This window comes from Diprion similis, chromosome 2 (genome assembly GCF_021155765.1).
Source record: "Diprion similis isolate iyDipSimi1 chromosome 2, iyDipSimi1.1, whole genome shotgun sequence".
In the NCBI taxonomy this organism is placed as follows: domain Eukaryota; kingdom Metazoa; phylum Arthropoda; class Insecta; order Hymenoptera; family Diprionidae; genus Diprion; species Diprion similis.
The window spans coordinates 15,413,847-15,558,025 of NC_060106.1; the positions used below are offsets into that span (position 1 = coordinate 15,413,847).

Consider the following 144,179-nt stretch of genomic DNA (forward strand, 5'->3'; position numbering starts at 1 on the left):
CACAAGTGTGACTAACGCGTAATAAGTACTCTCACATGTGTGTGGAATTTATTGAGAAAACACCAACCGAGCTTCGTGTATCACGGTGATTTGGCTCCCCTTGCGTCCTCAAGTTGAGTAACGGCTGATATTGAGAAGCGCAAAGTTTCACTTCGACGCGAAACCGCAGGCTCTACACCCACAATTCCCCGCCACGTGGAAACCTAGGTGTTAACCGGAAACACGAGTGAATTTGCATGATATCCAGCATCACAACGGAGCGAAGAAGAGACTAACCATAACATCGATCAAAGGATGAATTCTGCGGAAGACATTTTAAGCAGTCAGTACCCGTACATTTTTCCCGAAAAGTGAGTAGTGAGTCATCTTCTTTAGTTATAAAAAAAACGGCTCAAACACTCGGTCGCTTGTGCAGGAGCGACGATTAAGGACCTGGGAATCAACTCTCGGGACCCTTTGCCGGGGCGAAGTGACGCAAGAAATTGGCTTCTAACCAGTATGTCTGCCCTCGAGCGATAACTCGATTACGTCACTAGACTCAGACTCGTGGGTGTCTCGTCGCCTTTCCTGCGACTCCTTCCAATTGCAGAACATTAGACACATGGACTCGTTAGACGAGAGGTGCAGGTGCATCGACATGACGTGTATCTGTGACTAGTCACTCGTCGCATTCACCTTTGGAACAAAGGGGGTACGAATGAGAAAACGTTTCGGCTCACTCAAGGAAGGTATTTCAGATCGATCTCTCCGATTTGATTTCTTTTTTAATATGTTATATTAGACTGAAAACTAAACGACACGTATTTTTTTTCATCCGCCATTAAACACTTTAAGGGGGTGAAACCATCCTCCTAAGTAATATATTTATAATAATATTTTTTGACTAATCCAAATGGAATGTTTTCTCATAACTACAAATAAAAAGTGTAATTTTTTCAATCTAGGAAAAAAACTGACAAATCATGCCTTACTTGGAAGGGTGGTTTCACTCCCTCAAAGTGTTTGATGGCAAAAAAAAAACATACGTGTCACTTATTGCTTAGTCTACTATAACATATTACGAAAGAGATCAAATCGGAGAGGTCAACATGGGATACCTTCCTGGTCAGAAGTGACGTAACCACGTGACAGGAGTGAAAACGGATCCAGTGAATTATCAGAAGCCCGGCTTAGCTCCGAAAGTCTTCTTCGAAAATCGCTGAGCAATTGTCTCAGCTCTTGATAAACGGTTTTGGACACATGCTGGGCGGGAAGGACGTATTGGAAGAATTGGTTTCGCTGTGTGCAGACCACGAGAGTCATCTTTGTAAGTGATATATAATCCATCCTAGACTGGATACGAAAGTATCGATTCTAGGACTCGGACGACACGTTTAGGAGATACGCGATGTACAAAGTCGACTGTTCGCGGTATGCGTGATGAAACACGAACGTCCTGCAGTCAAGGATCTTCTGGAAGATCGTGTCTACCTGTCGGTATGTCCGTGACCCGAAAGACCGTGGCATCAGATTAACAGGATGAATCTAACTTTCGTCGTAACAATTTTTAGTCGGGCATCATTTGATTATCGGCGCAAGTCGCTGTGTTAGCTCAACAATTAATACATCCTGCCGATTTCTCAGATTATCTTCGTTGGTAGCCTCTTTTTCTTCTTTCGCAATGCAACGAGGCGAGTATATGTACAGGTATGCATCTGCAATGCCGACACAACGGTTGTGAAATTCATACATTATCTCCCGGTCAACGGAGAAGATTCACGGCGATTCGATGTAGGTGTAACGAGGTGTGTGCGTGTGTGTGTGTGTGGCTGCGAATGTGCTCAAAAGTCGAAACGGTACCCAATAATGCACATGATACATAATATCTGCTGACTTTGAAACGGAATAACTTTCACCGCATTCTTAAAAAAAAATTTCATGCTAAATAGCCGAGTATTATACGCGTGTACAAGTCGCAAAACGGAACATGAATCTGCACGCTTCCTAACTTAGCCGTAACATCTCTCGCTTCGTCCGCTTTCCAATCTGGCAATTGAACCATCGACGACAGGTGGAGTTCGTTGTTCCCCGAACTGGAGCGACTCTTGAATTTTAATTGATTCTACATTCCGGTATAACCGTGTGGGCAGTTACGTCGCGTTGACCATGACCCGAGCACTTTATATATAGGTATGTATGTATATATACATGTATAATACTTGTATAGAAATTCGATCTTACACGCACGTGCAAAGCTTTTGCAAAGCTATCTCAATTCTGATCGGTTTTCGCTTCATTCATTCACTCTAACTCGAATTTGAAACGTCGAACGGTGTGCGATTGATCACTCTGTCCCGTCAAGTTTTCGAAATAGCATCGTCTTTGCGGCGGCGTGAAGATTATAATTTGCGTCTCATTTAGGTGCCGTTGTTGGATGACAAATGGATAATTATTTTAGGCGATGCGAAAACATGAGTCAAGACAACGTCAATAAATTAATTATAATTTCGTAATCAGCTGCCAATGTATGTATTCGGGTTTATCCTCTGTTTATTACACACAACGACTAAACTGGCTATAATATGGTTAACAAGTGGCTGCCCTCGGAGAAAATTTTCACTTATAGGTACGCAATCAAAGTATGATACTTACACAGGTATTACGTCGGTCCTATATTACACTCGGTTATATTCATGTCGGATGATTTCAAAGCTATACGTGTGGCTGTAATTAAAGTACGATTAATTGCGACGATGAGGGCTCGATCTTTAACATCTCGATTCTTGTGTATGCCTTACCTAATTACAAAGGTAACTGAACTTCGTTCGCCGATCTATTCTTGCTTAGAGCTGCACGAGCTGTGCAGTTGTGGTGTATCGTTACACCGCATCTATTCTAAAGCATCCTTCGAATGCATTCGGCTACTGCGCAATGCAGAAAATAATTGCAGAGGAAACGAAGAGGAAAGGTTCGAAGTTGGTGGTCGACTTCCTTAAGACTAAAGCAACGACTCCGGTAACCAAATTCGTGAAATCGCCGTTTTTGGCAATTGTAATGGGTGTCGGTCACACGCGGGTTTCGCACTTTTTCTCCATGCTCATTTCATAAGCGCTAATTTATGCTGAAGCGAACGAGATCATTATCAAAGAATTCTAGAGAGATCACGCACGCGTTGTGCAGGTTTGTCATATATTTGTTCATTTATTCTTGTTTCATTTTACTCGTTTGACGTCTTGAAAAATGCGAGCAAACTTTCACCCTGGTTTCGTTTCACTGCCGATGTCAACCGACAAATTGGGTGGCCGGATCGGCGTGTAACAACTTCATTCGACGATTGTGCGTGAAAATTGTTATCGCACAAGCCGAAAACTGCAACCGCGTTATTTGATGGTTGAATTTATAAGTTACACGGCGTTGGTATCACTGTCGGAATTTATCAGTTACGACAATCGGTGTTTCGTAACGAGAAGCAATTCGTTACTTTCAGCAGATACACGATTATCCACGGCTCTGATGCGCGACTGGTATAATCTGCGGTTTTTTCTCTTTTGTTATCTTCTTTTTTTCCGATTCTTCTATTCTCTATTTTTGCCGATGACCTTTCGTTTCGCGGTACCGCGTACATTCTACCTTCGTAATTCGTGGGAAACGTGGAAAGAGGTACCAACCGTCGGTTCCGAATTCCTGTAAGACCATTCGAGAGAAAAAAAAATGCACACACGCTATTTCAACAAATTCAAAAACTGCGAAAATCCGACAATAAATCTTTCTACCATGAAGTTTATATTCCGCGAACGATCTTACGAAATACGGTACTTAAGCCCACCTATCCACAGGGATCAGATATTATCGTTACATAAAAATTAGCCATTATACCAGTCGTACGCATATTGCTTGCTCGAGCGAATGATTCCGAAGCGCAAGCAGAAGCGCACCGACAAAAGCCGAAAATTTTTCAATTTCTTTTTTCTTTCACCCCGTGTTTTATTCCAAAGACAACGATAATCGCCCGGATAAGACGTCGATTTACATCATGTGTCCGCAACAGCTCGCATTAACCGACGGCGCAGAAGACACTCCTTTCATCTTCCATGCCCAGGTCACAGCGTCATCATCTTTTGTCTTGCATCACTTGTCCGTATGCGTAACATTATACGAGAAACGACGAATTGCTGTCTCCTGGTGAAGCGCCCTGAACAGAAATCGCGCACCGAAGCAATTTGTCAAACGCAAACCATGGTGTACGTACAGCGAGTCCCCTCGAAACGACTTCCCTCACTTTTACCAAATTGTCTTCTTTCCCTTTTTTTTTTCTTCTTTTTGTCTTTCTTCTTCTCAGCGCAACGACCAAATAGACGCGTGACGTCATCGCCCGAGGTACCTATCGAGCTGCTCTCACAACAGGAAGATAAAATATCACTTCCGTACTTCTGGTTGCAGGAATTCGAGAGTCGTTCGCTTCCGTAAGACCCCGTTGTCGTCAACCCCAAGGGGTGGCGTTTAGCCCTGACAGAGGCCGTGTGAAAGTGGCTATGGAATCTGGCCAACGACAGAAGGCTACGCAACTCTATCGTTATTTCGCATTTCTGGCGTTTGAGCAACCCGTTGAAGGATCATGAGAAGAGTCGTGAAAAAATGTTCACAGCTGATGGTTGCAACCTCGATCCCAGAGGCGGTACCAACGCTCGTATGCCCGCACGGTGTTACATGAGAAACGAGCGAGGTTCTCTATGCTCGCCAAATCGTTTAACCCAGATCAAACAGCGTCTCGATAGACGCCAAAAATCGACTCGTCATCGCGTCGATCCTCTATCAAGTTGCGGGAACAGGCCTCGGCAGATCAACTGATCGAATTCTGGATCTCTATTTCAGGTGTGCAAACGAGTATGCTGTAAGGTATACAGCTTCTGCATACGCGTGAACAATGGACTATGGGGGCATCGTGTATTGGGCCTTGACTTAATTATCACGCGCGAAGGAACACCGTAGGTGTGGTACAAGCATGACCTACGTTATACGGCGTATAATCTACTCGGGCGTTATTTCATCACCACGTGGCACTGCGGCGATGCTTGTTTTAACGACAAGCGTTAAAGCGTTTTCGGAAATGCGCGGCGAGAGTTTGCGGGACGGTGAAATTTCGGGATAACACCCACGCGAGCCGTCCTGACGGCATCTTGGGAGTGGTGATAAAAGAATGGAGAGTGAAGTCTGTTGAAAAAAAATCTTTTTTAGGATGACGAATTATCGACCTTTCCTCTACCGGCCGACCGACGACTTTCTTCTCACTCCGATGAAGAAGAAGGTTAAAAAGAATCTTGACGCGAGCTCGCGAGTCTGGAAGCCCTGCAGTAAACCGAGCTCAACAATGACGTGGGTTTTGTAATGTAAGAAGGCGAAGCGGTCTTGCCGCACCCGGCAATTACGGACATATCAGCTACCGCAGATTCAAATGGAAGATGAACACTCGATTATACGGGCAGCTGTCGTTAACTATCGTTAGAAACGATCTCCGCTGGGCCTTGTTGAACGACTAGTAGTACATCAGACGCCTCCGACACCCTCGTTACTACCATAGAAAATAACACTATAAGTAATGAAATATAACAATAGGAAGAAGAATAGAACTCGAGACGCGCACCAGACACCGTCCATCGTCCGCCTTAAAATTCTCCTTTGAAATTCCCGTCACATAACTTATTCTTCGTACATCCCGCGAGCCATCGGCCCTGATAAATCTCCGTTGAGCCATACGCGAGTGGGCATAATCTGCGGGAGGCAAAGAGGGGCCGAAAATATATCCCCAGCGAGGAAGACGGGCAAATCTTCGGTAGCCGACGGAGGGGGGGCGGGATCGGAGGATGAAGCATTAGGAGCTTCAGGTGCCGACCTTTGGCTGGGTCGGGCCTGACCTCAGTTTGAGGCCCCGGCCTGGGACCCGGAGTAGCCGTGGTGGTGGGTCCGCGAATCGCTCGTTGCTGGCCCACGGGGTCCATGGAGAGGGGGTGGGGGCTGGTCTCGGTGTGTGTGTGTGTGTGTGGTTCTGGTACCACCTCGCTCCTTAAGATCCGCGACTCTGGCGGTGCGGATATATAAAGCGCAGGGCGCACTGTGATCATCAAGTCAGTGCAGTCTGCGACTCCCACAAGACGAACCAAATTTTCTCACCATGAACCGATTGGTAAGTAAAGTGCGAAAAACACGACGAATCGATACGCGGCTCCTTGCTCGAGACAGTTACCGGATATAACTAAAAGTCAGCTGCGACGTGACAGTCGTGAAACTTTCGTGGATTATATTAATTCTATCATTTTGATCGGGAAATTTCTATATTCGAAAATTTCACAGACGATTTGAAAGTTGGTGAATATTCATCGCTGGTCGTCGAGATCTTTGCTTTTCTTTTTTCTACTATTTTATATCACAACAACAAGTACTTCTTGATCACCATTATAAGTTTTTATGAGAAACGATTCTGTAAACGGTCGGTTATAGTGAACGCGTGTTAACTTTACTGCGGCAAAGTGCTTACGATCAAATTGCTTATAACGTACTCGTGCCTGTAATAAAATTTATCGATTTCAACCGTGCATAAACTCGGAGGATGCGATGGGATTTTTGTAAGGAGAACCATTACGCTGTTTGTACATTAAAAACGATTCCGCACGCTGTGTGGTGGGAAATTTGTTGGTACGTGTGTTGGGACCGCTAAATAATCGGCTTAGATCCCGCGGTTACGAAACAAACGGACCGCAACACGCGCAACTTGCCTTCATATCACTGTCCGCTAATTAAGAAGAAAGAGCCTCGTTATGCGAATGTACCGTTTCGCAACTCGTCGAGCAGGAAGTCAATTTCACGGGACTATAACTTCTTCTTCAAAGATCGCGTCATTCTCGCGAATGATAATGACGTCTGTCCTCCAACTCCCAGAAATCTCTGCTAAAGCGGGACACTTTAGACTGATCAATTCGACCTGAAAGAACGAAAGTCCAGTGAATTTTTACTCGCGTTTATCGCGGAGACCACCAATCAAGTATCGCGACTTTCGGTCTTCGCCGAGAGGAAGAGTTTTCAAGCCGAGTTACAATTCCCCCGAAAGTGGGACAAGCGTCCCACGGAGTGAGCGAGCTGGGTGGCCTCCGAACTTTCCAGGACTCGAATCGCGGTGGGAATAACTCCGTTCATCTTCTTTCAGATCGTAGGTCTCTTCGCCTTGGCGACCGTCGCCCTGGCCGCTCCTCTGGACAACACAACTCCAGTCCCAATCCTCCAGCAGGCACAGGACGGTCCGAACCCCGATGGATCTTACAGCTGGAGCTACGAGACCGGAAACGGAATCCAGGCCCAGGAGCAAGGCCAGCTGGTGAATGTGGGAACCGACAAGGAAGGCATGGCCGTGCAGGGAGGCTACAGCTACACCGGAGAAGACGGCGTGCCGGTTCAACTCACGTACATCGCCGACGAGAATGGATTCCAGCCCCAGGGTGCCCATCTCCCGACCCCACCCCCAATCCCCCAAGAGATCCTCGAGGCTCTCGCGTACATAGCGGCTCACCCTGAGGAAAATGACATCGACGCACCCAAGCAGCCGTACAACTAAGGATACACTCCGCAGCCATCGGCCTACCCTGCAATCCATCCAGTATCCTAACGTCGCTCAGAGGAGGGAGAATAACCGAGCGAGCCGTCAGATGCGTGGCTTAGAAGCGGAATAGTTGTGCGGTTTTTCCTCCGATCGAAGGTAAACTTTGATCCCAGGAAAAGATGTTTACCGTGTCTCACGGCTGGCTTGCCTTCACAGTAACCCTCCTCCCGTCTCCACAATACTCGCTGTATGATTATTATTATTACACATGATAATAATATAGTTAAATAATTATTATATATATATATATATATTGTATAATGTATATTATAAACATTTTTTTCTACGCAAAGAACATAAAAATCATTCCGTGTAAATAAATTATTATTTTAAAACAACTATAGATACCAGAAATCTGTCGCGTTTTTTGATGCCTTGTAACACAGGTACCTGTCTAATACATACATACATACATACATACATATAACCGTCGGATTAATTGAGTTGGTTGAAAAACATCATTGCAGAATGATAAATTGATTACAAGACTTGTCTCGCGGTTAATTGCAGCTTAAGCCGATGCCTCATTAACTCGAAACGCTTTAGATACTGCAGATGCGGATAAGGTACCACTTGTCGTCTACCATGCGCGTACGAGTTAATTAGTTATGAGTAAAAGTGTCTAACGAAGTAACGAAAAATTAGAGAGATCCATTTTCGAGAAAGCCGACACGGGGCTTGGCCCCGAGTAAAAGTAAAATCATGAATCAATGTGCGGTGGAGTCTTGGAGGGGTCTGCGCGGCGTCTCAAACGTGCATACGTAATTTGTTATACCTACGTAATCCAGACCGAAATTCGCCGGGGATAAACGAACGGTTAAATCAGAGATAAAACAAACATCCAGTAGTATGATCGGTAGCATCAAACTTGATCAGTGGATCATTAACGCGTGTCGCGCGCGACGAGAAAGTTTATAAAAACTACGAGATAGCTACTTGAGGAATGTTATGTTATAAAAAACTCAAGCGGTTGTTGTATCCAGGTCCATCCGCCATCCATTCATCTCAATGATGCTCATGCATGATAATCAGCGCCGATCAGCACCGATGAATATTCATTAGCTATGCCCAACGATTTTTGAACGGCTTTGCCGCACCGTCGGCGAGTCTATGGACCAATATGAACCATGTGCACAACCGCTTCAATAACCCTCCGCAAACGATACGACGTTTTAATTCCACAACGTTAAAGCCGCAGTACCTAGAAGCCGCCTCTGCCACTTGAGCAGGTACCACTCCGAGGACCCAATCGGCTCGATAGTATCCACCAGAAGCTCACTTCTGTGCTCAAGTCTTCGTGATGACTCTCCGGAAGTCAAGTGGGCGTCTGACACTTCAAACGCGTCATTTGCCTTGGTAAAATTCATCCACGATGAGTCTCCTGGGAAGTGGAAAGTCGGAATGACGATCATGCAGAGTTTCGGAGACCGTAATACTTCAGGATCACGCAGATTTCTCATTTCTCATTGCCAGAATGAACTCTGAAATCTGAACTGCTACACCACGTTGAACTCAAAGTCTTCGACCAGATGACCACATTGATCCTAGGAGGAAGAGCCAACGAAGACCGTCAGTGAGGGAGGGGTAAGTTGGAACGAAAATAATTGAAAGAGATGAAGTCGAGGAATTAACGCATCATCGAGTCCAGAAGTCATAAGATCAAATTTTCTCCTATCGCATCCTAGATTCATCCAAATTCATATTCTTTCGAGAGACGAGCGTTAGATTGATATTTACCTAAATTAACTTTCCCCTGTATGAATATTCTCTGTCTAGCCATGGAAGCGGAAGAATTATTATTATTTGGAATATGCATGTAGCTTTAGGGCGTGTTTGTCGCGTTTATCCATACGCGAAGCCCCGGTGATGGATGATAAATTTACACCTGAATGAAATAATAATAATAATAATAATAATAATAATAATAATAATAATAATAAACGTTTATTCATGTCCATGGTAATGTTGGACAACAGTTATAAAGCAGCAATTTGCGTTTCGCCGACGGTCTGATCCAATATAATCTCAAAAAGTCGAGTTTATAAACACGTTTGCGCAACTCCACTGTACTTTGCCAGCCATACGGTAGCTCGGAAAATGACAGCTCGCTTGATTTGCATAGCGTATGCGTATGTTTCAAATCCTTCATTGATTTCCAAGCCGTAGAAGCGCATTTGGCACTTCTTGACAAACCACCCGGCCCCGATTCTTTGTGTCCACACATGAATCCTCATTCATCCTAAAATGAATTATTCTTTTTACTCTGCAAAGGCCGGCAGGTCTCTTCGATAATTCCAAATGGTTATTGGTTAGAGGTGAGAGGAGAGAAGAGCTGTGGCGTTTATGTGAATGGGACGATTAACCACGCGTTTCAATTAGTCAACCGGACCAGCGTGCGAATTTTTGGGCATCGCTATTTCTGAACACGGGGACACGTGTTCAAATCAAACAAACCATCATCCGTGTAATTTGCATTCGATGTATCATTGTTGTTATTATTCTCTGGTGAATCGAGTGCCGTCACACGAAGTACGTGACATTCTCGCACGCAAAGAAGGCCGCGAGCTAACTTCGGCAAACTTATTTCTAACACCAGACACGTCCGTCGTGTCTTTGGTTCCGAGTCGTGTAACCCTACGGTTCCATGTATACACCGACGATTTACAACCATTCAATGATACGGAATAAAATATTTTCCCTCCCGTGGGAATATCCCCAAACCTTATTCATATTGTCCGTGTATAATTCACTACCAATTCTGCTACTCGGCGATAGGCTATTCCATACTTGGATTTGGACTGGGAAGACTTAGTGAAGGGCTTTATGAGATCTTACAATTTATTTCTTCTGCAGTAATACCCCAGGGATTACTGGACTTAGGAACTGATTTATTCTGCGGTCTTAAGACAGCAGCAGGTGCAGCGTTCGTTGGGCTAGGCTCAAACGTGCGGAAATAGACACGCCACTTTTGGCAGATTTATCGGAGCCAAAATCGCCGTGTTATATCCTCTGGCCGGGAATCTCCGCTTTTCTAATTTCAGCCTACGAACTTTGTCAGAAGCGTTGAAGAAAAACCCAAAACTCTTCAGGCACTTGCGCTTGGAATCACCCGTTTGAAATTACTTCGTCGGTTGGCCAAACACGTTAAAACGAATTCCGTAAAAAAAACTGCAATCTCCGGTTGACTCACGGGATTCCAAGTCGCGAAACCCGTTTGGCCATTTAAGAAAGAATTCGACATCCGTCGGGATCCGCTTCCTCCTGAAACGGACAGCTGGATATCCGATGATGTAAGAAAAGCGTAATAGTCTTCAAAAGCTTTCGATCATTCTACCTCAGCTTTACAATTAGAAGCAATTTAGGGTGTGTGCCTTTAAGGGAATTTAACTTTCCGCCTAGTGATTTGTAATTCTCATTGACAGGAGTCTTTAATGTTCTAACCCAATACTGCATTCAAGTGACATTATCAGCCTAACGATGAAAGCATGTATTTTTAGTTAAAAAAATAACCAAACATGCAGAATTTTTCACAGAATCCAGTTAGGCTATTGCGAATCGTGGATAGGACAAGAGGGTTCAAAAAACATGACGAGGGTTTGAAAAAGCAGTTTTTATTACAGTCAATCGTTAGTATTTCTTAGTCTGCTGGTTTCGCGTTTGTTGATTAAACAGTGTCGTTTCCGGCCTGAGTCTGGGGGGCGGTTTGGTCGGTTCTTCCTCTTCCGGAAGTTCCGTGGTTGACGGCTGCTTGGCGATCCACTCAAGCGCCCTCTGTATCGCGATGGGAATCGGGGGTGGCGTTGGAAGATGAGCCCCGGCGACTTGGGTGCCAAATTCGTCGGCGGTCCAGCTCAATGAGATCGGGGTACCATCGGGTGCGTTGTACTGTACAGAGCCCTGGATCAATTGGGTCTCGTCCGATGTTCCGGCGTATTTCCGGCTCCCGACTTCCTTCTGCAAGATTCCACCCTCCGTCTCATAGGCGAACGAATAGTGCCCTTTATTATCACCAAGATTGTGCTCTACGGAAACCGCTTTCTCCGGCTCCCGGAAGTACTCCTGACTCGATGTGAATCCGGCGCTGAAGGCCAACAACTGGAAGAAAAATCGTAAGCAAAAAATGAATCGAATTGTTATGATTTAATATGGGAAGAACTGATTCTGAGGTATTGTACTGTTTTGGGAACATACATTCTTGAGTACCTTGGTTTCGTAATTCACGAAGTTATGAGAGATAATTATTATTTTCTAATCACTTGTTGAATGTCAAGATTTCCTCCGGCAAAACTGTGACACAGATTCAAATTTAATTTAGCTTCAACGCCGTTTTGCCCGCAGCAAAAATGGTCATTTACTTATGCAGAGTATGTGGTAATTCAAAATGAGTTAATATATCATGTTTCATAATATTTTTTATTTCTTTGTCTCTCGTGGGTGTTCCCTTTTTTAATTACTATCATCAGCCTTACAGATCCCATGAATTCATATGGACGGATGCTACTACAGCGGTTGTTAACCACTGCAGACCTGCAAGGCCATCCTTAGGCAGGTTGTAAAAGAAAGTTGCACTCTTACTGCACAATGGATGCAAAGTCAGAAGTCATCAATTAACGAGCTCTGCGATTCACACCTGTATCGACACGCTGTGCGATTTTAAGTAAAAAATTAAACAATATTCTCGCACCTCCTCCCTTTATTCGTCTTGTACGACCATCGGATACAATAATCTCTGCCAATTGCTTGTCACGTAAGGTACGTTAACGAATTTAGCGTTGCAATTGAATGAGACCGAAATGAAAATTGCGCCAGAGGGGCTGAGGAGAGAAGAGGAGGTAAAAGACACACGGCGATCAGGTGCGAAGGGGAATGGAAGGGGGCAGATGGGCTGAGACTGGGTCACCCATGAAGAACGAGAGTCCCGCTTCGAGCGGCCCCGATGCACTCACCAGGAGGACGCGCATGCTGTACATTATATCTTGCCAAATGAGGTGCGGACGAAGCGGTTATCGACAGAAGACGAAGCACATGCGGCACGTTTAGCAGAATGCCCGGGGATCAGTCCGATGGTCTCTGGAGTGGAGATGGCGACTAACTATTTGCCGGTTGGGGGCCGAGTCTGCCTTTATAGCCACGACAATCACCTAGCTTTACATAACCCGGGAAAGTGTACTTTGAGCAACTACTCCAGCTAGGACTTCCACCTTGGCATCCTGCGCCCGGCTCTGCTGGCCCTGAATCCTCGATGCTCCCTTAGTACGCGTCCTTAATTCCTTCCTCGCCCTCTTCAAATGCTTCGGAAAGACAATCTCGCTGGACTTACCTTTCATCCACCTTACGCAAGCTCGATGGTTGCTGGAAAAACGGATGGGGCACTAAGCTTGACCTTCTTTGATTCCATTTGATAGAGGATTGTGTTATACCAGACGATGATCGACTTCGTTAAAAGAGGAAAATCGAATCGTTGGATGATGTTTTGAAACAACCCAAGTCCTTCAGACACATCTGGGTCAAGCGGTTACCGAAAAGGTCAAGTTTGATGGTTCTTGGCTCTGGAGAACTATGCGCGTGATTTATTCGCCGAATCCCGTATTATCGTATGGTAATTATATATATATATATAAATACATACGCTCGACTCTCATCCCCGTGGTGCAGAGCAGACTTTCGTTTAATTCTGGCCATGAATATGTGTCACGTAATTTGTGTAATTACCTCGACTTAAATTAGCGCCAATCCATCGTCTTTCAGATTTTGCAAGCGAGCCGGCGCATCTCGAGTCTGCACTAACCGGTAGTTAATGTCAATTCATACCCGATCAAGAATAAGAGGACGATTCGACACGCGGTGATCAATCCGCCCGATTGTCGACATGAATGCTATACGATTTTGTATAAAAATGTGGAAACTCCTTCAGGATTGTGAGTTGCGGCGCTGATCATATTTCGGCTCCATGGACCACAGAGAGAGAAAACAAACCTTGCCAGAGTAATTACCGTAAAAACGGGTCAAGCAGGCCAAATAAGGGTCAAGTTAGTCAACATCTTGGAGTCTCAGCGATGTGACAGATGAATTCGAGGACACGCCGCCTGTCACATAGTAAATGGGTAAACCGGTAACAGAGCCTGTTGTAGCGACTTGACGTTTGACGTTACTGCTATTCTTGGATGCCAAAAAACTCTTGGATGCCAAAAAATATGAACTCAGAGGCCTTTAGTGACACATGAATCTTTGGGCTCCAGGCTATTTTGTATTCCAACCATTGTGTTGGGCCTCGTTGTCCAAACCTGATAGTCTCAGCACGCAACACTTACTTCCATCTTAATATTCCCAAGTAAGTGTGTAGTGTATTCAACGTATTATCTTTGTGCTTCCAACGTTTGGCCGTATGAAGTTGCGCTCGGTGGGGTTCTGAATGTGACTTGATCTGTACGTTCTCTCTGATATTTTCCGACCTTTATGGATCCGAGAATGTGATTGAATCCAAACCCATCGTTGTATCCAATACCGCGGTTCGTTGGGTTCGTTCTTAAATGCCCCTTCGATAATCCCAACAGAATTCCATCGATTTAGTATTCAATCAATAAAGTAAATTACACTATATGGCATGGATTGTATGTAATGTATTTACATTTACTATTGTAAAAATGTTGGTAACATACAATTGGAGAATTCACTCTGAGTACATGCGATACGTCATTAGTCTGATGATACGACGTGTGTACGTTTAGAATTGGTCAGACCAAAAAATATGTAAATACATTTTTCCAACGATCAATCGAACTGCGTGTTAGTGGATTAAAATAAATTACACTTCATAGCTACATTTTTTTGGTCTGGCCAATTCTAAACGTTCATACGTCGTGTCATCAGACTAATGACGTATCGCATTTACTCAGAGTGAATTCTCCAATTGTATGTTGCAAACATATTTACAATAGAAAATGTAAATATATTAGAAAAACTATTCAACTTTCGACGGGTGATATTTGATGTGAATTTAATTCACAGGTTTCTAAAGTTTAGAAAACTTCGCACAAGCATGTGGAAAAAAATTTCTCGCATCGTAATCGTCTCTGCACTCAGTTGGAGCGCAAAGAGTAGGCAAACTTACAAAAACTGATTATTCGAAGAACAAAGTTTGTCGGCTGCTTCGAAATTGATTGAATGAACAATGAAGCGGACGTGGACCCGCTTCGTTGAGATTCTTACAAAAAAATCATTTATAGATATTCTGTTCTGATTTTGTCGAACACACATTTCATGTCACATCCATATAGACCTGAAGCCTAAATATGCGATTTATTCAGACGTTTGTTAAATTAAGACACCCGTTTCTCCAGATCAAACAATTTGCAACAGCTTAATTAACACGAATGCAATATAAATATGTTGAATCATAAAGTTGAATATCACCGTGGTAATTGACGAGTAATGGATTGAAAACAAACATTCCATGATCGAGATAAGTAATGACGAAGAGGTCAAAGGCCAGGAGCATCACGCCATAGGAATTCTAGAATCAGTGGTAATCGCTGGTGTCGTGAAATTCGACGAGGTTTAAGAGCAGCCGCGCAGATTTATGCCGTTTGCTCATGCAGCTGCGACACGTTCCAAGCCGCAATTTCTCCCGCGTTGCTGAACCATCGAGAGGACGGAAAAGGCCATTTCGAGCTCTGCACGAGCTGCAGCGGATGAGTATTTTAATGCTATTGCCATTATGAAATGGCGACGGTAAAACAACCATAACCGGGCAAACTCGTAATCGTGTACAGTACAATATACCGTGTATAGTATAAACAGCACTGTGCGATTATCTCTCAGTGTTTCATGATCATTTGTAATTAAACGATTCGTGCACCTTGAACTTTTATGAATACTTCGCGACCCGGTCCGTTTATTGCAAACCGAACTGCGCGTTACGGAGTTCCTTGTCCTATCATCCTCCGATGCTTGACTGATTGATCGTGGGAATTTTGCACCTCGCGTTACATAGTCGAAGGTAATCGGTGATGTAAAAATAAATTGATGGGTACGCCGTGTTTATACGTGACTGCTTTGACCCGTATGCTCGATTCTACTTGAGTATCAATTATCAACGGCGTTTCAGGAATTAAAGGTACGATTTTGAGTCCATGAATAGACTGCACCGATTTCAAATTGAGCATTTGGTTTATCCGAGCTTTTATCGCGACGAGGTAAACGGAAGTATGAACTCCACCTTATCTCAATCTCTCGAATCTTATTTTGTTCGGAAATGGACTCGCAGTATACCCGCATATTATGCGAAAACTCGTAAAAGCATTGCAAATTGAACTTGTGCTTTATTTGAAATAAAATATGTAAAGTACTCGAGCCATTTTGAGACCCGCACTGTTTGTTTTTCGCCAGAAAAATCGTGTCGAACGAGTTTTCTACTTCGAAATTATGCGTAATTGAATTACTTTTCATTTCCGTTTCGAACCTTTCGTGCAAGCTTCGCAACTCCGTGCTTAGCCGTGATGTTTACCGGATGATTATACCACTGCTGGCGAAATTCTGAGCATTTCTCTCAGACGATAGACCACTTTTAGCACCTATTAATGGTATGAAAATATTTTCGAATGATCTTAGACGCATTAACAAAGATGCCGCGTATTACGCAGCTCCAACGGCAAGTATAAATCATCACGTCATGCGATCGTCCAACCAGCGTGATTTTCGATGATGTTAAACACACGCGTGGCGTGTTTGTACAACGTGTGCAGGCGCCATGTGTGCGTATGCGTTTGTTTGGCGGTAAATATTGTACAATGTAATTGAAAGTAAAAACTATTACGCGACTTGGTGCTTCTCCCAACGCCTCGCGGCGATCGGACGTCGATTTTTACAACGAATTTTACACTCGTTACGTATCAACATGAAACTTGTTTCGTTCGATATCTTGCAACCGTTTCCTCCGGAGAGAAGTACACGTGCACAATAAACGAAAAATAAAATATGAGATTCGTATGTAATTTTTTGACCCCGTGATTATCTACGTACCCTGAAAACGACCTTCCCGAGGTGTTGGAACCCGTGACTTCTTCGATAACGAGATGAATGAGAACAAAAAAATTATCTTCGTTACAACGAACGCTCACCAATTCTTCTTCGGTATTAATCTGCCTTGTCATAGACGATTGATCAATGTTACTATTATGTAAACACGTACTCAGGATGATTCTTTCATTTCTGACTATTGATTTATTGCCCATTTGTCCCCCTCTCTTGTTCTTCTATTTTTCTACCTATCGCTGCTGCTCCGTTGAAACACCTGACAGAAAAACCATAGTTCATCATATTCGAAGGATCCAGCAAATCCCCTCAGACCCAGAGGTTAGAAACGTAGAGAATTACACGTATAGGTATGTATACTTAGTACTGTTTCGCCAAACATGGATATCGTCGCTAGATAATCGTCTATTCGTTACAAGGACGAACGATCAGATCAGCTCTACAGTCTCGCACGGTTTAACAAAGCGATGGTGTCATCGTTTCTCTGATCATCACTTGTGCGGGATTTGAATTTCGATAATCTGTAATCTTGAAGAGAAATTCCACCGTGACGTCACACGTTTGGAATTATGAAAACATTTTGCTGCCCGAAAGAATTTTCTCTTCAACTCTTCTAACCAGGCGCTAATTCAAACGAATTTAATAGTTGGCTCAAAATTACGACACTCTTGGTGCGTATGTTGACTTTATCGCCGCGTCTTCAGCGATATGACACAGTCTACTAATTAAAGCAGCGACTCCTGTATACTGCAGTTCGGGTCTCAATTCGAACACTGGAAGGGACAAGTGTTGGACAAAAATTTTATACACTTGCTACGAAGAATAGGTGAAAAAATTGGCTCGTCGTTGTGAATGATATATATATGCATATGCATATAAACAGATATATATATTACACTGCATCCCAATTTTTTTTACTTACTTGCATATGTATATACCTCGCTGCAGACTTGTTTTATTATACATAGGTGATGTGATAATATTATGAAAATGTAATTTTAAGTTAGTAAACAGTCCTAGTTTACAAAACGAACAACTTGAATTCATTTCAAGGTAGCTCTATATGTTGATACGTAGATGCAAGTAATTTAAATGAATTTCTTTCCTGTTTACCATAAGAATTTTACCGATTTCATATATAAATGTCAATATCTTGAAAAAGAGTACATATTACATTTGCATATATACATACATATATTTGTGTCAAAATTTTATTTCTTAATTATTAAAGCGTTGTAAACATATTTTTCAGGCCGAATGTCACCCTGATATACGACGTACCGGTATAATAATCGGGTGAAATTCCGTCGACCGAAACCCTGAAAGCACTTCGCAACGGCTAAATTCTCCCTCTTGAGCCCAATATCCAATCCCAGAAATTCTAACTCTGGGAATATAAAATGCCGGAGATCATCAGGCGATGACGTATTTTACAAATGACTACACGCAAACATTATCTCGTAACAATTTCTACTTATTTAATCAGCCAACTAAATTCACGATTCGTTAATTGTGTCATAATAAACCGAGGCGCGGGTCGTAAATACGTGAATGAAATAATAAATATAAGGAAATAACACCAAAACGTAATCGCGTGACTACGTTTCTGTGCAAATTTTCGCCAAACTTTGTTCCTCGAGGCACGGAAGAGACGCTAATTTTAAGACGTGCCCTGCAACGGACTGAAAATCGTCGACGATGCATCGGACGGATTCCTCCGGGCTACCCGACAACGAGGTCCAGGATGCTGCGCATGACGACGAGCATCTTTGCCCCGCGGCTAGCTACGTTCGTGTCGGAGACTCGGGCCACGGGCTTGTCTTGTCCGCCAAAAGTGAAAGTTCTCCTCTCCGTCGTTCGGTAAAGGTCGACTCATCTTCACGAGTGGCCACCGCAACACAACATAGGCGGCAGCCAAACGGAATGCCACTGTGGGAATACAAACACCATCACGTTTTCCATCTTGGTAGCAGCCAGCGTTACAGGCCAAGGGTTTCCCTCTAACCAACCTTTGCCGTCTACGACATGAATAACCGAGCCATGGCTTTATATTCGAAGGAACGATTCGACAACGATTCGTCGTCTTGAGATGTAGAAGAGAGTCTTTTATTATTCTTCTTTTTCAACCACATTCTGAATCTGTTATAGAAAATTTATTTCGACGAAGCAAATTTCACCCAATCTGCATTTATCTTAATGCTTGATGAATTTTATTCATCGGTGGAATCGTCTCTGGATTAACGATGAATTTTAAGCTACGGTATAATCGAGTCAAGAATCAATTATAATTAGTTACGCTTCCCACTGAAATTTCAATTTCAAGCCAATTGAATATTCGTGTATGACAAACTTCTCACAGAATTCGTTAACATTATAGTAAATTCAAGACTTTGGTAGTTTCTTTTTTTTTTATTATTATTTTTAACTTCGTATGAGATACAGGTACAATAATTATATAATTGAACAACAGGTAGACGATAAAACCTTATTTGGTCACTCAATTTTTTTGCAGTATACGCTACACCCGATTCGGTGTTTTTTTTTCTTCATCCTCAGTCAGAATAATTTTGCAAATAATTCGTAAGAGTGCACGAAGCTTGGCGTAAATTGACGGTGGTAAATTCGGGGATATAAAAGGGTACGGTAATAGCGTAAGAAACGATCATTGGGTACACTGGAAGGCAACAAAATAAAACGAAAATGAAAAAGGTATAAAAGAATCCCCGGCGGAGACGGCGCGTTTAAATTTCCAGGACAAGACTTTCTCCGCTGCCCACGCGGCGGCGGTCCATCGACAAATCTTCTGGACGCTTCCAGCGAGAGATGATCATCGCCCCTGGTTATTACTTGACCAATAAAGGATCAGAGAAGAATTCCCCGCGTGACGTGACTTATCAGGAATCGGTGACGCAACCAGTTACGTTGATGTATTAAAAATATCGCGAATCCAGATCAGGAAATGCAGCTGTTCAAATAGGTGAACGATTATTTGACAGAGAGACGATATTAGTCAAGATTTTAAAGGACGCGAATGTGTAATACTTTGGTATGCATACCGGCAATCGGATTAACTTTACGCAACACTCGAAGATGCAGTGATGTAATAAATTTCACAAGGATCCTCATCTTCAGGATGAAATTTTTTCGAACTTGGAGTGTGTTTGGTTTCTTCTTATTCCCGAATTCTTCGATCGAATTCTCCGACCATTTTCGGCAATGTGCAAATACTCGCTTCGCATATGACTTACACTTGAATTAAGGATCTGCATTTTTAACTTCACGCATTCGGGTTCCGTGTTTGCCTTTTGCGATGGACAAACACTTCCACTTTGCCTCTCGCTTCGGCCAGGATTTTGGTCCAAGTTTGGACCGCTGAGCAAATTCTTTTCCAGTGATTTATCGTTATTCGACACGCACCGAGTTGGCGTGACCAAACCTCAACGAAAGTGATTTAAATTGAATCACGTACGTAAGATACGAGCAGGCGAGAATTCGGCGATACTGTTATTTCGTTTTCTCGTAGGTACTTTTTCGAGGGCGGCTTCGCGGACTTACTTCCGTCGTACGGAGAATTAATTATTTTTACTCACTTCAGGATGAAATATCTGCATTGACTCCCGGCCTGCTGTTGAGTTATGGGATACGGTTGCTCGGGATAAATGAATTCCACATCAGAAACCGAAGTGTCGATGTAATTAATGTCTACACTAGCTGTGCAGGTTCCATATCCATGTGCAGAGTGAGCTACTCCATATGACAATTAAATATTATTAATAGTCTTGTGTGCAGGCCGGCTTAGATAAAACAAAACTGACTTTCCCGCGCCGAGAAAAATTTCTAAATGTGACTCCCACAAAGTTCTTAACTATATATTTTCATTCTTTACTATGACCGAATGGTAGAGTCCAGAGGACAAAACAAAAATCAGTTTTTTTTCCAAGCTGTAGTCAAAAAATCGAGTACGCGTCATTAGTTCATTTGGACAAGGTAATTTTGATGTTTGAATATGGTAAACAGATTAATCTTACGGTCGTCAGAAAAAGTATGAAGTATTGTCAACTATAATCTGAAATGAGAATAAATGATGAAAATAAAAAAAGGAACAAAACTAAGTGAAAAAAAGATAACGATTTACCAATCGTATTATACACTCCCGAAAATGTCGGTAAAAAAAATTGTTTGTCGGTAAAAAAGAGATTCACCGAAACGTTCGTAATATTTTTTTACTGATTACTAAATGGTGATCAATTTACCAAATATCTGACTCGGGTAAAAGCCGGAGTAACTTGAAACTTCCGTGGTACGGTTGGTCACATTGATTTGCGTTGGTAATGCAGGTGTTTCGGTTAACGGTGAGGAGCTTTCGAGCCGTGCTGCCGCTTACGAGAGAATCTGCAATCCACGAGAAACTCACCGGCCGAACTTCGTGTCTGACCATACGGTACAAGTACTACTTCAAATTTCCTACGGTGAGCTGGGATATTATCTTTCGTTTATTGTGGTTTAAGGAAAGGATTTTACAGACGAGTTAAATTTTTGAATTTAGAACAAACTCAGAGCTGTGAATGAAGAATGTGTTTTGGTTTACAGGAAAATTGGATTGGAAGATGAGACGGCATCGAGTCGGTTGAGAATATACCTGCTTTCACCTGAGCCAGTCTTGAAAAATTAAGAAAAGCTGTGATATCGATCTAATTTAAATAATAAGGCATCCAGATAAAAATGGGATTGTATATAAAATCTGTAATTATTATTTCGGACGCGTGTCTGAATATATTTCCAATAACTTGATATTGCTATATTTCGAACAGATATGACTAATCGGAAAGCTGAGAGTGGAAGAAATGTGTATACAAATCGTAGATAAAGAAATTCTTATAATCGATTCAAACCAGTATAACAAAATGAACTAAATTGTAAAGAACGAGATTAAATCGTAACTGAATGACTTTGCCTCAGAATCACCTCAGCTGCACAGCATGCGATTAAAAAAACTCCATTAAAAATCTATTTCATCTAAACATGGCATTGAGCCAATGCCCGAAAGCAACATAGCGGCCAAAACAAACGAGACGAAATATATCGTGTAATTTTATTCTTTAATTAGGATCTGCGACGTTCTTCAGATCGTGGTTGAATTCATCTAGACGCAATTTGGGATTGTTGACTATCACTATGACGTTCGATCCAAGTGCCACATTATCCTAATCCTAATTTGGTATAATTCGCCCGAAGGTCGCGGGCGATTGACATTTCGATTCGTCTAACCGAAGTGCTTCGTACGTCGCAATTAGGAGCATGAAAATTACGACGTGATCTCGTTTCATTCTGCAGATAACGTCGAGAAGACGGAGAAGAACAAAGGAGTTACATCTAACAATAAGTGTGTGTGTATTAACTTGCGGGTATAAAATTCTTTGGACGAGAGTGGAAAAACAATTTATTGAACCTGAGACAGCTGCTGATCGCCTTTGAGTGGGTGCGTCAAATCTAAAAGCCGAAAAGAAATGCTTATTCTCGCATTTAAAATCCCGTTGTTATGAATAATGGGTGCAATATGTCAGTCAGCGTGGGACGCGTTGTATTTAAAAAGCCGTGATTTCACTGTCACTCTCTATATTCTCTACTCGCATGACAAAACTCCCAAGTGCGTCACGGCGCTGGTTTTTGTTCGTCGAATCAGTTAAGGAACCAAACTTGGCGGATAAAGCGGTTTGCATATTTTTCGCAGTGCCAAAGTTTGCAGTGACTAAACGCAGGAAATGTTTTGCTAATTTCTTTAAGATCTGCGATCCTCTATTCTCGAGTCACGATCGTCTCAATAAATTGGCCAAAATCGAACGGACCTGCGATGCGAAATCGAATTTTCAAAAATATTCACCCTACAAATTAGCATCTCAAATTTCTAATTCAAGCAAACGATGTTACGTGTCCTACGATTTCTACATCATACTGTGAAACGATTATTCTGTTTTATGCTCCTCGAACCTTAGGATGTAACTTTATACCTACTAAATAAAAAAAATAAGGGATTATACGACGAACGAGGAGAGGATGGCTGGTAGTCCATGGAAGAAACAAGTATTATGTCTCCGACTCCATTCACAACATTTAGGACTAATTAGAGCTTGGTAAGAGGAGAAACAAACGACCACAAACCATTTAATACCCCTGCTTTCCATCGTCGTACAGGCCGACAGTTCGACGGTGCTGCGCAAATTCTCTAGATCGACTGCGAAGTACCCAAACCCACGGAAACGACAAATAGGAAAATTTTTTCCAACAGTAAATATCACTCATTAAAATATGATTTCACTGTTCAGATGCAGTTGACTGCCAAAAGAATTTATACCGATGCGTTCAGCTGTGATTATTCTTGATAATACCAAAGTGCTACTCTTTCTTCCACACGTGTCTCAAACGGTGAGTAATCTTATTTAAATCGAAATTCGCTTACCATACTTTTCGCTGAAAAGCATCACGACGATTTCTGGAGGTTCTCAGATCATGACCTACATGCTACATGCTAGTTAGTCCGTGTTGAAAACGTGTCACCGAATGATCACGTAAATATACACACCGTTTGTGTGTAGTTAGCGGTTGGAAAAAAGGAAAATAAATACAAGTAGATAAATTCTTGATCGTGATATTTATAGATATATCCCATACATATATATATATATAGGAGGGCGAGTTTCGTACACCGGTTAATTTATTATTCGCTATCCGACAGCCGACCGAAAATAGCCGCGGTAAATATAATCGCTTATATTCGAGTATTGCGTACAGTATCTATACATATAATACGATATACCTACGCGTTTGTTCACCGACAGTCGCCCATTCATAGTTTCTCAGAGAGTTGTGAAGGCGGCGGCGGGCGCCGAAGGAGGTGAACTCCTCGTATAATTAACGCCGTCAGCTTCGTGGAGTAGCTGAATCACGAACGAGTCTGAAATCGATTTACAACTATGGCTGATGGCATACGTAACGCAATTGAAGGAAATTATCGGGCAGATGGTAACATGGCTCCAGGCTTTTAATTCGATAAATCCTGCAATTTCATCCTTATAAGCTCGAGGCGCTTTTGCCGAGGAGGAAGTGGTTGCGTTTCAAAATCCTGATCCTGAAGCCAGGTGACACCGAATCCTGTCAACGAACCGCACAGGTGAAAACTGGCAATGAGACAACAGATCTGATGTGACAAATTACTCGGATACGTGCCAGATTCGAGCTTTTTGCGGCGGGTAAAACTTTGACAATAAATGTATAATAGGAAGAAGCTTCAGCAACCCTGGTAATAAAAGTAATAATAATAATATTAAGTATACCGCTCAAAGAACTTGTAAGAGAGAAACAAATGGTCTACATAGATCAAAAAGTAAATTCTGTAGAGCCCAGTTTTTCGGCACGTACGAAACAGCGTTGAATAAAAGAGTGAAACGGAAACGAAAGAAGTTTTAAAAAAAAACTTTGTTCCCAACTACCGACATGGAGCTTCGTGCTGACTGGATGTAAACTTCTCAATCAAAAGACCGCGTGAGATAAAGCCACGTATTTGAGGCAGCTGTAACAAAATTCAACTTTTTTCACCCATTTTGAGATACGCCGAGTCCGTAAATTTTCCCAATTTCTTAGGCAAAACTGCGTCACATTCCGCTTGCATGGCGTATAATTTTACAGACAACCTGCCGAATGGCACGATCAATCCGTTCACCGTTTCTCGATTTTTCATACATATTTTCGAAAATCGCTCGTCTGCCGAGCGCCAATTTCGGCGGGCGATATACCCCGTTCAGATATTTACTCATGCGAAAGCCTTCCTGCGGTGCGGTAAGACCTTTCGAAAATATTTGTTCACTGCTCACAGTTTGCACGAATGGCGATGTGAATCTTGGAAAGAGTTCCGCCAGGGACGAGTCCTGTAAAAATGCCGAGATGTCATCTTTGCGCGAAATCACACTTCCGGGAAGATAGAAGACGCGGTTCTCTAGAGCTTTTATATCGCGATGCGCCGCGCGTAGATGCAGCTTGCAATAATATTTGAAAGAAAAAAAAAAAAAAGTTCCCAGCTCCGCTTTAAGCCCCTCAGTTAGTGCGGATCTCGAGTCTCGATTCTATTTTCACGCGAGGACATTTCGCGCGCGTTTCTGATCATTTTGATTCGGGGAAAAGGAAATACTGGCTGCAGCCTTGATCGAAGGCGCATCTTTCAGAAGGCGAGTAATAATGTCTCATTTCATAACTCGATACCCCAAGACCTGACATAATTCTGCAAACCCGTTATTGAAGGTTAATCTATTCTCTGTTAACTTGTCTGGATACCGAAAATCCCGAGTCCGTATGAAATTTTATCCTCACACATGTTTGTACGCCGTGGCTTCTACCAATTTGACGGAAATATTCCACTCGAGCGAGTTGGATTATATAAGAGGATTATTTCCAGGGATTATTTCATTGGAAATAATAATTCTGAACAAAGCTCGTCTGCAACGCTTTGAATCCTTACCCCAGAGACAAGGACATGATTAAATTGAACGTTTTTGCCCTGTAATTTCCAATCACATTCCATGGATCAGATATCTGCAGCTGTCGCAAGCATTCTTGCTCTTTGTTACAGCAGAAACGAGTTTGCAAGGGTCTTCGTGTTCCGTCTACGTGACAGCAGCCGGGATGGGGTGAAATTGGAGAAAGAAATGGCGAGAACGCGAAGTGGAGATGATACAGGAGGAGGAGAAGCGGAAGAGAAAGGGGAAACTTTTTATAGAAGGTGCCTCTCTGATTCCAAGGTGGAAACTATGAATACGCAGGACTATTTAATAGCAGTAATTTCGATGATGCGGTGACTGGTTTACGCTGACGAATTCATTAAATTGTGACATCATCATTCCACATCATCTTGTTATAAATGCAATAATTATTCGCATGCATATAAAAGAGTTAGCAATCAGTTCTGTTATTTCGCGCCGGTTTCATTCGAATTTCATTCGCGAATGTTACACGTTTAAGACCTTGACCTACTCGTCGAGTTCAGTATACCACGCGAACAGAGTTGCGTCAGATAAAACAAGCGTCGAACTCCAACTACTTGGAAGTCAACGGTGGGCGGATCTTCCGGTTACAACGATATCATCGTCATCATCATCATCATCATTATCGAGAAGCAGAATTCCTGAACAATCTCGGCCCTCGTACGACGCAGGAAAAAGAAGTCTATACTTAGTCAGATTTATTATTCTCCGAGAGGGTGCTGAGCTGCAATTACCTGGAACCAAATGGGACACGTACTCGCCCTCTTATAACCTAGATAGATCTCGATGTAGTACCAAAGAGTACCGGGAATAAGAAACGGAGGCTCTCCGAAATTGAGCTTGATCCGATCCAAGGGAGTAAAAATAAATGTTATTCAGCCGCCATTGATCTTCCAACGAGGTTGCGAATTCAATAGAGTCGTTTCATCCGCAATTATTTACTCATTTTTCTTTTCTCTTCAAGTCTGCTGGTGAAATTTTCCTCAACGTATATTTTGAAATTTTAAATTCTCAGATTCGAAGAATGTTTGCTGCGGCTCGTCGCCGATGCCTAAGAGACAGGGACGGAAATGCGTCGGTTGAAAATTGACCGCGAGGCTCATATCAAGGGAGTCGGGTTTTCGTAATAGAATACCATGGAAGCATATTATATACCTCAGACAAAACTCTCCCTCCGTCTCTCAGACCCTGATCCCTAACCCACATACATAACTGTGTCGAGTCAACATTCCTAGTGCAGTTCCTGAGTGTCTCTTCTCTATTCGTGAAATTCTATACGAAATGCTCATCGCGTCTAGCAGAACCTTGAGTGATACTCAGTCGGGAGGCTAGATATTAGTGCTAAACTCAACGGCGCCTAGAATAATCCATCGTGATACCTAAGTAATATGCTGAAATATTTTCCACACCCAGGAACAAGTAAAAAAAAATAAATTGGCTGATTTAATGAAACATGCAAAAGCGTAGGTATGACGGAAAAAAAATTGACAAATATTTTCATTAAACATTTTTATGTGGTTTTATACCGTAGTATGAAACAAGTTGTGAATTACAACTTACCATTACGCACGTAAGTCGTTGAGAATTTTTTTTTCACCGTGAATTATAGATATGAGAATCACGAAAGGTGCGTACCGCAAGTGAAATAAAATCTTGTTGTTTTTTTTTTTTTTTGTTTTTTGTTCAGTGTCCTGTTGGAAAAAAAATTCTGATGGCAAAACGACGAGGCACTCAGGTACGTATTCGTGCATGAAAAAGAGGAATGAAAATAGAAAAGCATCATAAGATTCATAAGGGTCGCCCTCCGGCCAGCCATTAAATTTCAACCGAGCCCCAAGGCTCCCCTAAATACTCTTTATACCGAATACCGGGCTTGATACTTTCACTGTGTGGATCCTAAAAGGCCGGGTAAGAGTCCCGAGCCAATAATCTTCGGGAACGAAGACGAAGGAGATGAGCTAGGAAACAGAAAAGCATCAAGATAAGATCTACTCCTTGAGGCTATTTAAAAAAAATTTGTAAAAAATATGCGTGCTGAAAAGATCTTCTCTTACGTAATTACACACTTATAGTAATAATTTAGGGTCATTGAACTGTTGGCGAGGTATTTTTCAAGTTAGAAAACTCGGTGTTCGAGCTTTTGTCGGTAATTAACGTTATTGATGCCTGCTTTTGTATCCTTCTCTCTCTCTCTTTCTGTCTATGTCTATCTCTAGCACTTTGCTCCAGCACTGTATGTCCTCACGGAAGGTTTCGCTTTTCTGCGGGCCGAATTCCGCGCGCCCGCAATCAACTTGCTTAGGATTAATGACCACCTCGTTACCGGGTTTCAACCTTATACTAGAATTTATTAGCCACTCACTTGTTAGCGAAACATAGTAATGCGAGTCCTGAAAATATCAATCAATCTTGCAGTTTCCTAGTGAAATTCCAGTAGCGCTTTCTTCACGATGAAAAAGCAATTTTCCAGCTTTTTAATCCATTACGCAAATTAATTTTACACGCGTTTACGCTCCGTGGTCTGAATCGCATAAAAATTTTCTTCACGAGGTAAACTGGTAATGTGCCGGCAAGTGCAATTTCTTAATCTACGGTTGACGTGGTGAGAAAAAAAAAATACCTCACCAGACTTGCCGACGTATAAATAAGTGGCGTAAATAAATTTTTGAATGATCGAATATCCCAACCGATCCCCGGGTAATTTTTTTTCATATGAAATGAAAAACCGAACCATCGAGTCTACTCGAAACACATAGAACTCCTCGGTGGTCCGCGATCAATCTCTTTCCTCGCACTGCAGAAGATATAAGGATTCTCTGAATTTTTTCCTCTCCTGAATTCTTGGCGTCTGAAAATAGCCGCAAATTGTGTAATAATAGATTTCATATTGTATACATACATACATTCTAGATCACCACTAGAAAGTCTTAATCTTGGATAGACTCGCTCCGCACAAATTATGCAAATCTTACCCGCTGTCAAATAATCCGAATGCAATTTAACTAGAATTGTAAAAATGACAGTGCTCGAGAACTGATATCGCTAATCTCCGGTGTGATTTGCATCTTCGAATATAACACGTAAGACGTGATATGCAGTTGCGAAAGCAATTTCAGCCGAACAGAGTGTACGAATTTCTGTTATAATCTACCAACTCTGAATAACATTTCCACCTAGAGATTCGATCCCTGGAGATTCTATCGCGGCTGGTGAGACGGAAAAGATGCCAAGTCATGGTCATGGGTCACAGGCTGGTCACGGGATTGATTTGGGTATTCCCCGAACAGGTTTTCCTTGATCAGCATATATACTTTGAGGAAAATGGAAAATTTTTCGCCGCAGCCTTCCAAGTCAAAGATGAAAGTGTATCCCTCGAGGCTTTATTTTTTCCCAGTCACGATAGGAAAAAATCTGCCCCAAAAGTTCACCAGAAATATGCGATGGTGTAGGAAGAGCCTTCTGCCAACCGAAGAACACCGAGAGAAGTGCTTTCAGCTGTGAAAATGCGTGTAACCTGCACGTCGGTGCGGTGATCCGTGAATCCGCGAAGAGGCGAAAGTCAGAAAAAAGAACAGAAAAACCATGCATCCGAAATTGAGACAGTAACGTCGAGAACGGCTATTTGACAGTTTGACTAAGGGGCAGCAATCAACTCATTTATCTGTCAATTACGGCAAACTGTTGTCGGCGATATTTTCGTTGTTGAGACGATCGAAGCGTGGAATTGTTTCTTCTAGCTTGAATTATTTCAGGCTAATTTTCCGACGATTCGGTCTCGCTGGCTGCCGGCCAAATTCGGATCCACTTGCGAGTTTTTCTTCTCACCGCAGAGGCCGACTCATGAACTCTGAAAATCCATCGGACAGGTGGATTCCTGGCCGTAAAAAATACGCTTCTTCGGTGCCGCTAAACCTCGCAGATCCACACGTGCTCTACAATGCTTAATCCTTGTGAATCAAGGATTCAGGAGTGGAGAAACCGCGGAGTTCGTATTGCAGTTTGCTTAAAACGGTTCACGTTACATCTTTGCATGTCAGTCCCAGAAGTGCACCTCAAACTAAAAGGTTTAAGCCTCACCAATTGACATGAAAAGCACAAAAGTGCAAAGCTGAGTAGCTTCGAGATCGTTGAAGACATGGATGAGTGCATAATGAAAATGGATTTTTTCTACCCAGTAAGAAAAAGGCCCTGTGAACACACACCATCCGCAACAACAACAAAAATTAATTCCCAAACAGACCATGAAAATTGTTTAACAGTAGTCGAAATCAGAAGACTATAGTCAACTTTTACAGTGGAAAACTGAAGTTACAACTTGAGTTGACGTCGTACTTCACGGTGGTCACAAAAAAGATCCTATACCTGTATGCGAACGGCGTGCAAAAATGCTCAAATGTGCTTCTGCTAGGCGGTGTCGACTGTCATCAGTTAATAGTAATCGTCGGGAGAGACGTGATCTCCAATTGTTCGGCTCATTGGATATTCAATGAAAGATGGGACCGTGACGAGCAATTTCCTGTCCCAGTGAGCAAAGGGGATGGATCTGCGTGTCAACGACGGCGTCGGTTTTTCTTACGACTGTCACATTGGATCGGTATAGGCGTCGAGATCGGGATTTGTGACTTCCTGCAGAAGCTCGTTGCTGCGGGTCAACGAGACTTTGGGTGTCCGGCACGATCTCCGTCCAAAGACTGCCCTCATCAACTATTCATGCCCGAGTCAATATCGTCAGTTTTCAACGACACTCGGTTATCGCCTGATCCCAAGAGGCCAAAAACGGCCACGAATATCAAACGGACATCGCATGCGTTTGCAAATGTAAACACCGATGAGCCCAGTGGCCTCAAAATCGACTTTTTGTCAATTGATTGCAGATTTCCAGCGTAGTATGTAACCACTTTTCGCAACAATTTACTCAATACCTTTTAAACGCTCTATCACACGACTGATTTTCGCAATCCTCCGTCCACCCCTATTAAGGATAATATAATTAATTTGCAAGAGGGCGTTCGGTTTTTCGCCAACACAGCCATTCATCCGAACGTGGCAGGGCGCTTCTTTATGCAACCGACTGAATTCGCTAGACCTCGGAGTATAACGAGAGGCTGAGAAAATACACGATTGACCCTAATTAATTACTTGAGTGCCAGAAAAGCTACCAGCCAGCGAAGCATTGATTAATACGAATATTATGATAATCAGTGAGGAGGACTTAGCCGCCCATATTTTCACCGGCTAGACCTATCGTCGAGAAAATAGAACCAGCCCTGGATGAGCGTGAGAAATGTGATAATGTTGTTAACTCTGCACAGTTGATCATCAGGATTACGTAGATGGAATATTTGACCCGCTTGAACCGAATCTAGTTGAACGTTATTACTGAACAGTTGTAGAGACCATCGGTTCCTGGACTTCGATATTATAAAGTCTGCTGTAGCTGAAGGGGGTGTACGTATCACGTCCTTTCGGAATGAACAGCGTGAATTAGACCAGGGAATCCGGCTCAGAAATCTAATAGCGAGAAATGAAAGGGAGACAGAGAGAGAGAAGAGAGGATGCGAATTGATGATAAAAAAAAAACCAACATAACAGCGGAAGATAATCCGAAGTTCCACTTTCTCCCCTTGTTGATTGCGCAGCAGCTATTCAGAGGTTGAAACTTGTGCCATATGAGTATTATCTCGCAACAGAAGAAGACCGCGATAACAAGTCGTGGGAAGGACCGGTGACATTTCCAGGATGAACGGGATCATTGAAGAAAGTTAACATTCTTCTTGATAGTGGCAAGTTTCTTTGGTGATTGGTTTGTATAATTCAGTTTTTACAAACCACTGAGCGATGATATCTAATCCACCTGATCGAAAGTTGGAAGTCTCAAAAAATTTGGATTGATTCAAAGAACGGGAGAAGTATTAAAACTGAAGAGACTGAAAGCAACTAAATATCACCGTTTTGGAGACGTTCGATGAAGAAATCGGTTCGAGTCCACAGATTGAATATCGCTCCCACAAAACCACTGGCCGTGAAACTCGAACTTGACATCTCGGAAATGTTTATCGAGACCACAATGTGGGGGGGACAAGTATATTATACCTCCGTTTTATCAGAAACAGGAAATTGCGTATACACTCTGTTCTTAGTGAAAGAAAATCTTTCAAATTCTACAACGTGAAGGCCTGCACATAGTTACGCAGTGGTTTTGCATTCAGGGAAAATATAAGAGATTGCATCAAGCCTCATTTACGTTTGGTACAGTTTTATAGAACCTGGTGATGGCTTGAAAGGAGTTTTTTTTGCAGGTTTTTTGCTATGAATGTTTGAATTCTGAATGAAACCAATGAAATCTCTGTACATCATAGTAAAATCGGCGTAGACTTTTCTAAGCGTGTTGAAACGTTTGCGTGGTGAAACAGTTGGACAAAAATTCGGTTCACAGGCAATCTTGACCAGACAGATCCAACCTACTTGCCAATGAAATGAAAACGGTTTCTGGTACAAGGACTGATCCCTGCCGACTACTTTCAGCTCCAGTCTTCAAGCCCCTTTATGGAAATCATCTGGTCTGTCTCATCAGAGAGGATTTGTGTACGAACATGAGGCCTAAGAGCAAAGGGTATCCTTGAATGCAGCGTTCTTCCATTGAACCCTTATTCTTAGTCAATGGAGACGGTCTAGCCAGTAAAAAAATTGGAAATAATAGGTCTGCGTCGCTGGAAGATTAACAATACCTACAAAGACACAAGACGCATAATAATATACAAAAGAGAGTTGAAAATTGTTTAAGCCAGAAAGTATAATATGTTATTCGATGGTTGAAAGAATGCGAGACATTTTTGTATCACGGAATAATTTCAGTTACAGCATTGTCGCAGTTATGGGCCTCTTTCTTAGATGAAAAGAAACAGACACTGGGACGAGGAAATCGTTCGACAATTGTTGTATCTAATGGCATTAGCATGTGAAAACGTGGCTTCCGTACTTCGGTGCCCTTGGTTGGTGGTTATATTACAGGCAAGCGTAAGGTACAGGATAAACAGAATAGTTGAACGTTATTAAAATTCTTTTCGAAGATGGAAGTAGGCATTCCTCCTTACCGTGCATAAATTTTGTATCGCTTGTTTATTAACGGCGTCTCGCGATGATCACGTTGGTGCGATATCTTTCATTCCGACTTTATTTATTAATCATAAGACTTATTGATTGAATATACCACTTTGTACCATTCGACGATCGTAACAACATCGAAGAGACGCCTGTAGCAGGTGCTTTAGGGAAAAAGAAATAGACGAGTATATTTAAAATAAAGTCGGTTCGTTAGATGTTTACAGATATAATAACTAACGTCAAAGATCGCTCAAATGATCAGTCGAGAACGGCCAGTAAATAAATACACGAAACCAGATGTTCCGAGATTCGTTGATTATTGCTCATACGTTGATAGTGTGAAAATGGAAAGTTTACAATTTTTGACGTTAATCAAAAACAGCTGTCAAAACGTGACGGGCATTCGCAACGATATCAGGCTCGATGAAGGCAGACGTTATCCTTGTAAGGTTTACATCTCATTCGTAACATGCCTGTGCATTATAATATAGTCTTGGCAGCAGTGAGGGGGTTGAAAATTCGTCGTCTAACGGACCTACGCCTAGTATAAACATTTACGTTCTACCTCATTCTCGTGAAATTGATGCGGGATAATTTATACGCTGAAACTTGGTCTTGGAAATTCGCTAAGAATAGTTCTGAAAGGATGAAAGTGAATCAAGCTGATGTTGCCCTCTTCACAGCCTAAAATACATCACACATCAATCGCAAGGGGATGAAATTAAGCCTCGCTCAGAGTGAAATTCGTCGGCAGAATGAGGAATGGTGCGAATAATCGTTCACGCTCGGAGCCTCTTTGATTGCAAAATTTAATCGTCTCTCATTCGAGCATGCCAAAGCTGTTTTGGTTTTGTTCTTCCCACCGCCAATTAGCGTTGATACTGCGTTCACTGCTAATCTCGTACTCTCGCAAATTTGTTACGACTGTAACTGACGACGCGAGTCTCGACGCCAAGCATCAATTATCAGTAACTAGATACACTTTTTCTCCCATCCATTTACAGACATTTTTCCAATAACCAAAAAGGATCTCCGAACAGAATCCGACCCTCAAAAGTATTCCCGTAAATTGTTCGTGAAAGCTCGTACTTCAGGATATCTCGATCCTTGTTTCGTCCTCGTCTCCATTGTTCGCGAATTGTAGTCCAAAATGTTTGCCGACACTCGACTTGTCTGTCTGACACCGCGTGGGCAGGTTGATATAAAGAAAAATTGGCACGTGTCTGTTGATAGGTATACCAATATTAATAGACAAGTTCGGAGTAACTAATTTATAGTCGTAGAAACACATCGTTACACGACACAAAGCGATATTTATAATACAGAAGGTTGTGGCTTCCGTGTTGTCGCGCGTCTTGTTGAAATACGCGAAACGCTCCGAACTCGATGTCTCAACTTAAATGGATTGACTTGTTTTTTTCCACTTGATCTTTCCCTTTGATCAACGATCGTCTCGCGTGATTCCCGAGACATTTATTTCCCGTCTTGATACATCCTCGTGAACGAGCTTCAGGGATACTTTCGCCTTAAGTCAGTGCGAGTCGTTTGTTTCGAGAGAATACAACAGAGGCAGATTCTCCTCTTGAGACAAATTACTTACGCCAGAATGTCCCAATCTTACCAAAATGAAAATCCGAATAAATTATGCTGAATATTACGTGAAAAGCAGTCGAAGAATTTGATAACACGATTCGTGTTTTTTCTGCGGCAAAAAAATTCGATCACCGATTAACTTGCCAGAATTACTAATACATTCAACAGAAATTAACTTCGATTACGTTTGACAACAAACGCGATTCGTTTTTGATGGAACGAAATCACCGGCTGGAATTCAACGTTCGTAGGTCTGCCTAGATCTGCCGTATCTAGGTATACAATATTCATCGCACGATTCACGTGCGTATGTAAATGATTGTCAGAGTTGAGGGACTAAAAATTCGCCATGCGGATAGCCTCAGTCTCTCATAAGGAACGGCACGTAGTCACTTAGCCGCAAATGATTGCTCGGCCTTTCGTGCATACGGTATCAGTCATAGCTCGAGGAGCAGGCCTGATAATTTCCTTATCCGAACATACCACTTCCGTCCGAATTCGTACAGCAGGTCATTTTTCTCCTTCTCTCTATTCTTCTCCCCGCAATGAATATTTCCCTTTTTGGTCTCGCTGCGTCACATAACTCGCGGTTATATACGTAGATACATACACACGTTTATTCTAAAAGAGATTAATTCCTGCGATTACGATTAAACGATTCACAAAGTTCCGAATAACGCGCGTAAAGTGGGTGTAGAAGTGAAAGACCGAGGAAAATGAACTCATAGCTAAATGCTGACGCGATGAAAATGTCCTATTTTTCGATACGTAGAATTGTCACGTGCCCGAGATCTCGGCCTCCATTCGCTTCCCCGTAATGTTTTATAAACACAGGGAGTTAGAGGAATGCAACTGGCTCTCCAAGAGGCTGCGAAGAATTCTCGATGTTCTTCACGGCGACACGCGGCCACTTAACAGCAACTAATTACAGAGTCGTTGACGCTCTTTCGGACCACATATAACAACTTAGAATTCACGACGCGAGCTCTCTCGACAGGTGGGTGAGTGCCTCTTTGGTATACATATCTGCATTATCAACGCTTGTCTGTTACCTCATTTCACAGTCTGTCTAATCGAGAAGGGCGACTCGGTGAATTGGGACGAAGACTAATTTCTCGCATAGATTCGCGGTTACGTTATACCCAGAATTAAGATGGACCGAGTTAATTACCCGAGGAATCATTTACGGTGGCTGCAGAATCTGCGAAACTTGCTGAATGGTGGAAAACAGACAACCTTGCGAACTTTGCAGCCAAAGACATGTTCTTACTCAATGTTTTGGCATCCCTTACGGGAATTCGGAGAGTAATGATTAATACCTGAAGATATTCAACTATCGCGTAATCGCCTTTTCCTCATCCCCTTTGCTTTAGTAATAAATAGGTATAAAAATGATAAAAGTAGAGGTAGAAATCGATTTAAAGTTCAAAAAAGTTTCAATTCGATTTAAAGATTCGATTTCAGAGACTACGACGATATTTTTCAAAGACAATAATCACCAGCTGAAAATTACTTCTGAAAAGACATTGACGAGATGACTTCGGATCACTCTTATCTGCAACCCTGAGGTCGGCTTCACGTACAGCAAGACACGATCTACCCACGCAGACTGGAAAGCCTCATGATATATCATCCGCATTGTTCACAGACTTTCTGCCCTGAATTTTCCAGCAGTTACCAAGCCCTGCCGTCCTTTTTTATAGTGCAAAAAGAGTTAATAACTACGCGTGTATTTCACCGAGCTTGAGGTGCTCCATGAATTGAGGAACAAAAAATTTGCAGTTACTTACCCCGTATGATCATATTGTTGGGGAACGCCTTAATCAAGGAAAATTGTTGTAAAAAATTGTTTGCAATTAATTTTTCAACAGAACGAGTAAAACTTTTCTTCAGTTCACGACTCCGTTATTTTATTCTACGAAACTCTCCGACTTATGCGTCAAACTCCATGATTCTTCGTTAAACTATGAATTTTTTTTAATTCATTTAATCTTCACGATTCACGTTATGGGTTTAAACTTTTTTTTTTCTCTTTTTCCATTGGAATGCATTACATTCGTCGGATTGAAATTCACGCATACTTTTTTGCCTGATTAGTCGATCCGGATGCTTTTTCGTGCCTCTTAGAATCGGTACAGATTTATCTGATTTCAAAGAAGAACAAATTGCTTTTATCCCAAAGTGGGACAGATGGACTTCACAGGCTCACGTCTTTCACCCAATCAATTAGGCTTAAATTTGTCTCGGAAGTGATGCGGATTTACTTGATTTCGAAGTCAGTACAAATTAGCTTAGACGTACATAAAGTGGTACAAATTGACTTTATTCCAGAACGGTACAATTCATTGATAAAATCATTTCAAACCTTAAATATGTCGCATTGATTTTCTGAAGCTCTCCAAATTACTGGTGACTGAAATGAACTCGCACTTCGATTAATTGGTTGTTCACAAATTTCAAGCGATTAACTCTCACCTGTACATATAAGATAAAACATATTCAATATACGAATAACATGTAATCGAAGAATTGTATTCGAGAAATATACCTTGAATAATTTTCAAACTAGTCAACACATTCGATACAAAGTCGGTACTTCTGAAACAAGTTTTTTTGCACATCTGTAGACACGGCAGGCCGTCTGATCCTTTGATGTCTGATAGAAACATCGGAATATCCAAGATCCGGAGGAATTTTCACTCGAGTTCGCAGCTCTATTAGATACCTATCACTGAAAGAGAAGAGGACCAAAATTGAAATAAATATTCATCGAACTTTCCCGTATTCCTTTGTTAAGTTGAAATATGTCTTACATGAATATCGGAGCTAAATTTGGGAAATCCACTTGAGTCGAACGCCAATCTTGTTTTTTCTTACCACTTGGCACCGGAGCTTCTCGTTTTCCTTTTTCTCTCCTCCATGCTCTGGAGTCTCATCGTCCTCAATATGACAAAAACGCCGACGCACCGCGTACTCGCGATTATTCAACAAACTATCAATCAAGCTTGTATGAATTCACATAAGGACATACCGGTACCCGAGCTTGGGAACTGCGTAACCCGCGGGGAGAACGATTGGAATGTCAATATTTGATTTCATTTTTCAAGCCATAGTCTGAACGGTTTTCAAACGCCATTTACGATCCAACAGATCCGTGCCAATTCTTGTACCTCTCGAGAGATCTGTGGGAAAAGTGACAACCTGCATTTTCAGGTATTTGCAACTACAACGCTGGTTTTCGCCGCAGAGTTCATGGAATATTCAAAGTCCCCATCCCGGGACCATACAAAAGCCATACATGTTCGCGGAAATCAATCGAGCGGAAGTCGTAAAACTTCTTTCCGGTAAGTTTGTTCCCGCGCGTGTATAAAGAGTCGTTCTTTTTATTATTCATCCGCACACATATCCGTTGCGCAGGATACGCAGGCTTAAACACTGATCGACGATCGATTTAATCGTTATGTTTTTACTGGGAAGAATGATTTCACTCATCGTAGTATAACCATCAAATTTCAAGGTCAAGAATTTCCAATGATAGTCATTCGAAGAAAATTGCGGGTTTCATTCCTGCCTCCGCTTAAATTCATCGTAATCATCTAGTGACGGCGATCATGTCACTGGAACTGCCGAGGCGCGAGAAAAGGTGGGAGGCGAAGTTGTTAAACAATAAACACGGATCATGACGGAAGCCTTACCGTCATCTTTTACACCGTGTCAACGAATAACTCCGGCAACTATGTGGCGTAAAGTGGCTCGTTATTGTCACTCTAGTTGGCTTCATTGGATGAGTGCAAACGAGCCGAGATATCAAAGCTCATTTTTATCTCAGGTCATTTTTGAATAGTGGCTACCTTTTCGTCTGAACCACATGCTTAGCCGAGCCGGCGAGGTAATTGAATCAGTTGTACCGAATTTTCAGCTTTCGGATAATCGATTATGTCTAACGAAAAGTGAGTGCAAGCAAGTCGGATCGTGATTGTCACTTAACGACTTGATTTGGGAAACAGGTTGGTAGGTATAAAGAACTTACAACGAGGAGATTCACTGGATTTTCATCGACGTTTTGCTCCCGAACAAGGCAAGAGTTAATGAGCTCGTAGTCATGGGATCATCAAACATCGATATCAAAAGATGACGTCAGTGTATAGAAAATTTGAATCCTCGATAACGTTTCAAAAGTGCAACAAACACTTGGGCTAAAGTATTCTGTTTAAACGCCGATCAAGATTCTAACGCATTCTATGTGTAATAAGTCATAGAATATACGATTAACAAATGTATAATCAAATCTCGTATTATTATATATTCCTGATTTCAAAAAAATCTATACAAAACAAGACCACAATCCACGCTGATATTTTTTTCAATTAGTTAAAATCATCATTCAAAGCATTGGAAAATACGTTTCATATTCTGAATGCCCCTTTAGATAATGTGAAATAGAAGGATGCTTCAAGAAAATTACCGCAGTTTTTCCCACGACATTTAATTGTGGAAGAGGATCCTCTTCGTCGGCTGATCGTAAGAATAGGAAGTGAAATATCCTGAATCAGTAAAAACGTCTGGTATTTTGCTGAGTTAAATGAAGATTGACGTCGTCTAACAAGGTGTATTGTACACGCTTCCCGAGCGAAGATAAACCGAGACGATAGGACAGACAGCGAGAGTGAGAGAGACAGATAGAAAGAGAGAGAGAGAGATAAATAGATAGAAAGAGAGAGGGAGAGAGAGAGAGAAACGGAGCCGGGCGCCTGGCCAAATATTTCAACTCCGTTGAGTAAGAAGGATCTGAGTGTAAAAAAATTCATGAACATTCCAGAGGGCTGCGACCGAAAGTGTAAATCTTTTGTCGCCCGACTCGCGTCGGGGTTCAACATCACGGAACGTCGTGTCGTTTCGAACCACTTTCGGCCCCGTTAAGATCGACTCGATCTTCATCCCCGCTAAGCGCTAAGCAGCACCTGTGAAAGTCCTGAAACGATCGTAGTGCAGGTTGGCTTTTCGTTGCGAAATTTTTTTTCCTCTATTGACCTCGCTGCCCACAACGATCAGCGATCACGAGCCGCAGCCTCTTTCCTCGATACTAATATTATTGCACGACGCATCCCTCGATTCGATTCGTCGAAAAATTTACTGGGATCACTTTCCTCCTCGGAGCAACGCGCGCCAAATCCCCATCCCGGTGTCCCGGCGTCCCGACGCAACGTCCCAGAGTTCGCGGCCCGTCGTCAGTACGCCGTTCGCGCGCACGTTGCCAGCACCGGCATCCGTCGATCAAAGCGGTCAAAGACTCCCGTCATCACAGAAACAGAGTCTTCGGATTTTTCGCACCCACACCGAGAGTCGCGAGTGTGTTTTTATTATTCGCACTTTGGCGATTTTAATTCATATATTGCGAAAAGAGCACCTGTAGCCAGTTTTCGTTGAGCTTTTGTGACGTCGGTTTTTCGTTTTTGTTAGTTGTTCACTCAACACCCCTGCCGGTGACCAGCTCCTCAGGATCTGCATTCCCTTCCATTGCATCGTTACTACAAACGTGAGTAACGAGGATTTGATCCTCATCAAATATATTTGTTATAATTATGTTGTTCTTTTTCGTTTTTTGCTTTGTAATAGATTTTAATTAAAATGGTTAAATTTTGTGAAAATTTATGGACGAAGAAGTGGAGAAAAGAAGTTCTTTCGCGATATCACTCCGGTCTGCGATATAATATAGGGCAAGTTACTGCGTGCTCGATATATACGCGCAATTATCAGCGAAGCCTTGTCGCTCGTTTTCTTTTCACAAACAGAGTGAGAACTGTTCACGGTGCAGCGTATATAATACCGATTGTGGTTGTTATTGGTAATCAATCGGTGGTGGATTTTGTGCAGTTTCTCACCCTTAGGGCGATAATGAAACAAGGCAATCAGCCCTGCATTATGCAGCGTGATTAAATTCAGATCAGCGTCATTTATACGAGAAAAAAATACTTGTTTGCATAAGCAAAATAATAAATTCATTGATTTGAAAAATGTAGGTAATCGATATAACTAATCGCTTCGGTTTTTGTACGAGGTTTGGCCATGATGTTGTCTTATATATGTGTACTTATACCGTGACGAACGTGGCGCGCGATATCCTCCGAAATTCAATCAACGTTCCAAAAAATTTACCGTTTTTATACGCAATTAAAATTCTTACGTAGTAACCGTTCGAATTAGCAGCTCCGCGAAGTCTGAGGAATAATTTTTTATGTATCTACACCTTACTGCTGCATAATGCATAAAAATTTCATGATATGTGTAATTCTCGATTTTTATGTCATGTTTTTTTCCGGTGTTTCTCCGAGTGAAAATAATAAGCTCTCGCTGCAATTGTTGAAAGTATTTACTTATATAAACTCAATTTGGATTTATTCCAGTTAGCTTTTTTATTCATGTTTCTTTTTTCTCTCTTGATTTTCTTTTTCTTTTTCTTTTTCTTTTTTATATTGTTTTACGATTTTTCTCATTCAACGCAGTACAGCGCTGTATATACGAAAGGCGGTACCCAAGTGTAGAAAAAAAATTAATTGGTTCGTCACGTATATTGGCAAAACAATTGTGGAACGGAATTTCTTAAGTGGCTTATGTAACGCGTCGTGACTATAGACATTTACAGATTATATAAAGCAAAAATTGTTCTCTAGCAAATACATTCTATTTATCGTGTATCCATAATAAGTCTTTCTCCAACTAGGAACATATCATAATTATACAAGTTAAAAAAATTTCCACATTAGAAACGCTATTCATTGTTTAAACGAAGAAGAGAGAGAGAGAGAGAGGGAGAGAGAGAGAAAAAATAAACTAACGTAATGCGATCGTCACGAATTCTGCCGAATGCGAACGACCGCCATTTCTCGAATTATTACCACCCACATCGCAATTGACTTGAACCATTTTAAAAGAAAGCTTTTAACAAACTCGACTTATACTCCAAAAAGGCACTCATGCCCGACCAACTGCTCGATTGATACCATGTTTATCGTCGAAGGTTATCGAGTTTAGTCGAATGACGCGAGTGAAACACATGCCTGGCTTATGATCAAAACATTTATCGTTATTCAGGCGCTCGCACAGAGAGACAAAAAAAGTAATAAGTAAATACTCGATACAGGATAAGAAAAATAAGAAAAACAAAGAATAAAAATATAAATTATAACGTAAGTTCTTTTTTTTTTTTTTTTTATTATTTTATTTTGTTTGCCTTCATCTTTACTTTTACAAGAGTAATTTTCTTGTCGATAAAACTTGATCGAGTACTGTATACCCTTCTTGTCTTCTATTTCCGTTTCTCTGTCGAAAAAAAATGAGATTGAAAAAAAAAAACAAAAAAAAAAAAAAAGCGGAACGACCGCTCTTTCACTTTCTCATACACAGCCGTAACAAATGTCGTAAATAATGAAATCTCTCTGCTCAAGTATCGCGATACGAGTAGGTATATGTTAATCGAGGACTGAGCAAAATTTCTTCCGGTACACATGAATTCCCAGGGTCTTAGAGAGAAGAAGAGAAACACCATAAAATCGCCCGCTTTGACGGTTGGCATTACGCTAATCCGCGAAAGGACGGCTTTGAAGCGATCCGTTTCATTTCGAAGAGAAACGCCGGCTTCTTCTCGGCGAGCTTTTACACCGGGGACCATTATTAACTGCGTACCTATACTCGAGCAGCAGCGCACCGTTGCAAAAGTCTGAAATAGCACAACCACGTATACGCCAATCGTTCCTTAACATAAACTGCTTACGGAAGTGGCGGGGCTATTATCCCTGTGAATTTGCAATTCATCGGCGGATGCGATCCGGATGAATTGAAACCAATCCGTTTATTCGTCTCTCTTTGAACATCCGGCTGATCAGCCAGGCCTTGCATACGTATATATCGTAAACGAAATTCGCGATCTGCTATTACCACTTTGAACCGAGCCCAAAAACCCTTTTCCATATTCATACAGGACGAGAACTTGTCGGGAAGACAGGAACCCGATAAGCAGTCTGTATCCTCTTTTCGATTAATTTTCATCGATCCGAAGATTCGGGGAAAAATATTGCGAATATTTTCGATCCCTTTGGCGTCGCCAATTCGATTAGAACTTGGCTCGTATTTTTGCGTTAAACTTTTACCAGCGGAAAAGACGTTAGAGAGAAAAAGTAGACGGAACATACGTTTACTGGCTTGAATGGTTTGAAATTTACTTTACTTCACCTCATTCCCGATTTTCGAGGAACGGCTTTTGCCGCCGTGAAAAACGAGACCAAATTACGAAGCCCTTAAGCTCGCAAGAAATATGTTGGTATACCTTGACAATGTGCCTCTACAGCCTATCCGAGATGCCTGACGCATTTTTCACAGCTTCCATTTACCGTGACTGGAATTTTTCACATCAGATTTTGAAGAATTCTGCCAACACTTAAATTGAAAATTGAAACTACGTTCCGTTGCGGAAAAATTTTTATAGCTTTGTTTCGGAAAATGAAACTATCTTTTTCGGTATCTCTCTGCGACGGTATCTGACAGGCTGTAATTTATAGACACCGAGAGTAAGATATCGTTAAGTTTATCGTACACAAAGCTCACCGAGCAGGGATCTGTGTTATTTAGATTTTCATATCCCTGATTGCGATAACCGATTTTACGGTATTCAACAAAAGCCCGATATATACTGGAAACATGTAAAAGAAACGGCTCAGGTAGATTTGTTCCATTTTTACTATAAAGAATTATTTCCTTGAAATTAACAAATATATGTCTACAACATCGACAGCATCCCGCAGAATTTCCTATTCATCTGATTATTGCGGAATCCAGAAAAAAAAATTTCTTCCAGGAATGGATCGTTAATCGGTACGCGATTGCATTATAATATCCTGCAAAAGAATAAATACAAACGAACAAAAGTGTTTTTGAATCCTAAAATTGTGTAGCCTTAAGATCATCAATAATTCCTCATTCTCTTAATGATGCCCAAAAAATTTCACATCTACTTCCGTAATTCTCTGATCCTCTTATTTTCCAATAAGCAAGGCTCGAAAAAAGTGAAAAAAAATATCAATTCATTCGTTGTTTTTGAGCACACTGAAAAAAAATTTTCAGTCCTAAAATGTTTTATAATTCCCCATTGAAAAAAAGCACACGCGTATATGAAAAAAATTAATAAAGAATTAGATGACAAAAAATGTTTGCATTTTCAAAATAATCCCAACTTTTTACATCTCAGAGAGCAAACGTTGATCATCAGTACCTACAGTAAAAACCATTATTTTCTAATACGTTTTGACATAAAAGTAAAAGTCTGTGCACAAAAAAATATAGCTAGATAACTTGACGCCACGGTCAAGAGTAGGTACTGAAAATAATATACGTTTCAAAAAAATATGTAAATTGAAAAACCAGGCAATCATTTCGAGAACCTGAAGATTGATGAAATGAACTCTTTTCCAGAACTCTTTACGGTCAATTGGACGTTTGAACATATTGAAAATATGCACAAGTTTCACGAACATTTCATAAAACCCGGGTTTATTGGAGGGGGGGAATAAAAATTGGAAGATTGAATTCTAAAACCAAACGAACAAAAAAATGCGAGCCTTTTACGTTACCCTATATCGACTGAACTTTACATTTATCTCAATACGCGCCTTTGCTTAGACGAGCTTCTCAGGCAAGATCAATGCACGACGACGTATCTCTTAAATCGGAGTTTCTCATTGTCCCAGATCAGCGATTTGCGAAGATTTCAGCGAAATCTAAAGCGCCTTATCGAGTCACGAGTGGCGTCGCGGCGTCGAAAACGGAGGCAGATAGTCGGCCCTGCACAGCCCTCGAATATCGAGTGTTTTCAAAGTGTCAGCCCCCGCCCTGAGACTCAAACATTCCCGATTTCGCCAGTCGCGATTGACCCGAAGCCGCTGAGCTTAAGCCCGAAAAATTCGCGAAGAAGGCTGACCTCAACGGAGGAGAAAAGTGATCTGACCAACGGTGTGGGGGGGGGGGGGGGGGAGGCTTTTCCCCCGAATCGCTTCGCGACCCCCGACTCGTCTTCGAGTTTCAATAACTTGGCAATTTGCACAACTATAATAGAAATCTCTCTCAACGACAGAACGACGCGAGAGCGCGTGCCCAAATCGGGACATACGACGGCCATAAGCCATTCGGGGAAAACTCTAGGCCGAATGTTGGGTGAAAGTTGAGTCAAATGTGGGAATGACGGTGACATTCATACGACGTCTTGCGCCCGAAGCCTCTATCACGGGGATTTCATTTCCTCAGGCAGCTCGTGGGAGGAACTCATCAGTTGTTCGCAAGCCTCAATCGGAGTTTGTTGACTACGATGTGGATGTGTGCGAATGTCATGCACCACACATGCAATTGGGAGGGGGGGTTGTATATGAAACAAGTGATGCGGGGATGGTGGTTCACCCCTACTAGCGGTATGCCGGAAAACGACCACATTGTCGGCTTAATCATACCCTGCAAACATTTGCCGGAGTAGCAGCTCGTGCTGCCGGATTTCCTGAAGCTTTATCCACCCTTGAAGTCTTCGTAAAGCTCTGTTTGAAAATGTCAACGGGATGAACAACGGCTTGGAAATCGCTAATCCGTGGGGAAGTAGATTCTTGTCGAATGTTCTCTTGTTGCTTTTATTACAAGCCGCGTTCAAGCAATTCAGAATTTCGGGCTCGTTGAATATCTTTTTTAATATTCCTTTGTCATTTGGAATGAAAATTCATCTCGACGATCTCACATTGAATGTAAACGCGATTTTTAAAAAGACAAAGCCGTGCGTTGAAACGCGGTTGTTTGCAGGATCAACATTCTGTAAAAGCAGCTTGCGATTCCAGCCACAATTCAATCTCGAACGATTGTTCGTGAGCTTTACTCGCTAACATCGAGTTTTTGCTTATTTTTTCATTACCTTTGCCTGGTCGTGTTTGAAAATTTATTACCGCTTCGCAATATCCTGTATCAATTAACTTATGTATCGATTGTAGGTATAACATATACTAATTGTAAACCCTATCGATGATGTATTAGCGTAACTTCCTCTGATCTATAATGCATCGCGATGTCTCGCTAATTAATCACGAAGTACGGATTACAATCTGGAGCAGTTCAAATTGGATTGAACACTCGGTAAGAAAGCTTAACCTCGAGATTAGAGGCTACGAATACATTTACTGAATGATGTTTTTGAAAAACTACAAATTTTATAAACGAGATGATAATCGAAATTCTTTATTTTTTTTTTGTCAACTGCGAATCCATTTAGCTGATAACATGTCGCAATATTGTGATAGATTTTGCATCAACCCACTAGTATGTCGAGGTAATCTCACGAGAGCAGACGGTTGCAAATAGTCGTAAAACGCTGTAATCACTTGTTGAAAAAAATACAGCGGTTAATCCTAAGAGTCTTGGACTATTTTCTCAGCAGCTGATTCTACGATATTCTAGTTGTTTTCTGGAAGATTTCCGAGATGGAAATTATGAGTCGAATAAGGTTCCGGAGAATTGATTCTCGGTCGGGATTTTTTTATCCCTAAAAATTGCATAATTACTAAGGCTAGCGATTTTTAATTTCTTGCGAAAATTTTGACCGGTTTTGAAAAGCACTAGAGTCACTTGCGTCGTACGCTCTCTTATTCTGAAAACATAATTTCCCTGGCCAATTGAATTCTAAAACTTTTGCAAAAGATCTATTGCGAGTCGAGAGAGTAGTTTTCATTTGGTTAGCTTCACCCACGTTATTAGAAGTGTTCGAATATCTTCAAGAGTATATTCAATCAAGTTCTTCGTAAAAACTCTACTCGTTGAAGTAAAATTTTGAGAAATCCTTGTATACCCAAAATGAGAAAAGTTCGTAGACGGAATCTCTACGCCAATACTGTATGATTCAAATTTCACAGAATCCCAACGCACGTGAGTTATCTCGACGTTCCCAAAAAAATGCAAACTTTGCACCGAATGGCGGGGAATTCTATAGGCAACATGAGAAGAGACTTCGGTCCAAAGTCTTATTCCATATGCGAGTAATTGGTAGTTTGAGTAGTCTTCTTCGTTGCGATTCAAGTTCTATAATGTACGAGGATGAAACCGATGCGTAGAAAAAGAGCGAAAGAAGAAAGGATATTATAAAAACTGTGACTACAAAAGAAAGTGAAAGGAAAACAATGGACAACAATGAATTAGAGGAAAAAGGATGTTTCAAAGAAATACGTCCAATACGGTGACGCCCAGGCTTAGCTTCTGCTGAAAATGTGCCCTGCTGTCAAGTGGGCGTAACGAAGCGAAGCTCCACCGCCATTTATCACTGCATTGCGTTTATTACAAGAGAAGCACGTGTGCCTCGGCCACATTCAACCGCATCATTAAGGCGAGGTTAGGGAGAAATAATAATAATAATGATAATAATGAAATAAATTTGGTAGAGTTAAAAATTCTTCGGGAAACAGATCGCAGATAGCTGAAGAATTTTTAAATACGCAGGCATTTACTAAAAAATGTATGGTAAATGGCTAAATTATGTGATAAATTAAAACTTCATCAGAGCGTTAGGTTTTCTTGCACTGTATAATTATAAGCTCTTCTTGTTATATCGTGCATATTATATTGCTGTTCCTCGTTCCATTGAAGCTCGATTATCACCAATTCTCTCGGTTCTGATCAATTCTTTCCTAGCTATACCACGAAAGTTCTCGCAATACTTTGACACGTTTTACTAGATGCCTATAATACTCGGGAAAAGTTGTGCCGTTAGGTTTGTTTGTTCCCATATTTTATATTGAGAGGAAAAACATCTCGCAGTCGAGTATACGTATAACACAAACTGACTTAAGATCGAACTTTGATAAGATAAATGTTACAGGTGTTGATATTATGTGGGAACGAATGAACGATTAAAGTGAGGAGAAATTTTTTTGCGTACTTTAAATTTGGATGCGTGAAAAATGAAGGAGAAACTGTTAATTACAAATGACGAGAGAATTCCCCGATGGCAACGACAGCTTGTGTTTCTACGGTTATTCTGATCGAGGATGAATTGTTTTTCCGCGAATAGCTGGAACGGCGACAAGATGAATTGGGATGATCATTCGTTGACGTCGAAACGTTTGTGACCTGCGCAAAAATTCTTATAAAACATCATGTCTATAGTTCGGAAAAAATATACACCGATTCTTATACGATAGACAAAAGAGTAGGATGATATTTATTTATATGAAAAGATGAAGAAGAAAAAGATAAGTTTAAAGAACTTGGAAGACGGGCGTATGTGTGCGGACTATTTTCGAGGATGAGCCAAAAAACAGCAGTAGACAAGACTGAAAAGTCTCGCCGGAATCGAGACCGCAGACGCCGTTTTGACGTGTGATCGAACATTATAACGTATGTATATACGTATACATATACGTATACTTACTTATATACAGCTCTGCCCACGTGGTCGTCGCGGTTATATTCGCTGTAGAGGATTTCGCTAAATTTCGTCCCCGACTGCAGACACATTGAAGACGGATATATTTATCGACGAGTAGATATATAATTAGCGGAGCGAAGCTTATAGGCATGTGATCGCTTAGACGATTAGAATTCGGACAACTTTTGTATTCTGTCGCGAAACTTATTTGCGAAATTCGGGAGTGTAACGAGTAAAATGAAGAAATGGTAGGTCGTGTAGGAGCGGAGGGAAAGGGATGAAATTTTAGAGAAATATTTCCCGATTTCGCGTATAATACGAACTTCTCTATCGACCGGAGGATCGGCTTTGTCGAGTTATTTTTCACATATTTGGGTGACACACTTTTGCAAGGTACCTGCGATAAATTGAAAGGAGAAAGAGAGACGCTGCCATGCGTGGATTCGGGGAGGAGGAAAATATTACGACAAATCTCTGCGAGGGGTCAAGCCTTCGTCGATTCGATACACAGCCTCGAAAGGTCGTTGAAAGCGTCGACGGACCAACGATTCGGAAAATTTTCGCACTCGGAGAAATTTCTCATTTTGATCAATGGATTCCTTCTGTTGATACATCATCAAAAGAATTTCGTTTTTAATTGATTTCTTACTTTTTTTCTGCTCTTGTCAATTCAGTCACAAAAATTCTGATCGGGGCAAAGAAAATTTCATTTCAACAAATTTAAGAGAATTATTTACCTGCAAAGTGTCCTGAATTAGACGATAGTTTGCCGTTTTATTACCGGGAGAGTGTAATTCGTTTTGTGCGGTAAACCGATATTCAAGCTTCGCTCATCGATTTGAAGGAATTTTCATGCTACCGATTAACTTAACGAAGAGGTTCAGACCAATCAAATCTCACGATCAGCGTTGGAAACGGATTACTTTTTTTTCCAGAACAGCGCGGCTGTTCGGTAAACATCAAACATCCGGAGAGACGGGGCCGCATAATTTATGTAACGTAATTTCTCGTAAATAAGAAAGAAGCTTTACTTTTCCACTATCGCTCAGCTAAAATTTTTCCATTAAAAAACTAAACAAGTCCAATAAAGTAATATCTGGCTGAAGCATGTTGAATGTTGACTGTCAGATTATAAGTATATAAATCATAAAATTTCCAGACAAGAATGCAGAGAGGAAAAGTGCGAGCATAAAGAGTGAAAGTTGATAAAAAACGAAAGAGGACGAGCAACAAAAGCAAGAAAAAAAAACAATAAATCACACACATCCAAGAAGAACAACTTAATACTCGGTGCTTTAGCTTTTCACCTCAACCTGTTGAACAATTATTGTATACAAGTGTGAAAGAAGTAGTAAAATCCATTAGACTGAGCCTCCGTCCACGGTAATAATACGCTGATTACAAAGTGGGAATCATTTTCATTATTCATTTCGCAAGAGACGTTAATGCGAAAGGTCTTTAGCCCGGAGTCACGGCGTACATACATTAGGTGCACAGACACATGTATAATGTCGACAATGCGCTGTAACGCGATGACTTTCATCCCCGTTGGAATATTTCATTTTCAACCATTTACTCCTCTCCTTATTCTCCTGGGAACACTTTTCTTGTGCTAATGTATGATGTGTATAACGAGATACTTGTGGTACCGCGATCCCCGCAGTGGATATACAAGCCGAGGGTAATTTGCAACGCGAAAAGTAAAGTTTTTTTTTTCCTCGTTCGCAGAAACTCGGCGCTTTGATGACAGGCGAAAACTTGTGAGGTGAGTAATCTCGTTTTTTCTACTTCTGTCTCTGTTTCTTCAAATGAGCTCGCTCGTTCAAATAAGCTCTGCCACATCGGACAACTTCGGGTATTACGGATGGACTCACGCTCTCATGAATCCCCGTATTTACTTTTTATTACACGAAGCACATCTTCTGCTACCGTATAATAGGTACAACGCTGACTTTATATATAACCGACGCCGTTTCCCCTTCTCTAAGTCAAAAGCTTTTACATTCCGGTTTCCGCCAAATTAGCCGGATGCTGTATATATATATACGTCACCGGCACCGGCACTTCTTCATACTAAAGTGAATCCGCTAAGGTACGTTGGATTAGAAATGTAGCGGAAAAAACTGTTTCCATAAAATAATGTGCGGCTCAACTTTTCACTGTACTTAAATATCATTTTTTTTTTTTATTAGTAAATCGTATTCGCACGAAAGTTCGGTGTATTTACGTGAATTAACTTGTCAATGTCAATGATTTGATGAGATATTTTAAAAAACCTATAACAACTTGGAAGAGAAAAAAATAACCGCAAAGTTTGTCGCCCTCCTTGTATAATAAATATATATCTATGTATATAATGTATGCGTAATAAACAGTGTTAATTTATTATACAAGCTAAAAAATCTAGTAGTGTTTACGCTAACGGCGACGTTTTGATCCGTAAAAACTTTGTTTATGTATTTATAAATAAAAGTCGTAATATTTATTGAAGCAGTAACACGAGAAGGAGAGAGAGAAAGAGAGAAAGAGACGGCAGTAATGTAGTGATGACTTTTAACGAGATGTTATCATTCGAGAGGTAGGCTGAATCACAGGTAGAGAGGAGAGAGTCATATGCTGTCATATTTCACACGTCACTCGAAACCCGGTTTAACATCGGATGAATCCAACACTCGTTTACACACGGAACCTACTTGAATGTGTTCCCGCGGTTTCCGGCAGGGCGTCGCTAAAATACACCTTTTTGAAATTTAATTTTTACATATGTTGAAAAAATATTCGTCCGTGAGGAGACTACGCGAGTAGTTCAGAGCCGGAGATTTGCGTTTCAGTGATACATCAACCCGAACCACATTTCCTACTTTGGCGACAAGTTTGACCGAAATTACTCAAACGGGTATCTGGTTCAGCTGCCACGTGTCTCGGGCCGATTTATTTTTCAATCTGTATAACTAAATTTTGAAGAAGGAGAGAATAAAAAAAACGAAAAAGGGTAGATTATTGGAGAATCGCAAGCGGAGCACCAGAAGTGGTAAAAAATTTCAAACAGATCGCGGATCGAGGGGTTGACGAGGCAATAATACTCCTTTGGAAAGACGAATTCTTACCCTTCCGAAGCCCGCGAGGTGATTCGACTCGGGTTCAACACCGCGAAATTGAGAAATGCCCGAAGTTTCGAAGTTGTTTGAAAAATCTGGTTAAATTTTTGGTATGCCTGGAAATTAGGGACTTCAGAGGGGGTGGAGGTTCGTTTCGTAATGCGTGGAGTACGAAGCGGGATAAGAAATGCGGAGTAAATTATCCAGCGATATCTGAATAGCTTCCGCGGTCTTCAGAGTCCAGAAATAGCGCGAAAACGTCATAAGAGTGATAAATTTTATTCGATCTCAAGTTCAAGTTCTCGAGTTGTTACATCAACGGATATAACACGGATGATAGATAAGTACTCGTTCATCGCTGCTCCAAGCTATCTGCCATTTGATTAGATCAAATTGGAAAAATAGCAATTTCAAATAGACAGCAGCGATCAGGTTCAATCAGCTGAGGCAAGTGCATCAAATATATTATTCAATGTCGGTCTGCGAACTACGTTGATGGAAGCAATTGGCCGCACGGGTAAAACCACACGCGACTTTCTGAAGCGAATTTATTATATATTGCACGTGTACGTATAACTGATCGATGCATCGGCAATATCCATCGGCTTCGCTGCACGGCCACGTGGGTGGAATTTTTGCAATCATGTATACCTATATTGCAAGCTGCAGTGAACTTCTGTATCGCGTCATCGCTTTTGTAGTACGTAGGTACGTATAATACGTGGTTTCAACATCTGTTCAAATTGCAGGGGATGAATCGGGCGATAAATTTGTACGGGAATGAGAAACGAGCGGAGAATAATTGCCGAGCATTTCTCGGAATATCCGTATATATACGACACGGTGACGACACTTGCGGAAAATTCTCCGGGAAAATTGACAGGATACGAATTCAATGAATCGCAAACAATACAGAAATCAGCGATTAGTTAGCGACGTTATTTCCCCGAGGGTTTGCGAATTTTCTTGAAACTGGAATTTACTATCCGGCATATCGGGCGAATGATAATTAGATCGAGTCGACGGTGGAAATTTAATATTCCTACGGAATTTGTCTGATTAATTATACAGTTGTACAGTTCCTGCAGGTTATTAGAGAACTTTGACACTTTATATACTCGCTTCTCACCCTGCGAACTCCGATCTTCAACCTGGAGGTTCGTTGGTTATTGGAGCGGAATGGAACGGCTGAAATCTTGTATTGCCATAAATTTAGTTAATTAGCCTCTGGATGAAAACCACTCACGTAGGTAATAATAGGTTCGGCGTAAACATGCATGTAGAGGAGATGCGTCGCCTCGAGAATATGCAAGATCAATATACCAGACTTGAGTGTCGGAGAGAGCGTGTGGCGCGTGATTTTGCACCCAGAATCAAGAACTTATCCCAACATCGCATCTCTGGTTTTCAATAAGTTCCGAGTGAAAATTAGCAGCGAGATGTTATTGACGCAATTAGTCTATCATCCCGAATGTAAAACAGATTAAAGTCAAGTATATCCGGATAATTGGATGCAGCTGCAGCATCCGGAGGGATTTGGATGCCTATAAATTATAGATATCGGGTTATATATAACTGAAAGCTTTTCAATTTCCTGGGTATAAGAAGAGATGGCGGAATAAATCCGTCAGCGTTTCCGATTTATACATGTGTATAAATGTTATAAAAACGTTGGGTAAATTTGTAACGCAATTCGGCGAGATACCCTCTTCACTCGATATATGCTAGAGGGATGAAATCTGATTAATTTCTACCACACCGGGATAATCGTGAGCGTATATCTTTGCGACGTAGATGATTCCCCTCCTCCAGACCCTTCAGACTTCCGATTCGTTCGCCGGTGATATTCGGACAAGAATAAGCCGGAGGATTCCAGGCACGAAAGCGGTTTGTCCGCTGATCGTGGTTAATATCAGGTATACGTCACCATTTCGGTGGTACAGGAGAAGCTGGCGGGTGGATAGGGAGCGAAATAATACACGAAAAACAAGAAGGGGAAGAAGAAGAAGAAGACGAAAAGGGAGGGATGCGAAAGGCTGTCTCCACCTCTTTCTGATAACTTTTCTCACCCGTTTTCGCTGCCGCGTCACATATCCCAAACGATTTAAGAGAAGTGAAACGCCGAGGTCCGCAGACGCGACGATCGTATTAAATAAAGAAGCAAATTTACGGGGTCGCGTCATTGTTACGAGCAGTAGTAAGCAGCGGCCGACTTCAGACGTGATTCTCTCTCCAATTTTTTATTTATTTATTTCATTTTTTTTTTTTTCTCTTTGCTTTTATTTATTTTTTCTCCTTAATCGTCATCTTACCTCACCGTTTTGCGTCATTTTCATTATACACGCAGGCCTGAAATTGAAGTTTTTACAACGTCGCGTCGGCAGGAAGCTTGGCCTGCGCGGCTGCAGCGGAGACTTAATTGTGCCATAAAATGTGCATCAGACTGCAGTCGAAATGACGCTCTTGCACGCCAACTAAAAGCCGTACCAACTATCAAGACTATACTGTAAACACAATTAATGCATCATAACTATATGTTACATGCACCGCCTGTTACATCTCTGCGCATTTTAATACAGAGCGGTATTCTTCACGATGAAAGAATACCTTTTTTCCGTGACGAGAATTGTACGAAAGGATATCTCAACTTTGTTACTAACATGGAGAATGAAATGCGACAAGATCTAAACGTAGATCTCAACGTCAGTGATCCACATCGATATCTGCAGTACAGAGGAAGGAATAATATGAAAGTGTAATGAACAAGTAGATGAAATTAATTATTACAAAAGGATACCGGAGATTAGGATGAAGATACGACCTTAAATATATTCAAGATGGTAAAATGTGAGGTTCTTAGAGGTTCATTGATAATATCGGGGTAAGATTCGATCAAGAAGCGTCACCACGTAAAGAATGGAGTGCACGAATCGGCTGTAATGTAACATATTTATAGTAGAGTCTTGGTTAGTGTCAAGGTGACACCAGTGCAGATAAAGCTCGTGTATTTGCGAGATTGAATCGTCGGCCATGGAAGCCTGCAATTTGATTCACGGCGCAGATCCTCTCATCCGACGTTATAAATGTTAGCCGTCTATTCTAGCCGGTTGGATATAAACAGATCATGCAGCCTGCGATCGGCACGTGGATCTACATAAACCTTGCAGCGTGCCTACTTCTCTTTCGCACTAAATATTTCTGCAGCCTGGTGCAGATTTCTCGTAGAACACGCGCCCGAAGCAACTGCGATCACGGCGCGGTTGCAAGAGGAGATAAAAATCGAGAAAAATTAACGCTCTTCGTGATCAAATGCCACCTGCGATCCTCTCGTTGGTACGATTTCCTTTCTCCTCCTTTTTCTCTTTGTGCAGCAGCTGATTCAGCTTCTTGATTATCGCTAACTTGGCCAAGGCTTTCGGAAAGCGTTGTACAGAGAAAACGAAGAAATGCAAAAAGATCGGAGCCCGATTTGCATGAGGATGTCTGCAGCTACCTACTTTGCTCTCGTTTAACGTGTCTCTCTTTGTATGTACAAGAATGTTCGCAAAGCACGTAATGAGCAGGTACACATGCATACACTCGAGAAGCGTAAGAGAAGAAGATGGAAAACTACGCGAATTCTGTTTTCCCAGAACCGTCGGCAGTATCAATCTTTTCCACGCTTTTCTGATACACCCGTTTTCGTGCACGTATAGCACTTTGTATTTGCAGTTCAAACGCGTCTCGGTACAGAAGACTTTTTTCCTCCCTCATGCCATTCCGCGCACCCTGCACGCGCTACTCGTTTCAAGAGAGAGCTAGAGAGGGTGCAGTAAACTTGAGAAAGTGAAATTTAATTAAAGAATTAGCAGAAGCTAAGATGGGGGTGGAATCGAGAGAGAGAGAGAGAGAGAGAGTCAAGCTTTTCAGCCGTGCTTCGAGCGCACTTTGTTCTTTTTGCTGTTATACTACACGGCGATGTCTTGTCGCAATTACGTGTTCAATTTGCTCTACGAATAACTTAGCGCCTGCACGGGGAACGAATCCCTGTAAATTTACCCCCGATCGGTGAAAGCGGGTTGAAAAGCAGCAACACTTCCAACGGTGACGAGACTTTTCTAATCGCCAGTACGAACCAAACGGCGCAGGCTGCTCAGCGATCGCGAATAAGCCAAGCTTATATAGTTATTTTATAAACAAGGTATATGTTTACAGCTTGTCGGGTATGTTGCGTATGAAACTGTGCGTTCCCCTTCGCGAGATCGTCTGCATTTAATTCACGCATTAAACCAGCAAATCCACGATCCAATTTTCTTAAAACTTTACCCTCCTTACCAGATTGGCTTACGCACTATATTAGCTTAGCTTAGCAAGTTTCCGACAAGTGCGTGAGCTGAGATGCCCAAATTTAAGGATGGGATTTTCTCAAATCCCTTTAATATAATACACGAATCACTAAAATCTATGAGCTTACACATTTAAAATATACATATATGTATATATGAATTTTATTTTTATTCCCATTTAAATATTTTATTTATTAATAATTGGATTTGCATCCTGCGGGTGATCAATCGCGTTGCAATTCTACTGCTAATGGTATTAAGTGGTTGTCTACACTCTACTATCTTAAGGTTTAACCCAAATTAAGACGAGATGATTAATCATTCTGGGTATCCGTTACGTCGAAGAGATGGTCGTACCATCAGCCCTGCTATACAGTCCATTTTCGTGATCCTTCCGGAAGGTAATGAAAATTTCGTATCACTTCATGCCGCACGCGTACCTCTTTCTGAGGAAGATATACACGGAAAATTGTAAGCATAATTCAGAACGTCGAAAGCTCGATTTTGCAGATTTTCTTCCTCGGAAAAACTCTCCGGATTCTCAGTAATGCGACTGCTTTACAATCATGTAAGTCCCGCTTAAATTTTCATCGTATAATACGCAAAAATTCGTGTCATCGGAGGTTTTACGAACCTCGAACCGCGTCCTTCGATGATAAATTAAAAAAGAAAGAAAAAGAAAAAAAAAACACAGCTTCGGTCAAATTCGGTGAAAAATCTCTGATAAAGACGAGGAATTTTCTCAATTTTGCAGCTTTTTTTTTGCTTTTGTTGACGCTTTGTTAGCGTCACAAATAGGTATCGCTGACACTTAGGTATGCGAAGAGGAAGTTATCCTTTGAATTATTAGTCGTGCAATGTATTTCGCAGTTCCCGTATGTCTCGCTCAGCTTATATTGCTTCCGCGTATAAATTAGAGGCGGGAAATTCGCGGAGATGAAATTACACCGAGTGACATCCCGGATTCACGCTTTAGCGACACACGTAAGCAAGACTGCTGCCATTCACGTGAACGCATCGCTGCAGCTGAATAAGAGACGTCGACACTTACTGGAGCGGTGATCTAATTAATACGCAATTATTTCGATCAACCGAACAGCCATACTGCCACGGCCATGGCCATGGAATAATCGTCTGTTCTGTATGCTCGTGCCGATTAACAGAGCCCGTTGATTTAATTGCACCTTCCACTCGGCGGTATCGAGCTATTAAACAACTGCACCGTGAGAAATTTCTCGTTGTGGTTACTGTTATGCAGCTTGATATTAATAAACTATTTTCATTTCTTGCCATAACCGAATGTTATAGTTGAGGGTAGAAAATGAAAATCAGTTTTGCAGATGTAACCAGAAAATTTAGTATTTGATACGAATATTCTTAATTACGGTTACGAGTATTATATTTTCTAATTCTATTGCGATAATTTGACACTGGTGAAACAGTGAATTTGTGATTTTCAGACATTATTTAATTGAAAAAAATATAATCAAGTTAACAAATAGGTTTACCATTGCAATAACCAGAGAATTTGATACCGACAATTGTAATTCGAACGATATTTAAACCTTAATTATTGCAGTGACACCCTGCAATGGAATTTTTCTCGACGTAGCTAAATCGACTCGTGCAGATCATTAGGTATACAATTCTCGTTCAATTGCATTGGGCGATTGTCTCTTGAAACTCCTTGTCCAATTTCATCAATTAGAACATTCAACACAATTACATTATGTACTCCATTGCCTGGAAATTGCATTCGTTTCATCAGGACGCGAACAATTGAAACAATAATTCCAACTGCCTGCGAGTGCTTCAAATAACTGTCTCTGAATTGTTTTTATCGAGGATTAAATTACAGCTGAAAAATTTACACGCTTACATTATTGCATTTATCCTGTGAAAAATGCGAGGCGTGAGATTTGCGAAGTGGTATTTTTTTCACAGTCGCAGAATTTGCCCACTCGATCACACCCTCACGGGAATCACTCATCTTGACGCCCGTAAAACCGTCCAAAGGTTTCGAAAGCGGGGGTAAATATTTTTTCTTGAATAATCAAAGGAATTTAATTTCACGATGTTATAACCGCGGCGTTCCTGAGTTTGGAAATTTTAAATCTTGTCGACCACATTGTTCGATGAGTTTACATAAATTTAACTCCCGGAATGACATGACCGCGTTCCACGCGCCTCGAGCCTCGAGAAATTGGTTAACTTGCACCTAAACGGAGATAGAACAAAAAAAGTGTTCGTTCGAATTTCACCGTCGTGACGAGAATGTCGAAAAATTATTTATTATAAGCTCTGGATATATGGAAATGGAAGAATTCGTAAGAATTCTCCATTTCAACTGATAACTCTCCACGTGACGGACGTGGATTTTCAAACCTGACGAAACAATTCGCAAGTTAATTAATTATTAATAAGATCATCGAGGTGTAGCGATTGGACTTAGCAGACCGAAGCACGAGATATGTATAAACACAGACGATAATAGGCGGGGTGTATGTGCCTGGATTACCCCATTCGTGGCTAATGGATAAAATTTCCCTGACGTTGAATCGTTGGGCACTTGGCGGAAAAGTAGAAGAAAAAAAGTAATAACCAGAACGGGAGGAGGAGGTATAAGAGAAAAGAATCTCATGATTTATCGCTCAACTTCTTCTCTCCAGGATTAACTGAAGTGTAAGATTTAGACCGCTAGCTATACCACGAGAGAGAGGGTGCGATCATAGATCTCGGACTTTCGAGGACTCTAATGCGCTTTATAGGCGTGAGATTTTCCCCGGAAACTCACTTACCCTCTAACAGAGCCAGTTCACAGCCTGCAATTTTTTCACCAGTCTGAAAAACATTCGTACCCGAGTCTCTGAAAGGGACGACAGTTCGTTGTAACAGATTCTCACGATTACCTCGATTAATTAAATTTCAAGCCTTGGCGTTTAGAGTGACAGTAAAATAGGGAATCAGCGCGTTGCTTTTTCCTGTTCGGAAAATAATTGCCGTTGCGTTGAAATGAAAAATTCCTCAACGAATGTGCGAGTGAAAATTTTTACAGCCTTGCGATCGAGCGGTGAGGGAATGAGCGAAGGGGGGTGAAAATTGTGGATTAAAAAACAATCGTCGAGATCGAGAGTGAGGGGAGATGAAAAGATCTCAGCATCTCGGGCTTTACAAATTAATACCCTGATTAACACCTACATCTCGCGGTGCAAAGCATAATGTCTATTCCTTAGAGTCTCCCGGCGGCTTATAAGGGTGAACGTTTATATCTGAGCAGTGTATTCACCGAGCGGCGTGTAAGGAGGACAGGCAATGAACCACGAAATTAATACTAAGGCTGGGATAAGATAAGGCTGGACGAAAGTTTGCCCTTTTGTCTATCGGATAAATTACACGCGGAGTAGAGTCAGAGTCAGAGCCAATAAATCGAGTGGAAGGCTGGAAAGATATATGATCTATTATAACCGCTTGCGATAAAGAGATTTATCGTATTTTCTTGAGAGTACTGGCTGGCTGGTTAGTTGCATGGTATTATGAGTAGCTTTGCCAGGATGGTGGAGATGATGAGCGGTGATCAGTTGGATTTTTTTTACTCACCGACGAATAGGTAGATATACGAAAAACAAACAATCCACTAGATAGTCGATACTCTCACCGTGATGTCTTATTTATGCACTTGACTAGCAAAAACTGATCATAACGCTGCTGTGTTAGCAGGCTTTTGATTTTGTAAGAAGGTTGACTGGCCGAAAATCGCTGCCATTTAAGAGTCGAATTATTAAAATTGTTATATGTATATATATATACGAAATATATAATGTTTTGGAATTAGAAACAAAAGCTGAGATTGAAAATGATTTAAAATCTAGTAGATACGATCGATTTCAGTCGATGGTGGGTTATTTAATTAAAAAAATGATTTTCCGCTAAGTGAATGAAAAAAATTTTCTTTTTTCTCTTGCTTAATACAGTACTGTGATTCCTTGATTATGATCAATTTTCGTGATGAAGAAAAAAAATTTTGTTTCACCAAATTTGTAAAAAATAGTCCCGAATAGTTCTGAATAAAAAAAAGTAATCATAGAGTAAAATCTAATAAATTTACTGAACTTTTAATCAGTTTCAAGCGCTTTGAAATAAACCTTCGATATCTTTTATTGACGATAATATTGTTTTCAAGTTTTTTATTATTGACCAAATATTCGTAGAATAAATACAAAAAAGTAAGGTATCGATTTTTGGCCAACCAACTTCCTTATCAAGCATGATATACGCAGCATGCATTCTGGTAGAAAAAAAGATAAAGTTCTGCAAAGCTTATTACGTTAATCGATCTGAAAACGAGCGATCTATAAACAATCCGTCGATCTTCTCTTTGCAGTTCCTCTACCATAAGCAGTCCTCATCGACGTCCAACGGCTGATCTCGTGAGGCGAGCGTTTTCCATCCGTGTCCAACAACTACAGGCGCCTCTAATAATGACGTGAAATAATGCCCGAGGAAATTTTCAAGTGGTCCAAATATGGAGGAGGCAGAATGGCTGCGGGAGAACCTGAACTCGTCGATGCGATACGGGGCTTTCTCTCTTGAAACGAATGCCGGCTCTGCGGCAATGAACGTGACCCTAAACGTATCCAGCCTTAACCTTACGCAACAGGAAGATGGGATCAACATATACTATTTTTACGAGGTAACTTGTGCCCCAGATTTATTTACACTTTGACGTAAAATCGTCGTCTATTTGCAACGATTCATTTTTTTGTAATATTGCATATACATTAGACCGTATCAAAAAAATTGACTATTTTTTTTTTAATGTTATACTGAAAATATTGTTCAAGATGACGATAAAAAAATACCATCAAAATTTCAGGTTTAATATTGATATTTTCCATAAGAATAACATGGCAAAAATGGTTCTTGCTTCTTGCGATTTTTATAACTAGATAACGACGCGTCGTATAGAAAATTCATAAACATGTTTTTGTATGAAATTGAACGTTCTACAAAAAAGGTCTCTTGTCATTTTACGATAAATCTATTCTTTCAAAAGTTATTTGAGGTCAAACATCAACAAAGGACCTCAAATAACTTTTGAAGGAGTAGATTTATCGTAAAATGACAAGAGACCTTTTTTGTAGAACGTTCAATTTCCTACAAAACATGTTTATGAATTTTCTGTACGACGCGTCGTTATCTAGTTATAAAAATCGCAAGGAGCAAGAACCATTTTTGCCATGTTATTCTTATGGAAAGTAGAAAATCGCGATGAGGCACCTCTAAATATCAATATTAAAATCTGAAATTTTGATGGTATTTTTTTATTGTCATCTTGAACAATATTTTCAGTATACCATAAAAAAAAAAAAATACTAAATTTCTTTGATACAGTCTAATATACATAATATATATACTCGATTGTAATAACCTGTATCGCCGACAAATGTCGTCATTAGTATCGTCGCCGATTTTAAGGGTCTTGCTAAAAGGAAAAAACGAAATATTACAGCCTATTATTTTGACGTTGTTAAAATATTCGCCAATCCGGTTGGTATACCTTATATTGCTGGTAAATTGGTCCGTTGTAATACGTGACGATGGAATCTTACGACCTGCGGGATATAACAGTACCATCGTACGGACGTAGGTATGCACAAATTGCTGCCGAAGACCGACGTCCATCCGATATCACTTGGATATTATCAAATACGAGCATAAATTATTGCCTTAATAAATGCATTTGCTAATCAGCGATCGGCTGATCACCGGACTAGATGATCAGCTAGTTTTAATAGCTGCAAGGTGTAATGAGAATTAGATTTATGTCTTAATTATCACCACGTTCCAATTAGCCAACAAATTCTTCACGGTTTTCGACTGTAATTCATTCAGGACTGATTCAAGTTATACGCAAAATTAGTAATTAAATTTTATGAAATATGTACGACGGGATTAAAAATTTCACAATTTTTCTTACTGACATTGATCTCAAAGCAAATCTCTGCATTAAGAAATAGTAAATGAAGTGGCGTAATACTGTGTACGGTTGAAAAAACAACGACCGATAAACGTTAGGATTTTCTATACGGACATCGATTAGACGTCAATTTGTGGAATACGCGGTGTTCGACAGGGTCGAATTAAATGGAAAAGGAATCGGCATTTCCTTGCAAGCTTACACTGCAAACCCATTCTTCAAAGGCACAATTTATTATCGGAGAGTGCTAGGCTCTCCACATAGGATCTGTCCATCAGGCATAGCGCTTGTTTTCAGGTTACATAAACAATTTTATTGGAATTTACGATAGGGGCTGCCAACAAAGCGCTCCAGAGCCTCAGGAATGGAAGTCCACCGTCGTATATACATTATACCCATAATGCCTACGCGTTTCATTATGTATATATATAGGTATATACATACATATGGATACATACGACATAAATTAAACATGAAATACCGCGCGTTATTATCCGCGGTTTTATTTTTAAAACGAAAGGTAAACTTTTACGGTTTAAGCGTTCTTTTCAACGAAACTTTTTTCTCCTTGAAAATAATTATTGTATACCTACCTATACCAACACAGACTTGTACAGGCACGCGTTATATATAAGCAAAGAACGGCGCCCAAGAACAGAGAGAAATTTCATTTCGGTATAGAAAATAAACGTTATTATATGACTAATTGTCTGTCCTGCCCGTGACGGGTGCAACAATATACAAAGAGCCTCGTTGTTTAATCAGAGATGGAATCGCGACGATTGTTCAATTCGCGGGTCGTCTTTGATCCCGGCTATTAGCCGCGTGTCGAAAAGAAAGCGAATTCTTGTTCGAGACGGCCGAGCATATTATACGCACATATCATAGGTGTGGTAACTTGTCCTGGTTTTTAGCTTATTTTTATTTTTTTTCTTTCAATCAAAACCTGCATAAAAGCCAGGCCAAGGTTGATGATATTCAAACGAACCCACAACGTCCTCTGGAACGACTAGATACTTAATAGCACTTTTCCACCCGGTCTAGACCCGTAAACACTTTGCACTCGGTCCTCATGCGAACAGTCATCTAGAGGAGGGGGGGGATCCAGTTTTTTTTATCAGAGATTCATCTCCTTGATCTAACCGAAAAAAACTTTGCGCAGAACAATCGAAGATAGTTTGGTACTATATTTATGAGAAAACAAATACCGCAAAGGTTGATTTAAGTCCATAATGGCAATTCGACGCTACATTCACTCTAAGACACGATGTTATACAATATATGGGTTTTATCGCCTTTTGGGATTTCGACGCTGATGATGCGTGAATGGAAAACTTCGACGATTGGATTCGAGAGTTTGAAAATTCAATGGAGGTACCTCGCAATTTCTCGGAGCGCATTAACGACACGATTTCATACTTCCTTCGTTATTTGAAAAACTACGTAGTGAAACGATTTCAAACTGCAAGATAACCACATTACGTATAAATTACTTACGAGAAACTCAGATGGAAATTTCTTTTTTTCTTTTTAATTACTCAAGTATGCAATACAACGTTGTATCAGGTTTGACCGTAGGCAAGTGAATTTTCTATAAATGGTTGAGAATTTCGCGAAAGATTTGTAGGAAGGTAAGGTCAAAGCTGTTTGTCCTCTGCAAGCACGCTTTGATGGAAATATAATCTTCAATAAAGGTACCGAAGTCACGTCGTCCTTCTGCCTACTAATAAAAGCCCCAGTCAAGATACCCTCGGGAAGTTAATTAAACAATTTCAACCCTCGCGCGGATACCTTATATATACACGGTAATTAATTATTACGTCTCCTTCGAAGATCTATCAACGAAGCAGAATTCTAAATCTCGCCATTGCTTGTTGATAAACTGGTATACCTACATATTATGTGTATAGATAATCAACCTAAACGTTTATTTTCTTTTACAGAAAGAGCAGTTCGCCGTTATGGGCGGTCTGTTCTTCGCAATAGTGATTGGAAACGGGGCTGTACTGGCGGCGCTGCTGTTGACCAGAAGCCGGAAGTCGAGAATGAACCACTTCATAAAGCAGCTGGCTATCGCCGGTGAGTCAAGTCAAGTCAATTTACCCCGGAAGTATAAAGTATAAAGCATCGCATCGCCGGAATCGCGTCGTCAATTAATATCGTATCCCTCTTAGAGGGTGAAAGTGAAAAAAGCTCGACAAATTTTTTTTTTTTTTTCTATTTAAACAACTTACGCCACTTGCGAGTTAATTGTAAGGGGTGGAAAATGAGCGACTAATTATCGTTAATGAGGATTGCGAGGGTGTAAAGTGATAGTGAGTTATTACCACGTGACTGCTCGCGGTACCTACTCCTGACGCTGGTGCTTCAGGGCTTTTCGCGATCCTCCCTAATGGGAAACGTTACGTCACGCGGTGGTGAAAGTTTTAGTGCGCCCGAGGGCCGCCGTCCTCGCTTTTCGTCAGCCGATACTGCTGGACCCTCTTTTCTCCTCGAAGGCGTAAACTGCTCGCATATGGCTAAAACCACGATCTAAAATCCGGCGGCAACCGAAGTGTGATTACCGCGTTTCTAGGCGAGCGGGGTGCGAGAAACGTCGTTTTTAAGACGCGTCGTGGGATGTAAAAAAAAAAACAACCCCCCCCCCAAAAGTTAGAAGTCTCTTTCACGCGGCAAATGCTTTCTAAATCAAGTGCTCGTGACGCTGTTTGCGTGAACAGATGGCGAGTAAAGGCGAAGATCGTAAAGCTCGTTGCTCAAAATTCATATGAAATTTTACGACCCCTTTTTATCGACGATAAATTATCGAATTTATATCACTTGTTTCAGTTTAATTACCCGCCAAGCTACCGTAATGAGTCACTTGTATAAATGTATACGTCATGACGACCAGTTGCGTCGGCTCAAAACCCCGAACGAACCGTGGCTCAATCGTATATCAATTCGAAGTCCATAACGTCTTAATAACTACCGATTGCAAATTGGAGGGAAATAAATTCCGGAGAGCCTGTTTCGAGCTTTTTAAGATACATTGTTGCTTATTGTTTCGCGTCAGTGGATTTACGAAATACAAATTAACATAATTAATTTTGTCACGCGATTAATAAGTGGTGGAATAAAAGAATTTTGAAAATGACAAAGGGTTTGATTTTTTGTAAACAGTGTATAAAAAAATCCAGGATCTTCGTAGGAAAATAATTAACCTAGAACATGACTGGGAAGTCGGTGTTTTTTTTTAATTTGTCAAACTGACTCATCCCGGTCAGCTTAACGCTAACGATAAGCGGAAGTCGCGAGGGGCGGAAGTAGGCGCTTCTTGCTGTGCAAACTAAACGGCCAGCTATCTCCTGGCTCCGGTAAGTCTGCCACTTTTTTCGCCGAGATTAAACAGTCCTATAAGACAAGGTGAAAATCATTTGACGATAAAGATTACCAAGGTTTTCGGCATTGCTTTTGAGCGAGGCGTTCCTCCTTTTCCCCTTGCTTCCAAGGAGCGCAATTTATGGTGCCGCCTGGCTGTGATGGTGATTATTATAATTCCAGCGCCGAACGGTTATCTGATGAACTCAATGCCGTTATTACCGGCTACCTCGAGTGAGATAATTAAGAGCTTGTTACTCCGAGGTCTTGCGTTTATACACGTCGTAAACTTTTTCGGCTCTCAAGTTTGTCGACCTGCGTGTTTGCGGTCCTCCGTGTTATTAGGTGTAGGTAGACAACCTACAACGGTTCGAAGTCACCGTTAATTGTCCATTTATCCAAGTATATCGCCTTATTCCAGCTTGATATTAAAATTCTCATATCAAATTCCGGTCAGTGTATTTATCGCCCCGATATACGAATTCGCCTTGTCGTAAAACTGATCCCCTCCCCCCCAAATCTCTCTCTTTCTCTTTCTTCGCACGCATGTGTGAGATCCATGGACCGGATTCTTCGATACCGAATTACGCCGATCGGGAGTACCAGATATTGGTCGACATCATTAAGCGCCCGAAACCCAACACGGCCGTGCATTCGTCGATCCGTCCGCGTGACATTCAAGTCGGATTCTCATCGAGATAATGCACTTTCCGCCTAATCGAATCCGACCAGACCGTTATATATATATATATAATATATATATAATATATATGTATGTATATATTCCTGGCCAGATGAAACGGGGACCTTTGGGATTCCCAGAGCAATTCACCCGCAGTGCAGTGAGGCAAACTTTTCCCATTTTTTTTTTCCATCAGTGAAAGACCAGGCATTTCCGAATATCCACGGCAATGAGAAAAAGAGAAAAAAATTGCTCAAAAATACAGAGAATTATGGTCTCTACGGCCTGCTCTCAACTCGACGTCGTCGGCTTGCAAACAAGGGAGCTGACATAACCGAGGGATGTTTTGGGGCGCTTTTGAGTTAGCTTTTTTTGTCCCTTTCCGAGGAAATCTGGCGAGGCTGGTTAAATTCGGTAACAACGCGAGATGAAATCCTCGTCAAAGATCGTTTTTAACCACGAATCGAGCCTCTCGGGGAGTCGGGACAGTCGGCACAAGGGTTTTACGTTCTGTCGGCAAGTAGAAACAGAGAGAAAGAGAGAATGGGGGAAAATTCGGGACCGAGTTTTCTTCCCGGGAGGTGAACGGTTATCGTTTACTCGAACGTACACGTGTATGCACGTATATACACGCCCAAGGAAACGTTTAGAAAGCGTCGAGGTGTGTAACCGAGCTTTCTTTGCGCCCGTGATCGCGCACGTGCTGATCTGCACGCGAAACAGTCGATATCGCATCGGTATCGCATGAACATATCCATGACGGGATTCGACGAAACAAGGAAAGCACATTAGCCAGGACCCGTCAGGGTCCGGTGGATGGCGTCGCGTCGGGACGACGAACACTCGCCGCTTATATACCTACGCGTATTACTCCGAGAGACGGTACCGCCTTCCCTTCGGCATAAAAATCACCTAAAATCCTACACCCACGGACCCCGTGAGTCTTGGTTATGGTTATTTTTATTTATCTTCTCCAGGACGTACCAGCTACGTCGCTTTACTTCTAACGAAAAACACCACCCTGGACCGTAGGAAGATTTGCTGTAGATATTGCTCGGTTATTGGTATTCAAGACTGGAAACGGTTCGGCAGAATTCGTCTACGAACTATCGCGCATCGATCAAATCGAGCGTTGACAAGTGTTTTGAAAAATTATTGTAACAGCACTTTGAATCGTTCAGTTACTATGTCGTTGAATCGTTTGACGTTCAACCGCGTGTTCACTATTATCCGAATCAAATGTTATTGAATCTCATTTTTAACCTTAAAAATATCATCGCTTTGTGATGAGCTTGCTTAAAGATGACGTGTAAATTCTCGCATCAGCTGCATCAGGAAACAAGTAATTGTGAGAATAAAACTCGAGTTCCTTGAAATACAGGGGAAAATAGATTGGCAGAATAGTTGGATGAATAGGAACACAATCGCGTTATGCGGAGACGTAATTGTATCGTTATTCTATAATATCCAATCATCCATGAAGCCGACTAGACGTATAATAGGACGAAATATAACAATAATGAAAGAAAGTTAGATATATAATAACTTTACGCGAGAATTCTTCCTCGAGACGATCATAACACGAAAGTCAGTTTTACTAAAGAATTATGTATAAGAGCTTGCGAAACGTCATGAAATTTGAAATTATAATCTTTACAACGTTTACATTATCCATATATGTATATACATAATATTCATATCTGCAAGCTCCATCATCGCTTTTCCTGCGTATAACTGTCGTGATTTGAATTATTTTACCCCCCCCCCCCCCCTCCCCCCTCCCCATCCCTCGCATGAGACGTAAAGTGATAATTAGTTTCATTCCCGCAATAGGTATTATAAAGTGACGTGATAAATTTTCTTTACCCATATAAATTCTCGCATACCTGTACAGTGGCGTGGGCAAGGTCAGGAATTGTTTTGACAGTCTAGTTAGCGAAGAAAAAAAAATCTACAACAGTCGAGATCGAGGACTCCAATTACTCCAAAGTGTACCGAAGTGCCCGTTGCCTCAGCTCGTTTTTAAGCTCTCGCTTGCAGGTATATAGCTAGCATTTTTTTTCACCTATATTAGGGGCCTAAGTGTCTCTCAAGTCTCACAAAAAAAAAATGAAAAAAAAAAACTGAATGTAAACTCGAGGCAAACTTCGACCCCCCCCCCCGTCCTGTCGTCTTATTAAATCGTCCGATTATACCAGCAGCTTTTCACGGCTGCAGCAGCCTGAAGACGTCAGCGTCAATTTTCTCCATTATTCTTGCCGCTGTTTGTTCCAGATCTTCTCGTCGGTCTGATAAACGTCGGCACGGATATCATTTGGCGTTCGACGGTCGACTGGCTGGCTGGAAACCTTGCCTGCAAGCTCATCAAGTATTTTCAGGTAAGTTTTGGGGCGACTCGATGCCCGAAAAATTCAAGTATAATTAAGCTTGGTGAAAAAAGTTATAAGTAAGATAATGGATGAAAAAGAAAGAGGAAAGCCAATATATGGCACTTGGGGAATATTTTGTCTGATCAATTTTCGGAAAGATGACCGTGTAACAAGAAACGTTTTCACAACGATTCGGATAATGCAGTAGATATAGGTATAGCAATGGCCAAGAAATGATTACTCACTGCCGAAATGTACTTAAATAATTGGACGAAAAAAATTACGTAAAAATTGAGTCACGTTTTGCGAGAATTTCGGCGTAACTCGTGGTGAGTTGTCTATTACCTCGTAACTCACTTTCGTTTCTTTCTTGTTCTGAAATATAATTCCGGTTGACAGGATGGGATAACAATCCTGAGAAAATTCGATTTCGTTACCGCCTATGCCTGCAGACTGTATTCATACCCAAAATCTATTGACTCTATCTGACTACGACTTTCGCGGGAAAATATTTATCTCAGCGTAATTTACCGAATATTCACTGTCTATATACAGCGATTCTGTAGTCTTTAAGCACGAGAGTCTGCCGTCTATAAATACCCGAGTGTTAATTTGTTTCGCTGCAAGGTGAGGCTCAAAAGACCTCGTGTCAACGCTTTGCCTTACATTTTGGGCTCTGGCCAAAGCTCGCCTCTTAAAATTTGGTCGAGTGTCAAAGCGTTTCTTACACGTTTCTTGATAATTTAACAATTTGGTATTTAGCTTTTTATCATACTTTTCCGAACTTCAAGCGTTATTATAATTATGGGTATGTAAGCTTATTTCCTATAGTTAATTCGTGGCTAAGAAAAGTGATTGGATCCCTATGTGTTAGCGTTATGTGACTTTAACTCTGGAGACTCTCGGAGTCTTGAAGGTTTGCTGAGTACGTGAAAGCTGCAGAACTCACCTTCTCAAAGTTGTTTCTACACTCTTGATATTTTTTTTTTTTTATTATGTTCTCGGCATCCGAAACTTCTAGAGTTATAGTCATTATCGCAAACGGCCAAGAACTGAGCTGGTTAATTGCAGCAATTGACCGGGTTTCGGGTTTTACAGGTAGTCGTGACCTACAGCTCGACGTACGTCCTCGTCGCCCTGAGCATAGACAGGTACGACGCCATCGCACACCCAATGAATTTCACCGGAGGCTGTGAGTTTATTAATATTAAAATAATGAGTCCTCGTACGTAATTTACACCCAGTGTTTTACGCAAACGAAAAGAAAAACACATACAGCTCATATATTGAACAGTGAATAATCAATTCCGTCACAGGGTTTCGGGCGAAGTGTCTGATCGCCGCAGCCTGGATTCTCTCCTTCGTGTTCGCCAGTCCGGTCGGAATCCTTTTCAAGCAAGCGGTCGTAAACAGTAAGTCGGATCTTATCTCCTTAAGCCTAAAAATATTTTGGAAAATATGACATGAGGTGGTTTTTACGAATGAGAAATCAGCCGTTTCAAGTCTTCTTTAATCCGATTAGTCATCGGCTGGCAGAGTATCTATTTCACAATCAGTAAACTGAAGATTAGATTGTTTCACCCATTTCTTAAATTTGACTAATTCTTGCGATAATTAGTACGAGTATGAAGTGGACGTAAATGCAATGCGACAAAAGCAATTGAATCGCATCAATTCAAAGTTGAGACTATGGCATATGTATGTATATCTATATATACATTATACCTACGATTAGAGATAACGATATATTACATTCTCCTTGCAAGAATTACATTCCGCTACCGCGTAACAATATAGCATCCATCAAACAGTTCCACGGGTTGGGGACCACCGAGTTAGTGGTTCTGGAATTGCCTTGTTCCACGCGCAATCGAAACGCCAAGGACAAACCTTGGCGGTCCATGGGGAGCCCGTCACGCCGACCTGAGCAATAACTTCGGCTTGATGTGGAGAATTTTCATGCTGAATCGGGGATTTATCTTTTAAAAATAAACGACAATGACGGTATTTGCTCCGTTCGTTTGCAACTGACGATATAAAAATTTGCCAATTCACGGGGATGAACGAATGGCTCGAACTGAGAATAAAAATTGAAAAGATCGAAGGGGATGAAGAGTGGCAGTTCTCCCCCTTAAGTGGGCTTCCCTATCCTATAATAATATTCGCTGTGGCTTTAGGGTGATCTAAATCTGTTTAGACAAAGTTCAGTGCTGGATCGAGATGGAGGAAAATCAATGGCAAATTTACATATCTCTGGTGAGCGTGACTTTGTTCATCCTTCCGGCTATCATCATCACGGCTTGCTACACGTGCATCGTTTGCACTATATGGAACAAGAGTAAACAGATTATACCGAAAGTACAACGGCCTAAGATAAACGGTGAGCCCCTCAATCACGAGATGATGTATCGTTTGATCGATTAATCGGCAATCGATTCGAAACACGATCCAGACCACCCAACCACCCTCAACCCTCAAATTCTCTAATCCCTTCTTTTTCTTCTCTTTTTCGTCAACAGGCCACTTCGACGACGAAGAAGTCGCACGACGCGCGAGCAGTCGTGGTCTCATTCCTCGTGCGAAGATAAAATCCGTCAAGATGACGCTGGTCATAGTTTTTGGTGAGTAAATTTTATGCTTTATAGACATTTTTCGAGATTCAATACTTTGATCGCCATGCAAAGAACCGAATTAAATACGTAAGGGAGGTTATACCAACATCGCCGACGGAATGGAAGTGGGAATACACTTTGCATGCCAAATCTTATCCGGCAATCAAAGACCGACGAGCTTCCTTTGCCATATTCCTTTCTGTCTGAAACCTCGTTTTATTCTGTCTCGTGGTAATGAGCTAAAAGCCGCGGGTGTTTCTGCGTTCATTTCATCGCCGCAGTTGGTTTAGAAAGACAAGAAGAGTGTTTTTATTCCTTATGATCAAGAGTCGAATAACAGAAGTCAGGATTGTTCTCCGGCGTGAAAAATTTCTCAACATTTTTTATAGTATTCATCGTTTGCTGGTGCCCCTACATAATATTCGACCTGCTACAAGTGTTCAATCACATACCGAGAACTCAGACCTCCATCGCTGTGGCCACCTTCATCCAAAGTCTGGCGCCCCTCAACTCCGCTGCAAACCCGATAATCTACTGTGTATTCTCATCCCACATCTGCAGAAACCTGAGGTACTTGCTTAGGTACTTGTAAAATTTGTTCTATATATTAATACTAACACCAGCTACGTAACACGCGACGTCATAAAGGCCATGAGACTATTCAACGGATCTTATCGTTATCACTTTCAATTAGGATGCATTTGTAAAACCTTTTGTCGGGGATTTGCGTGAGTATAGTTTAAATAATGCAAGCTTGAAAAGCCATCGCGGGTACATGTAGTGGCGGAATTTGCACAGGTGGTCATGTGAATTGACGCGTACGTCGATGCATGAAAGGTTCAACCTCGACGTCAGATGCGCAGAATTAACGGCAATTAAGCATGATGCTGACAATGATGATTTCACGCTAGAATACGTCAATATTGCACAATGCACGGGTAATTTGTACGTTCATTACACTTCATCGCACTCCGAATTGAAAAGTTTTTGACGTTTAATACTAGAGAAAGGACGTTATGGTTTGGAGCTTGTACATCTTATTGTGATACGATATTTTCTTCCCTTTACGTTTTCGTCGGCATCAGAAGCTTCGTCAAAGGAAAATTGATAAATTGTATCACACTTGATGCCTGTTACGTGTTCGTTTCGAGCCATTTGACTCTGACACTTTGTCAATGACACGCGAGATTCCCTTCGACAGGAAATGTGTCAGCAGTCTATTTGAGTACATTTTTATACTGTAGATGTACGAAAGTTTCGCCGATATTCTTACTTTGCCAACAAATCAAATCAGACAAATCGACCATAAAACTCCGGGACGTATTGGCGGTGGGGAGTTCTCAAATGCCAAAAAAGCAGTCATCTTGGAGAATCTATTACAGTGGGATCCTCTTGTTTGTGATTTCACGAGACAAGACGATCGTTTAGGTCCGAACCTCGTATGACGTACTAGCGTAACAATACCCAAAGCTGCTCTTCAGCCTATAAATTTAATTCAAGTCATCGAATCTGGCCAATAATTTGACGAAATGCAAAACAGAGAGAAATGCTTGAGGAGTGTGAAAGGCGAACGTTGATCTGTTACTTTGTAGAAAGCTGCCTCCAGTTCGATGGATTCTTGGTGGTCCGCGGGCAGGTCGAATGGGACAATCGAGGACTGACACGACAAGCTTGACGGAAGGAGTCCAGAGCACGCGGGTTCGTTCGGTCCATTCGGTTCACGTTGCGCGTGCCTCGCACTGTTTGCGTACTTCGAACCACAAACTGTAAGGACGAAGACCTTCGAGGAAGGCGGTTTCGAGGTAATTGCTTGACGGTGCGAATAGCTGTCTGGGTTAAATTTCGGGGTTCGATCCCTGGGTGAGTGGCGGCAAAAGAGTCGAGCATACGCCGAGGGAGAATCGACGAGCTCGAAAGTATTAAGTGGTAAGATAGGTGATTGGCGGATACGAGAGGTGACAAGGAGTATACAGGTGTTACATACGTAAGTCGAAATATAAATTGACTGGCGAATGCACCGCTGTGCAGTAGCCGGTCGATGTTAAACCGGGGAAAAGTTTTCGCTATACATAAAAAACGTCTATACCTATACCTTGATGTACTGTATACAATGATATCCTGATGATAATGGTAATGATAACATGGAATGATTAAGACATTATTATTATTATCATCATTAATGTTGACCATATATGTTATAATGAAACTATGATTGTTAAATGTATATTGTTTATTTGTTACATGTTATACGTACTTGATATATACATGTACCTATGTGACAACGCGGTTAAACCGTCTTAGTGTAATAACCGAGCTAAGAGGAGAGACGTTGATGTACGATGAAATCTCTGTTGAACAGTATTACTATATAAATATTATTATATATTGATCGACGAATTGATTTTAATTGATTGCGTCGTAGGGCACATAAAATTCACGACATACACACGGACATACCTATAGAAATATATATATATATATATATATATATATATATATAATATACATACCCATATAATATGGCTTATTATTTACTGAATATTCAAATGTGTATATGTACAATTTATTAAATATATATATATTATATATATTAATAAGCTATCTTATTATCTAAGATTAATGAGATAAGATGTATTTTAATAAGATATCAAATCTGCGTACATATTTATTTTCACTATGTATATAATAAATGTGTATCTTTATGTACTTATATATTGTGTATGTATAAATATTATACTACACATGTATATATATATATACCTATATATATATATATATATATATATATATATATATATATATATATATATATATATATATATATATATATATATTATATATGTGTGTATGTATAATGTGTTATGGAAACCCTATTTTGTGACAATAAATTGATGGTAACGTAAGACCAACCAAAATTCGCTATTCGTGGTAAAGTTGGTGTTAAAAAACAAAAAAAAAAAAAAAAAATGAAAAAGTGCGAAATTTGTTCAGTCGTATTACAAATTTTGCAGAAATAATAAAAGGACGCAAGTCGAAAAGTTGAAAATTCAAATAGCGTGTGACATTCGAATTAGTTTAACCAAAATTTAGTCACGGCGCGTTTCCGATCGTTATGGCAACTCATTTGTATGGGCCTGAGGATATCTTTGGCGTTTATGAACGACGGGACGGTAATTGAATCGGAGAGAAGTCGCGTCCAGCTCCTCGTCGACGAGTCCTGGGGTGAAGAGGGAATCCAGCGTAACCCGTTTCGCGCATAACACGGCGTATGTCTGCCTTCCTTCCATCTGACATGCACGCGCGTTGGCGTCGCGTCGCGTAGCGTCGATCTTTGCGTTACGTGAGCCGAGGCCCAGGAGCGATTTCCACGGAATATTAATATCCCTAGGCTAGACCCAGTGTGTGTCCGGAAATTCGTTCGCACGAACGACACGGCGCTAACGGCTTGTCCAAATTTTACTTGCTAATCCGAAATGGAATATCAATATTAAACCTGGTGAAATTTTATACGGAAGAACATACGCAGAACAATACTCATCGTCGCGGTGTCAAGGTACTTCGTGCTGAAGAAGTAAATCGGATCTGTTTTATTCGGTTTTTTAATCTTCGTGGAGTAAACTTGAATTAGGATAATTTTAACTCAGAGATAAAAATGTATTTCTAAACCGTTTCAATCAGTGGAATATATAATGAGTACGATGATTCTCTACGTGAAGTATTTCAGGTGCAAAAAATTGTTTACCTATTGGAATTAAGTGTAATTCATACCGTTCGAAAATATAATTATTTTCAGATGAACAATTAAAATATACGAATATATTGAACGTATTATCCCACCAACTTGGACGAAATGAAAGAAAATTACGAGTTTGAATTGCACATTGTCCTTCGATGAAGGAAAAATAGAAATAATTTATTGATGCCGCGACGAGACGAAAAAATACGACTGAGGCCGAAACCGGAGCCAACTCCGATCAAGTTTCTTACGACTTACTTAGTTCGCGGGGTTGAAAAGCTGTTCCTGCAGTAATAATTATAATCAGCCGAGAATTATGTGGGGGAGAATTTCAGCCAAGGAATTTTAGCCACAGCTGAGGTGCGGCAAGATTACCTTTGATATTAAGCACCCTGCGCAGCTAACAGGGATGCCTTTGTATTACATACCTGTTTTACTCAAGGGTTGAAAGCGGCAGAAATGTTGATCGGCTGTACGAGGTGCGTAATCGGTTCCGGTTCCTGAAAGGGATCTGGGTTAGCCACTTACGCTTACATGTTCCTGAAATAAATATAAACGTAATATCTTTGCCCAAATGTTATCCAGCTGCGGCGTTAGATGTTTTAAAACGACGGCTTAAACAAAGAGATCCGTGTCCCGGACGACTTTGAGTGAAAATTTGAGGAAAGACTACAGATGGCGGCGGAAAGTCACTGCAGGAAACCGTGAATAGGATAGGAAATAGATTGATGAATATTTTAGCGATATCGCGAAGGATGAGCGAAAAAAATTTACCTTCTAAAACCCTTTTCAAAAGTTTTCGTGCCACCATCGAATCGTTATAAGTGAATCGTAAATCTCTTGACCCTGATCGTAACACTTGCAACACTCTAAACCCATGATAAAATTTATTTTGAATTAGTAAAACAGTTTTCACCGTGTTTGGTAAATTCAACGGATCCTCACTCCGATGTGTATTTACTCGAGTAAGCCAGTGTCTTCAAATTGCGTGACGTGCTAATTTCCACTGTTTGAATCAGCCCCCATTTCTTCACAGCAAATGTAATAATGAGAAACGGAAACAAAGCACAAAGCTTATCGCATCAAATCTAAATTTGAATAACCTGACAATTACAAATCTGATCTCTGTTCAAATATCGGATATCGAATACCGTTTTACTTAAAATTGAAGAAAGTAGACAGTATTGTGAACTTGACCAGCTGTGTTTAATAATTGAATGGATAAAATTCAATCATGACGGAGGTAAATTCTTGAGGATTGAAATGGACACGAAAAGCTCGCGATCAAATGCAAATACTTTATCATCGTTCGGAGGAACTCGTATATATATTGTTAAATATATTGTGACTTGGTACATTGGTGCCTCACCACATACCTTCGTCTTCATTCCATCTTACTGAGACAAAATCTCGCGGGTAGCACCGAGAGTTCAAGAGTTCACGACCTTGTTGTTATTTCAATTATAATTATGATAGATTTCACAATCGTGTATTTTCTTTGTGAAATTCATGGGAGTCGGCGTGAAAATCAGATCTTCACGACACTTCTCATCGAGTCAATTCCTGGCAAGCGCTCCAACGTCTCAGAGGAAGTAGCCTGACCAATTGAAACTGTTCTTAAACCAACTCCTAGCTGAGCTTAATTGCAAAACACGAAAACTAACGATTACTTGGTCCGTATAACATTAATCTCACTGATTTATTACCAGTTATTAATCTGGACGAAATAGTTTCACCAGACACCGTGAACAGCTCCATCTGTCGGTCAGCGACTATCATCGCTCTCGCTCTCCCAGATTTTCGTCACTTTACCAAAATCCACCGAGCAGCGATGAAATCACTGAGCACCGCAAGGCTATGTCAGGCCACCTATCGAACATCTGGAATCTCCCTCGTGACTCCTGAACGGGGAAAACGGAAAGAAATGTTCCACTTCTCGATCTGCTATCGATGTAACTGTTGTAGGTGAGCAAATTTTTCACCTGACACGATTTTCCGTATTTTATCGACTTGGTATCTTTGCCATACTCGTCGTTCGGCTCCTTGCTCATTTTTTTTATATTTTATCTATGAGTTTTATCGTAAGATCTTTGTCTTATTATCGTGAACTCTTTTTTATTTCATCGTGATTTTGTTGTGTAAAATTTTCTTGTGAGCAAAAGAGCGATTGCTTTATCTCTGTCCTTTTCGTACCCCTTCCAACCTGTTTGGGGTTCCATATTATTTCTGTATTTCATTTTTTTTTTTGTTTTTTTGTAACTGTGGCAGGCTTCCACCTGGCCACCAACTTGAATTTCATTTATCGTAGTTCTCTTTTATTCGAACCATCCGTCGACGTTTGGGCTTATAAGCTGGTAAAGTATCTTTGACGTACAGCCTTTCTCGTAGTATTATTTTTTTTATTATCTTTTTTTTTTTATTCTGGGCCAGCAAAACTCGTAAACGTATGGAAAAAACATGTGAAAAGCTGACTTTATTTTCAATTATCAGTGAAGAATTACACACAATGTCAGTGAAAAAATTAATAAGTGGCTTTCAAGTGGTGCAATTAGATATTTTTTGAGGAAAAAGTATTTCTAAAGATACAAAATTATGCACAAGTTTTCATGTTTCGAATGTATATGAAGAAATTAATGTTAAAGTCAGAAAAGATTATGAGAAACGCGGAGAAAATTTAATTTGACAATAAATTTGTCGTTGGAAAACTAGGCAGAACGAGAAGTCGAGCATTGATGAAGATATTCGATTTAAATATATCGAGGTTGAACCCCATTTCCTACCTCCGATTTTGATTAGCGTTTGCACTGCAGCCCTGGGGATATCGCAGGCTGGGTAACCTGGGTTTAATATATTCGCGACACGTGCAGCTGGAAATAACATGTGAATAGCATTCCGCTGGATACGTTTTAGTTGTAAAACTCGACGGAAGCAGCGGAGGCAGCGCCACGTGTTACGTATTACAATATCAGAGGCCAACAGTGATAAACTATGCGCTGAACCGTGTTTACACTCCTTCTCAAATTCACTATAGCTATTCTAGCTTCGTCTTCGGAACTCACCGAACGAGCCCGTCTTTATTGTTCCCTTAAATATCGCGAGGACGTCCCATTCGGGCTCGTCTATGACCGATGATAAGCCGAACAAAGGCACCTGGCACGATTCTAAAATTCAAATCAATGCGAAGGTGAAGGATTTCTCAAAAATTGGTACTCAGTCGATTGCGTAAATCCTTTTTCTATCGATAAAAAAACTAATTAGATCCTGATTCAACCAGGCCTACAATCAGCGTTAATTTATTTAAGCATCTGGTATTAAAAGCGTGGTGATTCATGTTCCCATAACCAACGTGATTTCAAATTCTGTAATGCACGATCAATAATAATCGTGCCAATTTTTTACCATCATCCCTGAGAAATCATTAATTTTCCCCAGTCATTCTCGATGATGGTTGCAGCTGCAGTGACGTCGAAATGCTCATGTCTAACAAAGGCTTTCAAAATCGCGTTTTGGCCACAAAACAGCGCGTAAGCCGAGCATAAACCATATATGGCATAGTTCGTAGCTCTGTCAAGAAAGCCGGTGGAACAGGGTGAGTTTAGATCCTTCCGGTGAAATTGTTCGGCATCCTAATAAAAGGTAGAATAAGACCCGGAATTACTGTTTACCGAGTGTAAGCCAGTAGACCGCAGAGCAATTTCTTGCCAGCTATTCTTACAACTTAAAAGCTTTTCACTCGCTTCATTGCTGCTTGTATCTTTCCGAGTCCAAGAATTTTTACGAGTCTGGAATTCGGCAAGTGCAATTTGCAGGCCGAGTTTCCCGCGGTCGATGAACTACTTTCTGCAGTTGTTGGAACGCTTGGAACATCTTACGCTGCTGTGATTAATTGCGATCCGCCAAATTCTCTTGAAAGTATCGTCTTCGCTTTTTTCGCTTGTCGGATAATGTATTCAATATGTTACATTAAGTTCTAGTAACAGCAGACGGTGGTGCGGAAAATTTATAGATACGTCACGAGATAAACGCCGTGCAGTTAAAAAGTGAAAAAAAAATCTTATATGCTAGTCAAACAACCACTCGCGCCGGTGCACTTTTCTCTTCCCTTCGGCGTAACAGATAAAAGTCATCCTGACATTGTGAAGTGAATAAACGCATCCATTATCTTGCGACACGCAGATAACTCACAACGGTGATATGATAGATCGCGGTGCTGCCACTCCTTCTTCGAAATTTATATGTACAAAATTATTAAGCTAAGAAAAAATTCCTCCTCAATTTGTTAATTTGCAATTGATATAAGAAAAAAAATACGAGATGAATTCATCGAAATGCCAAATGGTGATTACAGTGACTTTAGCGAAGTGCGAAAAGTTTGTTATAGATGCACAAGTTTACATTAGATTCAAAGATATTATCACCATGTTAGTTTAAATTTGAACAAGCAACCACGCAGTTTTCCTCTAACATAATTATGCGCAAATATATTTCCAAATGTAAAATCTCTAGTGTAGCAGTACGGGAGTAATAACAAAGAATTTTTAGAAAACTTTTGGATTCGATATATGATCGATGCCTGAAGTACATTGCTGTAGCCAAAAATATATAGCTCATAGGTATTATAAATAAATACATAAAATTGTATATTTACAAAGTATATATATAAACAGAAATTAACAGTCTTTGTAAATGTGCCAAAGCAAATAATTAGGCAACCGGTATATGTTGACCAGCGAAAAAGCGTCGTTAAAATCCCCGCAGTAACATTTTGTTTTTAAATTTCGAAAGGTTCACCCTAAGGAAAGAACCTGCAAATCCAACTTTTTTGCTACGCATTAAACACATGCGATATATACAACAATAAAAGGAATAACAAATCATATTCTCTGAAGATGAAACACGTGTTATTTGTGTGCATCTTTGACAGCATAAGTTTTTCGTCAAAAAGTCATTTCCTAATCCTATATCAATATATATTACACAGCTATTCAGCAGGCGATAATAATCCAATACAAGCTGAATACGCGTTCAGTAACGATAAATATATCATATATATGCCAATTCGTTTCACATGGTATGAAGAATTTCTGATGTGTATACTCGTATTTGGGCCGGAAACATGTCGGATTAGCGCTTGACAAGACTCAATTGCCAGTCGGTGATCAAACGTTCAAGAGCAAAGATCAATTTTCGACGTAGCCAGCTTGGTATTAATTTAAAAGTGATACTTGTGGAGCGAAACACCGAGTAACAAAACCCGGTTAAATTGATACGGTAACTTAAACGACTGCTAATTTGTTTTTCCGAAGAACTCGCGTAATCAACATCTGATCTATCTCTAGGAAAGAAAGATAAAACCAACAAACGGAACCAGCACGCTTTGCACTTCGTTCATTTAAGTAAACAATCGTTGCTCAACTACGACTAATTTCAAAGAGACTGCGGTAAACGAATAGTCTGGTTATCAATTTCGCTTCGATAAATATCACATGAGGTCGTGTCATTGATGCTCTGCCTATTCCCTGTTCAAAACGGAGTGTTGTAGTTAAGACACCTTACTCTAATCAACTATTGCAGACAGACGGTAGAACAGACTTTCAGGTACACGTGGGTGGGTAGTTCGCATTATTATATAAGACGTAGGTAGAGATGTCTATTATATTAGTTTCTTGGCACGTGAATAATATCGAAGGCGGTCGCCTCTGAGGTTTATTGATCGTTTAACCGGGCCACGTAGATATAATATACCGAAATTCAGGGAATGTATCGTACACAGTCGATGCTGATAATTATAAATACAGGCTTTTGTGTGCGGCCGAAATGAGAATCAAATACCTGTAACGTACAAATTAGTACTTACTTGGTAATTTCATTACTAGATGGTCATACCTAGAGTGTTTATGCAATTTAAACATTAAATGCAAAAACAAAGATTAAAGTAATGATTTTTTATCATTTGTTTTTTTCGTCGTTTCATCCTCATTCGTTTCCACTTTACAACGAGTATAATCACGGTTGGAATCGTTAAACATTCAACTTTTCAAGCTCGGACTAATATTGACTTTGATGAACAAATAGCAACATTTAATCGACTCTTGAGAGAAAGAAAAAAAAATGATTTCGCTAAATTTGTGGGAAACAGATCACCAAACAAAATAAGCCGTCATGGAGTGATATTAAACGAGTCCATACTAAAACGATCGTTTTAAAACGGTTTCAAACGAAAGATCGATGTATCGAATTAAGCTCCTGTTCGTAATTCTTGTCTCTTTTGTACGTATTTAGGGGAATCATCGTAATTTAAGAACGTAATAATTTGATAAAAATTCAACTGTGTCTCTTTCAATAGCTTGCCTCACTACCCAGTGATCGAAAGATATTTAAATAACCTCGTAAGAATGCAGGGAAACAGAGAAAATTCAATACCTGATACCAGGTGACAATGACAAATCAGATTTACTAGTTTTCGTTCAATGAATGGGGGAGCTGTGCCCAGAATAAAGAAAGGGTCAAAGTGGATTTCGGCAAGTCACTGTTCCTGCATATCTCGTGTTTCTCGCTTTGGTAAAATCGGAAATTTTCCCCTTCGCCCAGAATCGCATCGTTATACGTATAGGTAGCTATACAGATACTTTTTTACACATTTCGGATGTCTTATTTTGTTATTTCCTTCCTTTCTTTCCTGCTTATTCGAAAAATCTGAATCCTGAAGTCCGGAATCCTTGAATAGATTTACAAGCATAAGATTCGCGAGTGACCTACTTGAGACAACGCGAAACCAATCTCTGAGGCTAACCGTATGCTTTGAAAAAATATATCGAGTATAAAATGTTTCCTCTTAACGGTCGCATCAAAGTATTCCTAGTACAGTGCAATAACAGTCAGGCTTTTAACCTCGGGTATTTTTTCGAGAAGTTCAAATTAACGAAGTGCCCGTCTCACGGGTACTTGGAAGCAAAAGAGCCTTATGTAAAATAAATAAATTAATAAATCACAGCTTATCATGCATCACCATAACACTCGAGGCGTGAGTTCAACTTTGGGGCTGAGTGAAATCATACAAGTACATAAAGAAAAATTTTTTTATTTCACTTGCCTCTTAATCACGGAGGCAAACACAATGCAGATTTTATTTTCCGGGTCGACGTTTATAATCCTCGAACAGAGTGGAAGTACACGTATAGCAAAATCTCTGAAAAATCTTGCAGTATGAACAGAGATTTATTGACTCGATTGTATATTTAATTTCACTGCCACACCGTGGATAGAAGAACTTTCCATTTTTCATACCACAGCCCTGTTGTAAGGCGATGGCAATGCAGCGTGATATTTATTGGAAAATCGCAAGTGTTCGCACGCCGACAGGGAATTTAAAATTCAAGTTAAAACCTTCAGCTTTAATATCTTGGCAATATCTGCACACTTTATGCATACATGTATTTCCAAACTGATTTTCTCTCAGTCATCATGTATTCGGAGCCAGTAATCACATGTTAAGTATACTAATCTTGTTGAGAAAAAACTTTTCAGCCTCTGTCCAATAAAAAACTGATACTTCTGATTGATTTCATTACGAAATAGTCGTTGATTGAGTATTTATGAGATTATTTACGACCTAATAAAATCAATGAATAGTATCAATTTTTGACAAGTAAACCTTCTCCAATTGATTTATCACGTTCCTCCGAGAAACGAAGTAGAAAATCCGTCTCAATAAAGTGCCGAATTAAAAAGCTCTGCGATTATCCAAAATATTCAATAATTAACAATCGTTCCTGAATTTAGTGCATCACATTTATCGCCATCGTGCGAAATCCAAGCCTCCTGGTCATTGGAATTTACGATTGTTCACTGGGTGTCCTTGAACAGGTTTATATAAACGCATCTTCCAACCCTGTTTGGTTCTTACGAATAGAAGATGCTGTACAGCTACGAATTGTCCGGAATTGAGCCCAGAACCCTATTAACTATACATGACACATCATCCGGTGGGCATTACTGATTAGTTTCAATCCGTAGCTTAGTTCCGGTGACAATCTAGCTTCTTTGTTGGCTTGCAACACGGCAGGGAAAGGTTGCGAATCGATGGGGATCAAGATAAATCCCCTGCGCAAAGAACTGCGAGATTTGTCTATATACACACCACCGGATCCATTCCACGTTAATTGCCCCGTGCTGAGTAAAAAAAAACAATAAAGGCGCCATCCGGTGGCAAACTATATACTCAACTCCAAGAGTATTTAAAAAGGGATGTTTATACAAGTTAGAAACAGCATTTTTGTGGCGTACACATTTCATCCCGTTTACCTAGTCAAGCTTAATTTAACAAAAAACGAAAGCAGCCGAATAAAATTTTGTTGGAACGATAAAATATGAATATTGAAGTTGTTTGCAGACGCAACACTGTAAATTATAGACTTCTATTCGGAGACACGTCTACATCCGCCAGAGCAACGTTAACGGTTTCTTACGAGCTTTTACCTGCGCCATAATTTCACACCAGAGAATAGGGGAATTTAGTGTCGTTTAGGAAAAGTAGTTTAACGGTCCGAACGCGAAGAATACGTTTCGGTTATTTAATGAAAACGTGTGTGCCTAAGCTTCTGCGTCTGCATTGTGAGTTCGTTGCTTATTTTGTTAGTAATGTTGTCCGATTGGTGTGTATAAAGTGCGTAACAGCGATAAAATGAATTTTGGAACCATGATTATTTCGGGGAATGTCATTTCTCACTCTCAATCTGGCAGACCTTTCTGTAAACAGCTCAACCACCGCTTCAATCTCATCTTCGTCGGATGGAACTTTTTCGTGGTGAGAAAAACGAGGAGAAAATTATACAACCGTACAGAAGAGAACAAGTTGTAAAAAAAATAAGAATACCCTCAAAGCACGTGTCAGACACAGGTTTTACATATTTTCCCAGGCCTCGCTTGTACCGAGCTAAAATTGAAATAAATAACGAGTAAAAAATGTTTTCTCATATAAATTCAGGAAAATAGAAGAGAAGTCTGCTTCATCCATGGGATTATGCAGAATCGAGTCCGCAAATTACAACATTAAATTGAACAATATGACGTGTATAGGTACATACGGTATACACTTATACAAAGAACAATTTATTGTTCGTCCATCGTCGATAACGCGCTTTGATTCAACAGCCGCTCGCCGCGACAGGTGATTACTTTTTCGATCGTTATTTTAATTAAGTATTTGGTGGACACGTCAAAAAGTGTAAGGACTCTAAAAGGTTGGGAAGCGTGGACTTCTGAAAAAGTTTGATAATAATTTCACACCATCGAGGTGTCGATCGATATCGGAAAATCATATTGCAGATCTGCTCAAGAACTGTTTATGTAATAGCTTTTGCCTAAAATCAAACCCCTAATTTTTTTGCATTTTTTTCAGATATAATTCCATCCGGGATGTGATAAAGTTTGCTATTTCAAAAACGATTATTTTCTAAAATCCAATTAATCTAGTCAGTGAAATATAACAAAAAACATTCAGCCCCGGCAGAAGATGGAAGCCTTATAACAGCAAAGGTTAGATTTAATAATGATTAATCTCGAATAAACAATATACCTATGTCATAATGCACCTTCCGATAGTACTAAAAAAATTTGTTTCATATCGTGAGATCACTATCAGAAAGTGTATTATCACCACGAAGATATCTGCATATCAGGAAATTTGAATTTTGACAATTTGTGGCTTATTACTGAATTTTTCCATTTCTTTTCCTTTTCTTTTAAAAGGGACAAAAAATCTATGTACAGTTATCTCTCAGAGCCATAGTTTGAAAGCTACAAATTGCGAGACTCCAAATTTTATGTTATTTAAATATGCAGGTACAAAAAATTAATAAATTATTTTAATTCGTACGATTTTTAAGGGTGTGTCGGACCTCCGTCAAATATAGCAAATCGCATTTCAGATTCTTACTTTTTTAGTGTAATGAAATCTGTTCAAACTTCGGTAAATTATAAGCTTGGCTGAGAAAAGTTTGGAAAATTGACGATCAAATACAAAAAATGCCTGACGGATTCATCTGCAGTAGCGTGCCGTAACCTTAAATCTAGTAACAAACTAGCTACGAATACCTCAATGTTTCCGTCAATTTTCCCAACTTTTCTTAAACAACCGACAAGCACGATCATAAGACCTATCATTTCCCAAAGTTTGAAGTGGTTTCATCATGTAAAAAAAGAAAAAATTGTAAATTACGATTTGCCGTATTTGACGGAGCCAACATCCTCTCATCTGTTACCTCTGCTGTCATAAAATCTCCATCTTCAACCAGGGTTCGAAAATTTTCTAAAAATTCACGTATATAATATAGGATTCTTCTGCATTTTCGAATTGTATAAAATGGGAACTCCTAAAACAGTAAATTCAATTACATATCAGATGTGATTGGTTGAGAAAATTGCAAAAAAAACGGGCATTCGTTTGTCGCCCTGGTGTTTTTCATTAATAATTTTACAGCATATTCGAAACACGACCTTCCAAGTTGATCGTCTCGAACAATGTACTCGTAACGCGAATTAAATAAGGGCTTTGTCGGAAAAACCCGGCATTAAACGGAGTATTTTCACAGAGTCTCATTCCACTTTCATTCAACCATCCCCAGAGACGGTCTCCATTCGACTCCATTCATTCTTCGACTCCAACAGGCTTTGCCGATCAAACGGAAATGGCGTGCCAGAATCAACGGGTAGTAGAGAATCGGACAATAAAATACGCGTCGAGCATACTTTCACCTGGGAACTTCTTTGATCAATCTTGGACCCATCTCACGCCTCCACCCATCCAATCTTATTTCATTCCGTTGTCACTTATTGTTAGCCCGGCGTATGAAATTGCTACGTATTTTCTTCCTCCGGAAAGACTCAAGGCGCAACCCTTACTGTTATTGTTATCACGTAAATGCGCATGTGTATCCGACCTGCTCCGAGCTACCGAGTTACTGTTTTTACTGGCTGAATTAATGTACAATCTGACGGAACAAATATCTCCCGTTTCCCCCGTTTCCGTTTCTCCCCGGGGTAAGCAAACCCCTTGAAATTATGTTGAAATAACCTGACATTCGCGACGAACTTTCAGTTTGCGAACCATGAGCTTTGGTTCTCGAGGTCCTTTTATAAAAAATTTAAGAAATATTTTTATATTTTTGTCGTACAGACATCCGACCATCATTTCTCTACAGCGAAGTCATTATGATAATTCAATGAAGATGTGCTCGTGTTTTTCTGTGTTTTTCGATAACGGAATTAGTCTCAATTCCAAACAACGATCAAAGGGACAATAAAAAACTGAGGATTCGAGAAAGACGCGTCTTTATCTCACGTTTGCATGCGATGGGTCATGGGTGAACACCGATATTGCGTGCGTCCCTTCCATGTACGATATCATACACCTATCACTCAAATTTAGCTGTTCTGCTGTGCTACGCTTCAGTTTCATAAAGTCTACCGCAGACATAGCTGGCTTAGAATCACTAATGAACCCGTGGATTTACACAACCTGGTAAAATTCGTGTACATGAGGAGAATTTCCAGTAAATAGCAGGACAATCAATATACAGGCTTATTACATCAGCGTTTGGTACTACAGTTTTTTTTTTTTTTTTTTTTTTTTTTTTTGTACTCGAGAACTTTTTAGGGATCGCTAATTGTCATTAGACAACATCTACGTAACAATGATAATTCAACTGGTATATAAAATTATATTTCCAACGATTACGCGTGAATTACAGAAGGAATATGGGTCAAAGTTTGGTGCAGTTTAACGCTCCGAAGTTACGTATAAGATTGACGCAAATAGTGCGAATTTTCACCCCCTTGTCTGAAGTAGAATCCTCTCCGTTTGAGAGACGTCACCTGGCAACCATATTCTGTGAAATTTAAAGGCACCCGCGATTCTGACGTGATTGTATTACTCGCCCGTCGCAGTCTGACACTCTGAAATCTGCAGTTTGTTTTTCAGAAGTAATCCGTTTCAATTTCATACACTCGATGACACTTGCCTCAGTGGCTGTTACATGTCAGCAATCAAAGAAGAAATGCCTTTTTTCAAATTTCCTGACTAGACTTGTAAAGAAATTTAGATTACAGTGGTTTTGTTTGGTTCGCGTGCGGAAAAAAGAATACTTTTCGCACTTGAATAATTCCGGGATTCGTAATTGTTATCACAATGGAAAAGTGCTCTGTGAGGAAGGATTGAATCTTCGTATTGATGTTCAAGCTTCTTTATTTTCCTTATGTACAATTTTACGATATTATTCTACTGCAATTTTTAATTTGAATAATTAACACTAAAGAGTGTGATATTGATTTTTCATCAATACCTTAATTTCTGTCGATATCTGAAATCTACGTTCAACACAATATTTTGTTGTTATAGTTTACCTACACGTAAAATTCTGTCTTAGATGACACGTCAAACTCGATTTGTTCGTTCTTGTACAACTCGACGGTCTGCAATATAATAATAAAACATCAGTCCAAATAAAAAATGTGAAGGGGGAAAACGAATTGGAGAACAGAGTGACAATAAGCCTGATTTTGTTGTAATAACGAGATTTAAGAAGTGTTTCAGCGCTCTTGAGTTGAGATGCTACTTACCAAATCAATGTCTTTGTCCAATTCAGTGACTTGTTTCTCGTGGGTAACTTTCAACTTTTCTTTCTCTCGCCCTTGCTTAATCTGCACCGTTTTCCTTTCCTCCATAAACTTTTTCGTATTGTTTTGCTTCTTTTCTCTCAGTCTTCTGTCCTTGTCTCCTTTAGTCTTCAGCGCTTTGTCGTTCATCACTTCCTTCATTGTTTCGACCGAGGTCTTTGCCTGATTCGCATTCATCTCTTTGATGTCTCTGCATTTGAATAAAAGTGAATAATACCCGCCTGCAGAGAAAATCATCAAGTATAACGGATACTCACTTGTCTTGTTTGACTTGAAGCTGTTTGTTCTGCGTTACTTGTACAACTTCGATCAGCTTCTTCAATTCTTCGCGTGAATTCTGGGCATGAGTCTTGAGAAGTTCCCATTCCTCCTTTCTTTGTCTTTCTACCATCGCTGACCATTGGGCAGTCTGTTCGTTGACAACTTTCTTCACGTTAGCATCTTGAGTCAGAGCCGCCTTGCTGCAATTTAACTACTATATGAATAATTCCGTCGCGAAGTTTTCGTCTAAGGACCTAATATGTTGGAATAGTGATTAGAATAAAATGCAGTCATTGTCCTACATTAATTACTCACTCCTTGCCTTTAACCAGCTTCTCAATAGCACTGCAATGATTTTTCTGCATTGTCTGTCTCTCCTTCAAGTGCTTTTTCCGCATCGTATCCAACTCCTTTTGCTGCTTCTTTCCAGTCTTTGAGAATCCTTTCTCGTGCTTCAACGATTCCATAGTTATTGGATCGAGCTTGAACTCAACTGCGAATAATGTTTATTTGAATTTTCTCGGAATCACCCATCCGCACTCCGTAAAGAAAGGGACAAATCAGTGCAGATTAAGAACATTTGGGTTTACTTTTCAGTTATTTCAAACCAAGTATGCTGTAGAAGTAATCTTGACCTCGTAGTTTAAATATAAAAACCAAGTATGCACCCCCGCTAAAACACACTGAGTAAACTTCTGGCCAGAGATGAAGTTGAATAACCAGAGGCGAACATTGGGAAGTTACCAACATTATAAAGGAGAAAAGAAAACGGAACAAACCCTTTTTTGCCTCTTCCTCTTTCTTCTTTTTTTCTGCCTCCGCTTTTGAGTCTGACTGCTCGATGCCCAATCCCTTCATCGCTTCATCCCGTTTCTCCGCACCTTTGTTGAAGGCTCCAGGGTCCGACAAAGCTGCCATGAAATCTAAACACCGAAAGGACTCGATTAGTGCGCATAACTTGTTAAGTTATGCGATCCAATAGCAGCGAACAGCGTTTAAATTAATGAGTAGAACCGGAACTCACCCTCAAACCCATCTGGTACATAAATTTTGAGCTCGATGTTAATGAAAAGCATGGGTAACGCCATTGGGAAGTTGGCTTCAGTCTTCAGTGAAATATGTCTGTAACCAGCTTGAAGACCATCAAGTGGTAGGATCCTCTGCCCGAGTAACTTTCCACTTTCCTCGTATACCCCTGCAAGTTGACAAATAATTTACATGCGAGAGTAGGCCATCGATCAAAAATCTGGAAGTCATCTAATTCTGCTCACTAATGTTCCCAGCGATCGATGGGAGCTTAGTAACCTACCAATTCTCAGCACCGCTAAGTCGGGAAGAACAACTTTCCGAAAGAGGAACGGCTCTTCGTTGTACACGGGATTCAATCCATTCGCAGGTACCATCCTGGTCCTGAATTCCTTCCTGATAGTATCGGCTGGCAAACCGTACATATCCACCTCTACGTAAGTGCCCACCTTTTTGTCAGATAAGAACTGTCCGGCAATCACCTGTTGATGGAGATCGAAGTGTTTTAGAGTCGTTGTGGGTTAAAGTGTTGCGGATGAAGAACCTTCCGACATTTAAAGACCACTTTTGCTATGATTGCAGTGAGATAAGGACGGAACCAAGGATCTTATGTTTCGAACACGTGCTTCGTTGGATACACACTTGCACGGCGCACTGAGCGGTGATAACGCCGTCCACACCCTCAGCAAATGGATCAAAACTCCTGTCTGGTCTCCGCATGAAGTCCGGCTTCAAAAGGTATCCCGTAGTTCCGTTGTACTCGAACTTCCCCTGGTTCAACTGCATCGGTAAGTCGGGTGTTTGAAAATTCAAAGCTACCATTTGACATCCAGCATTCCAAAAGACCTGTAACAAACAACTTTCTACATCTTCTCCGACTGCCCGTGTCAATTGAGATCAAACAAACAGCAGAACAAAGTAGACCTTTAGAAAGCAAAATATCAGGCCAAAGTTATACCTGCGGCATGTAATTGGACGAGTCCGCTCTCGTTCCCTTTGGATAAATGCGACTCATCTGCCTTTTGTTGTAATTAACAAACTCCACGGACGAAGTCTTAAGGTAATTAAGGGCGGCGGTCTCGGAAAATGAGGACATGTTGTGGTGGATATTTTTCTCTGAAATTAATTATCAGCTTCAACTATTTAAGGAAATTCGTGAAGACATAATTACTGTCAATCAATATCACGAACAAAGACGCCAATTCTATTCTGAGAAACTGTCCGTCTGACTCACTCTCTGCCGTTTCAAAGCTCTGAAATTTGATGGGTTGAGCGTAGTTGATCATCGAAGAAAGCCAGGGATGGCAGGCCATTGTACTTCCGCTGTATTGAATTGGGGGAGCTTCTCCTTCAGCGCCTCCCTCTCCCGGGGGACCCGCGGCTGCCGGATCCGCGGGAACTTCCTCCTGGAACAGGACAATATCAGAATATCAAACGTTATTACCCCGGAGGCAAGATCAATGGCAGTGTCAGTTTGGTATAATAAAATTGCTTGTAATAAAAAGTGAATGATCCTTAACACGGCAAAGTGAAGTTATTCTAACGACTCCCAGGCACCTGGACGAGGAGATTTTTTGCACACATCTACCGTGAATTCTCGTAGTGGTTCGTGTGTACCCATGACGGTATAGTACCAAAGCGATTTATTTTCAACTTCCCGAAGCGGATACCGCTTGTGAAAACAACTGCCAACGTTCTCGTGGAAAAAGGAAAACACACGTCACTGTAAAAACGACATGGGATTAGTGAAGTGGAATCGTTTATCAGGTTAAGCCAACTGTTGAGTAAGCAAAGTGATCGTCGGCTTGTTGAAGGGGCCGAAAGGATGCCTAGAGTATAACGACGCTGGCAGCTTAAAGAAGATAGCAAAACAATATTCAAAGAAAATTTATTCCACTAACCCTGCGATACATCTAAAATAAAATGCGCAATCTTTTGAAAAGAAACTATTTCTGGTATTTCATACGGTAAACTAGGTGTCTTCGTAGTAGCTTCACGTTTCAACACTCCATACACGAGTGCAGGTCTACTAACAACATTAAACCAGGATCGAACTATAAATTAGTATCTGCTTTTTGCAATGAAAATATTCTGCTCTATGATTAAAAAAAGGCATGAAGATTAACATTTTGCTCCAATTACTTATGTACCTTCGGCGGCTCAGCTACGGCTGGAGCACTAGCGTCCTCCACGACTTCGTCCTTAGCCTCGAATTGTCCGGATCGGAATAGTTCAAGCTCGACTTTTTCCACTTCTGGTTTTAAGCGCTTATTTTTTATGAGAATCTTGCGCTTTAAAGCGCTCGGGGGTGGAAGCAGAGAACCGGGTTCCAGCTGAAGTAGATTTAAATTGCAATATGTATTTGACCTCTTTTTCACAGGAAAACCTTATACCTCGACAAATTAATGAGTAGATACCTAATATTGGTTTACCGCTTCATAAATAGAAGACCAAAGAGCAATATCAAGAAGCAAAGTTGTGGCAATTTTCTCCAAGCAATATACCCAGGTATTCGTAAAAAATACTACCTCATTACCAAACCACTTCACTCGTAAAACCAGTATATCTTACAGGATAATCCTTCAGCGGTTCCTTCAGCAACAAGTCCCCAAGTATTTCGTCGCAGTATTTGGCCAATTTGTACTGCTGCTTCAGACAGCAGTGGTTTTCGAAACTGAGTATTATGGGATAATCAGAAGTCACAAAAGCCGTGTCTCTCAGAGCATAAATCACGTCCTTAAAGAGGATGTCTGTGCACATAGCCTTTCCGTGAGTTATGATGGGCTCCTCGTCCTCACCCTTGCCGTCCCAGCAGTCCAGCTCGACACATCTACACGCAGAGCAAAACTCAAAATCTTCACCACCCGTGCTGATACAGGCTGGTTCAAAAGCGGCTGCATCGTAATTTACCTGCAGCCAGCCAAAAGCACTTGACGGTACATCTCTACAGTGCTTTTTCCACCGATTTGACGTCCGCTCAGGTAAGTGTTGTGGCTTGAATTAATGTAGTAATGAGAGAGGGGCTGATCCATGTCCATCCATTCTTCTAGCTTGTCCAGAAACACCGGTGAGTTCTCGTCGGACATGAGATAGCGGATGAAGCCATCTTTAGTCAACTTTTCTGAAGAGTAAAGGTACCATTGCATGTACACTTGAAAGCTCTCGCGATTTCTCTGCAAAGTTCCGCTATTAATACAAGGGATAACCTACTCTCCGATTTTGCTTTCTCGTCTTGCTCATAGTCGTTGATTATCTCTATGCATCGCTTATCGTCGTACAGTGGATAGAGAATTTCATTGAGTCTCGGGTCCCTCTGCTTCTCGTTCATAAAGTTGATTAACTGTTCTAGATTGATGGTTTCCGCTTTTCCCTTGGTGCTGATGACAATTATGTTACCAGATCCTTACACACTTCGTAATAACTTGACCTGATTGCAAATACCATTCGATACTCACATCGACTGAAAGAGTTCCTCAATGTCATTTCGCGGGCAAATTTTGTGGTACAGGGCGTAGAATTTATCAAACGTGAAAGCTTCCGGCTCGATCTTATCGCTCTGTAACAAGTTCCGTTAAGTGTAAGTATATTGATAGTATCGTGCGAACTAAGAAGAGTAACAATAAGACGACTACCTTCCCACTCGGTAATTCCAGATCAGCCAAAGCTTGGTAAACCAGTTTTTCAGTTTTCCCCGAGGCGAAGGTTTTCGAAATAACTTTAACGGGCACCTTTCCCTTCGGATCAACAGAGAAACTCATTCTTTTCCAACTGGAATGATAATTAGCCGGGCTTTTATCCTTGAAGGCGTTGACGATACGTGGTGTTTTTCTCGCGGAATTAAAACAACGTGATTACCACTTACTGCTTCATCAGCTGCGTTCTTGGACAGACGTTGCTGGCCTTCGTATTATGCGTGATTAACCGCAGCCCACTTTGCCAGTCCTGTAACGATAAAGGTAGAAACAACAAATTTTTTATTCTTCAATTCACTCCTCGAACGCCTTTACACACGGAGGTGAGTACAGAAATATTTTCGGTTTGACCCCATTGGCTTCTACCCTCACGTAACGTGGATCTTGTATCGCCGATCTTCAAGATCTCGAGATTGACGAGACACGAGTTGGATGGGAGGAGGCAAGACGTGTATTCTAAAACGCTTTGGAAATACCTTGGCCGTTTGTGCGTCTGGACAAACGACGTGCTGGTAGTGAATATTCGTGTAATCCGTTCCGGAACATATCGTTAAGCTCTTCTCGTCGAGTTGTTCCGTGGTACCATGTTTTCCTAGTTTGTTGCACAGTTTTGGATCCTTGAAAAAAATTGCGCAATCTTTCAAAGGTGATCTACACCAAATATTTCTAGACCCATAGGAGAAAGAAAACATTCGGAAGAATCCTCCCGAGGCCATCCGGCATCCAGAACGTCGATCAGCTTACCTTGGGCGTCCCTCCGTACCTTATGTCACTCACTTGGGCCAGCTCAATAACGTCACCGTCCTGAAAATATCCCAACGTCAGTCGGTTCATGGAATCTACGAATTCTGTTTGCCTTCTACATCATCCCAATTCCAACTTAGGTCTCAGATTCCATGGCTTTGACAAATGCCCTCGTCTTTTCATAGAGCACTTAATGAGGTATGTCATCGGTGACGCATATAATAAATTACCTCAACGCTTGCCACAAAGGAAACTACGAGGAAGGCAGTTCCGTTGAACGATGGGAGTGCAAATACGTAGATGCTACTTGATCTCGGGAAGAGATGTGAGGAACAGTAAAGTTTTTCTTTTCTTTTTTTTTTTTTTTTTTGTTATGTAATTGACAAGTGTACTGTTGTACGAGGTTGCACGGCGATAACGGGCCGGAAGTGACGTAGATAATTAGACTCGGATGATTTTTGAACTTGTAATCTCATACCTTCCCATCACTTTTCCAGTAAATGAAGAAGCCGTATTCGTCAACTTTGAACAAACAATCGGGCTCGTATTCAGTGTTTTCCTTGTCTTCGAACCATCTGTCGAATGTAGACCCGTTTCTGAGTAGCTCGGGAACTTCGATTTGCCAATTGAACTCAAACTTTTTCGTCATTGTTTATAACTCGTGAGATTGAAGCCTGTATCTTTTGATCTACCGAAAGCAAACGAAATCAAGGATTTACAGGAGAATACGCTTAAAGCGTATTTCGAATCTGAACTAATTCCGAAACTAAATAATTTCGGGACACAAATGCGCGAGTGACATTATGGCGGGAACTCTCTTTGTCGCCTGCACCTGTCGAAGTACCGCGGATTTTCACCTAATGCCATTAGCCTAATCAAATTCCCCGGATTAAACTAGATTCTAGAGAGCATCGCGCGGGTTTTCCTCCCACCCCGTCCCCTTCGGGCTTGGTGGCTAACGTGTGGCGAGACGCGATAAGTTCTACCTTACTCAAAGGCCCAAATAAACCTTCTAAAGTTGCAAAAACAGCTCCAGATACGTTTTCTTCGCATTGTATCTGACCCTGGGCCAAACTAACGCCAAGTCACGTGGATCATCCAAGATACCTCGAAAAGGAAATCGGGGAGGGAAACCTTAAGTCAGTAGCTTCGACTGTAAACTCGGCAATTGGAATCGCTCTTTTCAATTCTACTCTATATGATGTTTGCTTATGTGGTAATCCATCAAAAATAGCCAAATGATATTTGATATTAAAACTACGTGCTACCTACCGAACAAAATTCGTCCAGTAATAAAAACACGAGAATATAAGTTCAAAATTAAATTTACCTCCTCTTGCTCTATACCTGGCAGTAAACTTGAAAACAATTACGCCATCGTGTTCAATTATAAATACTTCAATTGAGGGTGTTCAAATTAATTTAAGTTTAGCCAGAATTTGATGTTTCCAAAAGTAGGAGTACACGTTTCAATTTTGTCGGCGGAGTAGCTCGTGGGAGAGAAAAATAAAGTCAACTTTCGCTCGTTCTTATTGTAGCTCATTTAAGAATACAAATTGAAAAGTTTCTTAATTGTTTATAATTCAGCTCCCTATAGTACAGCTGTGGTTCTCCATCAACTTGTCGTAAGTAAACTTCCCCGAAGATTAGCCTGCAGCACCAAGTTAAGAGATCCTGTTTCAGTTTTCTGGCGTAATAAATAAATCTTGGCGTCACGTAGTCATTAATCAAGTCCAAATTTAGATCCAATTGCAGCGAATACTGCTCGGTGATCACTACCGTACGTAACTGCAGTGGTCTGACGAATTACAATGCAATCTAGCTAGTCATTTGACTTACTGCATGAAGATGACCGATCTTGAGCGAATTCCTCGATAATAAAAGAACCGGATATCTCTGCAAACAGAATTTTATTTTTGTTTTACAATACGACCTCAATCACATTCTTGAACTTACAGACGATGAGAAATCACGAAGTCTGCACTCAAGTGGTTGTCGCCAGCAGACAGTCCTCGAAGGCAATCACCGTAAAGGTACGCCGCTGGAGAGTAATAAAAACTTCGTAACACTTTTACTGAGACTATTGCAAAGCCAGAAAAACAGTGAATCGCTATGGGGCTGGACAATTGTAATTAAAACGTCTAAGAATGGCTTTTACAAATATTGATGAAGCATTAATTATAAGTTTTTTTTTTCAATATCGTGACGGAACAATAACGTGATAATGGTATAAAGCATTTATTGAACTGATGCAACCATGAAAGTAGTTGAATGCCTATACAAAACTTATTAGTAACTGTCGGTAAGTTTTATTAAGTGTTCGTTCTGTAACCTATTCATATCAATCGCGTCTGAAAGACGGATACCCGTCATATTTTTGAATCATAAATCATAATACACTTCGGATGCAAGGCACTCGTAATGGACTGTCACTCATTGTCAGTACATATAAGAAGCTGCGAAACTATAGATAGAATACCTTTCGAAAGATAACTCCTAAAGTTCTTGCAAATATGCAGTTAATATCTATATTTCATAATTGAGTATTATTTAGTAGTAGCTATAATCGTCAAAACTAACATAACTAATATCGATAAATTATTTATACCCAAAAGATTGTGCTAGATACGTGTTACCTTAGGCTAGTAAAACAGATATCACGCTTGCTCTTGAATTATTGGCTGGCTACTAGAAGCGCCTAAGCGTCGGCAACAGTACGTACACAATTTTATGTAACTTCGATTTTTGACGTTTTTAGCCAGATCACCTAATTAATATTTAAAATATTCTCGCTGTGTTTTTTTTTTTTTTTTTTTTTTTTTTTACAAGAGGAGACAAGATTTTCTTGCGAATTTCTCCGAATTGTCTCACACTTTCCAAATAAGAGCCTTGTAAATTATTCTAACTGTCGAGCTTCATCGAATTCTAAAGAAAAAAAATGTATCGAAAAATTTTCTATTTCATTGAATATAGGTGAAAATTAAAAGTTACTCCAAAATTTTCTAGATATCACAACATTTTCTCTTTTTGCTGCTGAACGATACTCTGAATTACTGACAGCTTGTAGACAGCGATGGAAGCAACAGACCCAGCACATGCTCCGACCCAGTAAACGATCACATGTTCCATGAAGGATGTGCCCAAACAGCCGTATTTCAACGAGGTTGCGAGAGCCGGATTGAAGTAGCCTCCAGAGTAATTGAAGGCTGAAAAATTGATTCGAAGCATTCAGCAATCTAGGAAACTTCATTCACAAGAGATTTGCGATGCGCAGGATGTAGGTATCGCAAACTTTTTGTTAATCCATTATCAAGTTATCTCTGTTTTTCCTTTTGAACGTATAGGCAATATAACATGTGTGAATGCAAAGTGCACAACAAGTTAGACAACACCAACTCACCGGCAACAACCAGCGAAGTCCCGATGAAGGAATCGATGATGGTGCTAAACCTTGGATTCAGTTCTCCCAGGCCGCGGGAAACTACGCGGTAAATGCACGTTGCAACGCACTCAACAAACGCCCCATAAATTACGGGTACCTATAAAGGAATCGGTGTTACTGTGCGGAAATGCTTTTATCGGTAGTTTGGCAATAATGGAGTTAAAATATCGTATACCTGCAAATCCGTTGTGCAATCCTCGAAAGCCTTATCCTTGTGTGTCGGTACTATTTCCAGGGCCCAGAGCAGCTGAATGTATCTGAATACGGCCAATCCACCAACAAGCTCAGCCCATATCAGGAGGAAAGCAACTCGCAAACTTTTCTTTCCCTCGATGACTTCCTCGATGTGAATATAAGGGCAAGCTGATGCGTCGCCCCAGTTCATCGACCACCAGATCGTCAGAAGGAACAGGTAAATCGCGTACACTGACACCCCCCAGTTGTCGGCCACTGTATGTTCGATAATAAATACCTCCGTATTTATAAGGGTGTGGGAAACACGGAACACGTGTAAAAATAATATTACAGGATGGGAAGCGGGTGAACGGGAAGGCTCGATTTCTTCACCAAACAAATACGTACATGGTAATCTTCGTCACTCGCCACCTTCATTTGAATATTGAGGGGCACGTCAAAAATAAGCAAAATTGTCGCAAACTCCGAGAGACCAAATGCTAATGATAACTGTTTAGCATGCCTCGTCTGTCGTTGGCCGTGATAAAAATTACCCGTATTCATGAAAAATGAAAGATTTCCCGGAATACAAATTTACGCGAATCTCATTCATCTCGTATAACATTGATCCTCTTGGCCTGATATTCTCCAATGATTCATGCTTCGCGAAAGGACTTGTTTACGACTTCGAAGGACAAAAAAATCGAAGTGAAATATCGAGGACGATTAAAATCTGAGACTTGGATCGTTCAATTAATCTGAAACCAAGAATGATGCGACGTCGACGCGTCAATCGCATTCGTTTCATTCAACACCACGCGATTCACAAGGTCTCGACTAAACATGATGGACAAATTTCCAACTGTGTCGAGATGAATTCCACTGTGCATACACGTCACGTATCAAATGACTTACGGGAAGGCGATGGTAATTGGAGACAATACGCAGCCGAAACTGCAGCCAGACTCACCGCATTAGCAGTTAAGAATGCCTTACCGATAATAAGTTCGAAGCACGCTCCGCAAAGTTCAGCCGTCGCAATTCCTTCCAGAAACAAAGACTTGACCAGGGGTTCTTTCACGTAGTATTCGACGTACCTTCTCGCCCAATATGCTATCAGGCTTGTAACAACGATGTAAAGGGTTGATATCGCCAACGCTAGTAATGTGACTTCCATTTTTTAACTGAAATTTTATTAACTGCAAATTGTTTCTGTCAATGAAAATATTAGTTTGACAATCACCACACAGTATGATCTAGAACTTCACCCAATCGTCGTTTTACTTGTGAGTTCACTGATTACTATGCTAAAACGCGACGTGCGGGTTGAAACCGTTCGCTATAATGTGGCTGACAATGAAGCGATGTACGTGACAATTATTTCAGTTGAATACTTCACCGTTAACCAAAGCACTTATCGTACCAATTCGATGGCAAACAATGACACGTATTCAATTATCACGTATTGACATGAAATTAACTAGTAACAGAGAATAATTCGTTAATACATCTTCAGTACAATTTCAACTGTCAGCATTGAGTCTGACAATCCGGAAACGGATGTGTAAGTGCTACATTTATGAAATATAACTTTATGCCTACGTATTTACAACCCTGTCGGGTAGAAGAAAAGTACATTCATCGAACATATGTGGAAGTATGCGAAGGTAAACATGCACTTGTATATTGAAATAACATGTGATACACATACCGAATACCTATAACATTTTGTACGTACATTGAACACATGTTTTGTATGTTCGGAAAAATATTCAATCTTGTATGGGTCATCACTTCACAATATTCTGAAGATATTACGTAAAACTTGAAGTGTGTTCAAAATCTATGGTTTTCGACTTCGGATTTTCCCATAAGCAAACTGAGCTATGTGTGTAAATGTGCGTGCAACTTTGTTTGAGTCACGTGACGGGTCCGTTGTACGTCTTATTCGTCTTGTCTACCTATCTGTGGCCTGCATGGCTAATAGCATAAGCATAACATGGCATAAAAATATAACCGAGCTTTTACGATAATATCTTTTCTGACAGTAATTCTTTAGTTGCTTTAATAAATGCAATTAAAATAAATATAAAAGTGTTTTAATGTGGAAACACACCACAAACTAAGTCACACCTGCAAGTATTTGAAATTTGCCACTGCATATTTGTGCACGTCGTTTTCATGGCCTTATTCGCAACCGTTGTAGTTAATAAACTGTCACTGGTATAATATTATATGCGTTGCACGTTAGACTTACCGCAGAACGAGATCAGCTGTTGTATGTTTATTCAAACGACGAGCGAAGGTTCGTAAAAATGTATTTTGTCGGCTAGTAATCGCCACTCGCTGTATCGCTGAATTTCAACTGTAATTAGTATCCTTAGCACATCGGACCACGCAGCTCGGTTTCAATACTATCGCAGAAAACTGTGTCGCCGAATTTATCGAATAACATATCTAACAAGTTCTTTGGACCGCTTCGAATAGAGCAGCGCTTGAACACTATTTAAAACTAGCAAATATATACCTTGCAGCTTTAAATAGTTTTCCTCGTCTCATCCAACGTGAGGAAGTTGTGCAGATGCGATTGTGTCTCTGCATGACCCAACACGCACTATTCATAATCATTGATTCAAATTTGAATGCACCGGTTTTATTCGTCCCGGATAATTTCACAGCTGCACTTTTCGCTGATGCCATTGAACTCGCGCCAGATTTGCGGCGATTCGAATTTATTTAATAATTACTGCAGGTCAAGTTCAGCTCCAACAGAGACTCCTCGTGAACGTTTTTATATATTACATGATAACGCGGGGTACGAACGTTCACTGGAGCGATTGAAATCACGTAGTAACTGATTGAACGAGCTCGTAGTTTCATTGGCCAGAGTATTATCTACACGTGTGTAGAATTAAGTGTAGACGTCGTGCGGAAAGAATACTAAAGATTATCATCAGCCAGATACAGACGCATATAGTAACGTGCTTGTAAGACGCCGGCGGTGTGGTTTAGAGTAAACCCGCTGGTCTTGGGCATATTTAATTCGTTTATGTGATTTTTGTAAGGAAATGGGTAAAGAGATTTCTCGAATGATTAACGGCGTATCAAGTAACAGGGTGCAGAAGGCCAAATTATAAGGAGGGCTTTTGATTTTGTTTCCTTATTATTAATATAGTAAATAAAAGTACGCCATTTTTTACATAGAAGAAAAACATTCGTCGAAAATAACAGAGCATTTTCACCGTGATTAAGTGCAGTTTTTTTATTTTCTTCTTATCGAACTCTCTGTGTTGAAAATTTTCAGCCCTTTCTTCAAAAGTATAATATAACTGTGGTTCAAATGAAAACATATTTCCCAATCCAATAACGACGAGCAGCAGCCATGTGGGTTCTGCGGCTTATTGTTAGCTTGAATTCGCTCGTTTTGTTTACAATCACATTTTACACAAACGTAGGCAAGTTTGTCCTGCAACTGCCCTACGCTATGTATGTAAACACACACGCCAAAAATTTAGATCTGAGAAATGGCTATGCTTGAATTATTGTGCAACATTTTACAGAATGAATCAACAACGATGTGAGAAAACAAATATTATCGTTAGTGGCCGCATGTTCGTTAGTGGTGGCTGATGCCGCGAGAGATCACAAACTTGCTTCTTATTTCGTGGCTCAGTGTTTTATTTTACAATTATTAGTGTCAATAACTCAACATTGTTTTGGTTGCAAAACACTATTTAGAGATATTTATTTATAGGATAATAGCACATACCTTAAAGTTGTGGTGAACAATTTTTCACGTTTCCAAAACCCTATCCGCACCTCCTCACACGATACTACCTGAATAACGATACTAACGAGACGATTGACTGAAGGATCCTGACGTAATACCCATATTACCAATACAAAGCCTGCAGATTGAGAGATTTACGCAGTTTGGGCAATCTCGGCAGCAAAAAGGCACATGTAGATACATATAGGAAGAAATAGGACGCAAGTTACCTGTCGCCTAATTACAAGTCTGCCTGTTATGGGCTCATAAAGTTAATTCAATCCGGCTGCGATCCTGTAACTCTGGTCAATGGTCACTAATGACCCTTCTTTACAAGCACTTAGAGATGAAATATTCCACCAATTATGTCTTTAGTGGTCCTGAAAAAGGACAATGAGGTGCCGATTTTAGTTACTGAAAGTGCACCTGATAATTTCCGCCTAAATCCACGCTCCGCCTAAACACTAGCAACTCACTTGTGAAGTTAATGAGACACCACTATTAGACGTTATTTCAAATAAAATTTGGACACATATGGAACGTATATGTGATAGAAACGTGATAAAAACAACTCATTTTGTGTAGCTTTATTACGAGTTTTAATTTCAAGGAAATCGAAAAATTATACAGTTTTACTGATGTGTTCTCTCAGAGGATCAGTATTGGATTTTTATACATCCACCAAAATCGGGTTTAGTGATATTGAAAACGTAGTTATTACAAATAACTGCTGTTTTCTTGAATCATTTATACCAGTAATTTATTAGTACACGTGACAAAGAGTAGCGAATCATGGCAAACTTTCCGTTCTACTCGTCGAAGAGCGATCAAAAAGTTATTTTCTCATTTGAAACATAACTCATTGGAGGATTAAGTTATCTGACGTTATTTTTACATGAAAGAAACTTTCGCATTTTAGTTTTATTCAACTTTGCCTGTGGAATTGCGCTATCTGCGGCGTTTTAACATCAGTTATGCGTAGACTTTTAACACTAGTGAAAATAGTGACATTCTACTCGATAATTTAAAGTTTAGCGGCATTTGACGTAGTCAGCGGTTACCACCAAACGCACGATAGTTAAGAAAAGTAAAAGAATTTGCAATCGATTAGTATGAAATGTTACAGTCCGCATATGAACGCGTAACCGCGGAGTAATTTGTGCACGCAATGACTCCATTTTATGATACATGCACATTGCATTTGTCTACATAAATTAATTTCAATATCATTCATTCATTAATCAACGTAATTGCGTTTGCACAACTTATCAAACTGTACAAAGAGAAAATTTACAGACGTTTTTGTATGTACCAATACATGTATGTATAGATACAATAATTTCAATATTCTTCTTAGCAGTATTGTTTATGCCATTCCGTCAACGGTAGCCAATCAATATATATTGTAGAACTGAATCAATGCAGTTAGAAAATATATGTGTAAAAACCTAGACTTGTATATTTGAAAGAAGTAAATGAAAAATCAAGACCAATTGTGCGATGTACAATGAAATTATTGAAGTGGGAATTATCAAGAGGCGTAAAATGACAATGATTTATGTACAAACGAAATTATATTTAAAGCAAAAAAATTTATTTCAACTTGCAATGCTAGAAATAAGGGGAGAAACAATAAAATAAAAATATTTAAAAAAAATGGTAAAGCAATATTGTAATGACAGTATGATATATAAGTAAATGGAATAAATACCTACGAAAACTATGCAGGTAATAACTATAGTTTCATGTGGATAGCGTACTTAGTTGACTACCCCAAATGATGCAATTTTCGGTCAACATATTCACCAGGTCGTTGGGCCTAGGATAAATAAAGTAAAACTATGTATGCTATCGAAAATGCCAAGCATGTAATGGCATTTTGATATGCATAAGTGTTACTATAATAATGATTATACTAATATCCTTTAGCAGCGTTATAAACTTTATCACTAAATTTAGTTATTTAAAATTAACTAAAACCTTGCGAATATTCAAAGATTGATGGTTTAGTTTAGGAACGGCGAACCTTTATGATACTTTATAATTAAGGTGTATTAAATCTTCAAGATGAATCTTACAATGTAATATGTAATTGCCATCAGCTGATATAGCATGTTACTTTGCTTAATTAACCAGAAGTGGCTATATGTGCAGGATAAAAATTGTTTGGATACAAAGTTGATTATTTCGAAGATTTCAGTTTCATTATACTTAATCATTTATCCATATTGAAATCACATATTCAAATCCAAATACACAATGTATAATCATTGATTTTCCTAACAATGTAGGAATTTCACCTGCACTTTATAGATTTGGTAGTGATACAGAATAGCCACTCGTAGAAATCTACATTTTGAGTCTCTTTTTCGTACAAAATAGAACGCTTCCTTAATCCGCAGGGTGACAAATAAATTATCTATCCCCTGTGAAATTCATGCAATTATATCAAAGAGTTTATTATGTCCATGAGTTTTGGTTCTGTAAACTACATGTCAACTTATACGTTGTATACGTGTAATTTGCATATAATCTGTGTATGTATGCATTCGCTAACACCACATTCATGCCTGACGATCAACGAAATTCGAAACATTGGAATTTTCCGTATATAACGAAATCGATTACTTGACAATCACCAAAAATATGCGCACGTTATTTCTGGCTCTAAATGGCACCAGACTCATCTATATTAATCTATGTATCATTTTTTACAAACATCATTTTCACAGTGTAACACATTAGGCGTCACCTCAAAATTATACCGCTTCCAACACGTGGGTAAAAGAGGAAATTACAAATAATCAATGGTATGATTTTCATCACAAAACGGTTTTTTTGTTGTACATAAGAACAATTTAGACTATAAGTCACATAAATTTGATAACAATCAGACGACAGAATTCGCGTTATCAATGTCACTTTGTCACTGTTAGGCAGCATAATGAATAATGTTTACCTTTTTTACCGACATATCTATGATACCTAAACATTATGGAATCACCCAGTATCCAGAGCCCCATATACAACAGTTTGAATACGCATTTAGATTTGTATTTTGTATTTTTATTTGACCTTACGATGTATTAACTACATACTTTATTACATAGGTAAACGGACTTCTCTCTTCGTTTTATGAATATTGGTTAAAGTTAGATTTTTACTGATATAAAACGAAAAATAACTTTTATTTACAGGTTTCGAATGAGTCCCCTTTGTGCTTCTTGGCAGTCTGCTTGTCATCCTGACTCTCTAGAATTCGTGTCTGCCTAACGATCCGTTTCATCTTCATGTAGGTCAAGGCACTCGATCTATATCAATGATAAAGAAATTATTATTAATTATAATGAAGGAAATCATTTACAAACAGGAAAGTAGAAGCAAAACTGGAGGGATGCTGTAATTTCAATATTCCGTGAAACTAACTTAGTAGGTGCCTTCCCGTCCGTGGTCATGTCTGTTTGGTTGTTCTCATTAGAACTCAAACTGGATGGGGGTGAATGTGCGAGGATTTGGTTTGTATTACGGTTTAAAGCCTCTCCCATTTTCTCCGTGTTTTCTTCTGGTCCCATAGACGCTGAAGAATTATTTCGATTTTCTATCTCAGAAGTTGTCTTTTTTTTACTATCCGCCTCTGACTTTAACGTTTTAATATCAACGTTATTTTCGGGTTTCGGAAGCAATCTTCCCTCTGCAGTTGGGAATGTTAGAACCGGTAGCATGATATTTCTGTCTCCTTTGGTTGCATTCATTAATCTTACTAGTAATTTTGAAAGTTCTTCCCTCTTGCGGGTCACAATGATTTCCTCAAACCACTGTTTCAATGTCTTTATAGGTAACGTATAATTTTTAATGGGATTCTGAAAATAAATATCATTTTTGAAATACGGACTAGATATCCTCGCTGGTAAATAAGTACAGAGAGTATGATGCACTCATGTAATTTGTATGAATAACTTGGTGAGTAAATCTGTTGGGATTGGTAGTATTTTCTGTGCCGTAGAACCGTCAGGACTTACACTAAAAAAACTTTCGACATACTGCAGCACATAAACACCGCAGTCAGTGAAATTGGATTGCTGTGGAACCTTGGGAGAGGCTCCTTTTATGGTGTCTTTTGAAAATACTTGTTCTGTTCCCATTTTGGCAAGGTATTCACAGCTCAAATAGTCACGTAACGTTGCTACGACTCGGGATCGACTAGCCCCAGCCAAAGAATCAAAGATCAGTATACAAGGACTGGAACAGAATTAAAAAAAAAATCATATTCACTGTGAGTAGAATTAAATGTATCCTAATGAACATACGCACCATTCTAATTTAAAAATTGGTATACCTCTATCGCTGTTTTTACCAAGGCAGCAAAATTGTGCAACACAAAACTAAATAGTATAATGAAACGGAATTCGAAACTTACAGTTTTACAATTTCGTTCTGCACAGGCGTTGGCTCACGCAGCTTCTGAGGGGGCTTAGTGTCTGTTTCCCCGTCCTCAGTTTCGTCCTGCAATTTAAAAATAAAATATTATAACTGGACGCAATGGACACAAACCACTCACACTGGATTCCAATCACTGACAAGAATTACAGTGGGATGAAGGACATTTTCTACTGAACCCAACTGAAAATTTTTGATAACTCACTTCATCGTCACTATCCATTTCCATTTCATCATCATCACCTTCAGCTTCATCTCTCTCCGAACCTTCATCACCAGGGTCCAAAGTGATAGTTGCAGTCACAGGGGTAATTGTTGTATTTCCAATAGTAACAGCTTGTAGCTTTAACTCTTTCGCCTTTTTACTCTTTTGGGTTTTTTTTTTATTTTCACATTCTTTTGGTACTGACGAAATTATTGGCACTTTCCCCACAAAACCAGGAAAACAGATTATGGCCAAGAACCAGTGTGCACTGAAAAAAAATACTCTTTCAGCATCAGTTATTCCTTTAGATTTACAATGCGATTAACGAAAATTGTCTTGACGTGAACTTACTGTTCATTGATTGGAATCACGATGAAATCCTTTTCAAATATATTCACATTTTTAGTCCACTTCTGAACTCTGGCATGACGTTTGGCAGCTGGTGAAAGTGGCACACCGGTGTCTGCAGCAGGTGCGTGTGGACTTGTCAGTCTTTTGTAAAAATACGAACTAAATACATGTGTTCTGTTCTGATCTTCCTCCGATAAAACTTCAAGAGTCAAGTATCGCAAGTAAAAATCAATAATGACATCGTTGAGAAACTGATCTTCACCTAAGCAAGCGTAATCTTCAGTGTTTATTGCGATCCCACCTTTAGCTGGTGGTGGAGGATACACCATTATTCTGGAAAATATTTACTTTCCATCAAACATGTGAATAGATTAGACTGATATACTGTTGGCTATAATAGGTATTTAGATCAACGTGATGAGGAAATTTGGGTAGACAACACTAGATTTATGGGATTTGGCATAGATTTCTGCCAAAACTGAACCACAGATTAATTTTACCCCTGAGGTGAAATAATGATTCTTGTGAACCATACTTACGTTTGAATTCCACCATTCGTAGTATTTTGAGCCGCCGATGTAGTTTGTCCTGGCTTTTTCATCATACTTTGGACTTGCCAGCTCTGTAAGAGATTTTTTGATAATATCAATTCACAAACAGCTCCATACATCAAATAAGGCGACAGAATACAATGGCTAGCTTACTTACATCCTTGGGTGAAGCTCTTACAAGGATATCATTGGCTTCCTTACTACTCAATTCTTCGAGTAATTGATTTGATGGAAATAATGTTTTTAAAATTATTTTGGCCTCTTCAGATATCTTTTCCGGCAAGAGCGTTATTCGTTTAAGTGTGTGGTCTGGAAACATGAAGATACATAGTAAAATAGTGAATGATAAAATACAGTGAAATGAGCAAATCAGGTTACCTTTGCCTGCTGGGTCATAATAAGGTCCTTTTGGATCTTGCATTCCCAACAGTTCCCGGATCATGCCTCCTGCACTTGTTGTTGTGTAGAAAAACAGTACAGGCATTGCCTTGCCGAAATGGATAAGCACCTTAACAATATCTTTCAATTTTACTTCCAGGGGGACAAAATTCGTGTCTGTAGAATACAAAATAGTTGCTGGATCAGTACACATTGTATCACGATAATTGTACATCAAAGTCCTGTATGGGGCAAACTTACTGTCTTCTAGAAGTGGAACTCCCAATCTGACGCCACTTTGTGAAATGATTACTCTTTCTTGAGGAATATATTTGTAAGACCCTATCCTTACCGTCCGACAAATAAGAGAGGTTTGCGGTGCCTGAATCGAACCATCGGCCATGTTTTGAGAATCATACTCTCTACCTCCACCTATAAAATTGAATAATGTTTGGCTCTTACGATATAACAATATTCAGGGGTTTTCTGAAGTCGAGTCGTTTTTTTTTTTTTTTTTTTTTTTTTTTTTTTTTGCTACTCAATTTACAATGAAAACGCCATCAAGGCTCAGCAAATCAGAAAATTCTTGACATTGAAGTTTGTGGACAAGGGTTGTATTGTTGTATACCTTTAATTCCTTCCTCGTAGCCAATATCATTTTCGTTGTTAGTAATGACTGGTTCTTTTTCAGAAATCATTTCTATCTCGATCTGATTGCATGTGTGACCAGGATTGGCTGACATAGGATGATTAATTCCCAAAGATTTCTTTGTTTTTCCTTCTCCTTGGTCATCTTCATCCGATGATATGGTGAGGCACTCTGGAAAAGAAATTTTCATTGTAGATCAGTTCTCAACTGACTAACTCAGCTCAGCATAGAATTGTGTACAATACAAACATAGTTTTGGACTTGAAGTAGATTAAATCAAAATCTTCAATTATGATACACCTATATACTTTGGCATATTGAATTTCTTAATTTACCTGGCTCTTTGATAAACCTCGCTTTAGGTGCAGGTCGACCTCGTCCTCTACCTCGTTTAGATGGTACTGATCCGTCTCGATCAATCTTTAGCGGCCGATTTTGTTCATTACTTTTTTTGTAAAACGTCTAAAACCATTGAAAAATTTATTGATTTACAGAAGACTATATGCTTTGTGGTGGTTTCTCAATGGACATTTTTACACATAGCAATAAAAATAATGTAATTTGAAAAAGTGTATATGTTATTAATTTACTTTAGAACTACGTAAATAATTGAAGAAAAAAAAAGTAATGTTTATTACCCTTACATCAATCGCAAGCATATTTTCCTTTTTAACTTCCAAAGCTATTGTCATGGGAATATTTTTGACATCATCGGGAAGTTTTGTTTTACAACGCTGGCATCGATTGAAATCAATTGAACTGATTCCACAGTGTTGACATACTGCCAGCTTTCCATCCACATATTTGGGTTCCTATTGATGGTAATATTACTTTATTTTACATTATAATATACAATTTATCAGCAAATGGTAAGATCCCACTTGGTGAATAACACATAACATTTTGTACTAAAAGAGCTTCCACATGATTTTTCAGTATGATTATAAATTTATCATTATTGTGCAAATGTACAAGTCTATCATTTTACATTGCACACATTCGAAAGCTGCATGGAACAGGTTTTATGAATTTGGACTCACCTCATGTTGTGTAAGTGAAGAATTGCTGTTCTCCTCGGAAGGACTAAAGGACATAAATAATTTTTTTCAACCAAATGATGATAAAGTAAAATTGATCTGAAGAAGTTAATTTTATTCGAAAATGGATAGGAAAAGATGTTTTATAACCTTATAAGTTAGCGATTGATAAGCACTCACCTGAACACAGGTGAAGAACCACCAGGGCTTGTACCCAGTTTATCCAGAGACAGATTACTATCACTTTGTTCACTACCCTCACCAGAACCTGAAAATGTGCCTTGGCCTGCTTCGACCACAAAGTTTATTTGAAACGTTTGGTCCTGCACCAAAGAGACATTAGTGTCCGCACCAAACGGGATGTTTGCCTGAAAAGAAGTGTGTACTTATAATTCTGAATTTTACAAATTTCGTAAATTTCATTATGATAAAAATTATATTCAATTACTACTGATTTGTTAAAAAATTATTTTAGCCCATAGTCTATGTTATCGAAGTTTGATAAAAAGTGGAAGATTACACACAGTATAAGTTACCTGGTCCAATAGATCCTGTACGGTACATTCTTCGTTAGGGATATCAAAAGTAATTAATCTTTGCTCTCCATTTGGCAAAACAACCAACATCTTTGCTGTGTTTCCATTAATCTGGCGTTGAACAATGCAAGTCTGAGGATTATCAATGGGCTTCTGTATGAATGTAAGGTTGGGACTAGAAGCAGATTCACTGTCTGTTTGTGATCCACAGCTCTGCTGCTGCTGCTGGTGCTGCTGGCTCGTTTTTGCAGATTCCTGGCTACTTAATTCGGACGAATCGACTTCCATTGGCTGCTGAACTAGAGATGGTTGAACTTGGTGTTGTTGCTTCTGATGAGGTGTCATCATCATTGGTTGCCTCTGAAGCTGGGCCTGCTGCAGCGGTGTCAGAGTCATTTGTTGCTGCCTCTGTTGGCCAGCGTTGGGTGGACTTTGGAGGCTTAGCGAAGGACTATTTGATATTTGTTGTCTTCGTTGCTGATTTGTAGTTGACATTTGTTGCCGTTGGTGGTGTGTCATATTTGTTCCAATTTGTTGCTGCCTTTGTGGAAGATTCTGTTGAAGTATTTGTCTTTGAAACTGTGGTAACAATGCCATTGGCGATTTCTGAAGCTCTTTGAACTTTGCGACTTTTTCTCTCTCGGACAGATATGCCTCTTCTGACACCTTTCGGGAATTTTGATTTTTGGGGATTTGCAAAGGTACAGAATTTCTTGGCAGTGGTGTGTCTTGGCGAATTACGTTCCGACCTTGTCTAACTGGAGTTTTCATTGCATCTGGTCTACTCGCCACAAACATTTTTGGACGAAACATAGTATTAGGATTCCTATTATTTACCAAATTTGTGTTAAGAAGTCGATCTTCTTGTGGGTTAGCTATATTCCCAATGTGTTGTGGACAATTTGAAGTTATTGCCGCTGCCGCTGCTGATGCTGCCACTGCTGCAGCCGTTGCATTAGCCATCGATTGTTTGTTCTTATTCTGATACAAACGGGAAGGTGTTTTCTTAGCCACTGGAATTAATCCTGGTTGTCCTGATTGAATACGTTGTGTTGGCAGATTCAACGATACCTAGCATCAAAAAATGTTCATGTTTTGAGACTATTTTGTGCAAGGAGTATGTCATTACTTTCAATATAGTTTTGAATATTCAATCAATTAATAATCCTGCTTCTCTACCGCTACTAATGTGTCATAAAAAGCAAATTCCCAAGTGCGATCTGAAATAGAAAAAACACTTGAGGTTTTAAGTAACACTACATTACAAATCTTTGCATAGCACAGGACTTTCCCAAACCGAAATCAAATACAAGTTCAACCAAAAATAGAAATAATCATCTGAAACGCTGATCTAGTAAGCAATATCGAATTTGTCGGAAATATTTTGCAGGTTTGCTATAAGAATAACTATATGAGAAAAGCCATTTTTATCCAATTGCAGCAGATAACTGTGCTACTTGGCATGTTATTTGCCCCAATCAGAAATGACTGCACATGTAGTGCTTCAGCACAGAAGTTCCATGCACTGATTCGGTGAGGACTAAAACAAAGTGAGGCCCCTAGATAGCTAAACGTATACAAAACAGAGTGGGAGAAAAACCAGCCTTAGTTTCATGATTTCTCACTTATTCTATGTCATACAGAAAGGTTTCCGTTAGCCAACAAGTACTATAACAAGATCACCTATGTCTTTCCAATCACATTTACTACAGCAGTTTCATTCCATTCCAAACGGTAAAAAGTATTTTCGCGCTTCGTCATTTCTACACAACAACGATGACGGCTGTAATTTCTTCTCATTGGATACTAAAATAATTCAGTTGTTTTATGTTGCACTCGATTCAATTACAGTCTACCTAAATATTAAATGATCGGACAGGATTCGTATGCTTTTTAGAATCTGAAATTACCTAACTTTTCCAGGTATTCCAGCCTGAAAACATGATTTTCCAGTAGCCTCTCAAGAAATATGCCGGTGATTAACGACAATTTTGTTAGACAATAATACTAATACCTTCAATATTACCTAATAAATATCCTACTGTCTGACCATCAATTTACAAACAACAGCCTGCGATTTTCTGTTAGAAAAAAACGGAAGAAGGTTTGTAATTAAGTAATATACATGGAATATACTAAGTGGTGCGACAGTACAAAATTTGAGGTGCAGTTTTTTTTTTTTAAGATCGGTAGCAATTTGTATAAGAACGAGTTTATTTCTTCGACAGACTAAAAATTACATTCTCATTTTCGTATTCCCTGACTTTTCCCTGCTGTAAGAAATTCCCTGAGTTTTTCCAATTTTCCCTGTGCATGCGAATCCTGTTGGAACCACAATCTGCTAGATACCACAATTCCACATGCCAGAGAAAATATGCATCAAAAATAATTAAGAATGATACAAGAGTAATGTTGATTATTCAATTCTCAAAATGATGACAACAAATGCATAGTTTTTCCATAAAAGAACAATATTAATAAGCAAGTAAAATTAAAATTTTTTATGCGGTTAGAGGAAGAGGAGAAAACAAGTAGAGCCATGCTCAAATTTGGTTCTAATAATTTAAAGAACGGTAAAAATGATACCGATAAAAAAAACAGCTTACGTGAGGTTGAGTGTTGGTTGGTGTTTGATTCCTAATAAGCCCGCAGACTTGATTCTTGGCAGGAGTCAATGTGTTCTGTTTCAACACTGTGTCAAAATTAATATTGTTTTCTTGCATTTGCACCCATTGCATATTCTGTGTTTGCAATGTATTATTCAGTGATATCTTTGAAGAACCTAGTGACAAATGTCAGTTTTATAGTATCACACCATGATCAATACCCATTACGTATTTGTCCAATATTAAATTTTATCACTTACCTCTGTTTTCCACATTAACAACATTCTCGCCAATTAACTGAGCGCCGACAGTGTTTTTTATAACGTTGTGGGACTGGGATATTTCGTTTGTTTCAATTATATAGACGTTTTGCCTGCAATGAAAAAATTGTAAAAAATCTTTTGAAAATTACTGTGTCATGTTACCTTTTAATTTTATATGACTAACGCTACTGGAGATACACATGCATAATCTCTATTTTTTATTTACCGGTGATCTACATGATTTGGAGGGAGCTGCCCACTGATATTAATCGCCTGTGAACCAAACACTGCCTGTTCGCTGGTTGGTGCGGCTGTTGTGTATGTGAGCACTTGCGGTGAACCATTCAACCCGTTGTTGAAATCCTCGACGACAAACTGAACATTCTGTCCTTCCACTGAGCACACTCGTTGAATCTCTTCAAGGGTTACTGTACCACTAGGATTGGTCACAATGTTGTAATATTGTGCCATATTATTTCAAAGCTAAGCGAGTTGTGCACAGGATTATTCCCTTTCTAAGGATCTACCAGTTTCAGTGGTGTAATAATTAGTTCCCTCCTACGTTCCGCAACATTAGTGAGATGTCGTAATTCACTGATGTCATCATAATATAATCTGTTGATGACGAGTGAAAGAAAAGGGATGAAAACTGATGAAAGAAGAACAGGGAAGAGTTTTAACAATACAGATCATTTTTCTCAAAGATGTAATCACGCAATTCGGAGACAAGATGCGGTCATTACTTAATAAGAGTTACATCTCTGTTCGCAGACATTAGTTGATGATCAATGTGCATTACCAAAAACAAGTAATGATAACTAACTTAGAATTTACTCAACTTGACTTTCCTGGCCATCAAAATTTCATACAACAGTTCATTCGACTAACAGACTATTATACAAGTTTACCATTGAATTAATTTTGTTCTTAGTTTTTTTAAGATGATGCAACTGTGACGCTCGATTTCAGACTGTAACATTTTTAGCAAAAGTAACTTCCATCGTACAACAGTATAATTATCATCAATAACATGATGTAAGATTTGGAATTCTGTGGGATCAAACAATGGAAGTTAGCAGCTTTGCGTAAGTTAAACTGGAGCCTTAATTGTAAAGATCTGAGTTTGTTACGGTTTCATAACAGCTAACAAATACTAATTACTTAATTTACTATATACTCAGTTGAGTATATTCAGCAGAGAAATGCAAGAGTATTTTTGACCTGTCAAGTGCTTTACCACACATATTGATGTACGTAGTAAATCGAGCAGTCAGTACACATAGAATTACTTATGATATATCAAAGTAATAAGTTATTGTTTATCTAGGTTATGGCATTTGTTATACCTGCCAATTGGCCTCTACCTTTGCACGGAGTTTTTTAATTCATAGTTCACTTATCATATGTAATCAGCCGCAGTTGCCAGAATTTCTGAACAAATAATGTGATGACTGAATACTATAAATTGATTACTGAACGTTACCTAGACACTATTTGACGTTTCGTCAAGCAATTGGATACCGTTTATAATGAAAAACCTCGTGTTACGCGAAAAACGATTGGAAAAGCAGATGTACATATGCCATAACCTCAAAATTATAAAGTAGCAGATCCGTTGGAAGTACGTTTGAGTGAATTCGCTTAGATAATTGAAAAACATCAAGGATATACTAACACATTAGCAGATCGAATAGTCCTAATAATGTGAGATAAGCACAACGAAAAATCGCATGGTGGTTCTAACAGGCGAGCAGCAGCACAAGTAGCGACGAGCAGCAAGCGGCTCCATAACCTCGTTATTGTCTAATAGGTTTACGTTCCGTAATTGAGATATCTTTCATTTGTACACAAGGAATGTTAACGCGAATGAAACGGCGTAAAGTAAATGTGCGTAAATTGAGCATGCGGCATCACGAATTTGACTAAAATTTCAGTCAGACCATTGACAGTAAAAAAGTTCGTAGGATACATAACCGAAGGGCAAATTGTACTTACAATTGTTTCAACGATGCAAATTCGAACTTGTTCCGACGCGTGAATATTTGATTGGGATTGCGATACTTTTGCGGTTACTTTTTCATATTTCATGTAAGTAAATAACAACTGCACTTCGCCATTTTATGTATTTCGTATGCGTAAACGAATCGCGAAGCAGGTTACCAGCTCTATTCGGCTACGCCATTGTACTTGCCACTTCCGCTCGCCATTCGGGAAGTCGAGACGCGCGAACCGACGAAATCTTGAAATCTCATGCAAGTGACCTGTGTGTACACAATTCTTTGAGCAATTGCCGCACTCTTTCCTCTGACGTTTCCTAGACTTGCCCTCGACTAAGGACTATCAATAACCGTCTGCCACGAATTGAGTTCACTGAAGTCAAGTGCGGCACGGCCCACATGGGGCAAATTCGAAATGCAACGGATTTCTGCAATTACCGACCGATGTTCACACGCTGGATCATTGTAAGCGTCCGCTGTTGGTTCACAGTTGATGCCTTTCCATAGCAAGTTCATATTCTATTTACGCGGAGCTTATACTCCTGGAGTGATCATATCACCGAACACCTGAAACCGCTGGAAAGAACTCAGAAGATCAGCCTGAGAATCAATAACCAAAAGGATAGAATGCACTTTACGGAAAAACTCTTTGAGAAAACAGGACTAGACATGAGACAAACCTGCATGAAGGCAAATTTAACGGACGAAAAATACAAGATCGTACACGAGCATGACACAGGGGCGAAAGTCAATGAAAAAATAACGAACTTGAAAAAGCACAATACAAAAGGACAACATCAAGCTGACTACATATAGGCAGCAGAATTTATAACAAACTGACTAACGGAATGAGAGAAAAACAATTGTACGAGATTAGAAAAAACATGCAGCAATGAATTTTGAACGAATGAAGAGATTACTTCGACAGAATTGAAAAACCGCGGCACAACTTATCAAAACTAGGAGCCAGAACACTGAGGGCACGACACACCATTATTATGGAAGAGCAGAGTGCTGAACACTGCACGACCTACGCGAAAGTTGCCGGGCTTATATGGGATAGAGAGAAGGATTCTACGAGGAGAAAATCATGGCCGATTTTTAATTTGGTGTAGTTATTTTTCGAAAATGAATGTAGAACCTAAGCAAGACACTATAAGGAAAACAAAAGATTCTTGTCTAGATTGCACACGAAACAATGTAATTCGTATATTCTCGATGTAATGTAACGGCGACTTTATGGGAACACAATAAAAAGGGACTGTAATGAAATGATGCGTTTTGATTTGTAGTAACAATTTTGAAGATTTTCCATAGTGCTTGAATGAATTCTTTCGTAGGCCACATGGACGTGCTTGGACGAAGATAGTCGATTGCACGCAGTCCAAATGTACTGCGACTGAGAGATCATGAGTTAGAGTCGTGAAGCGAAACAAATTATCTTCTCGTTTTTCAGCTGCGCGTCTTCGTGACGTGATTTCTCTGCTGTTCCTATCCTGTTTTTGCTGTGTTTTCCAAGTTCCTGGGGGTCCAGTTACCCCACTGAGGGTCACACTAGTCGATTCGGGGACGGAAAATACGCAGCGTGCGATTGATCAGAAGGTACAGCCAAAAAACGAAGCTCTTTGTTTTCTTGTTTTTCTGCTGCTGGTGTTTTCTCCGTAACTTCTCTGCTGTTGGTCCTATCCTGTTTTTGCGGAGTTTTCTGAGTTCCTGGGGGTCGAATCACCCTAGAAAGAGTCATACCAATCGATTCCGAGACAAAAAATTTTCGGCTCTGAAAATGACCAAAAAAGTAAGGCTAACCCCTTTGGATTTTTGGCGGAAATTTCGACGATTTTGATCAGCGCTGCATTCAATTTTGCGAGGCACTACTCCGACGTAATTTTACGCGAGAAATCGCTTGAACGCAGTCCCAATAAGATGCGAGCAACGCATCAAAAGTTACAGCCAAAAAACTGGAAATTTTCATCGTCATTTCTCTGCTGTTGGTCTGACGCGTTTTTTCATGTGCTTTCTGAGTTCCTTGGGGTCGAATTACCCTAGAGATGGTCATGCAAATCGATTCCAGGACGGAAAATTTTCGGCTCCGAAAATGACCAAAAAAGGAAGGCTAACCCCTTAGGATTTTTGGCGAAACTTCCGACGATTTTGAGAAGCGCTGCAATCAAATTTGGAAGGCACTATTCCGACGTAGTTTTGCGAGGGAAATCGATTGGGCGCAGGCCGAATGCGCTGCGAGCAATGGATTAAAAGTTACAGCCAAAAAACGAAACACTGTGTCTTCTCATTTTTCTGCTGCTGGTGTATTCTCCGTAACTTCTCTGCTGTTGGTCCTATCCTGTTTTTGCGGAGATTTCTGTGTTCCTGGGGGTCGAATTACCCTAGAAAGGGTCATATCAATCGATTTCGAGACGAGAAATTTTCGGCTCCGAAAATGACCAAAAAAGGAAGGCTAACCCCTTTGGATTTTTGGCGAAAATTTCGACGATTTTGAAAAGCGCTGCAATCCATTTTGTGAGGCACTACTCCGACGTAATTTTGCGAGAGGAATCGATTAAACGCAGTCCCAATAAGCTGCGAGCAACGAATCAGAAGTTACAGCAAAAATACTGGAGATTTTCGTTGTCATTTCTCTGCTGTTGGTCTGACGCTCTTTTTCATGTGCTTTCTGAGTTCCTTGGGGTCGAATTACCCTAGAGATGGTCATGCAAATCGATTCGAAGACAAAAAAATTTCGGCTCCGAAAATGACTGAAAAAGTAAGGCTAACCCCTTTGGATTTTCGGCGAAAATTTCGACGATTTTGAAAAGCGCTGCAATCAATCTTGTAAGGCACTATTCCGACGTGATTTTGCGAGAGAAATCGATTGAGCGCAGGCCGAATGCGCTGCGAGCAATAGATTGAAAGTTACAGCCAAAAAACGAAACACTGTGTCTTCTCATTTTTCTGCTGCTGGTGTATTCTCCGTAACTTCTCTGCTGTTGGTCCTATCCTGTTTTTGCGGAGATTTCTGAGTTCCTGGGGGTCGAATTACCCTAGAAAGGGTCATATCAATCGATTCCGAGACGAGAAATTTTCGGCTCTGAAAATGACCAAAAAAGTAAGGCTAACCCCTTTGGATTTTTGGCGAAAATTTCGACGATTGTGAAAAGCGCTGCAATCAATTTTGTGAGGCACTACTCCGACGTAATTTTGCGAGAGGAATCGATTTAACGCAGTCCCAATGAGCTGCGAGCAACGAATCAGAAGTTACAGCGAAAAAACTGGAAATTTTCATCGTCATTTCTCTGCTGTTGGTCTGACGCTTTTTTTCATGTGCTTTCTGAGTTCCTTGGGGTCGAATTACCCTAGAGATGGTCATGCAAATCGATTCCAAGACAAAAAAATTTCGGCTCCGAAAATGACTGAGAAAGTAAGGCTAACCCCTTTGGATTTTCGGCGAAAATTTCGACGATTTCGAAAAGCGCTGCAATTAATCTTGTAAGGCACTATTCCGACGTAATTTTGCGAGAGAAATCGAATGGGCGCAGGCCGAATGCGCTGCGAGCAATGGATTAAAAGTTACAGCCAAAAAACGAAACACTGTGTCTTCTCATTTTTCTGCTGCTGGTGTATTCTCCGTAACTTCTCTGCTGTTGGTCCTATCCTGTTTTTGCGGAGATTTCTGAGTTCCTGGGGGTCGAATTACCCTAGAAAGGGTCATATCAATCGATTCCGAGACGAGAAATTTTCGGCTCTGGAAATGACCAAAAAAGTAAGGCTAACCCCTTTGGATTTTTGGCGAAAATTTCGACGATTGTGAAAAGCGCTGCAATCAATTTTGTGAGGCACTACTCCGACGTAATTTTGCGAGAGGAATCGATTGAACGCAGTCCCAATGAGCTGCGAGCAACGAATCAGAAGTTACAGCGAAAAAACTGGAAATTTTCATCGTCATTTCTCTGCTGTTGGTCTGACGCTTTTTTTCATGTGCTTTCTGAGTTCCTTGGGGTCGAATTACCCTAGAAGGGGTCATACCAATCGATTCCGAGACGAAAAATTTTCGGCTCTGAAAATGACCAAAAAAGTAAGGCTAACCCCTTTGGATTGTTGGCGAAAATTTCGACGATTTTGAAAAGCGCTGCAATCAATTTTGTGAGGCACTACTCCGACGTAATTTTGCGAGAGGAATCGATTGAACGCAGTCCCAATGAGCTGCGAGCAACGAATCAAAAGTTACAGCCAAAAAACTGGATATTTTTCATCGTCATTTCTCTGCTGTTGGTCTGAAGCTTTTTTTCATGTGCTTTCTGAGTTCCTTGGAGTCGAATTACCCTAGAGATGGTCATGCAAATCGATTCCAAGACAAAAAAATTTCGGCTCCGAAAATGACTGAGAAAGTAAGGCGAACCCCTTTGGATTTTCGGCGAAAATTTCGACGATTTTGAAAAGCGCTGCAATCAATCTTGTAAGGCACTATTCCGACGTAATTTTGCGAGAGAAATCGATTGGGCGCAGGCCGAATGCGCTGCGAGCAATGGATTAAAAGTTACAGCCAAAAAACGAAACACTGTGTCTTCTCATTTTTCTGCTGCTGGTGTATTCTCCGTAACTTCTCTGCTGTTGGTCCTATCCTGTTTTTGCGGAGATTTCTGAGTTCCTGGGGGTCGAATTACCCTAGAAAGGGTCATATCAATCGATTCCGAGACGAGAAATTTTCGGCTCTGAAAATGACCAAAAAAGTAAGGCTAACCCCTTTGGATTTTTGGCGAAAATTTCGACGATTTTGAAAAGCGCTGCAATCAATTTTGTGAGGCACTACTCCGACGTAATTTTGCGAGAGGAATCGATTGAACGCAGTCCCAATGAGCTGCGAGCAACGAATCAAAAGTTACAGCCAAAAAACTGGAAATTTTCATCGTCATTTCTCTGCTGTTGGTCTGACGCTTTTTTTCATGTGCTTTCTGAGTTCCTTGGGGTCGAATTACCCTAGAGATGGTCATGCAAATCGATTCCAAGACAAAAAAATTTCGGCTCCGAAAATGACTAAAAAAGTAAGGCTAACCCCTTTGGATTTTCGGCGAAAATTTCGACTATTTCGAAAAGCGCTGCAATTAATCTTGTAAGGCACTATTCCGACGTAATTTTGCGAGAGAAATCGAATGGGCGCAGGCCGAATGCGCTGCGAGCAATGGATTAAAAGTTACAGCCAAAAAACGGAACACTGTGTCTTCTCATTTTTCTGCTGCTGGTGTATTCTCCGTAACTTCTCTGCTGTTGGTCCTATCCTGTTTTTGCGGAGATTTCTGAGTTTCTGGGGGTCGAATTACCCTAGAAAGGGTCATACCAATCGATTCCGAGACGAGAAATTTTCGGCTCTGAAAATGACCAAAAAAGTAAGGCTAACCCCTTTGGATTTTTGGCGAAAATTTCGACGATTTTGAAAAGCGCTTCAATCAATTTTGTGAGGCACTACTCCGACGTAATTTTGCGAGAGGAATCGATTAAACGCAGTCCCAATAAGCTGCGAGCAACGAATCAGAAGTTACAGCAAAAATACTAGAGATTTTCATTGTCATTTCTCTGCTGTTGGTCTGACGCTCTTTTTCATGTGCTTTCTGAGTTCCTTGGGGTCGAATTACCCTAGAGATGGTCATGCAAATCGATTCCAAGACAAAAAAATTTCGGCTCCGAAAATGACTGAAAAAGTAAGGCTAACCCCTTTGAATTTTCGGCGAAAATTTCGACGATTTTGAAAAGCGCTGCAATCAATCTTGTGAGGCACTATTCCGACGTGATTTTGCGAGAGAAATCGATTGAGCGCAGGCCGAATGCGCTGCGAGCAATGGATTGAAAGTTACAGCCAAAAAACGAAACACTGTGTCTTCTCATTTTTCTGCTGCTGGTGTATTCTCCGTAACTTCTCTGCTGTTGGTCCTATCCTGTTTTTGCGGAGATTTCTGAGTTCCTGGGGGTCGAATTACCCTAGAAAGGGTCATATCAATCGATTCCGAAACGAGAAATTTTCGGCTCTGAAAATGACCAAAAAAGTAAGGCTAACCCCTTTGGATTTTTGTCGAAAATTTCGACGATTTTGAAAAGCGCTGCAATCCATTTTGTGTGGCACTACTCCGACGTAATTTTGCGAGAGGAATCGATTAAACGCAGTCCCAATAAGCTGCGAGCAACGAATCAGAAGTTACAGCAAAAATACTGGAGATTTTCGTTGTCATTTCTCTGCTGTTGGTCTGACGCTCTTTTTCATGTGCTTTCTGAGTTCCTTGGGGTCGAATTACCCTAGAGATGGTCATGCAAATCGATTCCAAGACAAAAAAATTTCGGCTCCGAAAATGACTGAGAAAGTAAGGCAAACCCCTTTGGATTTTCGGCGAAAATTTCGACGATTTTGAAAAGCGCTGCAATCAATCTTGTAAGGCACTATTCCGACGTAATTTTGCGAGAGAAATCGATTGAGCGCAGGCCGAATGCGCTGCGAGCAATGGATTAAAAGTTACAGCCAAAAAACGAAACACTGTGTCTTCTCATTTTTCTGCTGCTGGTGTATTCTCCGTAACTTCTCTGCTGTTGGTCCTATCCTGTTTTTGCGGAGATTTCTGTGTTCCTGGGGGTCGAATTACCCTAGAAAGGGTCATATCAATCGATTTCGAGACGAGAAATTTTCGGCTCCGAAAATGACCAAAAAAGGAAGGCTAACCCCTTTGGATTTTTGGCGAAAATTTCGACGATTTTGAAAAGCGCTGCAATCCATTTTGTGAGGCACTACTCCGACGTAATTTTGCGAGAGGAATCGATTAAACGCAGTCCCAATAAGCTGCGAGCAACGAATCAGAAGTTACAGCAAAAATACTGGAGATTTTCGTTGTCATTTCTCTGCTGTTGGTCTGACGCTCTTTTTCATGTGCTTTCTGAGTTCCTTGGGGTCGAATTACCCTAGAGATGGTCATGCAAATCGATTCGAAGACAAAAAAATTTCGGCTCCGAAAATGACTGAAAAAGTAAGGCTAACCCCTTTGGATTTTCGGCGAAAATTTCGACGATTTCGAAAAGCGCTGCGATTAATCTTGTAAGGCACTATTCCGACGTAATTTTGCGAGAGAAATCGAGTGGGCGCAGGCCGAATGCGCTGCGAGCAATGGATTAAAAGTTACAGCCAAAAAACGAAACACTGTGTCTTCTCATTTTTCTGCTGCTGGTGTATTCTCCGTAACTTCTCTGCTGTTGGTCCTATCCTGTTTTTGCGGAGATTTCTGAGTTCCTGGGGGTCGAATTACCCTAGAAAGGGTCATATCAATCGATTCCGAGACGAGAAATTTTCGGCTCTGAAAATGACCAAAAAAGTAAGGCTAACCCCTTTGGATTTTTGGCGAAAATTTCGACGATTGTGAAAAGCGCTGCAATCAATTTTGTGAGGCACTACTCCGACGTAATTTTGCGAGAGGAATCGATTGAACGCAGTCCCAATGAGCTGCGAGCAACGAATCAGAAGTTACAGCGAAAAAACTGGAAATTTTCATCGTCATTTCTCTGCTGTTGGTCTGACGCTTTTTTTCATGTGCTTTCTGAGTTCCTTGGGGTCGAATTACCCTAGAAGGGGTCATACCAATCGATTCCGAGACGAAAAATTTTCGGCTCTGAAAATGACCAAAAAAGTAAGGCTAACCCCTTTGGATTGTTGGCGAAAATTTCGACGATTTTGAAAAGCGCTGCAATCAATTTTGTGAGGCACTACTCCGACGTAATTTTGCGAGAGGAATCGATTGAACGCAGTCCCAATGAGCTGCGAGCAACGAATCAAAAGTTACAGCCAAAAAACTGGATATTTTTCATCGTCATTTCTCTGCTGTTGGTCTGAAGCTTTTTTTCATGTGCTTTCTGAGTTCCTTGGAGTCGAATTACCCTAGAGATGGTCATGCAAATCGATTCCAAGACAAAAAAATTTCGGCTCCGAAAATGACTGAGAAAGTAAGGCAAACCCCTTTGGATTTTCGGCGAAAATTTCGACGATTTTGAAAAGCGCTGCAATCAATCTTGTAAGGCACTATTCCGACGTAATTTTGCGAGAGAAATCGATTGGGCGCAGGCCGAATGCGCTGCGAGCAATGGATTAAAAGTTACAGCCAAAAAACGAAACACTGTGTCTTCTCATTTTTCTGCTGCTGGTGTATTCTCCGTAACTTCTCTGCTGTTGGTCCTATCCTGTTTTTGCGGAGATTTCTGAGTTCCTGGGGGTCGAATTACCCTAGAAAGGGTCATATCAATCGATTCCGAGACGAGAAATTTTCGGCTCTGAAAATGACCAAAAAAGTAAGGCTAACCCCTTTGGATTTTTGGCGAAAATTTCGACGATTTTGAAAAGCGCTGCAATCAATTTTGTGAGGCACTACTCCGACGTAATTTTGCGAGAGGAATCGATTGAACGCAGTCCCAATGAGCTGCGAGCAACGAATCAAAAGTTACAGCCAAAAAACTGGAAATTTTCATCGTCATTTCTCTGCTGTTGGTCTGACGCTTTTTTTCATGTGCTTTCTGAGTTCCTTGGGGTCGAATTACCCTAGAGATGGTCATGCAAATCGATTCCAAGACAAAAAAATTTCGGCTCCGAAAATGACTGAAAAAGTAAGGCTAACCCCTTTGGATTTTCGGCGAAAATTTCGACTATTTCGAAAAGCGCTGCAATTAATCTTGTAAGGCACTATTCCGACGTAATTTTGCGAGAGAAATCGAATGGGCGCAGGCCGAATGCGCTGCGAGCAATGGATTAAAAGTTACAGCCAAAAAACGGAACACTGTGTCTTCTCATTTTTCTGCTGCTGGTGTATTCTCCGTAACTTCTCTGCTGTTGGTCCTATCCTGTTTTTGCGGAGATTTCTGAGTTTCTGGGGGTCGAATTACCCTAGAAAGGGTCATACCAATCGATTCCGAGACGAGAAATTTTCGGCTCTGAAAATGACCAAAAAAGTAAGGCTAACCCCTTTGGATTTTTGGCGAAAATTTCGACGATTTTGAAAAGCGCTTCAATCAATTTTGTGAGGCACTACTCCGACGTAATTTTGCGAGAGGAATCGATTAAACGCAGTCCCAATAAGCTGCGAGCAACGAATCAGAAGTTACAGCAAAAATACTAGAGATTTTCATTGTCATTTCTCTGCTGTTGGTCTGACGCTCTTTTTCATGTGCTTTCTGAGTTCCTTGGGGTCGAATTACCCTAGAGATGGTCATGCAAATCGATTCCAAGACAAAAAAATTTCGGCTCCGAAAATGACTGAAAAAGTAAGGCTAACCCCTTTGAATTTTCAGCGAAAATTTCGACGATTTTGAAAAGCGCTGCAATCAATCTTGTGAGGCACTATTCCGACGTGATTTTGCGAGAGAAATCGATTGAGCGCAGGCCGAATGCGCTGCGAGCAATGGATTGAAAGTTACAGCCAAAAAACGAAACACTGTGTCTTCTCATTTTTCTGCTGCTGGTGTATTCTCCGTAACTTCTCTGCTGTTGGTCCTATCCTGTTTTTGCGGAGATTTCTGAGTTTCTGGGGGTCGAATTACCCTAGAAAGGGTCATACCAATCGATTCCGAGACGAGAAATTTTCGGCTCTGAAAATGACCAAAAAAGTAAGGCTAACCCCTTTGGATTTTTGGCGAAAATTTCGACGATTTTGAAAAGCGCTTCAATCAATTTTGTGAGGCACTACTCCGACGTAATTTTGCGAGAGGAATCGATTAAACGCAGTCCCAATAAGCTGCGAGCAACGAATCAGAAGTTACAGCAAAAATACTAGAGATTTTCATTGTCATTTCTCTGCTGTTGGTCTGACGCTCTTTTTCATGTGCTTTCTGAGTTCCTTGGGGTCGAATTACCCTAGAGATGGTCATGCAAATCGATTCCAAGACAAAAAAATTTCGGCTCCGAAAATGACTGAAAAAGTAAGGCTAACCCCTTTGAATTTTCGGCGAAAATTTCGACGATTTTGAAAAGCGCTGCAATCAATCTTGTGAGGCACTATTCCGACGTGATTTTGCGAGAGAAATCGATTGAGCGCAGGCCGAATGCGCTGCGAGCAATGGATTGAAAGTTACAGCCAAAAAACGAAACACTGTGTCTTCTCATTTTTCTGCTGCTGGTGAATTCTCCGTAACTTCTCTGCTGTTGGTCCTATCCTGTTTTTGCGGAGATTTCTGAGTTCCTGGGGGTCGAATTACCCTAGAAAGGGTCATATCAATCGATTCCGAGACGAGAAATTTTCGGCTCTGAAAATGACCAAAAAAGTAAGGCTAACCCCTTTGGATTTTTGGCGAAAATTTCGACGATTTTGAAAAGCGCTGCAATCAATTTTGTGACGCACTACTCCGACGTAATTTTGCGAGAGGAATCGATTGGACGCAGTCCCAATGAGCTGCGAGCAACGAATCAAAAGTTACAGCCAAAAAACTGGAAATTTTGATCGTCATTTCTCTGCTGTTGGTCTGAAGCTTTTTTTCATGTGCTTTCTGAGTTCCTTGGGGTCGAATTACCCTAGAGATGGTCATGCAAATCGATTCCAAGACAAAAAAATTTCGGCTCCGAAAATGACTGAAAAAGTAAGGCTAACCCCTTTGGATTTTCGGCGAAAATTTCGACTATTTCGAAAAGCGCTGCAATTAATCTTGTTAGGCACTATTCCGACGTAATTTTGCGAGAGAAATCGAATGGGCGCAGGCCGAATGCGCTGCGAGCGATGGATTAAAAGTTACAGCCAAAAAACGGAACACTGTGTCTTCTCATTTTTCTGCTGCTGGTGTATTCTCCGTAACTTCTCTGCTGTTGGTCCTATCCTGTTTTTGCGGAGATTTCTGAGTTCCTGGGGGTCGAATTACCCTAGAAAGGGTCATATCAATCGATTCCGAGACGAGAAATTTTCGGCTCTGAAAATGACCAAAAAAGTAAGGCTAACCCCTTTGGATTTTTGGCGAAAATTTCGACGATTTTGAAAAGCGCTTCAATCAATTTTGTAAGGCACTACTCCGACGTAATTTTGCGAGAGGAATCGATTAAACGCAGTCCCAATAAGCTGCGAGCAACGAATCAGAAGTTACAGCAAAAATACTAGAGATTTTCATTGTCATTTCTCTGCTGTTGGTCTGACGCTCTTTTTCATGTGCTTTCTGAGTTCCTTGGGGTCGAATTACCCTAGAGATGGTCATGCAAATCGATTCCAAGACAAAAAAATTTCGGCTCCGAAAATGACTGAAAAAGTAAGGCTAACCCCTTTGAATTTTCGGCGAAAATTTCGACGATTTTGAAAAGCGCTGCAATCAATCTTGTGAGGCACTATTCCGACGTGATTTTGCGAGAGAAATCGATTGAGCGCAGGCCGAATGCGCTGCGAGCACTGGATTGAAAGTTACAGCCAAAAAACGAAACACTGTGTCTTCTCATTTTTCTGCTGCTGGTGAATTCTCCGTAACTTCTCTGCTGTTGGTCCTATCCTGTTTTTGCGGAGATTTCTGAGTTCCTGGGGGTCGAATTACCCTAGAAAGGGTCATATCAATCGATTCCGAGACGAGAAATTTTCGGCTCTGAAAATGACCAAAAAAGTAAGGCTAACCCCTTTGGATTTTTGGCGAAAATTTTGACGATTTTGAAAAGCGCTGCAATCAATTTTGTGACGCACTACTCCGACGTAATTTTGCGAAAGGAATCGATTGAACGCAGTCCCAATGAGCTGCGAGCAACGAATCAAAAGTTACAGCCAAAAAACTGGAAATTTTCATCGTCATTTCTCTGCTGTTGGTCTGAAGCTTTTTTTCATGTGCTTTCTGAGTTCCTTGGAGTCGAATTACCCTAGAGATGGTCATGCAAATCGATTCCAAGACAAAAAAATTTCGGCTCCGAAAATGACTGAGAAAGTAAGGCAAACCCCTTTGGATTTTCGGCGAAAATTTCGACTATTTCGAAAAGCGCTGCAATTAATCTTGTTAGGCACTATTCCGACGTAATTTTGCGAGAGAAATCGAATGGGCGCAGGCCGAATGCGCTGCGAGCAATGGATTAAAAGTTACAGCCAAAAAACGGAACACTGTGTCTTCTCATTTTTCTGCTGCTGGTGTATTCTCCGTAACTTCTCTGCTGTTGGTCCTATCCTGTTTTTGCGGAGATTTCTGAGTTCCTGGGGGTCGAATTACCCTAGAAAGGGTCATATCAATCGATTCCGAGACGAGAAATTTTCGGCTCTGAAAATGACCAAAAAAGTAAGGCTAACCCCTTTGGATTTTTGGCGAAAATTTCGACGATTTTGAAAAGCGCTTCAATCAATTTTGTAAGGCACTACTCCGACGTAATTTTGCGAGAGGAATCGATTAAACGCAGTCCCAATAAGCTGCGAGCAACGAATCAGAAGTTACAGCAAAAATACTAGAGATTTTCATTGTCATTTCTCTGCTGTTGGTCTGACGCTCTTTTTCATGTGCTTTCTGAGTTCCTTGGGGTCGAATTACCCTAGAGATGGTCATGCAAATCGATTCCAAGACAAAAAAATTTCGGCTCCGAAAATGACTGAAAAAGTAAGGCTAACCCCTTTGAATTTTCGGCGAAAATTTCGACGATTTTGAAAAGCGCTGCAATCAATCTTGTGAGGCACTATTCCGACGTGATTTTGCGAGAGAAATCGATTGAGCGCAGGCCGAATGCGCTGCGAGCACTGGATTGAAAGTTACAGCCAAAAAACGAAACACTGTGTCTTCTCATTTTTCTGCTGCTGGTGAATTCTCCGTGACTTCTCTGCTGTTGGTCCTATCCTGTTTTTGCGGAGATTTCTGAGTTCCTGGGGGTCGAATTACCCTAGAAAGGGTCATATCAATCGATTCCGAGACGAGAAATTTTCGGCTCTGAAAATGACCAAAAAAGTAAGGCTAACCCCTTTGGATTTTTGGCGAAAATTTTGACGATTTTGAAAAGCGCTGCAATCAATTTTGTGACGCACTACTCCGACGTAATTTTGCGAAAGGAATCGATTGAACGCAGTCCCAATGAGCTGCGAGCAACGAATCAAAAGTTACAGCCAAAAAACTGGAAATTTTCATCGTCATTTCTCTGCTGTTGGTCTGAAGCTTTTTTTCATGTGCTTTCTGAGTTCCTTGGAGTCGAATTACCCTAGAGATGGTCATGCAAATCGATTCCAAGACAAAAAAATTTCGGCTCCGAAAATGACTGAGAAAGTAAGGCAAACCCCTTTGGATTTTCGGCGAAAATTTCGACGATTTTGAAAAGCGCTGCAATCAATCTTGTGAGGCTCTATTCCGACGTAATTTTGCGAGAGAAATCGATTGGGCGCAGGCCGAATGCGCTGCGAGCAATGGATTAAAAGTTACAGCCAAAAAACGAAACACTGTGTCTTCTCATTTTTCTGCTGCTGGTGTATTCTCCGTAACTTCTCTGCTGTTGGTCCTATCCTGTTTTTGCGGAGATTTCTGAGTTCCTGGGGGTCGAATTACCCTAGAAAGGGTCATATCAATCGATTCCGAGACGAGAAATTTTCGGCTCTGAAAATGACCAAAAAAGTAAGGCTAACCCCTTTGGATTTTTGGCGAAAATTTCGACGATTTTGAAAAGCGCTGCAATCAATTTTGTGAGGCATTACTCCGACGTAATTTTGCGAGAGGAATCGATTGAACGCAGTCCCAATGAGCTGCGAGCAACGAATCAAAAGTTACAGCCAAAAAACTGGAAATTTTCATCGTCATTTCTCTGCTGTTGGTCTGACGCTTTTTTTCATGTGCTTTCTGAGTTCCTTGGGGTCGAATTACCCTAGAGATGGTCATGCAAATCGATTCCAAGACAAAAAAATTTCGGCTCCGAAAATGACTGAAAAAGTAAGGCTAACCCCTTTGGATTTTCGGCGAAAATTTCGACTATTTCGAAAAGCGCTGCAATTAATCTTGTAAGGCACTATTCCGACGTAATTTTGCGAGAGAAATCGAATGGGCGCAGGCCGAATGCGCTGCGAGCAATGGATTAAAAGTTACAGCCAAAAAACGGAACACTGTGTCTTCTCATTTTTCTGCTGCTGGTGTATTCTCCGTAACTTCTCTGCTGTTGGTCCTATCCTGTTTTTGCGGAGATTTCTGAGTTTCTGGGGGTCGAATTACCCTAGAAAGGGTCATACCAATCGATTCCGAGACGAGAAATTTTCGGCTCTGAAAATGACCAAAAAAGTAAGGCTAACCCCTTTGGATTTTTGGCGAAAATTTCGACGATTTTGAAAAGCGCTTCAATCAATTTTGTGAGGCACTACTCCGACGTAATTTTGCGAGAGGAATCGATTAAACGCAGTCCCAATAAGCTGCGAGCAACGAATCAGAAGTTACAGCAAAAATACTAGAGATTTTCATTGTCATTTCTCTGCTGTTGGTCTGACGCTCTTTTTCATGTGCTTTCTGAGTTCCTTGGGGTCGAATTACCCTAGAGATGGTCATGCAAATCGATTCCAAGACAAAAAAATTTCGGCTCCGAAAATGACTGAAAAAGTAAGGCTAACCCCTTTGAATTTTCGGCGAAAATTTCGACGATTTTGAAAAGCGCTGCAATCAATCTTGTGAGGCACTATTCCGACGTGATTTTGCGAGAGAAATCGATTGAGCGCAGGCCGAATGCGCTGCGAGCAATGGATTGAAAGTTACAGCCAAAAAACGAAACACTGTGTCTTCTCATTTTTCTGCTGCTGGTGTATTCTCCGTAACTTCTCTGCTGTTGGTCCTATCCTGTTTTTGCGGAGATTTCTGAGTTCCTGGGGGTCGAATTACCCTAGAAAGGGTCATATCAATCGATTCCGAGACGAGAAATTTTCGGCTCTGAAAATGACCAAAAAAGTAAGGCTAACCCCTTTGGATTTTTGGCGAAAATTTCGACGATTGTGAAAAGCGCTGCAATCAATTTTGTGAGGCACTACTCCGACGTAATTTTGCGAGAGGAATCGATTGAACGCAGTCCCAATGAGCTGCGAGCAACGAATCAGAAGTGACAGCGAAAAAACTGGAAATTTTCATCGTCATTTCTCTGCTGTTGGTCTGACGCTTTTTTTCATGTGCTTTCTGAGTTCCTTGGGGTCGAATTACCCTAGAAGGGGTCATACCAATCGATTCCGAGACGAAAAATTTTCGGCTCTGAAAATGACCAAAAAAGTAAGGCTAACCCCTTTGGATTGTTGGCGAAAATTTCGACGATTTTGAAAAGCGCTGCAATCAATTTTGTGAGGCACTACTCCGACGTAATTTTGCGAGAGGAATCGATTGAACGCAGTCCCAATGAGCTGCGAGCAACGAATCAAAAGTTACAGCGAAAAAACTGGATATTTTTCATCGTCATTTCTCTGCTGTTGGTCTGAAGCTTTTTTTCATGTGCTTTCTGAGTTCCTTGGAGTCGAATTACCCTAGAGATGGTCATGCAAATCGATTCCAAGACAAAAAAATTTCGGCTCCGAAAATGACTGAGAAAGTAAGGCAAACCCCTTTGGATTTTCGGCGAAAATTTCGACGATTTTGAAAAGCGCTGCAATCAATCTTGTAAGGCACTATTCCGACGTAATTTTGCGAGAGAAATCGATTGGGCGCAGGCCGAATGCGCTGCGAGCAATGGATTAAAAGTTACAGCCAAAAAACGAAACACTGTGTCTTCTCATTTTTCTGCTGCTGGTGTATTCTCCGTAACTTCTCTGCTGTTGGTCCTATCCTGTTTTTGCGGAGATTTCTGAGTTCCTGGGGGTCGAATTACCCTAGAAAGGGTCATATCAATCGATTCCGAGACGAGAAATTTTCGGCTCTGAAAATGACCAAAAAAGTAAGGCTAACCCCTTTGGATTTTTGGCGAAAATTTCGACGATTTTGAAAAGCGCTGCAATCAATTTTGTGAGGCACTACTCCGACGTAATTTTGCGAGAGGAATCGATTGAACGCAGTCCCAATGAGCTGCGAGCAACGAATCAAAAGTTACAGCCAAAAAACTGGAAATTTTCATCGTCATTTCTCTGCTGTCGGTCTGACGCTTTTTTTCATGTGCTTTCTGAGTTCCTTGGGGTCGAATTACCCTAGAGATGGTCATGCAAATCGATTCCAAGACAAAAAAATTTCGGCTCCGAAAATGACTGAAAAAGTAAGGCTAACCCCTTTGGATTTTCGGCGAAAATTTCGACTATTTCGAAAAGCGCTGCAATTAATCTTGTAAGGCACTATTCCGACGTAATTTTGCGAGAGAAATCGAATGGGCGCAGGCCGAATGCGCTGCGAGCAATGGATTAAAAGTTACAGCCAAAAAACGGAACACTGTGTCTTCTCATTTTTCTGCTGCTGGTGTATTCTCCGTAACTTCTCTGCTGTTGGTCCTATCCTGTTTTTGCGGAGATTTCTGAGTTTCTGGGGGTCGAATTACCCTAGAAAGGGTCATACCAATCGATTCCGAGACGAGAAATTTTCGGCTCTGAAAATGACCAAAAAAGTAAGGCTAACCCCTTTGGATTTTTGGCGAAAATTTCGACGATTTTGAAAAGCGCTTCAATCAATTTTGTGAGGCACTACTCCGACGTAATTTTGCGAGAGGAATCGATTAAACGCAGTCCCAATAAGCTGCGAGCAACGAATCAGAAGTTACAGCAAAAATACTAGAGATTTTCATTGTCATTTCTCTGCTGTTGGTCTGACGCTCTTTTTCATGTGCTTTCTGAGTTCCTTGGGGTCGAATTACCCTAGAGATGGTCATGCAAATCGATTCCAAGACAAAAAAATTTCGGCTCCGAAAATGACTGAAAAAGTAAGGCTAACCCCTTTGGATTTTCGGCGAAAATTTCGACGATTTTGAAAAGCGCTGCAATCAATCTTGTAAGGCACTATTCCGACGTGATTTTGCGAGAGAAATCGATTGAGCGCAGGCCGAATGCGCTGCGAGCAATAGATTGAAAGTTACAGCCAAAAAACGAAACACTGTGTCTTCTCATTTTTCTGCTGCTGGTGTATTCTCCGTAACTTCTCTGCTGTTGGTCCTATCCTGTTTTTGCGGAGATTTCTGAGTTCCTGGGGGTCGAATTACCCTAGAAAGGGTCATATCAATCGATTCCGAAACGAGAAATTTTCGGCTCTGAAAATGACCAAAAAAGTAAGGCTAACCCCTTTGGATTTTTGGCGAAAATTTCGACGATTGTGAAAAGCGCTGCAATCAATTTTGTGAGGCACTACTCCGACGTAATTTTGCGAGAGGAATCGATTGAACGCAGTCCCAATGAGCTGCGAGCAACGAATCAGAAGTGACAGCGAAAAAACTGGAAATTTTCATCGTCATTTCTCTGCTGTTGGTCTGACGCTTTTTTTCATGTGCTTTCTGAGTTCCTTGGGGTCGAATTACCCTAGAAGGGGTCATACCAATCGATTCCGAGACGAAAAATTTTCGGCTCTGAAAATGACCAAAAAAGTAAGGCTAACCCCTTTGGATTGTTGGCGAAAATTTCGACGATTTTGAAAAGCGCTGCAATCAATTTTGTGAGGCACTACTCCGACGTAATTTTGCGAGAGGAATCGATTGAACGCAGTCCCAATGAGCTGCGAGCAACGAATCAAAAGTTACAGCCAAAAAACTGGAAATTTTCATCGTCATTTCTCTGCTGTTGGTCTGAAGCTCTTTTTCATGTGCTTTCTGAGTTCCTTGGGGTCGAATTACCCTAGAGATGGTCATGCAAATCGATTCCAAGACAAAAAAATTTCGGCTCCGAAAATGACTGAAAAAGTAAGGCTAACCCCTTTGAATTTTCGGCGAAAATTTCGACGATTTTGAAAAGCGCTGCAATCAATCTTGTGAGGCACTATTCCGACGTGATTTTGCGAGAGAAATCGATTGAGCGCAGGCCGAATGCGCTGCGAGCACTGGATTGAAAGTTACAGCCAAAAAACGAAACACTGTGTCTTCTCATTTTTCTGCTGCTGGTGAATTCTCCGTAACTTCTCTGCTGTTGGTCCTATCCTGTTTTTGCGGAGATTTCTGAGTTCCTGGGGGTCGAATTACCCTAGAAAGGGTCATATCAATCGATTCCGAGACGAGAAATTTTCGGCTCTGAAAATGACCAAAAAAGTAAGGCTAACCCCTTTGGATTTTTGGCGAAAATTTCGACGATTTTGAAAAGCGCTGCAAACAATTTTGTGACGCACTACTCCGACGTAATTTTGCGAAAGGAATCGATTGAACGCAGTCCCAATGAGCTGCGAGCAACGAATCAAAAGTTACAGCCAAAAAACTGGAAATTTTCATCGTCATTTCTCTGCTGTTGGTCTGAAGCTTTGTTTCATGTGCTTTCTGAGTTCCTTGGGGTCGAATTACCCTAGAGATGGTCATGCAAATCGATTCCAAGACAAAAAAATTTCGGCTCCGAAAATGACTGAGAAAGTAAGGCTAACCCCTTTGGATTTTCGGCGGAAATTTCGACGATTTTGAAAAGCGCTGCAATTATTCTTGTAAGGCACTATTCCGACGTAATTTTGCGAGAGAAATCGATTGGGTGCAGGCCGAATGCGCTGCGAGCAATGGATTAAAAGTTACAGCCAAAAAACGAAACACTGTGTCTTCTCATTTTTCTGCTGCTGGTGTATTCTCCGTAACTTCTCTGCTGTTGGTCCTATCCTGTTTTTGCGGAGATCTCTGAGTTCCTGGGGGTCGAATTACCCTAGAAAGGGTCATATCAATCGATTCCGAAACGAGAAATTTTCGGCTCCGAAAATGACCAAAAAAGAAAGGCTAACCCCTTTGGATTTTTGGCGAAAATTTCGACGATTTTGAAAAGCCCTGCAATCCATTTTGTGAAGCACTACTCCGACGTAATTTTGCGAGAGGAATCGATCAAACGCAGTCCCAATAAGCTGCGAGCAACGAATCAGAAGTTACAGCGGAAAAACTGGAAATTTTCATCGTCATTTCTCTGCTGTTGGTCTGACGCTTTTTTTCATGTGCTTTCTGAGTTCCTTGGGGTCGAATTACCCTAGAGATGGTCATGCAAATCGATTCCAAGACAAAAAAATTTCGGCTCCGAAAATGACTGAAAAAGTAAGGCTAACCCCTTTGGATTTTCGGCGAAAATTTCGACGATTTTGAAAAGCGCTGCAATTAATCTTGTAAGGCACTATTCCGACGTAATTTTGCGAGAGAAATCGATTGGGCGCAGGCCGAATGCGCTGCGAGCAATGGATTAAAAGTTACAGCCAAAAAACGAAACACTGTGTCTTCTCATTTTTCTGCTGCTGGTGTATTCTCCGTAACTTCTCTGCTGTTGGTCCTATCCTGTTTTTGCGGAGATTTCTGAGTTCCTGGGGGTCGAATTACCCTAGAAAGGGTCATATCAATCGATTCCGAGACGAGAAATTTTCGGCTCTGAAAATGACCAAAAAAGTAAGGCTAACCCGTTTGGATTTTTGGCGAAAATTTCGACGATTGTGAAAAGCGCTGCAATCAATTTTGTGAGGCACTACTCCGACGTAATTTTGCGAGAGGAATCGATTGAACGCAGTCCCAATGAGCTGCGAGCAACGAATCAAAAGTTACAGCCAAAAAACTGGAAATTTTCATCGTCATTTCTCTGCTGTTGGTCTGACGCTTTTTTTCATGTGCTTTCTGAGTTCCTTGGGGTCGAATTACCCTAGAGATGGTCATGCAAATCGATTCCAAGACAAAAAAATTTCGGCTCCGAAAATGACTGAAAAAGTAAGGCTAACCCCTTTGAATTTTCGGCGAAAATTTCGACGATTTTGAAAAGCGCTGCAATCAATCTTGTGAGGCACTATTCCGACGTGATTTTGCGAGAGAAATCGATTGAGCGCAGGTTGAATGCGCTGCGAGCAATGGATTGAAAGTTACAGCCAAAAAACGAAACACTGTGTCTTCTCATTTTTCTGCTGCTGGTGAATTCTCCGTAACTTCTCTGCTGTTGGTCCTATCCTGTTTTTGCGGAGATTTCTGAGTTCCGGGGGGTCGAATTACCCTAGAAAGGGTCATATCAATCGATTCCGAGACGAGAAATTTTCGGCTCTGAAAATGACCAAAAAAGTAAGGCTAACCCCTTTGGATTTTTGGCGAAAATTTCGACGATTTTGAAAAGCGCTGCAATCAATTTTGTGACGCACTACTCCGACGTAATTTTGCGAGAGGAATCGATTGGACGCAGTCCCAATGAGCTGCGAGCAACGAATCAAAAGTTACAGCCAAAAAACTGGAAATTTTCATCGTCATTTCTCTGCTGTTGGTCTGAAGCTCTTTTTCATGTGCTTTCTGAGTTCCTTGGGGTCGAATTACCCTAGAGATGGTCATGCAAATCGATTCCAAGACAAAAAAATTTCGGCTCCGAAAATGACTGAAAAAGTAAGGCTAACCCCTTTGAATTTTCGGCGAAAATTTCGACGATTTTGAAAAGCGCTGCAATCAATCTTGTGAGGCACTATTCCGACGTGATTTTGCGAGAGAAATCGATTGAGCGCAGGCCGAATGCGCTGCGAGCAATGGATTGAAAGTTACAGCCAAAAAACGAAACACTGTGTCTTCTCATTTTTCTGCTGCTGGTGAATTCTCCGTAACTTCTCTGCTGTTGGTCCTATCCTGTTTTTGCGGAGATTTCTGAGTTCCTGGGGGTCGAATTACCCTAGAAAGGGTCATATCAATCGATTCCGAGACGAGAAATTTTCGGCTCTGAAAATGACCAAAAAAGTAAGGCTAACCCCTTTGGATTTTTGGCGAAAATTTCGACGATTTTGAAAAGCGCTGCAATCAATTTTGTGACGCACTACTCCGACGTAATTTTGCGAGAGGAATCGATTGGACGCAGTCCCAATGAGCTGCGAGCAACGAATCAAAAGTTACAGCCAAAAAACTGGAAATTTTCATCGTCATTTCTCTGCTGTTGGTCTGACGCTTTTTTTCATGTGCTTTCTGAGTTCCTTGGGGTCGAATTACCCTAGAGATGGTCATGCAAATCGATTCCAAGACAAAAAAATTTCGGCTCCGAAAATGACTGAAAAAGTAAGGCTAACCCCTTTGAATTTTCGGCGAAAATTTCGACGATTTTGAAAAGCGCTGCAATCAATCTTGTGAGGCACTATTCCGACGTGATTTTGCGAGAGAAATCGATTGAGCGCAGGCCGAATGCGCTGCGAGCAATGGATTGAAAGTTACAGCCAAAAAACGAAACACTGTGTCTTCTCATTTTTCTGCTGCTGGTGAATTCTCCGTAACTTCTCTGCTGTTGGTCCTATCCTGTTTTTGCGGAGATTTCTGAGTTCCTGGGGGTCGAATTACCCTAGAAAGGGTCATATCAATCGATTCCGAGACGAGAAATTTTCGGCTCTGAAAATGACCAAAAAAGTAAGGCTAACCCCTTTGGATTTTTGGCGAAAATTTCGACGATTTTGAAAAGCGCTGCAATCAATTTTGTGACGCACTACTCCGACGTAATTTTGCGAGAGGAATCGATTGGACGCAGTCCCAATGAGCTGCGAGCAACGAATCAAAAGTTACAGCCAAAAAACTGGAAATTTTCATCGTCATTTCTCTGCTGTTGGTCTGAAGTTTTTTTTCATGTGCTTTCTGAGTTCCTTGGGGTCGAATTACCCTAGAGATGGTCATGCAAATCGATTCCAAGACAAAAAAATTTCGGCTCCGAAAATGACTGAAAAAGTAAGGCTAACCCCTTTGGATTTTCGGCGAAAATTTCGACTATTTTGAAAAGCGCTTCAATCAATTTTGTAAGGCACTACTCCGACGTAATTTTGCGAGAGGAATCGATTAAACGCAGTCCCAATAAGCTGCGAGCAACGAATCAGAAGTTACAGCAAAAATACTAGAGATTTTCATTGTCATTTCTCTGCTGTTGGTCTGACGCTCTTTTTCATGTGCTTTCTGAGTTCCTTGGGGTCGAATTACCCTAGAGATGGTCATGCAAATCGATTCCAAGACAAAAAAATTTCGGCTCCGAAAATGACTGAAAAAGTAAGGCTAACCCCTTTGAATTTTCGGCGAAAATTTCGACGATTTTGAAAAGCGCTGCAATCAATCTTGTGAGGCACTATTCCGACGTGATTTTGCGAGAGAAATCGATTGAGCGCAGGCCGAATGCGCTGCGAGCAATGGATTGAAAGTTACAGCCAAAAAACGAAACACTGTGTCTTCTCATTTTTCTGCTGCTGGTGTATTCTCCGTAACTTCTCTGCTGTTGGTCCTATCCTGTTTTTGCGGAGATTTCTGAGTTCCTGGGGGTCGAATTACCCTAGAAAGGGTCATATCAATCGATTCCGAGACGAGAAATTTTTGGCTCTGAAAATGACCAAAAAAGTAAGGCTAACCCCTTTGGATTTTTGGCGAAAATTTCGACGATTTTGAAAAGCGCTGCAATCAATTTTGTGAGGCACTACTCCGACGTAATTTTGCAAGAGGAATCGATTGAACGCAGTCCCAATGAGCTGCGAGCAACGAATCAAAAGTTACAGCCAAAAAACTGGAAATTTTCATCGTCATTTCTCTGCTGTTGGTCTGAAGCTTTTTTTCATGTGCTTTCTGAGTTCCTTGGGGTCGAATTACACTAGAGATGGTCATGCAAATCGATTCCAAGACAAAAAAATTTCGGCTCCGAAAATGACTGAAAAAGTAAGGCTAACCCCTTTGAATTTTCGGCGAAAATTTCGACGATTTTGAAAAGCGCTGCAATCAATCTTGTGAGGCACTATTCCGACGTGATTTTGCGAGAGAAATCGATTGAGCGCAGGCCGAATGCGCTGCGAGCAATGGATTGAAAGTTACAGCCAAAAAACGAAACACTGTGTCTTCTCATTTTTCTGCTGCTGGTGAATTCTCCGTAACTTCTCTGCTGTTGGTCCTATCCTGTTTTTGCGGAGATTTCTGAGTTCCTGGGGGTCGAATTACCCTAGAAAGGGTCATATCAATCGATTCCGAGACGAGAAATTTTCGGCTCTGAAAATGACCAAAAAAGTAAGGCTAACCCCTTTGGATTTTTGGCGAAAATTTCGACGATTGTGAAAAGCGCTGCAATCAATTTTGTGAGGCACTACTCCGACGTAATTTTGCGAGAGGAATCGATTGAACGCAGTCCCAATGAGCTGCGAGCAACGAATCAAAAGTTACAGCCAAAAAACTGGAAATTTTCATCGTCATTTCTCTGCTGTTGGTCTGAAGCTTTTTTTCATGTGCTTTCTGAGTTCCTTGGGGTCGAATTACCCTAGAGATGGTCATGCAAATCGATTCCAAGACAAAAAAATTTCGGCTCCGAAAATGACTGAAAAAGTAAGGCTAACCCCTTTGGATTTTCGGCGGAAATTTCGACGATTTTGAAAAGCGCTGCAATTAATCTTGTAAGGCACTATTCCGACGTAATTTTGCGAGAGAAATCGAATGGGCGCAGGCCGAATGCGATGCGAGCAATGGATTAAAAGTTACAGCCAAAAAACGAAACACTGTGTCTTCTCATTTTTCTGCTGCTGGTGTATTCTCCGTAACTTCTCTGCTGTTGGTCCTATCCTGTTTTTGCGGAGATTTCTGAGTTCCTGGGGGTCGAATTACCCTAGAAAGGGTCATATCAATCGATTCCGAGACGAGAAATTTTCGGCTCTGAAAATGACCAAAAAAGGAAGGCTAACCCCTTTGGATTTTCGGCGAAAATTTCGACGATTTTGAAAAGCGCTGCAATCCATTTTGTGAGGCACTACTCCGACGTAATTTTGCGAGAGGAATCGATTGAACGCAGTCCCAATGAGCTGCGAGCAACGAATCAGAAGTTACAGCGAAAAAACTGGAAATTTTCATCGTCATTTCTCTGCTGTTGGTCTGACGCTTTTTTTCATGTGCTTTCTGAGTTCCTTGGGGTCGAATTACCCTAGAGATGGTCATGCAAATCGATTCCAAGACAAAAAAATTTCGGCTCCGAAAATGACTGAAAAAGTAAGGCTAACCCCTTTGGATTTTCGGCGAAAATTTTGACGATTTTGAAAAGCGCTGCAATTAATCTTGTAAGGCACTATTCCGACGTAATTTTGCGAGAGAAATCGATTGGGCGCAGGCCGAATGCGCTGCGAGCAATGGATTAAAAGTTACAGCCAAAAAACGAAACACTGTGTCTTCTCATTTTTCTGCTGCTGGTGTATTCTCCGTAACTTCTCTGCTGTTGGTCCTATCCTGTTTTTGCGGAGATTTCTGAGTTCCTGGGGGTCGAATTACCCTAGAAAGGGTCATATCAATCGATTCCGAGACGAGAAATTTTCGGCTCTGAAAATGACCAAAACAGGAAGGCTAACCCCTTTGGATTTTTGGCGAAAATTTCGACGATTTTGAAAAGCGCTGCAATCAATTTTGTGAGGCACCACTCCGACGTAATTTTGCGAGAGGAATCGATTGAACGCAGTCCCAATGAGCTGCGAGCAACGAATCAAAAGTTACAGCCAAAAAACTGGAAATTTTCATCGTCATTTCTCTGCTGTTGGTCTGACGCTTTTTTTCATGCGCTTATTGAGTTCCTTGGGGTCGAATTACCCTAGAGATGGTCATGCAAATCGATTCCAAGACAAAAAAATTTCGGCTCCGAAAATGACTGAAAAAGTAAGGCTAACCCCTTTGGATTTTCGGCGGAAATTTCGACGATTTTGAAAAGCGCTGCAATTAATCTTGTAAGGCACTATTCCGACGTAATTTCGCGAGAGAAATCGAATGGGCGCAGGCCGAATGCGATGCGAGCAATGGATTAAAAGTTACAGCCAAAAAACGAAACACTGTGTCTTCTCATTTTTCTGCTGCTGGTGTATTCTCCGTAACTTCTCTGCTGTTGGTCCTATCCTGTTTTTGCGGAGATCTCTGAGTTCCTGGGGGTCGAATTACCCTAGAAAGGGTCATATCAATCGATTCCGAAACGAGAAATTTTCGGCTCCGAAAATGACCAAAAAAGAAAGGCTAACCCCTTTGGATTTTTGGCGAAAATTTCGACGATTTTGAAAAGCCCTGCAATCCATTTTGTGAAGCACTACTCCGACGTAATTTTGCGAGAGGAATCGATCAAACGCAGTCCCAATAAGCTGCGAGCAACGAATCAGAAGTTACAGCGGAAAAACTGGAAATTTTCATCGTCATTTCTCTGCTGTTGGTCTGACGCTTTTTTTCATGTGCTTTCTGAGTTCCTTGGGGTCGAATTACCCTAGAGATGGTCATGCAAATCGATTCCAAGACAAAAAAATTTCGGCTCCGAAAATGACTGAAAAAGTAAGGCTAACCCCTTTGGATTTTCGGCGAAAATTTCGACGATTTTGAAAAGCGCTGCAATTAATCTTGTAAGGCACTATTCCGACGTAATTTTGCGAGAGAAATCGATTGGGCGCAGGCCGAATGCGCTGCGAGCAATGGATTAAAAGTTACAGCCAAAAAACGAAACACTGTGTCTTCTCATTTTTCTGCTGCTGGTGTATTCTCCGTAACTTCTCTGCTGTTGGTCCTATCCTGTTTTTGCGGAGATTTCTGAGTTCCTGGGGGTCGAATTACCCTAGAAAGGGTCATATCAATCGATTCCGAGACGAGAAATTTTCGGCTCTGAAAATGACCAAAAAAGTAAGGCTAACCCGTTTGGATTTTTGGCGAAAATTTCGACGATTGTGAAAAGCGCTGCAATCAATTTTGTGAGGCACTACTCCGACGTAATTTTGCGAGAGGAATCGATTGAACGCAGTCCCAATGAGCTGCGAGCAACGAATCAAAAGTTACAGCCAAAAAACTGGAAATTTTCATCGTCATTTCTCTGCTGTTGGTCTGACGCTTTTTTTCATGTGCTTTCTGAGTTCCTTGGGGTCGAATTACCCTAGAGATGGTCATGCAAATCGATTCCAAGACAAAAAAATTTCGGCTCCGAAAATGACTGAAAAAGTAAGGCTAACCCCTTTGAATTTTCGGCGAAAATTTCGACGATTTTGAAAAGCGCTGCAATCAATCTTGTGAGGCACTATTCCGACGTGATTTTGCGAGAGAAATCGATTGAGCGCAGGCCGAATGCGCTGCGAGCAATGGATTGAAAGTTACAGCCAAAAAACGAAACACTGTGTCTTCTCATTTTTCTGCTGCTGGTGAATTCTCCGTAACTTCTCTGCTGTTGGTCCTATCCTGTTTTTGCGGAGATTTCTGAGTTCCGGGGGGTCGAATTACCCTAGAAAGGGTCATATCAATCGATTCCGAGACGAGAAATTTTCGGCTCTGAAAATGACCAAAAAAGTAAGGCTAACCCCTTTGGATTTTTGGCGAAAATTTCGACGATTTTGAAAAGCGCTGCAATCAATTTTGTGACGCACTACTCCGACGTAATTTTGCGAGAGGAATCGATTGGACGCAGTCCCAATGAGCTGCGAGCAACGAATCAAAAGTTACAGCCAAAAAACTGGAAATTTTCATCGTCATTTCTCTGCTGTTGGTCTGAAGCTCTTTTTCATGTGCTTTCTGAGTTCCTTGGGGTCGAATTACCCTAGAGATGGTCATGCAAATCGATTCCAAGACAAAAAAATTTCGGCTCCGAAAATGACTGAAAAAGTAAGGCTAACCCCTTTGAATTTTCGGCGAAAATTTCGACGATTTTGAAAAGCGCTGCAATCAATCTTGTGAGGCACTATTCCGACGTGATTTTGCGAGAGAAATCGATTGAGCGCAGGCCGAATGCGCTGCGAGCACTGGATTGAAAGTTACAGCCAAAAAACGAAACACTGTGTCTTCTCATTTTTCTGCTGCTGGTGAATTCTCCGTAACTTCTCTGCTGTTGGTCCTATCCTGTTTTTGCGGAGATTTCTGAGTTCCTGGGGGTCGAATTACCCTAGAAAGGGTCATATCAATCGATTCCGAGACGAGAAATTTTCGGCTCTGAAAATGACCAAAAAAGTAAGGCTAACCCCTTTGGATTTTTGGCGAAAATTTCGACGATTTTGAAAAGCGCTGCAATCAATTTTGTGACGCACTACTCCGACGTAATTTTGCGAGAGGAATCGATTGGACGCAGTCCCAATGAGCTGCGAGCAACGAATCAAAAGTTACAGCCAAAAAACTGGAAATTTTCATCGTCATTTCTCTGCTGTTGGTCTGAAGCTCTTTTTCATGTGCTTTCTGAGTTCCTTGGGGTCGAATTACCCTAGAGATGGTCATGCAAATCGATTCCAAGACAAAAAAATTTCGGCTCCGAAAATGACTGAAAAAGTAAGGCTAACCCCTTTGAATTTTCGGCGAAAATTTCGACGATTTTGAAAAGCGCTGCAATCAATCTTGTGAGGCACTATTCCGACGTGATTTTGCGAGAGAAATCGATTGAGCGCAGGCCGAATGCGCTGCGAGCACTGGATTGAAAGTTACAGCCAAAAAACGAAACACTGTGTCTTCTCATTTTTCTGCTGCTGGTGAATTCTCCGTAACTTCTCTGCTGTTGGTCCTATCCTGTTTTTGCGGAGATTTCTGAGTTCCTGGGGGTCGAATTACCCTAGAAAGGGTCATATCAATCGATTCCGAGACGAGAAATTTTCGGCTCTGAAAATGACCAAAAAAGTAAGGCTAACCCCTTTGGATTTTTGGCGAAAATTTTGACGATTTTGAAAAGCGCTGCAATCAATTTTGTGACGCACTACTCCGACGTAATTTTGCGAAAGGAATCGATTGAACGCAGTCCCAATGAGCTGCGAGCAACGAATCAAAAGTTACAGCCAAAAAACTGGAAATTTTCATCGTCATTTCTCTGCTGTTGGTCTGAAGCTTTTTTTCATGTGCTTTCTGAGTTCCTTGGGGTCGAATTACCCTAGAGATGGTCATGCAAATCGATTCCAAGACAAAAAAATTTCGGCTCCGAAAATGACTGAGAAAGTAAGGCTAACCCCTTTGGATTTTCGGCGGAAATTTCGACGATTTTGAAAAGCGCTGCAATTATTCTTGTAAGGCACTATTCCGACGTAATTTTGCGAGAGAAATCGATTGGGTGCAGGCCGAATGCGCTGCGAGCAATGGATTAAAAGTTACAGCCAAAAAACGAAACACTGTGTCTTCTCATTTTTCTGCTGCTGGTGTATTCTCCGTAACTTCTCTGCTGTTGGTCCTATCCTGTTTTTGCGGAGATCTCTGAGTTCCTGGGGGTCGAATTACCCTAGAAAGGGTCATATCAATCGATTCCGAAACGAGAAATTTTCGGCTCCGAAAATGACCAAAAAAGAAAGGCTAACCCCTTTGGATTTTTGGCGAAAATTTCGACGATTTTGAAAAGCCCTGCAATCCATTTTGTGAAGCACTACTCCGACGTAATTTTGCGAGAGGAATCGATCAAACGCAGTCCCAATAAGCTGCGAGCAACGAATCAGAAGTTACAGCGGAAAAACTGGAAATTTTCATCGTCATTTCTCTGCTGTTGGTCTGACGCTTTTTTTCATGTGCTTTCTGAGTTCCTTGGGGTCGAATTACCCTAGAGATGGTCATGCAAATCGATTCCAAGACAAAAAAATTTCGGCTCCGAAAATGACTGAAAAAGTAAGGCTAACCCCTTTGGATTTTCGGCGAAACTTTCGACGATTTTGAAAAGCGCTGCAATTAATCTTGTAAGGCACTATTCCGACGTAATTTTGCGAGAGAAATCGATTGGGCGCAGGCCGAATGCGCTGCGAGCAATGGATTAAAAGTTACAGCCAAAAAACGAAACACTGTGTCTTCTCATTTTTCTGCTGCTGGTGTATTCTCCGTAACTTCTCTGCTGTTGGTCCTATCCTGTTTTTGCGGAGATTTCTGAGTTCCTGGGGGTCGAATTACCCTAGAAAGGGTCATATCAATCGATTCCGAGACGAGAAATTTTCGGCTCTGAAAATGACCAAAAAAGTAAGGCTAACCCGTTTGGATTTTTGGCGAAAATTTCGACGATTGTGAAAAGCGCTGCAATCAATTTTGTGAGGCACTACTCCGACGTAATTTTGCGAGAGGAATCGATTGATTGCAGTCCCAATGAGCTGCGAGCAACGAATCAAAAGTTACAGCCAAAAAACTGGAAATTTTCATCGTCATTTCTCTGCTGTTGGTCTGACGCTTTTTTTCATGTGCTTTCTGAGTTCCTTGGGGTCGAATTACCCTAGAGATGGTCATGCAAATCGATTCCAAGACAAAAAAATTTCGGCTCCGAAAATGACTGAAAAAGTAAGGCTAACCCCTTTGAATTTTCGGCGAAAATTTCGACGATTTTGAAAAGCGCTGCAATCAATCTTGTGAGGCACTATTCCGACGTGATTTTGCGAGAGAAATCGATTGAGCGCAGGCCGAATGCGCTGCGAGCAATGGATTGAAAGTTACAGCCAAAAAACGAAACACTGTGTCTTCTCATTTTTCTGCTGCTGGTGAATTCTCCGTAACTTCTCTGCTGTTGGTCCTATCCTGTTTTTGCGGAGATTTCTGAGTTCCTGGGGGTCGAATTACCCTAGAAAGGGTCATATCAATCGATTCCGAGACGAGAAATTTTCGGCTCTGAAAATGACCAAAAAAGTAAGGCTAACCCCTTTGGATTTTTGGCGAAAATTTCGACGATTTTGAAAAGCGCTGCAATCAATTTTGTGACGCACTACTCCGACGTAATTTTGCGAGAGGAATCGATTGGACGCAGTCCCAATGAGCTGCGAGCAACGAATCAAAAGTTACAGCCAAAAAACTGGAAATTTTCATCGTCATTTCTCTGCTGTTGGTCTGACGCTTTTTTTCATGTGCTTTCTGAGTTCCTTGGGGTCGAATTACCCTAGAGATGGTCATGCAAATCGATTCCAAGACAAAAAAATTTCGGCTCCGAAAATGACTGAAAAAGTAAGGCTAACCCCTTTGAATTTTCGGCGAAAATTTCGACGATTTTGAAAAGCGCTGCAATCAATCTTGTGAGGCACTATTCCGACGTGATTTTGCGAGAGAAATCGATTGAGCGCAGGCCGAATGCGCTGCGAGCAATGGATTGAAAGTTACAGCCAAAAAACGAAACACTGTGTCTTCTCATTTTTCTGCTGCTGGTGAATTCTCCGTAACTTCTCTGCTGTTGGTCCTATCCTGTTTTTGCGGAGATTTCTGAGTTCCTGGGGGTCGAATTACCCTAGAAAGGGTCATATCAATCGATTCCGAGACGAGAAATTTTCGGCTCTGAAAATGACCAAAAAAGTAAGGCTAACCCCTTTGGATTTTTGGCGAAAATTTCGACGATTTTGAAAAGCGCTGCAATCAATTTTGTGACGCACTACTCCGACGTAATTTTGCGAGAGGAATCGATTGGACGCAGTCCCAATGAGCTGCGAGCAACGAATCAAAAGTTACAGCCAAAAAACTGGAAATTTTCATCGTCATTTCTCTGCTGTTGGTCTGAAGTTTTTTTTCATGTGCTTTCTGAGTTCCTTGGGGTCGAATTACCCTAGAGATGGTCATGCAAATCGATTCCAAGACAAAAAAATTTCGGCTCCGAAAATGACTGAAAAAGTAAGGCTAACCCCTTTGGATTTTCGGCGAAAATTTCGACTATTTTGAAAAGCGCTTCAATCAATTTTGTAAGGCACTACTCCGACGTAATTTTGCGAGAGGAATCGATTAAACGCAGTCCCAATAAGCTGCGAGCAACGAATCAGAAGTTACAGCAAAAATACTAGAGATTTTCATTGTCATTTCTCTGCTGTTGGTCTGACGCTCTTTTTCATGTGCTTTCTGAGTTCCTTGGGGTCGAATTACCCTAGAGATGGTCATGCAAATCGATTCCAAGACAAAAAAATTTCGGCTCCGAAAATGACTGAAAAAGTAAGGCTAACCCCTTTGAATTTTCGGCGAAAATTTCGACGATTTTGAAAAGCGCTGCAATCAATCTTGTGAGGCACTATTCCGACGTGATTTTGCGAGAGAAATCGATTGAGCGCAGGCCGAATGCGCTGCGAGCAATGGATTGAAAGTTACAGCCAAAAAACGAAACACTGTGTCTTCTCATTTTTCTGCTGCTGGTGTATTCTCCGTAACTTCTCTGCTGTTGGTCCTATCCTGTTTTTGCGGAGATTTCTGAGTTCCTGGGGGTCGAATTACCCTAGAAAGGGTCATATCAATCGATTCCGAGACGAGAAATTTTTGGCTCTGAAAATGACCAAAAAAGTAAGGCTAACCCCTTTGGATTTTTGGCGAAAATTTCGACGATTTTGAAAAGCGCTGCAATCAATTTTGTGAGGCACTACTCCGACGTAATTTTGCAAGAGGAATCGATTGAACGCAGTCCCAATGAGCTGCGAGCAACGAATCAAAAGTTACAGCCAAAAAACTGGAAATTTTCATCGTCATTTCTCTGCTGTTGGTCTGAAGCTTTTTTTCATGTGCTTTCTGAGTTCCTTGGGGTCGAATTACACTAGAGATGGTCATGCAAATCGATTCCAAGACAAAAAAATTTCGGCTCCGAAAATGACTGAAAAAGTAAGGCTAACCCCTTTGAATTTTCGGCGAAAATTTCGACGATTTTGAAAAGCGCTGCAATCAATCTTGTGAGGCACTATTCCGACGTGATTTTGCGAGAGAAATCGATTGAGCGCAGGCCGAATGCGCTGCGAGCAATGGATTGAAAGTTACAGCCAAAAAACGAAACACTGTGTCTTCTCATTTTTCTGCTGCTGGTGAATTCTCCGTAACTTCTCTGCTGTTGGTCCTATCCTGTTTTTGCGGAGATTTCTGAGTTCCTGGGGGTCGAATTACCCTAGAAAGGGTCATATCAATCGATTCCGAGACGAGAAATTTTCGGCTCTGAAAATGACCAAAAAAGTAAGGCTAACCCCTTTGGATTTTTGGCGAAAATTTCGACGATTGTGAAAAGCGCTGCAATCAATTTTGTGAGGCACTACTCCGACGTAATTTTGCGAGAGGAATCGAT

The 144,179-nt window shown here is 40.7% G+C and overlaps 6 protein-coding genes across 13 annotated transcripts; 2 read left to right on the top strand and 4 right to left on the bottom strand.

Moving 5' to 3' along the window:
- The first annotated feature begins 6,012 nt into the window (after positions 1 to 6,012).
- On the top strand, positions 6,013 to 7,638 carry LOC124412035 (endocuticle structural glycoprotein SgAbd-8-like). Its single transcript, XM_046891664.1, has 2 exons — positions 6,013 to 6,160; positions 7,178 to 7,638. The coding sequence occupies exons 1-2, from the start codon at positions 6,149 to 6,151 to the stop codon at positions 7,580 to 7,582; spliced, it is 417 nt and encodes a 138-aa protein (XP_046747620.1). The 5' UTR covers positions 6,013 to 6,148; the 3' UTR covers positions 7,583 to 7,638.
- Positions 7,639 to 11,222: 3,584 nt separating this feature from the next.
- LOC124412019 (endocuticle structural glycoprotein SgAbd-2-like) lies at positions 11,223 to 12,750 on the bottom strand. Its single transcript, XM_046891663.1, has 2 exons — positions 12,574 to 12,750; positions 11,223 to 11,722 (listed from the first exon to the last, which is right to left on the bottom strand). Exons 1-2 carry the CDS (start codon positions 12,595 to 12,597, stop codon positions 11,255 to 11,257), a joined length of 492 nt encoding a protein of 163 aa, XP_046747619.1. The 5' UTR covers positions 12,598 to 12,750; the 3' UTR covers positions 11,223 to 11,254.
- Positions 12,751 to 39,408: 26,658 nt separating this feature from the next.
- On the top strand, positions 39,409 to 72,236 carry LOC124415974 (cardioacceleratory peptide receptor-like). Of its 3 annotated transcripts, none has more exons than XM_046896749.1 (10): positions 39,409 to 39,424; positions 59,131 to 59,439; positions 62,670 to 62,805; positions 67,043 to 67,146; positions 68,236 to 68,329; positions 68,454 to 68,549; positions 69,335 to 69,517; positions 69,657 to 69,758; positions 70,139 to 70,331; positions 71,342 to 72,236. In XM_046896749.1, exons 2-10 carry the CDS (start codon positions 59,272 to 59,274, stop codon positions 71,517 to 71,519), a joined length of 1,254 nt encoding a protein of 417 aa, XP_046752705.1. In that variant the 5' UTR covers positions 39,409 to 39,424; positions 59,131 to 59,271; the 3' UTR covers positions 71,520 to 72,236. The 3 variants fall into 3 exon arrangements, with proteins under 3 accessions (XP_046752705.1, XP_046752706.1, XP_046752704.1); XM_046896750.1 differs by lacking the exon at positions 39,409 to 39,424 and adding an exon at positions 46,079 to 46,290 and having other exon boundaries at positions 70,139 to 70,319; XM_046896748.1 differs by lacking the exon at positions 39,409 to 39,424 and adding an exon at positions 46,080 to 46,290.
- A 13,566-nt stretch (positions 72,237 to 85,802) lies between these two features.
- LOC124415913 (1-phosphatidylinositol 4,5-bisphosphate phosphodiesterase-like) lies at positions 85,803 to 92,705 on the bottom strand. Its single transcript, XM_046896637.1, has 20 exons — positions 92,362 to 92,705; positions 91,884 to 91,943; positions 91,616 to 91,756; positions 91,310 to 91,389; positions 91,080 to 91,215; positions 90,903 to 91,003; positions 90,658 to 90,824; positions 90,358 to 90,568; positions 90,019 to 90,277; positions 89,598 to 89,780; positions 88,682 to 88,853; positions 88,406 to 88,563; positions 88,090 to 88,293; positions 87,731 to 87,929; positions 87,446 to 87,616; positions 87,201 to 87,344; positions 86,737 to 86,914; positions 86,418 to 86,621; positions 86,104 to 86,350; positions 85,803 to 85,956 (listed from the first exon to the last, which is right to left on the bottom strand). The coding sequence occupies exons 1-20, from the start codon at positions 92,530 to 92,532 to the stop codon at positions 85,888 to 85,890; spliced, it is 3,255 nt and encodes a 1,084-aa protein (XP_046752593.1). The 5' UTR covers positions 92,533 to 92,705; the 3' UTR covers positions 85,803 to 85,887.
- Positions 92,706 to 94,105: 1,400 nt separating this feature from the next.
- Positions 94,106 to 98,021, bottom strand: LOC124415877 (aquaporin-11). The gene is made up of 5 exons (XM_046896568.1): positions 97,757 to 98,021; positions 96,496 to 96,683; positions 95,501 to 95,775; positions 95,284 to 95,422; positions 94,106 to 95,089 (listed from the first exon to the last, which is right to left on the bottom strand). Exons 2-5 carry the CDS (start codon positions 96,674 to 96,676, stop codon positions 94,893 to 94,895), a joined length of 792 nt encoding a protein of 263 aa, XP_046752524.1. The 5' UTR covers positions 96,677 to 96,683; positions 97,757 to 98,021; the 3' UTR covers positions 94,106 to 94,892.
- A 3,684-nt stretch (positions 98,022 to 101,705) lies between these two features.
- LOC124413272 lies at positions 101,706 to 112,480 on the bottom strand. 6 transcript variants are annotated; one of them, XM_046893805.1, is made up of 21 exons: positions 112,277 to 112,477; positions 110,508 to 110,896; positions 110,279 to 110,391; positions 110,019 to 110,194; positions 108,250 to 108,483; positions 107,401 to 107,967; positions 107,057 to 107,244; positions 106,880 to 106,922; positions 106,478 to 106,651; positions 106,175 to 106,301; positions 105,819 to 106,010; positions 105,452 to 105,622; positions 105,191 to 105,367; positions 104,970 to 105,121; positions 104,801 to 104,883; positions 104,262 to 104,594; positions 103,911 to 104,178; positions 103,686 to 103,771; positions 103,288 to 103,507; positions 102,695 to 103,128; positions 101,706 to 102,579 (listed from the first exon to the last, which is right to left on the bottom strand). In XM_046893805.1, exons 2-21 carry the CDS (start codon positions 110,750 to 110,752, stop codon positions 102,456 to 102,458), a joined length of 4,107 nt encoding a protein of 1,368 aa, XP_046749761.1. In that variant the 5' UTR covers positions 110,753 to 110,896; positions 112,277 to 112,477; the 3' UTR covers positions 101,706 to 102,455. The 6 variants fall into 6 exon arrangements, with proteins under 6 accessions (XP_046749761.1, XP_046749718.1, XP_046749743.1 ...); XM_046893762.1 differs by having other exon boundaries at positions 107,401 to 108,483; positions 112,277 to 112,480; XM_046893787.1 differs by having other exon boundaries at positions 106,484 to 106,651; positions 107,401 to 108,483; positions 112,277 to 112,478.
- Between the last annotated feature and the right edge of the window lie 31,699 nt (positions 112,481 to 144,179).

Bases quoted from the DNA above. Each gene is read 5' to 3' on its own strand.
- LOC124415913 (XM_046896637.1), bottom strand. From the start codon at position 92,532: ATGACGAAAAAGTTTGAGTTCAATTGGCAAATCGAAGTTCCCGAGCTA. The intron at 91,390-91,615 runs GTATTTCCAAAG...TTATCGTTACAG, and splicing joins CAGACGCACAAACGGCCAAG to GACTGGCAAAGTGGGCTGCG. The intron at 86,622-86,736 runs GTGAGTAATTAA...GTTAAATTGCAG, and splicing joins AAGCTGGTTAAAGGCAAGGA to CAAGGCGGCTCTGACTCAAG.
- LOC124415974 (XM_046896749.1), top strand. From the start codon at position 59,272: ATGGAGGAGGCAGAATGGCTGCGGGAGAACCTGAACTCGTCGATGCGA. The intron at 62,806-67,042 runs GTGAGTCAAGTC...TGTTTGTTCCAG, and splicing joins AAAGCAGCTGGCTATCGCCG to ATCTTCTCGTCGGTCTGATA. The intron at 68,330-68,453 runs GTGAGTTTATTA...ATTCCGTCACAG, and splicing joins AATGAATTTCACCGGAGGCT to GGTTTCGGGCGAAGTGTCTG.
- LOC124415877 (XM_046896568.1), bottom strand. From the start codon at position 96,676: ATGGAAGTCACATTACTAGCGTTGGCGATATCAACCCTTTACATCGTT. The intron at 95,423-95,500 runs GTATACGATATT...ATTCCTTTATAG, and splicing joins ATTGCACAACGGATTTGCAG to GTACCCGTAATTTATGGGGC. The intron at 95,090-95,283 runs GTGAGTTGGTGT...TCAATTTTTCAG, and splicing joins GACTTCGCTGGTTGTTGCCG to CCTTCAATTACTCTGGAGGC.
- LOC124412019 (XM_046891663.1), bottom strand. From the start codon at position 12,597: ATGTACAGCATGCGCGTCCTCCTG. The intron at 11,723-12,573 runs GTGAGTGCATCG...TTTTTCTTCCAG, and splicing joins ACAGCATGCGCGTCCTCCTG to TTGTTGGCCTTCAGCGCCGG.
- LOC124413272 (XM_046893762.1), bottom strand. From the start codon at position 110,752: ATGGCACAATATTACAACATTGTGACCAATCCTAGTGGTACAGTAACC. The intron at 105,623-105,818 runs GTATACAACAAT...TCAATTTTATAG, and splicing joins CTACGAGGAAGGAATTAAAG to GTGGAGGTAGAGAGTATGAT. The intron at 105,368-105,451 runs GTAAGTTTGCCC...TGTATTCTACAG, and splicing joins AGTTCCACTTCTAGAAGACA to ACACGAATTTTGTCCCCCTG.